At 49.6% G+C, this 105,986-nt stretch overlaps 2 protein-coding genes across 5 annotated transcripts; both read left to right on the top strand.

The window, feature by feature from the left end:
- The first annotated feature begins 26,566 nt into the window (after positions 1–26,566).
- HEMGN (hemogen) lies at positions 26,567–46,356 on the top strand. The gene is made up of 5 exons (XM_002708161.4): positions 26,567–26,640; positions 31,975–32,107; positions 34,434–34,527; positions 40,890–42,262; positions 45,657–46,356. Exons 2-5 carry the CDS (start codon positions 32,029–32,031, stop codon positions 45,761–45,763), a joined length of 1,653 nt encoding a protein of 550 aa, XP_002708207.3. The 5' UTR covers positions 26,567–26,640; positions 31,975–32,028; the 3' UTR covers positions 45,764–46,356.
- A 5,032-nt stretch (positions 46,357–51,388) lies between these two features.
- On the top strand, positions 51,389–74,490 carry TRMO (tRNA methyltransferase O). Of its 4 annotated transcripts, none has more exons than XM_008263070.4 (5): positions 51,389–51,548; positions 57,818–57,992; positions 62,626–62,783; positions 67,996–68,643; positions 74,049–74,490. In XM_008263070.4, exons 1-5 carry the CDS (start codon positions 51,473–51,475, stop codon positions 74,300–74,302), a joined length of 1,311 nt encoding a protein of 436 aa, XP_008261292.3. In that variant the 5' UTR covers positions 51,389–51,472; the 3' UTR covers positions 74,303–74,490. The 4 variants fall into 4 exon arrangements, with proteins under 4 accessions (XP_008261292.3, XP_069910945.1, XP_051699770.2 ...); XM_051843810.2 differs by lacking the exon at positions 51,389–51,548 and adding an exon at positions 51,638–52,119; XM_051843817.2 differs by lacking the exon at positions 51,389–51,548 and adding an exon at positions 53,082–53,378.
- Positions 74,491–105,986: the final 31,496 nt, after the last annotated feature.

Raw genomic sequence — 105,986 nt, 5'->3', positions numbered from 1 at the left:
TTATAGTACGAAGCCAATTATTATGGCTACATTAAGTCAATGTTAATGTCTACAAGTTAAAAAACAACAGAGAGTAATATAGTCATAGCACTTGTGCACAAAGAGGCAGATGCGGGAAGCAAATGCCCTGGGAGGTCAGAAGGGAGGCGGGCAGGGCCGGCCCATGGATGCCATGCTTGGTTACCCAAGTGCGTAGTGGTCCTTTTTGATATATGATGTCCGTGGGATCATCTAAAGCAAATGGAATTTAAGTTAAAAAGCAGGCAAGCTTGGGGCTGGCGCTGTAGCAGAGCAGGTAAAGCCTCCGCCTGCAGTGCCGGCATCTCATATGGGTGCCCATTCAAGTCCTGGCTGCTCCAATTCTGATGCACCTCTCTGCTATAGTCTGGGAAAGCAGTAAAGGATGACCCAAGTGCTTGGGCCCCTGCACCCACGTGGCAGACCCACAAGAACCTCCTGGCTCCTGGTTTCAGATTGGCCCAGCTGTGGTCGTTGTGGCCATTTGGGGAGTGAACCTATGGATGGAAGACTGAGTCTCTCCCCCCGCCCCAACTCTGCCTTTCAAATAAATAAATAAATCTTTAAAAAAAAAATGGAGACAAGCCAGAAGAGAAGGATCCTGCAGCAGGTGTGGGTGCTGGGAAAATGTGCCCCGCCTCAGAGACCTGCTCCCTGGGGCTGGTGTCCCAGCACAGGGGGAGCAGCTGGGGCAGGAGGGGCAGGTACAGAGTAAGGGTCTGTGTGATATGAGCCCAACATGCAGTTTATCCCCAGGGAGCTTCAACATGGAAGAATAGAGATGCCAGGAGCAGGTGGCTAGCCCAGGAGTTCAGACACCTGCATCCCACATCAGAGTGCCTGAGTTCCCTTCCCTGCTGTGGCTCCTGACAGTGACGGCTCAAGCAATTGGGTTTCTGTCACCCACGTGGGAAAACTGGATTGCATTCTTGGCTTCTGGCTTCGGCCCCAACCCAGTACCAGCTGTTGTGAGCATTTGAGGAGTGAACCAGCAAATAGAAGTTTTGTCTGTTTGTCTCTGACTTTCTCTCTCTCTCTCTGCCTTTCAAAAAAATAATTCAGGAAAAAAAAAAACTCTGGCGAATAGATAGGACCAAGATTCTGTCAGTTTTTTTTTTTTTAAATGCTGTGTGTGTGTTGGGAGAGTTTCATTTTTTTAAAAAAGATTTTATTTTATTTATTTGACAGGTAGAATTACAGACAGTGAGAGGGAGTGACAGAGAGAAAGGTCTTCCATCTTCTGGTTCACTCCCCAAATGGTGGTGGCAGCTGGAGCTGGGCCAATCCGAAGCCAGGAGCCAAGAGCTTCTTCCAGGTGTCCCACATGGGTGCAGGGGCCCAAGCACTTGGGCCATCTTGTACTGCAATCCCAGGCCACAGCAGAGAGCTGGATTGGAAAAGGAGCAGTCAGGACCAGAACTGGCACCCATATGGGATGCCGGTGCTGCAAGGGAGGATTAACCTCCTGTGCCACAGCGCCGGCCCCTCAGGGGATTTCTGATTTCTTTAGAAATTTTTTAGTGAAAAAAGTTGATAGAGAGAGCAGGAAGTCACCAGGCATCCAAGTTCTTTCTACAGTAATCTGAGCAGATCTCTGTCTCTCAAATTGAGGAATAATTACAAAAAAAGTGCACAGGTCTCAAGCATTCAGTTGATGAGTTTTGACAGTCATAGACCTATGTAACCAACACCTCAATCAAGGTGGAAAATACTGCTATCATGTTCTCCTGTATTCTGCCCACTGTCCCATCGGAATCAATTCTTATTATAAATTCTCTCTGTTGATTGGTTTGCCTTTATTTATTTATTTGTTCATTTAAAGATTTGTTTTATTTATTTGAAAGACAGAGTTACAGAGAGAGGTCGAGACAGAGAGAGTCTTCCATCTGCTGGTTTACTCCCGCAAATGGCTGCAACAGATAGAGCTGGGCGGATCCGAAGCCAGGAGCCAGGAGCTTCTTCTGGGTCTCCCACGTGGGTGCAGGAGCCCAAGGACTTGGGCCGTCTTCTGCTTTCTCAGGCCACAGCAGAGAGCTGGATTGGAAGTGGAGTGGAGCAACCAGGACTCAAACGAGGGCCAATATGGGATGCCAGCAATGCAGGGGGCAACTTTACCTGCTTCACACAGGGCCGGCCCCTCCAATAGTCTTTTGTTTTGTTTTGCTTTGATTTATTTATTTTAGAGGTAAAGTTACAGACAGAGAGAGGGAGAGACAGAGAGAGATCTTCCATCTGCTGATTTACTCTCCAAGTGGTTAAAATGGCCAGAGCTGAGCCGGTCCAAAGCCAGGAGCCAGGAGCTTCTTCCAGGTCTCCCACTCTTTTGCTTTCCCAGGCCATCAGCTCCTGGATGGGAAGAGAAGCAGCCGAGACTCGAACCAGTGACCACATGGGACGCTGGCAGCACAGTGAGAGGCTTAGCCCACTACGCCACAGCGCCTGCCCTGCTCATTTCTTTTTACTGAGGAGTAGAATTCCAATGGATGAATGTGCCACATTTTCTGAACAAATCTCTCCTTTCTGGTAAAACCAGCATGGTTTCTGAACTGAAGCCAGTCCTCTTTATGTGGCTTTTTAACTCACATGCTAATGGAGTTGTTTCTGCCACGTGGGGTTGAAAGTTGAAAAGAATCAGGCTTTGACCAGGACCAGCCTAATCTCAGGTTCACTATGAAAGGAAACCGGATGCAGAACGTGCTCATTTAGGGTAAAGCTGTTTCTGCCCCAGGAGACCAGGAGCAAACACCTGGTAATCACCCACGTGCGAGCTGACTGAAGTCTGGAACAAGTTCTTTGCTGTGAGATGAGAAAGGGAGGGACAGATAGGATCAGGGAAGAATGACAAGGGTATGTGACAGACGAGGTGCGTTGGATGAGGCGCTGGATGAATCAAGTTCACAACAGGCGGATGCTGGCCTGTTGAGTCCCTCTTTCCTTTACAACTTGGACCAATTGGCAGGTCTGTAGGCTCTGTCCTCTTAGCAATGTAAGATCCCTCGTTTGGTGGCTCAACCCACCTTCCAGGCCCACTGGTACATTTTTTTTGAAGAAATGAAGAAATTTATTGGTTTAAATCCCTAACATAAATTTTCTGTACCATATTTCTTCATCCTTTTATATTATTAAATTAATATAAATTATATTATTATATATTTATATATAATATATAATATTATATATTAAATTATTATATTAATATAACATAATATAATAATATAATAATATAATAAGCTATACTATAATATTAAATTATTATATTAATATAAATTAATTAAATTCTTTTTTATTTCTTTTTTTTTAGTAAATATAAATTTCCAAAGTACAGTTTATGGATTACAATGGTTTCCCCCACCCCCCATAATTTCCCTCCCACTCGCACCCCTCCCATCTCCCGCTCCCTCTCCCATTCCATTCACATCAAGATTCATTTTCAATTATCTTTATATACAGAAGATCAATTTAGTATATATTAAGTAAAGATTTCATCAGTTTGCACCCACACAGAAACACAACGTGTAAAATACTGTTTCAGTACTAGTTATAGCATTACTTCACATTGGACAACACATTAAGGGCAGATCCCACATGAGAAGTAAGTACACAGTGACTCCTGTTGTTGACTTAACAATTTGACACTCTTGTTTATGGCGTCAGTAATCTCCCTAGGCTCTAGTCATGAGTTGCCAAGGCTATGGAAGCCTTTTGAGTTCTCCAACTTTGATCTTATTCAGACAGGGTCATAGTCAAAGTGGAAGTTCTCTCCTCCCTTCAGAGAAAGGTACCTCCTTCTTTGATGGCCCCATTCTTTCCACTGGGCTCTCACTTGCAGAGATCTTTCATTTAGGTCTTTTTTTTTTTTTTTCCCCCCAGAGTGTCTTGGCTTTCCATGCCTAAAATACTTTCATGGGTTCTTCAGCCATATCTGAATGCCTTAAGGGCTGATTCTGAGGCCAGAGTGTTATTTAGGACATCTGCCATTCTATGAGTCTGCTGTGTATCCCACTGGTACATTTTAAAAAATAATTTTTATTTTAATTTTGTTTGAAAGGAAGAGCGACAGAGACAGAGGCAGAGACAAACAGAGGGACATATTCCATCTGCTGACTCATTCTCCGTATGTCTGCAATGGGCAAGGCTGGATCAGGTCAAAAACAAAAGCTGGAAACTCACTGTGGGTCTTCGACCTGGGTGGCAAGGACACAAGTACTTGAGCAATCCCTTACTGCTCCTCAGGGTTCCTATTCAGGAAGCTGGGACTGAGAGTGGAGCTGGTGCTTGGATCCAGGCACTGCAACATGGGATGGGGGAGACCCAAGTGGCATCTTGGTCACTGCATCTAGTACCCCCCTTCCCACACTCCAATATCTTTCTTCTTGCTCCTACTCTGTAAGCTCTGTCCACCCATCTTGGATCTTCTTAGAGACTTGGTGATATTTTGGGGCAGGCATTTGCAGCAGTGGTTAAGGTACTGATTGGGATGTTGAGTGCTGGAGTTTGAGATCTGGCTCTGTTTCCAAACCAGCTCCCTGCTAATATGCACCCTGGGAGTCCCTGCCACACACATAGGAGACCCAGATTGATTTCTGGGCTCCTTGCTTCGGTCGGACCCAGACTTGGCTGTCGTGGGCACCTGGGGACTGAACCAATGGATAGATTTTTTTTTTTTTTTTTGACAGGCAGAGTGGATAGTGAGAGAGAGACAGAGAGAAAGGTCTTCCTTTGCCGTTGGTTCACCCTCCAATGGCCGCCATGGCTGGCGCACTGAGGCTGGCGCACCACGCTGATCCGATGGCAGGAGCCAGGTGCTTCTCCTGGTCTCCCATGGGGTGCAGGGCCCAAATACTTGGGCCATCCTCCACTGCCTTCCCGGGCCACAGCAGAGAGCTGGCCTGGAAGAGGGGCAACCGGGATAGAATCCGGCGCCCCGACTGGGACTAGAATCCGGTCTGCCAGCGCCGCTAGGTGGAGGATTAGCCTATTGAGCCGCGGCGCTGGCCTCAATGGATAGATCTTTCTCTGTCTTTGTCTCATTCTGTTTTTCTGCTTTTAAAATAGATTAATCAGGGCCGGCGCCATGGCTCACTTGGTTAATCCTCCACCTGCGGTACCGGCATCCCTTATGGGCGCTGGGTTCTAGTCCCGGCTGCTCCTCTTCAAGTCCAGCTCTCTGCTGTGGCCCAGGAGGGCAGTGAAGGGTAGCCCAGGTGCTTGGGCCCCTGCACCCACATGGGAGACCAGGAAGAAGCTCCTGGCTCCTGGCTTCGGATCGACGCAGCGCCAGCTGTAGCAGCCATTTTGGGGGTGAACCAATAGAAGGAAGACCTTTCTCTCTCTCTCTCTCACTGTCTATAACTCTACCTGTCAAATAAAAAATAAAATAAAATACATGACTCAGTAGATAAATAAATAACACTCAATTTGGACTTGGTCAGTTTTTCTCCTCTCACTCACTGGGGCTCCCACAGCCTCAATATTCCCACCCCATCAGATTTTTCCCACAATTAGAAAAACTGACTTCAGTTACTTCAAATGGTTCATAAGAAACCAACAAGAGAAATCACTTGTGGGAGGGGGTAGGAGGGATGGGGAAGAAGTGGGAGTGCACTTTTTATTGCATACTTTTTTTTTTTAGGAACAACCGGGACTAGTACCCGGCGCCCCAACCAGGACTAGAATCCAGGGTGCTGGCGCTGCAAGCGGAGGATTAGTCAAGTGATCCATGGCGCCGGCCTATTGCATACTTCTTTAAAAAAAATATTTATTTTATTTATTTGAAAGACAGAGTTACAGAGAGAGAGAGAGAGAGAGAGAGAGAGAGAGGTCTTCCATCCGCTGGTTTGCTCCCCAGATAGCCGCAATGGGTGGAGCTGCGCCGATCAGGAGCCAGGAGCTTCTTCCAGGTCTCCCACGCAGGTGCAGGGGCCCAAGGACTTGGGCTGTCTTCTGCTTTCCCAGGCCATAGCAGAGAACAGTATTGGAAGAGGAGCAGCTGGGACTAGAACTGGTGCCCATATGGGATGCCGGTGCTTCAAGCCAGGGCGTTAACCCACTGTGCCACAGCGCCAGCCTTGAATTGCATACTTTTTAATACCTAAACATACAATTTTCTCTTAAACTTTGAACAGAATAACAACATATCCGTAAGTGTCTAGGCATTCTAGGCTGTGGAAAGGGAGTGGGGTAAAGAAATAGGCTACCACCTTCTTGTGAAAAGCTCTTTTTTTTCTTAATATTTATTTATTTGAAAGGCAGAGTGGGGAGGTGGGCGGAGGAACAGAGAGACAAAGACAAAGATCCTCCATCTACTGGTTCACTCCCCAGATGGCTGTAATGGCCAGGGCTGGGCCAGGCTGAAGCCAGGAAGGTGGAACTCCACGACGGTGGCAGAGGCCCAGGTAATTGGATCATCTTCTGGGGGCCTTCCCAGGTGCATCGGCAGGGGGCTGCATCACAGTCTGAGCAGCTGGGACTTGAACAGGGGCTCTGCTACAGGATGCCAGCGTTGCAAGCTGCGGTTTAACTCGCTGTGCCACAGTGCTGGCCCCTTTGTGAGAATCCTGAAGTCCGCTAGCCAGGAAGTCCTGTGGCTCCAGAGCGGGGTGGGATTGTCATTTTTGCTGAATCCAAAAATGAGCTCCTTGGTCCACGTAGGAAGAACTCTGTCCCAGGCACGAAGGGCTCTGGGTCTTGGCCAGGTGTGACTGCAACTCAGGTGGGTCCCTCAGTCCCTCCGGGTCTGCGCCGGCCAGCTGGGAGAGCAGGACTGTGTGAGTATTGGGACGCTTCCAGCTCTGACACGATAGAACGTAATGCTGACTTCTAAGCCACAGAGGTTCTCGCATTGTGTTATCTGTAATGGAGTTGCTAGTGCTGTTCATATTATTTATTCATTTAAATTTTATTTATTTATTTAAAAGATAGACAGACAGACGGACAGGGATCTCCTATCTGCTGGTTCACTTCCCGAATGTCCACAGTAGCCAGGGCTGGACCAGGCTAAGTTAGGAGCTGGGAGCTCAATCTGGGTCTCCCACATGGTGACAGGGACCCAAGTACTTGAGCCACCACCTTCTGCCCCCCAAGGTGTGCATTAGTGGGACATGGACTTGGGAGAACTGGGATTCAAACCCCAGCACTTCAAGATGGGAAGCAGGTATCCCAAATAGAGTCATAACTGCTACACCAAAAACCCACCTCTGGTAGCATTTTTATATTTAAGATGAGTAGGGCAGTGAATAATGTGATTATATTTCACTTATTTCCTTTGATTGTGAAGTAAATACTTAGAAGTGATGAGTCAGGTGAAGGGGTGTGCATTCCACAAAACAGGAAATGGAGCTGTGTTTTAGTAGCACAGGTGCAACCCCAAAGCTGTTTGCTATTGATGCATATCAATGATCTTTAATGAACACACAGCACTTTCTTTGGATATCAGTCAAGAGGATCGCAAGGATCACATGGCTAGGCCTGGTGAAGTGGTGAGCGGGTTAAGCTGTACTGGACACCAGCATCCCATGTATCAGAGTGCCCGATGGAGTGCTGGAGGCTTTGCTTCCGGTCCAGCTCTGTGCTAATGTGCACGAAAAAGCAGCAAAGATGGTGCAAGTACTGGGGTCCCCGCCACCCACATGGGACACCCAGATAGAGTTCTAGGCTCCTGGCTTCAGCCTGGCTCAGCCCTGGCTGTTGTGGCTATTTGGGGAATGAATCAGGGGATGGAAGATCTCTCTGTCTCCCTCTCTCTCTCTGCCACTCTGTCTTTCAAATAAATAAATAAATAAATAAATAAATCTACCACCTGGGAAAGCTGTAGAAGATGGCCCAAGGGCTTGGGCTCCTGCACCCACATGGGAGACCTGGAAGAAGCTCCTGGCTCCTGATCATCCCAGCTCTAGATGTTGCAACCATTTGGGGAGTAAACCAGTGGATGGAAGAGCTCGCTCTCTCTCTCTCTCTCTCTCTCTCTCCCCGCCCCCCTTTCTCTATAACTCTGCCTTTCAAATAAATAAGTAGTTAATACTAATTTAAAAAAAGATCATGAGTCCAGCGCCGCGGCTCACTAGGCTAATCCTCCGCCTTGCGGCGCCAGCACACCGGGTTCTAGTCCCGGTCGGGGCACCGGATTCTGTCCTGGTTGCCCCTCTTCCAGGCCAGCCCTCTGCTGTGGCCAGGGAGTGCAGTGGAGGATGGCCCAAGTCCTTGGGCCCTGCACCCATGGGAGACCAGGAGAAGTACCTGGCTCCTGCCATCGGATCAGCACTGTGCGCCGGCCGCAGCGCGCCAGCCGCGGCAGCCATTGGAGTGTGAACCAGCGGCAAAGGAAGACCTTTCTCTCTGTCTCTCTCTCTCTCTCACTGTCCACTCTGCCTGTAAAAAACAAACAAACAAAAAAAAATCACGTGGCTAAATTCTAACTGGGTTCAAACAGGAACTTTGAAGTCAAGGAGTTCACCTCCCCCGGAAGTGCTTCCTTTCATCTTTCTGTCGCTGAGATTATTAGTGAATTGCTCCTTCCTTAGATTGAGCTGCCTTCTTTACTTCACGCAACAGCTGGTCATAGCTGAGCTCTTTGGGATTATAAACTACATCCCTGTTCTCTCTGGCCAAGGCTGCGAGCTGCTGACCTTTGGGTCAGATCTGTTAGCTTCTCACAGTATTTAAAAATATTAGCATTGGTTTCCCGCATTTAAACAACGAGGGTTTTTTGTTTTTGTTTTTAACATAAATTAAGTTTCTGGTTTATCTTGAAAGATCAAAAGATCCATGGAGTTGCCTCCCAAATATGACTCTTCCTATTTTATTTATTTATTTATTTATTTATTTTTACTAACAATCCAAAGGTTTTTTTTTTTTTTTAGATTTATTTAATTTGTTTGAAAGACAGAGTTACAGGAAGAGGTAGAGCCAGAGAGAGGGAGAGAGAGAGAGAGAGAGAGAAAGGAGAGAGAGAGAGAGAAAGTCTTTCAGTCTTCCATCCACTGGTTCACTCCCCAAATGACCACAACGGCCAGAGCTGAGCTGATCTGAAGCCAGGAGCCAGGAGCCAGGAGCCAGGAGCTTCCTCCAGGTCTCCCACACGGGTGCAGGGGCCCAAGGACTTGGGCCATTCTCCGCTGCTTTCCAGGACATAACAGAGAGCTGGATCAGAAGTGGAGCAGCCAGGATTCAAACCAGCGCCCATATGGGATGCCAGTGCTGCAGGCCAGGGCTTTAACCAGCTGCACCATAGTGCTAACCCCAATCCAAAGTTTTGTTCCAGTCTTCCTCCTCCCTGGCACATACTGTACACCTTGAGAGGGGCTGATTACAGCCCGGGGTTCTAGGCTCAGCATCCAGCTCCACCCTAACTCGTCTGCATAGTCCCACTTCTTGTGGCCTTAGATGACTCCTAGCTGAGCACTGCTGGACGAGGTTCCCTGGATGCAGAACCTGAACTGGAGAGTTCTGAGAAGCAGGGTTATTGAGTCGTGCTCTCACCTTTGGAGGTGAAGACGGCAGGGGTGAGTGTAGCGAGAGACTGACCAGCAAAGTGGCTGCAATGTCGTCACAACCAACGCCACAGGTGACTCCACAGGAAGCTCAAGAGCTGGGGTAGCCCCGTTAGGGTTGTCCCAGATGGAAGTGTATTCCCACATCAGCCAGTCACTGGCCTCAGACGCACCCTGGGGGCGGGGGACGCGGTTTCCTGGGGCAGAGAGCAGGAGTGGCCACAGCAGTTGTGGATGGGTGTGTCTGCGTGCGCATGTGTGTGTGTGTGTGAGAGAGAGAGAGACCATGGAGGCAAGCAGCCCAAGTCACAGTGAAGAGGGGACACTGCTTGTCTCGGGGACTTGTCTCCACAAGCGCAGGTGGAGGAGGGGTCGTGATGGGCTTTGTCGCCAAGCACTGAGGCGAGGCGCCCTGTGACTTAGGGACGTGGAACGCCCCCTGTGGAGGACACCTGCCTCCCCAGCAGGGAGTAGGTTTCCTAAGTGCTGGCTGAGGAATCCCCCCAGGCCGCTCCTTCTCTCTGCTGCGCTCCTTTCTGTGGCTCCTGGGAGAGCCCCTTCCCTCCTCCACGCCTCTCCCCTGACACTCCAGACCCCTGCTTCTTCCTTCCACAGGCCTTTTCCAGAGCCTCCCCACCTTGTTGCTAACTTTCACCAGGAGGGCGCCCATGTGCCTTCCAGCTCTCATACTTAAGAGGCCCAGGAGTAGACTGAAACATCTTCCTGTAGATCACGGAACAAGCCACAGGAACGGGCCGCTTTGATTTTGCACTGAGCACCAGCCGCGTGCCCAGCTTGATACCGAATGCTGGCCCATGGCTTTGCCGTCATAATAGTTCAGCTTTTTTTTTTTTTTTTTTAAAGATCTATCTATTTGAAAGGCAGAGTTAGAGAAAGGCAGAGGCAGAGAGAGAGAGACAGAGAGAGATGAGAGAAGAGGGGCAGGGAGGAAAGGAGAGGAGGGGAGGGGAGGGGAGAGGAGAGGAGGGGAGGGGAGGGGAGGGGAGGGGAGAGGAGAGGAGAGGAGAGGAGAGGAGAGGAGAGGAGAGGAGAGGAGAGGAGAGGAGAGGAGAGGAGAGGAGAGGAGATTGATTCCATCCACTGGTTCACTGCCCAGAAGACCTCAATAGCCAGAGCTGGGTAGATCCGGAGCCAGGAGCCAGGAGCTTCTTCTGTGTCTCCCACGTGGTTGCAGGGGTCCAAGGACTTGGGCCATCTTCTACTGCTTTCCCAGGCCATAGCAGAGAGCTGGATCAGAAGAGCAGCAGGGACTCGAACTGGCACCCACATGGGATGCCTGCGCCGCAGGTGGTGGCTTTCCCCACTACACCACAGCGCTAGACCCACTGGTTCGGCTTTTTAAACCTCTCTTCTTGCCCTGAAAGTTCTTGTTTCCTTGGTTGAATTACCTACAAGATGTATGCAAGGTTAGAAGAATTAAATGAGTCAGTATTTGTAAAGGCTCTTAAAAAGTACCTAATGTATAGTTATTAATGGGCACATTTGTGGGGAGATGTGTGTGTGTTCTGGGCATTAGACATAATAAGAAAATACTTCTGCTGTTCAAAGTCACCTTTAGGGCAGACAGATGATCAACAATAATGTACTCCAACTGTGACACAATGTGTGTATGATAAATTCTCATGACAGGGCCTGGCGGTGTGGCACTGCGGGTTAAAGCCCAGGCCTGCAGTGCCGGCATCCCATATGCACTCTGGTTCGAGTCCTGGCTGCTCCACTTCTGATCCAGATCCCTGTGATGGCCTGGAAAAGCAGCAGAGGATGGCCTGGATCCTTGGGTCCCTGCATCCACGTGAGAGAACTGGAAGAAGGTCCTGACTCCTGGCTTTGGATCAGCTCAGCTCCAGCCAATGCAGCCATTTGGGGAGTGAATCAGTGGATGGGAGACCTCTCTCTCTCTCTCTCTCTCTGTAACTCTTTCAAATAAATAAAATATCTTTTAAAAAATTCTCATGATAGCATTTTTAAAAAAGATTTATTTATTTATGTGAAAGCAAAATTACAGAAAGAGGGAGAGACAGAAGAGAGAGGTCTTCCATCTGCTGGTTCACTCTCCACGTGGCTGCAAAGGTGAGGGCTGGACCAAGTCAATGCCTAAAGCCAAGAACTCAATCCAGGTCTCCCATATGGTTGTGGGGGACCAAGTACTTGGGTCATTGTCCACTGTTTTCCCAGGCACATTAGCAGGGAGTTGGGTCAGAAGTGGGGCAGTTGGGACTCAAACTGGTGCCCATATGGAATGCCAGCATCGCAAGTGCTGTACCACAATGCTGGCCCCAGTAGTCACCATTTTGAAGTAAAAAATTCAGTTGCACATTCACAGTGTTGTGCAAGTGTCATTTCCAGAACATTCTCAACACCACAAAGGGATACCGTGTCCCTTTCTGGCCTCCTTGTTCCCTGGCATCCACTTACCTGCTTTCTGTCTCTTTGGAGTTGCCTGCCCTGGATGGTTCATTTAAATGGACCATCCAGGGGCCAGCACATGTGGTAGAGACCGGGAGGAAGCTCCTGGCTCCTAGTTTTGGACTGTCCCAGTTCCAGCCATTGCAGCCATTTGTGGAGTGCACCAGCAGATGGAAGGTTTCTCTCTGTCTCTTCCTCTCTCTCTCTCTCTCTCTCTCTCTCTGACTCTGAATTTAAAATAAATATTTATTTTATTTTATTTATTTGAGAAGTAGAGTTACAGACAGAGAAAGGGAGAGACAGAGAGAAAGGTCCTCCATCCGCTGGTTCACTCCCCAAAGGGCCACAACTGGCGGAGCTGGGCCGATTGGAAGCCGGGAGCCAGGAGCTTCTTCCTGGTCTCCCACATGGGTGCAGAGGCTCAAGCACTTGGGCCATCTTCTACTGCTTTCCCAGGCCATAGCAGAGAGCTGGATCGGAAGAGGAGCAGCTGGGACGTGAACCAGCACCTACCTGCATGGGATGCTGGTGCCGCAGGTGGAGGCTTATCCTGCAATGCCACAGCGTCTTAATACACAAATCTAAAATGAATAAATAAATAAATAACTGGAACATACAACAAGTGGTTTTTCAATACTGTGAAAAAGTCACTTAACATCTTAATTTTATTATAAAATAATCTTGACCTATGGTCTTGCTGAAAGAGCATCAGGATCCTGAGGGATGTGTGGGCTTTGAGGACTGCAGGTCCAGGCCATCCACACCTGCGTTCCTATTCTGTCTCTGCACCAGCACAAGGTGACATCATGTGTCTGTGTCCAGGCTGAGGCCTGCCCATCCCAGCTTCTCATCTCTGGTGATGGCTGTCAGCCATTCCAAGTTGCGATTCTAGGACCAGTGCAGATTTTAAATGTCTCAAAGAAACCAAGCAAGCAAATGGGGACACATTTTTATTGTTGGTAAATCTGAATGTGGGGGCCAGCGCTGTGGCATAGGGGGTTAAGCTGCCGCCTGCAGTGCTGGCATCCCATATGAGCGCCAGTTCGAGACCCGGCTGCTCCATTTTTTTTTTTTTTTTTTTGACAGGCAGAGTGGACAGTGAGAGAGAGAGACAGAGAGAAAGGTCTTCCTTTGCCGTTGGTTCACCCTCCAATGGCCGCCGCGGCTGGCGCACTGCGGCTGGCGCACCGCACTGATCCGATGGCAGGAGTCAGGTACTTCTCCTGGTCTCCCATGGGGTGCAGGGCCCAAGCACCTGGGCCATCCTCCACTGCACTCCCTGGCCACAGCAGAGAGCTGGCCTGGAAGAGGGGCAACCGGGACAGAATCCGGCGCCCCGACTGGGACTAGAACCCTGTGTGCTGGCGCCACAAGGCGGAGGATTAGCCTAGTGAGCCGCGGCGCCAGCCCGGCTGCTCCATTTTTGATCCAACTCTCTTCGATGGCCTGGGAAAGCAGTAGAAGATGGCCCAAGTCCTTGGACCCCTGCACCCATGTGGAAGACTTGGAAAAAGCTCCTTGCTCTTGGCTTCAGATTGGCATGGCTCCGGCCGTTACAGCCCACTGGGGAGTGAACCAGTGGAAGGAAGACCTTTCTCTCTGTCTCTGCCTCTCCTTCTCTCTCTGTGTAACTCTGACTTTCAAATAAATAATTAAATCTTTTTAAAAAAATCTGAATGTGATGGGGAAGAAAACTGTATCACACAGTTATTCCCAATAAAATCCAGATCACTGGCCCAAGTCCTTGAGCCCCTACATCCATGTGGGAGACCTGGAAGAAGCCTCTGGCTTTGGATCAGCTCAGCTCCAGCCGATGCAGCCATCTGGGGAGTGAACCAGCTGATGGAAAACCTCTCTCTCTGTCTCTACCTCCCTCTGTAACTCTGTCTTTCAAATACATAAAAATAAGTCTTTAAAAAAAAATCCAGATCACTACCTGCCACTGCCATTATGTCTAATTGCAACGATTCCCCTTTTCCTGCGATGAGAGCCATTGCATACTTGTGAGCATCCAGCAGCAGCCCATGCCATAAATTGCTAACCTCTTTCTCCTCTAATCATCACGGCTTATTTTATGCCTCAAGTATTCTTCTCAGAGTAATTAGCACGCTTATTATACAGCATATTCAAATGTTAATGTGCACACTGTACTGATGCTATTGTGAGACTCATTTTGCTCAGGAGCTAAAATTATGTTGCCATTCTGCTTGGTGCTAGGGGTTCTGTGCTTGAAACCTGTTTCCCACATGCAAGGAGCCAGCGATAGTTAATGAGAATACTGAGCTAGAATGAGAAGGGTCTGACACCCAGGGCGGAACCTGTAAGCTAACCAGGGCCAGCAAGCACCGGGAATCAGCACTCCATCGCCGTGGAGACAATTGATATTTGTGCACGCTGGCTCTGGGTCATGTTTGGCATGCCTCCTGCAGGGTCTCCACCAAACCCTGCCTCTGCAGGTTAGGCTGCCAGAAATCACGATTCTGGCCACCAGAAACATTTTTCTTGAACTAACCTGAAATCTGCCTGAATTTTTCACTTTGGCACCCTCCATGATGACCCCTTGGTCTTCCAAGGCTCGCTTGTCCCAGGCCCTAGTGTAGGCAGGCAGTGTACCAGTCCCTTCCCCATCATAGTGAGTCCCTCTGAGTTTCTCAGTGTTCTTTTTTGGGGGGGGGGCACTCAGAATCTGCAATAATGAACTAGTGAGCAAGTGTTGTGAGGCACCAAGTTAAGCTGCTACTTGTGAGCCCACATCCCATATCAGAGTGCTAGTCTGAGTCCTGGGTACTCCTCTTCTATCCTGGGCCCTTGCCACCCATACAGGAGGCTTGGATAGAGTTCTTGGCTCCTGGCTTCAGCCTGGCATTTGGGGAGTAAACCAGTGGATGGAAAATCTCTCTCTCTCTGTCACTCTGTCTTTCAAGTAGATGAAAAGAAACATTTAAAAACATGAAACAATGGGCCGGCGCCGCGGCTCACTAGGCTAATCCTCCGCCTAGCGGCGCCGGCACACCGGGTTCTAGTCCCGGTCGGGGCGCCGGATTCTGTCCCGGTTGCCCCTCTTCCAGGCCAGCCCTCTGCTGTGGCCAGGGAGTGCAGTGGAGGATGGCCCAGGTGCTTGGGCCCTGCACCCCATGGGAGACCAGGAAAAGCACCTGGCTCCTGGCTCCTGCCATCGGATCAGCGTGGTGCGCCGGCCGCAGCGGCCATTGGAGGGTAAACCAACGGCAAAGGAAGACCTTTCTCTCTATCTCTCTCTCTCACTGTCCACTCTGCCTGTAAAAAAAAAAAAAAAAATGAAACAATGAACTAGGCATGGGCTTATCAGTGTGGAAATATGCAGGCCCATCACCTGCCTGTTGGATAACATTCTGCTTCTGGTGCTTTCCAAGAGTGTATTGACTTTCTTTTATCTAGTGCTGATTCACGAACAGCTAAAACCACCACCCAGTGGTCTAAGCCATATATTGTCCCTTAGGCAATTAGCCCCTTAAATCCAATACAAGATGGGAAATTTGTCATCAGTACATAGCACCATGTTAAATCTGGCCCAGTGCTTTGGCCTGTCAAGAACCTTTAGAGATAGGTTTTTGACCTAGTGGTTATGAGGTCCACATTCTTATTGGAGCGACAGATTCAAGTCTTAGCTCTGCCCGTGATTCCAGATTTCTGTGCATGCACACTGTGGGAGGCAGCAGGTGATGGTTCAAGTTTTGGGTCCCTGCTACCCATGTGGGACACCCAAATTGAGTTCCTAGCTCCTGGAGCTATTGGAGGCACTTAAGGAAAGAACAAATGGATGAGAGTTCTCTTCCTCTGTCTCTTTTCCTATGTATCTTCCTGCCTCTCAAATTAAAAAAAAATTTTTTTAAGTTAAAATCTCTGCTTGGGACTCCTACATCCCATTTTAGAATGTCTGGGTTGTCTTGGCTCCTCTACATTTTTAAATATTTGTTTTATTTATTTAAAAAGGAAGAATTAAAGAGAGAAAAGGAGAGATGGGGAAGATAGAGACAGAGATGGATGGAGAGAGAGAGGGAGGGAGAGAGTGAGGGAGAGAAAGAGAGAGAGAGAGAGAGAGAGAGAGAGAGAGAGAGAGAGAGATCTTCCATCCACTGGTTCATTTCCCAAATGGCGCAACGACGGGCTGGGCCAGGGCAAAGCAAGAAGCCAGGAGCTTCTTATGGGCCTCCCATATGGGTACAGGAGTCCAAGGACTTGGGCAATCCTCTGATGCTTTCCCAGGCACATTAGCAGGGGGGTGGATTGGAAGTGAAGCATCTGGGATTCGAATCAGTGCCCATATGGGATGGGGTGCTGTAGGCTGTGGCTTAACCCGCTGCGCCACAGCACTGGCCTCATGCTTTTTCCACTTACAATCCAGCTTCCTGCTAATGTGCCCCCTGGAAGGAAGTGGTGATAGTTCAAGTACCTAAGTTTCTGCCACCCATGTGGGAGACCTGGTTTGAATTCTAGTCTCCTAGCTTTGGCCTGGCCCAGCTCTGGTTGTTGAGGGCATTTGGGGAATGAATCAGCAGAGGGAAAAGTTCTTTCAGCCCTCTCTGCCTTTCAAATAAAATGAAACTAAGCAAATGCAAATGTTAAAAAAAAAAGAACTTTTGGTATCCGAAACCCATCTTTTCCATTCACAAATGAAATCAACCTATCACAAAGTTAGAATGCCCAATAGAACAGGCTTCGGGGATGCAGCTCTTCATAAGCTACCAAATCAAAGTACTCATGCAACCAGTTACACACACACTGTTTACACACATCTCCATCCTCTAACTCAAGGTGTCAGGGAGGGAAAACATCCAAGACTATTCCAAGTTACTAGATGGTTGGTTAAAGCAGCCAGGAGGAGGAGGCTGTGCTTAAGGTCTAATGTATGAGGAGGAGGGAGTGTATAAGGTCTAATGGAAGTTCAACTATGGCAGCACAGGATTCTGGGATGCAACTTTACCACGGCTCCCACACCAGCACAGGTTGAGGAGGTAGTGAGGCTGAGTCAAATGGAAGACAGTCTGGGGTTCTGCTGAGATGACAGACAGGAAGTCAATAGCCGGGAAACAGAGCCAATGTTGGAAGCTGGAAGGTGTCCAATTAGTACATCAAGCTGGAGGGACAAAGCCAAAGAGAACAGAGACAGGCGAGAGCCGCAGGAGGGTGAAGCCAGGGACAAGCATGTGAAGCAGAACTGGGTTGCAGCGTGGGCCCCAGCACGGCATTGTCCAATACCGCAGCCACAAGCTAGTGTAGCCTGTTACATTCAGGTGGACTAAAATGAAACAAGGTAAAAAGTTCAGTGCCTCTGTGTGTTAGCTTTTTGTTACTTTAAAATGCTTAGGAGGAACCTCTTAGGAAAGAGGAAGGATTATTTTAGCTCACAGTTTGGAGGTTCACAGTCTAAGATCGGGCAGCCCGGTTAGTCTGGCATTTGATGAGCGTGGCAGTTCTTAGTGGTAATATATCTACATAGGACTTAATATGGAGCCTGCAGCTATGTGTCAACCCTTGACCTTCCTCGATCTGGGGAAGGCATCTCTCTTGACAATGCAGTCAGTTTTGGGGCTATGTCACAGTGGGCAGGAGTGGCGTTTGACCCACTGTCCACCACCTTTGTGTTGGCCATCCTGAGCAGGCAGCCCAGAAGTTGAATCCGAGGACTGATTCGCTTGATGTGGGGTATCTTGTCATCTCCCTGCAGCTCGCGCACTGAATTTTCAGTCTGTCTTCTTTCCCTTTTAATTTCCCGTCGCAGGAGTGCTTAGAATCTCTAATAAGAAATCCTGCTTCGCAGCCTCTCTAGACGCTGCCCTTCCTCTGGTGCTCTGGGGTCATCGCTCACCTCCCTCCAGACCCACCCAGCCCCCACGCGATGTTCCTAGAACCTTACCTGGATTCTCGTCCTGAGCAGTTCAGTGGCTCCCCGTGACCTCATAAAGGCCAGCCCCCACCACCTCTGCTGGTCCAGGTGTGTCCACCCTCTGCTGGGAAGCATCACTGGCGCCACGCTCAGGACCAGGAAGCCCTTTCCCGGCCCTGTGCCTCCGCCCCCGCCCCTTAATCCTTATGGAGGCGCTCCATCAGCTGTGCCCAGAGACTGCAGGCTCCGGTCGCTGTCACACATCCTGTGTGTGACCCTCGTGAGTCTGTTTCTCCCACTAAGCCGTGAGGTCTCCAGGGCAAGCAGCAAGCCTGACTCATCTCCCACCCCCAGTGGCTAGCATGGGACCTGACCTATAAGAAACACACACAAAATGCCCAGTGGGACAGACAACAATCTGTGCCATTATTGAGCATCTCCTGTGACTGAAGGCGCTGGCTATGGGAGCCCTCTGTGTGGCTTGCTGTTCCCTGGTGCTGAGAGAGGCCTGCGGACAAGTGGCCCTGGAGGCTGAGGATGTGGGGAGAGGCGAAGAGAGGCCTGCAGCTGTTCCCTGTGAAAGCCTTACTGTCTGGGGCTGTCACCCCGCACAAGCGCAAGCCTTGTTTCTTGTGAGAAAACACAGGACCTCTTGAAGAATGCCTTAGAGCGCCCCGTCTGGGGCTGACTCCATGGGGGAGCGTTTTGGGCAAGAGGGAGGAATCTCTTAGTAGCGTGGAGAGGGATGCACACTGCTACTCTTGCAGAGTTGGCGGGTGCCCCTGGCTAGGAAAGGAGGGCGTTAAGAGAGACAGCTTACTGGAGTAACTATTTATAGACAAGGAAACATCCAGAGAGCTAAAGTGACTGGCCCAAGGTCTCACCTGTTAGAGGCAAAGACTCATAAAAGAGAAGTCAGTTTCCTAGGTCACAATCAGAACTGGAACAATATGATTTTTTTTTTCTCTCTGGGGCCAGCATTGTAGTGCAGCGGGTAAAGCCCCTGCCTGTGATGCTGTCATCCTGTATGGACACCGGTTCTTGTCCCACCTGCTCTACTTCCAGTCCAGCTTCCTGCTAATGGCCTGGGAAAGCAGCAGAAGATGGCCCAAGTGTTTGGACCCCTGTCACTCATATGGGGGACCAGCAGAAGCTCCTGGCTTCTGTCTTTGGCCAGGCTCAGCCCTGGCCATTGGGGCCACCTGGGAAGTGAACCAGCAGACAGAAGATCTTTCTTTCCCTCTCTGAGGCTCTTTTTTTTTTTTTTAATTTATTTAAAAATTTTTAAGAAAAGTCTTTGTCTGGGGGGCTGGCGTTATGGTGCAGTGGCTTGAGCTGCAATGTGCAACACTGGCATCTCATACTGGAGTACTGGTTCTTCAAGTGCTGCCTGCTCAGCTTCTGGTCTAGCTCCCTGCAAATGCACCTGGGGAAGCAGTGGGGGTTGACCCAAGCCCTGCCACCCATGTGGGAAATCCAGATGGAATTCTAGGCTCCTGGCTTTGGCTTGGCCCAGCCCCTGATTTTAGTCATTTGGGGAGTGAACCTGTGGATGGAAGATGTATGTGTGTGTGTGTGTGTGTGTCTTTCTTTGTTACTCTGCCTTTCAAATAGCTAAATAAATAGATCTTTAAAAAATAAATTAAATCTTTGCTGAATTGTTTTGCTAATAAAATGCTTAAAATCAGAAACATTTTTTAGCCAAGTTATCTGCAGAGAGCTTTGAAACATCGCTTGGGGAATCTGACTAGATGACATTGAAGATTTCTTTCAGCTAGGAAATTCTATAAAATCGAGTGTGTACTCTGTCCCAGATTCAAACAGCTCCAGAAATGATCAGCTTTCGAGTCATTTCCAAAATTAAGTTGCTCTCTGGCCCAGCCCAGCTTCCTCTCTGGGGTGGCAAGGAATTTCAAGGCCAGCATTTACTTACTCTGTCACTTCCTGATCAGTTTCTTCTCTCCAGCCCTCCTCCCTGCAACAGGTCAGCTCTATTACTCCATCAGTCTTTCCTTCCTCTATCAGAGATAACTGAGATTTACAGCTTGAGGAGTAATTTCTGTAGGAGACCGGAGAGCAGAACTATCATCATGCATTATGGAGATCTTCATTTAATTCCCATTAAAGGGGCACTCAATTGACTGCATCGGTGGGGGTGACTCTATTCATTTCCTTCTCCGAGAGGTGAGCGCTAGATGCTGTATTAGGTAGTGGGATACGAGAAGGGGGTTTTGGAAGGTCAGGGTGCGTGCATGGTTTTCTGGAAAGGGCAGTCTGCCTAGCTTAGAAGGACCGAGTTATTTAAGTTCTCTCTGACACGATTCCCCCTGTATGAGAACAAAACCTTGTGCATCCACGTGAACTGGGTGAGAACGCACGTTCCTAGCAGCTTGGTGGAAACCGAGACCCTGCCTGTCTTCTGATTGTGGAGTCCGGGCTCTACCCACGGCACACATGCTCTTCAGCGCGACACCTGCTCCTGCTAGCTGGCGCTTTCTGAGCAGTAGCAGTAGCCGTAGCAGGCAGTCTCCAGCTTAATGATAAAACCTCTCTCCGTGTAATGCACAACACCCAATTTTCCTTTTCGTCAAGAAGTCCGAGGCCCTTCACATGGAAGAATTAGGAGTAATTCCTGGTGTTGCCAGCAGTCTCTGAGGAGGGCTATTCTATCTGGCTTTGTTATAATTTCTCTCTTGATTACCAAGAACATTCTGACATTTAAACATAAGAAGATGTGCTTCTGGCTGACGGGGGATCCTCTTTGTAAAGTTCTCTGCCAGACCTGCCACCTCCTCTGCTTCGGCGGAGCATCCGCCTTTGCCATGCAAATCCTACCCAGGTGTTTGCCGTGGCTGAGCAAGGCTGTCCTCTTTAGAAGAATACGTGCTGGCAACACAGAGTGACAACACAGACTCACAAAGACGCACAAAAGGATGCTTCACACTCACACTGAATTTGCCCAGGATGTATGCTGATAAAATCAGATCTGATCATATCCTGAGCTCCGTCTGTTAGAGGTGCTCACAGACGCCTGGGAGGCTGCCAGGCGACAAAGACCTGGTGGTGTATTTCCTGCCTGTTAAAGTCGCTCCTCCGCTTCCCCCTCCTCAACCTGGCTAAAAATACAACCGGAAGTGTCACTAAATAATAGCAAAATATAAGAAACCCTAACATTCGCTGAGCAGATTGTGACAGAATATCAATTAGTTGAGTGTGTTGGATGCAAACATCCCCAATGCTAACTCACCCAGGGGAGGCCTTGAAGGAGGGGGCTGGGGGAGGGGGGACCAGAATGTCCGAGAATGTCCCTCCAAGGACAGTGCTGGAGTCAGAGCTCACCACCTGGTGGGCAGGTCAGATCGGTGCAGTTGCTGCATATGTCCACCTAGTGGCAGCAGTTGTAGCCCGAGGCAACAAGCTGACGCTCAGTGGATTCGGCCAATGACCATATACTGAATGTATGCCGCGCACCTGACCGTCTGGCAGGTCCCATCTGGAAGCTTGCAATTCACCAGCGGCAGCGGCTGCCTGATCTAGAGTATTCCAACTCTAAACTCCAAGTTCAGAGGTTAGGATCTGCCAGAAGCAGGATCGAAGCTTCTAAACAGATTAGGCTATGCACAGTGTAAGGTTCTAGTCTAGGCCAAGGAAGCTAAAACTCAAGAGGAGAAGAAGTTAAAGTGGAAGGAGCCAGTATTCAATGAGAGACCCCAAGGAGAGTAGTGGATATGAGTGACAGTGGGTCAGTCCCACAACCCCAGGCCAAGGAGCGAGTTGGGTCCTCTCCCTTCTACACAAACCAGCCACTGCCAACGGAAGCTGGCTTGGAGAACAGATTTGGCCATGATCCAGAAGTTTTTTGAAAGGAAAAGAATTCGGCTATTGATTTCATAGGCCAGTGTCATCTGACATGTGGCATGCAGACCACTTGGGGCAGTGAAGAGAATCTTAGATGAAACACCTTTTATTTTAATAGCTCAGTATTTATTTGAATGTGTCTTAGAGGAAATAATTTGCTATACAAACCTGTGGTTTCACAGGTGATGTTGGTTTTCTACTTACAAGAGTGATTAAAAATTTCATTTTAAATATTGAGTAAAAATGAGTTCTTTTGAAAAATATTAAGTGCATTATAACACAGGAGATGTTTTACAACAATATGGCACAAATAAAAAAAAAAGATGGTGTATAAACCACTGGAAAGATGGGAAACTACTTTATTCAGCCTGGGTTTGAGGTGGATTGGTTGTAGCCCGGTGAGTTCAGAAAGCCAAGAGAGGTAAGGGAAAGCAGTAGAACTGTCAGGGGGTCTGGATTCCACCTCCCACCTGAACGCCTCGAAGCTGTGTGACACTCACCTCTCTCTGGGTGGTGAAGTCGCTGTTTGAGATGCCAGCCTCCCATAACAATGTGCAGTTTGAGTCCTGGCTCTTCTGGTTCTGATCCAGCTTCCTGCTAATGTGTACTCTGGGAGGTGCAGTGACGTCTCAAAGTCGTTGGGTCCCTGCCATTCATGTCACAGAGCCAGATGGCGTTCCAAGCTCCTGGCTTCAGCCAGCCTGGCCCAATCCTGGCTTTTGAGGGCAACTAGGGAGTGAACCAGAGGATGGAAGATCTTTCTCTTTCCCTGCCTTTCAAATAAAACAAAGATAAGCAAACCTTCTTCTTTTTTAAAAGATGTATTGGGGCTGGTGCTGTGGCATAGTGGGTAAAGCTGCCGCCTGCAGTGCCAGCATCTCATATGGGCACCAGTTTGGGTACTGGCTGCTCCACTTCCAATCCAGCTCTCTGCTATGGCCTGGGGAGGCAGTAGAGGTTGGCCCAAATTCCTGGGCCCCTGCATGCATTTGGGAGACCTGGAAGAAGCTCCTTGCTCCTGGCTTTGGATCGATGCAGCTCCAGCTGTTGTGACCATCTGGGGAGTGAACCAGCAGATGGAAGACCTCTCTTTCTCTCTCTGCCTCTGCCTCTCTGTAACTCTGCCTTATCAAATAAATAAATAAATCTTTTTAAAAAAGTTACAAAAAGAGAGGCAGAGAGAGAGAGAGACAGAGAGAGACAGAGAGGTCGGTCTTCCATCTGCTGGCTTACTCCCCAAATGGCTGCAATGACCAGGGCTGGGCCAGGTCAAAGCTAGGAGCCAGGAGCCTCATCTGGGTCTTTCACGTAGGTGTAGGGACCCAAGCACTTGAACTATCCTCCACTGCTCATAAACAGAGAGCTGGATCGGAAGTGGAGCTGCCAGGACTTAAACTGGTGCCCATATGGGATGCTGGCACTACAGGCGGAGGCTTAACCTTCTACGCTGCAGTGCTGGTCCCAGAACATCTCCTTAAAAATAAAACAAAATGACACTAATGGACTGCTTAGCTCGATTGTTTGATGTTCATTTATTACTGAGATTAAGAACAATCATCGCAGCAGCCAGCACTTGAGGGTCTGCTTTGTGCCAGGCACCGGGCTGGGTACTTTCCGTAATTGATCGTTCTCAGTTCACATAACAACTTCGGAACGTAAGCACTGTACTGCCCATTCTAGTAGAGGCTGGGAGATGTTAAGTAGCATGTCCAAGGTCACCAAGAACCTGAACTGAATGGACTTAGAGATGACCCCAGAGCCTGTGTGTGCTCCACTGGCTGTGTCCTAGTGGTTAATTCCTATTTGTTCTTCAAAACTAACCTCGAGACCATCTCTTCCAGGAAGGCTTCTTGGACATCATGTCTTCATCTTGTTTAGCTGCCCCCCACCTCTGTGTTCCCTTTATTTTCTACCTGTGCAGTTTTAGATATTTGCCTTTGCATCTCTAGCACCCTACATAACTCTGGGTCCAAAGCAGGTGTCAACAAATGATTGGCAGACAGAGGGAGACCATGAAGAAGAGGGAGATAGGGAAGAAAGGAGGCGAAAGGCATTGAAACAGAAAACATATGGACACCTTACTAACTGCTAAAGAAGTAAAGTTCAGGTCTTGCACAAGGCCTGAGAGATGCCAGCCCCTCCCCCAGGGGACCGGTCCAAGGTCACCACGTGTGACCACAGGGTGGTGATCAGAAATGCTAACAGGCCGGGAGAGATGCAGGAGGACTCGGTGGAGTGCGCGTCCGGGGTGCTGCCGAACCTAACAAAGAAAGCTACATTGCGGCCCCTACCATGAGTACAACCCCACCTGCACTGCATTGTGGGTAGTTAGGTGACATGTGACACTGAGCACCTCACCTACTTCTACCTGGGCCAGGGTGTTAGTTCTTTTATTTGAATCTGGTTAAAAGCAGGAATTCTGCCACAAAGTCAGTTACCTTAGCCTTGCTAAGGGAACACCTCCGTCTCCGAGCCGTCCCTGTGCTCTGTACAGGGTAGTACTGCTCTGCTGTGGCTGTAAAACAATTAGCCAAACACTTCCCATTTGCATTTAGTTTCTATTCCATACGTGTCTGTCCCCTGTGTTTTTTCTCTCTCAAACCGTTCCTTTAAAAAAGAAATGTGTTGGAGATGTGAAAAATAAAAATAAGGAAGTAGAGTTGAGAGGAAGAAGAGCCAGGTGGTTAAGCCTATGAACTCTTTTTTTTTTTTTTTTTTTTTTTTTTTTTTTTTTACAGGCAGAGTGGACAGTGAGAGAGACAGAGAGAAAGGTCTTCCTTTGCCGTTGGTTCACCCTCTAATGGCCGCCACGGCTGGTGCGCTGCGGCCGGCGCACCGCGCTGATCCGAAGGCAGGAGCCAGGTACTTCTCCTGGTCTCCCATGGGGTGTAGGGCCCAAGCACTTGGGCCATCCTCCACTGCACTCCTGGGCCACAGCAGAGAGCTGGCCTGGAAGAGGAGCAACCAGGACAGAATCTGGCGCCCCGACCGGGACTAGAACCCGGTGTGCCGGCGCCGCAAGGCAGAGGATTAGCCTAGTGAGCCTCTGCGCTGGCCCAGCCTATGAACTCTTGAACCAAACCACTCAGCGTTGCCACTTCCCTGGGGGTGTGGCTTGGGGCACGGATGTAATTCCTGTCTTCAGTTGTGTCCTCAATCAGCAGTGTGGCCTTATGGGATCTTGTAAAGATGGCCTGACTCTCGATGGAAAGTGCTCAGAACACTGCCTGGGATGTAGTAAGCAAGTGCTTGATAACTATTGACTATCATTATTTCTGTGGAACAAAAGCGAACAATTTAGCACTATTGTAAAGTGAAAAAAGTAACACCGTCATACACTTGCAGAGCACCTTCATCTCTCCAGCTCTCATTGTGGAACTGATGCTGGGAACATCCAGGCATTTATGAATGAAGAGAATTGTGGTCATGGGTTGCACGATGATGCACTCTCCTTATGTCTCCAGTCCTGTGGTGGCAGCAGCAAGCACTCCATCTCTGCTCCGGGGACATGTAGAAATGTTGATGCTACAATTGTCACACTCCATTATATGCGGAATCTAGATTTACTTGTTGCCTATCACCCGCAGTTAAGCTGTGAATTCCTTGAAGGAAAGATTCCTGTTTAATTTTTCTCAGATTTTTAGCAAAGGGGTTGGCAAGAAGTAAATGCTCAATAGATGTTGGCTGCAAGAACATAGTAGGAAAGATGTGCGTACATGACCAATAAAATAATGTGATATTGGGGCCAGCACTGTGGCGTAGCAGGTAAAGCTACCGCATGCAGTGCTGGCATCCCGTATGGGTGCTGGTTCAAGTCCCAGCTACTCCACTTCTAATCTAGCTCTCTGCTGTGGCCTGGGAAAATAGTAGAAGATGGCCCAAGTTCTTGGGCCCCTGCACCCACACAGTAGATCTGGCTCCTGGCTTCGGATCAGTGCAGCTCCAGCCATTGCAGCCATTTGGGGAGTGAACCAATGGATGGAAGACCTCTCTCTGTCTCTGTCTCTGTCTCTGTCTCTGCCTCTGCCTCTCTGTAACTCTGCCTTTCAAATAAATAAATAAATCTTAAAAAATGTGATATTTAGCATAAAAGAGGCTCAAATCAAGTATGATTATAACTCCAAAAGGAGTTTCCTACCTCTTGGTAGGAAAAGGCCATAGAACAGAATGGTTAAATCTGTGAACTTGAGAGTCAGACAATGATTCTGAGGTGTGGGGAGCAACTCGGACTAGACTGTTACTGGAATTAAGACTTATTCTATGCATCTGCTCTCCCACAATATGGCGCTGAGAAGGGAGAAACAGCTTCTACACAGCTGCCTCCAGTTCAACCAATAAACTGTAGGACCTGCTCCTGATTGGAGGAGAGCAGCGTACTCGGCGTGTGGGTAGCAGAGTTGGGATTGGTGGAAGAGGACTATAAAGGAGGAGAGAGACAACATGCACCAGGAACATCTAAGGGGAACATCTAAAAGGAACACCTGTGCAGCCCCCGAGAGAGCCGGCCGGCGGTGTGCCGCTCCCCCGCGGAAGTGGGGAAAGTGGCTAGGGGGAACCGCCCTTCCACGGAGGTGGAAGGGACGGTAGCCAACCCGGGAAGAACCAGCAGCAAACCCGGGGAGGGCCGAGCAGACGAAAGAACAGCACAGGGTCCTGTGTCGCTCCTCCACGAAGAGGGGGAGCGACACTGAGGCCTGACTTTGTCATGTGTGAGCTTATGTGATGATGTAGGGATATAATTTAAATTTCCTGAAACCACAATTGAAGCCATGTTGTCCTTATCAGTGGAGGAGGGTGGAAGTCACTGGGAGGACCAAGTGAAATCATGCGTGTAAAGTGTCAGGCTCCCATTATGAGTTTGCAGAGTGGCTAAATGTCATCAGCTCACCATGCTCATTGTCGTCATCAGCGTCAACGTCACTGTGACGGAGGCACTGCTCTCCAGATAGGCAGACCTGGAGAAGAGCACTGGCCAACCAGAAGGTACGAACTCAGGCTCTGTGGGTGTCGGGGGCTCACGGCCCACCGGGAGGGCACATGGCTCCATGTGCTTGCTACGCTGGTCAGTTGCAGGAGAGTAAGGGGTGAGGAAGTTGGGGAGTGGGCCTTCAGTGTCAACCTGAGAAACGTAGCCCTCCTTTGCAGGCCATTCTGAGACTTTACAGGAGTCTACAGAGAATGGTGACTGTGCAGAGGCAGCTGAAGGAGGGGTGTCCTGGCCGTGTTGAGGGCTGGACTGGGGAGGGTGAGGGGTGATGGGAGCAGGTACAGCTCTTCTAACCTGTCCATGGCGAAGTTGAGGCCCCTGTCTGGGATGGTGATGTGGAATGGGGAGAGGGAATGAGCATGTGGGACCATGGGAAGAAGGGACTGAGAGATTTGTATGTATTCGGCTGGATCTGAGAGACAGAGTGAGGTGGCAGACCAATGGGGATTTACCAAACTGGAGAGCCATGGGCATGGTGCTACCAGCCCAAAGAAAGCAGGCACAGGAGAGTTCAGTGTTAGGGGCGAGGTAAGATTGCCTTGGCCTTGCTGAGTTTGAGATGTGGTGGGACGTCCAGCTAGGGGGTGATAGCCAAGAGACCCTTGAGAAGTGACCTCAGAGCTCAGACAGGGATGTAGAAGTCACCTGTGCAGGGGCAATAGCTACAGGTATGAAGTTGGATCTCTAAGAGGGGTAAGAGTACATAGAAAAAAAGTTCAGGGATTCATTCTCGGATCAGCGCCTCTCACGGCTGAAGGGAGGGAGAAAAAAAGCTGTGAGGATGGAAGAGGAAGGGAGGTGAAGGACACAATCAGAGAAGCCCAGAGCAGAGCGAGTTTCAAGGAGGGCAGAAGCGCTCCAAGGGATCACAAGCTGCAGAGAAGTTCAGAGAGAGAGAAGGAGACGTGACCGCTGGGTTTGGCCATTGGGAAATTGACGACTTAGGAGACAACACGTGGAGGACGAAACGAGGTCTCAGATGCAGAGGCAGGAAGTGGCGTGGGACAGAACGGAGGTACTGAGAACACACTGTTGGTTCCAAAAGTTCAGGAATGGAGGGACAGAGAGGTGGCAGTGGCTCAGGGTGCGAGCAGAACTGTGCTTGTGGCGGACCACCACCACTCACCAATGCTCCTTCAGAGACCTTCATTTGCCTGTACTTCAAGCAACAGAAGGCAACCCTGGCGGGAGGCAGCCAGGGGAGGGACTGCGGAGCAAACTGGGTTGAGAGGCTACAGCCGTTCTACGGGGATGGAACATGTTATCAGCGCGAGCGAGGGAGCATCTGTCTTACCAGAGACAGCTCATTTATCATGCATCAGCAGAAGGAGAGCGAAACGAGAAACTCGCCTTTCCCACTCAGGGAAACAAAGCTTGATCCACGTGCTGGAAAGAAAGGAATAAAAACACAAACAAACAAAAAACAACAAGAAACCCAAAAACAAGTGTGCAATGTCTTCCTTCCTTTGACTCTGCCACCCACAGGGATTTTAGGACAAGGCTGGGTGTGTGTCCTTGGAACCCTCGGACAATGCCATCCACACGCCCAAGCTTAGGGGCCTCCTACCTGCACGGTGCTTCTCATTTTATAAAAAGCTCTCTGGATCTCTTTTATCCCCGCGGAATCCCGGTGAGATACTCCTCTTCTCTGTTTCACAAGGGATGGAGCGGAGGATCAGAAAGAGTGGAAGAGATTTCCCCCGAACTACACAGCCAGGAAGCGGCACAGCCCTGCACTCCCCCTCCCCCCCACCCCTTGCAGGCTTTCAAATACCACCCACAGGGTCTTCATGGGCGACACTCTAGCCACCGTGTGACCAATCAAAGCATGGCAGGACTCTCATCACCCTGGTTTGGGGGCCCTCTAATGCTATCAATAGAGCCTGAACCGACACTGCTGTGGGGCGCTTTTATCAGGTCACGGCTTCCACAGAACAGTGTCCAGTACAGGGCTGAGCTATTTTTCCTCTGCTCCCTTCTCACCCACATCCTAAAGAGCCCTGGGGCAGGAGTTCTGAGCACTGTGTTTCCTGGCTTCCAACTTCTGTCTGCATCAATCAGGCTCTGAAATGCACTGACATGGCCTCAATGCTTACACCTGCTCCAAAAGGCCAGGAGGCAGGAGAGGGACTCCCTCCCCTCCCCTCCCCTCCCCCCCCTCCCCCCCCTCCCCTCCCCTTCTTCCTTCTTTTGGTTTTAGTAGGAAGAGGACCAGAGCTAGGGGCTGAAGGGCTCAGTCCCGCTCTAGGACCTTGGTTATATTTATACCATTCAACACCCTGAGCACCAGACTCCTGATCTGAAAAATGAGGATAATAATAGCTGCTTTGTCAGCCTGCTGTAAAGATCCAATGAAACACTTGTGAAAGGAGGGCTGTGTGCGGGGCTCCGTCTCCTGCTGCAGCCCCCTTGAAATTCTCCGTTGTTTTCGAAGGAGTCAGGTGTTTTCCTTTTGCACAGCCTGTCTTTCCTGGATGGACTCGGCCAGGTCACTGAACCATCCTGAGCTCCACCTGGCTGGACTGCGAGGACTGTCCTCAATGCTTCCTTTACTTCACCTATTAGCAAACTTCAGCGCAGCAGAGCGGTCGGTCCCTCCGCCTTGAATCATTTTTCCCATGTGGCTTCCAGGTCGCCACCCTTTTCTGGTTTTCCTCTGCCTCACTGGCTGCTGCGTTGCTGTTTTCTGCCCAGCATGGAGCTCCTGCCCATCTCCAAGCCTGCTCCTCCCAGCCCTCCTTGTGCGCAATCTAACTCCATCCTTCCAGTTGCTCGTACCAAACCCTTGACTCCTTAGTTCTTACCCACATCTGATTTGTAAGTCCCTCCAGCATCTGACCCCTGCCCCACCAGCACCTTCCTCCAAAGCCTTCATCGTCTCCACCTGGACCACTGCAAGAGCCCTCTGATGTTCCCCCTGCTTCCACCTCTGCCTGCATCCTGCACAGGGAGTGGACTGCTCCTTGCAACGTGTAAGCCGGACACATCACTCCCCTGTCCTCCACACCATGACTGTCCCAGGGTAGAAATCCCTACAAGGGCAACAGGCTCCTTCCCCGGACCCATCTCCCTCCCTCGTCCTGTCCTCAGGCCATTCCTTCGATGGTGCTCTCTGCCTGGAATGGCCCCTTTCCCCCGCCCCCGCCCCCAGTAATGCTCACCAGTCACCCCATCCGTCAAGCCTTCCCTGACTGCGCCACTTAAAATAGCAGCCACCACCGACCTCCCCCTCACTCTTTATCCCATCGCTCCTGGCTCAGCTTTTCTCCAAAGCACCTGTCACCATCTGAGACATTAATATTTTATTGAGTGGCTTATTGTTTCCTTCACCCCCATTAAAACGTAAGCCCCGTGGGGGCAGGGACTGCCTTGTAACGGCTGTGTCTCCCGCACAGAGGAGCGTGTTGGGAACAGAATGAGTGACAGTCGGAAGAGCTCTGGGACAGAGGATGGCATGCCCGTTGCTAAGTCACAGCAGCATCAGCCACTCCGAGAGCACCAGTCCTATCCCAGGCTGCACATGCAGGACACTGGCCTTGCACGTGGGGAGGGAAGGCATGTGCAGGGACTCCTGTGGGTCAAGCCTCCCCCAAGAGTGCACTGTAGGGATAGAGCGGTGACTCGGGAGCGGTAGCTGCCCTCTGGGAGTTTGTAATTTAGAGGGGAGTTCCGTGCATAGATGCAAATAACTCTAGAGCAAGGCAGCATTTTAAACAATATCTGCTCCTTTGTGCCCAGCATCTCTCGTTCAGTCTGGTAAAGACTCAAGTTTTCTACAGAGAGAAGAGGCCGTGGCCCATGGCCTTAAAGTGACTCTGGGGCTATGTCTGTCCCAAATTCCCGCGCCCGCCTGCTTATCACGGCAGAGACACCTTGCCCAACTTCCAATCTAGTTTGTTCCATGATGTCTATGCTCGCCTCTCCACCCAATATTGCCTTCAATTGACTGTTAACTTGAAACCCCACCCTCTTAGGAGTTCCTCCACACTGCGCTCCAGATACAGGGCAGGTGGAGCAGGAGTGGAATCAACTTAGAATGGTTGTCACAGGTTGCAAGGAACCTGAAGACTGTGTCTGTGCAATGAAGATGCACCTGCTAGCTCCCAGACGAACCTGCAGTGCCCGGAGCACAGAGCCTTGCTCAGCAGGTGGCCACGGGGCGTTCAGGGAAGTTTTCTGGCTCAAGGGCTCTCTCCCTGGCTCAAGGTCACTGAGTGACAGGAGAATGACAACAAGGAACTCAAACTCTGTAATTCTCTCTACTCAGAGCACATTGTTAACCCTGCAGTCTCCCAGCTGGGAGACCGGGGTGGGGTTCCTGGCTCCTGGCTTCAGCCTTGCCCAGCCCCGGCTGCCCGTGCAGATGACGTCAAGTGTCCCTTTCTCGCTGAACCATGATCTGCGGGGCCTCCCTGCTGCCTGACCAGGGTGGGTGGCCGCGGGGAGAAAGCCTGGTTCCTTTGATTTCTCTTTAATTCCTGGAACATAACATGGTCATTTTTGGTTGTTTTGAGAAATCCTTTCTGATCTTGCACTGGGGTGGATTTCACTAGTCATCTTCAATCACCTGTCTGTGGCTGGGTGAGCAAAACAGGGCACAAATATGCTCTGAATTCCTAATTTGGCTCCGTAGGTCTATTATCCAAGTCACAGCATAAACTTCAAGGCTTTACATTATTTTGCAACAGAGTAAGGTGAAAAAAAAGTCACAGAGAAGAAATCCACGTAAGATTAATTTCACACACGAGTGTGGCACTCTGCACAATCTTCACAACCATTACTCACATTTCCACATTCACGAGAACTCGTATGCAGTAGGCAAGACAGCAGTTATTTACTGGTTTTGTTAATGGGGGAAGAGAGTCACAAAGAAGGGCCGTAACTCAGCCCAGCCACTTAACTACATGGAAGCAACACCCTGCCTTCCTTCTACAGGCGGCCACCTCCATCTGTCAAAAGGGACCCCTCCCCCGCCCCCACCACAGCCTGGTTTGGCACAGTCTTGAGGACAGAAGGCATTTGGCATCCTAGAAAGGAATCCACACACTTCCTGGCGGATGCAACCCAATGGCTGCGGTCCTGGGGGCTGTGCGGTGGCCGGCCGGCTGTGGCCCGGGGCTCCCTGTGTGCTGGAGGGCGAGGGCTCGGCCCAGCCATTTCCCCTCCTCACACCTGGGCAGTGCGATAAAGAAAGCAAGAATTAGCCGCAGCTGTGGTCCAACCAGATAACGCTCTAGGCGGGAAGTCAAGTGACAAGCGGGCTTGTGTGCGTGTTTTTTTTTTTTTTTTTTCTTCAGTAAGTGTTAGTTGCTCTTGGTGTTTTAAAAAAGCTTTTAGGCTGCTGGTGGAAGTCAGACCAAATACCAGGACGGCAGTGCAGCAAGATGGATTTGGGAAAGGGCGGATGTCATTCGAAGCCCCATGAGACACCTGACACTCACCGAGGAGAGACCAAGTCTCCAGGTAACGCAAGGGACCTTCACGGGGTGGCTGTGGGTAGGACGGGGCTATGAGTGCCTTCCTCTTCCTGCTGGGTCTGGCATAAAGGGGCCATCATTGAGCCTCTTCCTATACTCTTGTGTGGTAAGATTCTAGTGAGCCAGAGGAACATAAGGTGGCAATAAATGAATTCTTAATATGACATGCACATGAATGAAAGCTAATACTCAACACTGACGGTTGTAGCAGGACAAGAACGGCCCGCGCTCCTTGGATGGCGTAAGTGTGGTGTAATTTTTCCGGAGGTATTGGCGGTCGGTGGTGAGAACCATGGTAGTGCTTGCTCTTCTGAACCACTGAGCTCTCAGCCCTTGGATCTGTCCTAAAGCAGTGTTTCTCAAAGGGTTTGCCCAAACTCTGGGCCTAGAATGGTGTTTTAGAACTTTTTGTTCCTTGGCATTCTGATTAGCGTTTAATTTAGAATAAAAATTTGAAACACATAAGGCTAAATATACTGGCTTACAAAACAAAAAATTGTACTAAGATCAGCTATTAAAATAAAAATATTGTGTTGGACTGGTGTTGTGGTATAGAGGGTTGAGCTGCTGCCTGTGACGCCGACATCCCCTGAGAGCTCTGGTTCATGTCCTGGCTGCTCCACTTCTGATCCAGCTCCCTGCTAATGCACCGGGGATACCAGCACAAGACGGCCCAAGTGGTTGGGCCCCTGCAGGAGACCTGGGTGAAGCTCCCAGCAAGGGCCACTGGAGCCATTTGGGGAGTGAACCAGTGGATGGAAGATCAATTTCTCTCTCTCTCTCTCCCTCTCTCCTTGTAACTCTGCCTTTCAAATAAATAAATCTTTTTGAAAATATATTATGATAGAATAATACAAAGGGGCTTCAAAAGTTCACGGACAATGGAATTACAAGATATTGTACATGTTCCGTGATCTTTGTGAAGACTCTTGTATTTGTTCTTATTTATAATTGCACTAAATAATAAGATGAAGTGGTGGGTCTACTAATCATAGTATTAAATCAAATAAATCATCCAGTAAGTGATATCTTAAGGTATCTGCAACCACTGTAATGTGATAAGAAAAAAAAAATCTGTGATTTCCTTTGGTGTCAAAGTTGTCACCCAGTGCTAAAACCACCGTGATTTGTTAGCTGTGTTCATCACGGAAGAAAATTGGTAAAAAGTTGGTAAAATAAGCTTCACTTTCTCCCTTAAGAATGAGTGGAGCCACCCACGGGGCTCGTTCTATGCTCTGGGCGTCCCAGGGCAGGTCTGCAGCACACCACAGACTCTGAAAGTTCTACTCGCAGACCCATTAACTCTCCTCAACCCTGGGCGGCAGCAGAGGCTTTTGCATAGCTCCCTTGCTATTCCCAAGGACTTGGAGAAACACTGTGCTAAGGCAGAGAAATCCGAAATGAAAAAAAAAAAATAACAGGATGCAAAGAGTAGACTCGCTGTAGTACTGTTACACAAGGCAGAAAACAACTGGCGACAGCCTAGATGCTCAGTACAAGTGGAGCGGCTGGTGGATGAGGAAAAGGCAGCTAGGCCAAGTATCATGCATCATTGAACTTGAGATTGTGAACATTGTATTGTGGGAAAGTTCTTATAGAACGTGAGGTTGAGAAAGGTAAAGTTGTGGCATGCTCTCTTACAACTCTGAACAGGATAGGGCCTGGTTGGAATGAGGACTAAACATGAAAACAGGTTATCATGATCCAGTAGAACACGCCTGATCTTTCCAAGTACTTGTTCCACAGATAAAATTTATTTTGAAGAAATGCACATGTTAATAGCACGTGCCATGTCTGAATAGGTCTCTGACGTTTTGAACAAAACATTTATGTATTTATTCAAAAGAGTGACAGAGAAAGAGTCAGAGATCTTCCATCTGCTGGCTCACTCCCCAAATGCTCACAGGAGCCGGGGCTGGGCCAGGCCAAGGCCAAGGAACTCCATCCTGGTCTCCCACTTGAGTGGCAGGGGGTTAAGTACTGGAACCTCCATCTGCTGCTTCCCAGGCACATCAGCAGGGAGCTGGATGGGAGGCAGAGCAGCCAGGGCTTGAACCAGTGCTCCGCTACGGCAGGGAAGAAGCCCAGGCAGTGGCTCGCCTTGGTGTGCCACAATGCCTAGCCCATCTCTGAGTTTTTCATTCAAAGATGTTGTCTGGTTGTCTGCCCCAGGCTCACTGTAGTGCTTCAAGGATAACAAAAACATGGCCGTTGTCCTCAAAACTCTAGGAGAAAAACCCAGCACAGGGAATTCTGCCACTCTGCCACTGATGCCACAGCTCATCATGTTCTCCTATGTTCTTATCCCACAGAAGTCACTGGAACCTGGATTTTGCGAAACAGAGAACAACTCCGGAAAAGAAAAGTGGAAGCACAGGAGAAGCAGACTTTGCAATGGCTGCTGGGGTATGGTCGCCACCAGGGAGAGGGAACGGACCCCTACGGAGCAAATGTGGCACGTCCAGTAGTTCAGGACACTGGCTTGCACTGCATCTCATCTTTTCCACACTCCTGAAAATTGGCCACTGTCATCTCTGTTTTATGAGAAAGGCAATCTAAGTCTCCAATAGATGAAATATCTCACCTAAAGCCACACAGTACAGTGGTGGGAACAGAAACTTTAGGCCAGGTGTCTTCTAATTAAAGCACTGGGCAGCTGTCTTACACTGCGTAGAGGTCTGGGGTTTCACTACTCTGGACATCTGGACACACAAGCATCTTGGTGTTGGGTGTGGGAGATATCCTAGAGGAAGCTCCCAAGAGCCTTCTCCAAGTTTCCTATTAGTAAAATCCTTTGTTCAATGAGTGTGATTAACTCTCTGCAGAGTAAACCAAAATGTGGGCTGTATGTGAGTGGCGAAGAATTTGGGAGTTCCGAACTCTCGGACTCATGGCGTGGAGCACAGGAGCATGAGTGTAAATCAGGTAGCATCTAATTGCTTCCATTTAGAATATGACTGTGACAACAGGGGCCTTGCTTGCTCACAGAGGGAAAAGGGGAAGGCGCAGCATCAAAGACCAGCATTCATTTCAGCTGGAGTTTTCCACCCTGGTGCCATTGATGTCACGGGGAGGCTAGCGGTTTGTCGTGGGACGCTCAGTAGCGCTTGCTGGCCTCTAGATGCCCATAGCATCTCTCCACCTCCCACCCTAGTGTGGCAGCCAGAACGTCTCCTGACACTGTCAGGTGTCTTCTCGGGTGTGGTGGGGAGGAGAGAAGCGAATCTCGCCCAGTTGAGAACCAGTGACGTCAGCGCAGCACTCTTCCTGCAAAAGGGCTTTCTCACTCTTCCCTGTCCCACTCCGGGACTGTCTGCTCTGCTCCATCAGCCGTGTCTAGAACACCACTTGGCTTATGAGTGATTGGTAGGTGGGAGAATGATGCCAGGCCAACGTGGAAGCTGTGGGTTCATGTGTTTTCCTAGGAAAAAGGAGCCGGAATAGTGGGACGAGAATTTAAACCTTTGGCAGGAAAGGAAAAAGCCTTCAGGCAGGATCCTCTCCAGCCTGCATCCGGGGCTCCCCCGACCCAGAGAAGCACAGCACCCGCCTTGCCAGGCTCTCCACCAAGTGGCAGCTGGCACTTCCTCTTGCGCTCCCTCGGGTGGCTCAGCGCTCTGGTCTCAGCGTCCGCAAGCCTGCAGTGATGCTGGCTCTTCTGCATTTTTCACTCTCCTCTGAGCCGCCTCCAGCCTCAGCGAGCTGCCTGCCTAGGCCCTCCGCGGTTCCAACGGCTGTTTGCATAGGGGTTTGAGTCTTGTCCCAGGCATCTGTGCTTGGGTCCTGGGGTAGGTGAAGATGAACCAGTGAGCTTCCATAACTCCACACCCGCTAAGCAACCTTCTGGCCAAGACCTGGCTTCCCTAGTGCTTGCCTACAGGAAAAGAGTGCGCTCATTTGCCTGCCCAATGATTCTCTACTGTGTGGCTCTGTTTTTCTCATGGTTGATTTAGGTTTCTCCCTCCAAGCCTGGTTGATGAGCTCTGCCCCTGGTGCATGGAGCTGGTCTCGATGTCCTGCCAGCATTAGTTTGCTAAGCTTATGGGCTGAGGAATTCACTAACTGATGGCACCTTGGTGAGGCCACTGGCTGCACTTGCTCTGGTGGCACTGGGGAGGGTGCCCTCTCTTCTCACCTCAAAATAGCCTATGCAGTGAAACCCTAGTAGTTTCAGAGAGAAGTGGTGGAGTGCCAGCAGAAAGAGCCTTGTTCTTAGAGCCAGAATGAACTGGATTTGAAGCCTGGCTCCCCTATTGCCTACCCATTGACCTTGGCCAAGTTACTCAACTCCTCTGTGCCTTAGTTTTGGCATCTGCAAAATGGAGATAATAGTATCTCCTGTGTAGGTGGGGAAGATCATTTGAGCTATCAGAAGAAGTAGTACTTGAAGTGTCGTATTTGACACATAGGAAGCACTTGTGTTCCCCATGCTAATATTAGAGGTATGCTTTTATGCCATATTTGAATAATTTATTCATGTAAGTCATGTGTAATTCTTAGACCCACCACGTGAAGTTGGGCAGATGTTATTTGCCTCTCTATACTTATAAATGAGCCATGGCAAGGGGAGGCCAAGTGCCCACAATCTTGAGAGAGTGCATACTCAAGCTTAGGTCATAAACATATACATATACGTGTGTGTGTGTGTGTGTGTGCGTGCGCTTTATTTATTTATTTGAAAAGTAGAGTTACAGAGAGGCAGAGGCAGAGAGAGAGTGAGAAAGAGAAAGTCTTCCATCCGTTGCTTTACTCCTCAAATGTCCGCAATAGCTGGAGCTGGGCATATCCAAAACCAGGAGCCAGGAGCTTCACCCAGGCCTCTCATGTGGACCATCTTCTCTGCTTTCCCAGGCCACAGCAGAGAGCTGGATCCCACTGGGACTTGAACCAGTACCCAAATGGGATGCTGGCCCTGCAGACAGCAGCTTTACCTGCTATGCCACAGCACTGCCTGGTAGTCAAAAAACTACCAGGGAAGACATGGGCCATTAGATCTCATAGAGAGATCTACATAACTAATTATTTAGTGTTTAATATCTAGAGGGAAAAATAAGTGTTTTCTGAAGAACTCAACTCTCATCTTTTTTTTTTGGTAAGCTGGCAATAAGAACTTGGTCATTTATCTCTTGTTACCTTAGTTACTTTGAGTAATAGTTCACAGTGCTGAGTGCATACTCATCATCTTCATATTTCCTGTTTCTCTTCAGCTCTCTTTTTAAAAAGATGTATTTATTTGAAAGGCAGAGTTACAGAGAGAGGGACAGACGGAGAAGGAGAGAAAGTGATCTTCCATCTGCTGGTTCACTCCCAAAATGGCTGCAATGGCTAGGACTGGGCCAGGCTGAATCCAGAAACCTGGAACTCCATCCGGGTCTCCCAAGTGGACAGCAGGGGATCAAGGAGTTGGGCCACCTTCCACTCCTTCTCCCAGAACCATTAGCTGGGAGCTGGATCAGAAGTGAAGAAGCTGGGACACAAACCGGAGCCCATATAGGATTCCAGTGACACAGATGTTGCAGCTTTATCCTCAGTGCCACAATGCTGGCCCCTCAATTTTTAAAATATTTATTTATTTATTTGTAAGGTGGAGTTACAGAGAGAGGGTATGTATGAAATAGAGAGAGAGACAGACAGACAGACAAGAGTTCTGGTTCACTTCCCAAATACTGCAACAACTGCGGCTTCCCAAGCCAAAGTTAGGAGCCAAGAGTTTCAACCGAGTCTCCCACATGCGTAACAGGCACTTGGGCCATCTTCTGCTGCTTTCCCAGCTGCGTTAGCAGGGAGCTGGATCTCATGTGGAGCAGCCGGGATTCGAAACTGGGCTCTTATGGGGTGTTGGCATCACAGGTAGTAGCTTAACCCACTGTGCAACAACACCAGCCCCTGTCTTTACTTTTTTTTTTTTTTACTTTTTTTAAAAAAAATTTTATTTATTTGAAAGTCAGAGTTACACAGAGAGAAGAGAGGCAGAGAGAGAGAGAGGTCCTCCATCCAATGGTTCACTCCCCAATTTGCCGCAACGGCTGGAGCTGTGCCGATCCGAAGCCAGGAGCCAGGAACTTCCTCCAGGTCTCGCACATGGGTGCAGGGGCCCAAGGACTTGGGCCATCTTCTACTGCCTTCCCAGGCCATAGCAGAGAGCTGGATTGAAAGAAGAGCAGCTGGATCTCGAACCGGCGCCCATATGGGATGGCAGCACTTCAGGCCAGGGTCCTGTCTTCAATTTTTAGTATTTATTTTTTACTGTCTTCTCACATACATATCTTTTTGATATTGACTTCAAACTGGTTTTGGCAAGGTACTCTTTTAAAAAACTTTCTGAGTATGCAAAATTTTTAAGCACAAAAAGTAGAACAAGATACACATGCTTTAAGTGTGCAGGCATGGTGAGCACTATTAAAGGTAGTCGACATACTGATTGTGTCTCCAAAGAATGTCTAGCTTTTGAAAAATATGGCTTCTTCAGAAACGGCTGCAGGACGAGGCGGCCTATGGGCCTTGCCTTCAGCTTGGTCCTCACACTGCTCAGCACAGGTGTGTTAAGAGGGAGAACTTTCCAGTCCTGTGGTCTGTTAGAGAAAGCTCCCTGGAGCAGGTAGCACAGAACAGCATTTCAATAGGGTTAGACGAATGATGAAAGGCTTATTTATAGTCCCTTCCTCCCACCCCCCGGCCCATCTGTATTAGCCATCTGTATTTGGTTATATTTGCAGTGCCTAACAATTTGTCATTGGCTGCAACTTCCTTGCAATCCTTTTATCTCCTAGATCTTTTGTCTATTAAGTAGGAGTAGGTAGAACATGGCCTCTTGTGTCTTTCCATGGGGCTCCAGCAGTGCTGCAGCTTTGGACTCAGCTTACAGTGTGTACTGTAGCTACTGTGCATTCTTTGTACAAGATACTGTATTAGATAAGCAAGACATGGTGAGGGTATTTCAGAAAGTTTGTGTAAAGTGGAATTCTGAATCTATTTTGGCACACAAAAAAAGAAATCTATGCCTGTAAGGGATCTTCAGAAAGTTCACGGGAAATGTGTATTATGAAAAAACTGCATGACTTTCAAAGTTTTTTACACCAAAATAAGCTTACCTTTCAGTTCCATTTTCCATGACCTTTCTGTGACCTTTCTGAAGTGCCCTCTTATGTCATACATGCAGCCAATGCAACCTGCATGGATGAGGAGCCATGTCTGGGCTGCAGGTCCAGAAATCCATGGGGTCAGTTTACCCAGGGAATAGTGGGCGAATTCACACGGACTAAACCCAAAGAGGCCAGTGTGGAAGCCAGAATGCCAATTTATTAATCTGTAATGGGAGTAATCCGTTTTCCATAACCAAACTGTAAGTAGGAGGGCACTCCAAGAAAGTTCATGGTGGTGGGTGTTTGGCACAGCAGTCAAGTTGCTGCTTGGGATGCAACCATATCCCATTCTGGAGTGCCTAGGTTCAAGTCCCATCTCCGCTTCCAGCTAATGGACACCCCGGGAGGCAGTAGATGATCGCTCAAATACCAGGGTTCCCGGTGCCCATGTAGGGGAGCTGGATGGAGATCTGGGCTCCTGGCTTCAGCCTGGCCCAGCCCTGACTCTTGCATGCGTTTTGGGAATGAAGCAGTGGAAGGAAGATCTCTCTCTCTCTCTGTCTCTCTGACTTTGAAAAAAAAAGTTTGTGGAAAAAGGGAATTAAGGGACTGGTGTTGTGATGCAACAGGTTAGGCTACTGCTTGCAACGCTGCCATCCCATATCAGACTGCCGGTTTGAGTCCTGGCCGCTCTGCTTCTGATCCAGCTTCCTGCTAATGTGCTTGGGGAGGGGAAGGCAGTGGCAGATGACCCAAGTGCCTGGATTCTTGCTGCCCATGTGGGAGAACAGGATGGAGTTCCCGCCTCCGTGTTTCAGCCTGGTCCCAACCTGGATGTTGTGGCCACTTGAGGAGTAAACTAGCAAACAGAGGATCTCTCTTTCTCGCTCTGTCTCTCTCCTTGTTTAACTGTTGTTCTGGCTTTCAAATAAATACATAAATTGGGGCCAGTGCTGTGGTGTAGTGGGTAAAGCTGCTGCCTGCAGTGCCGGCATCCCATATGGGTACCGGTTCAAGTCCTGGCTGCTCCATGTCTGATCCAGCTCTCTGCTATGGCCTGGGAAATCAGTGGAAAATAACCCAAGTCCTTGGGCCCCTGCACCCACATGGGAGACCCAGAAGAAACTCCTGGCTCCTGGCTTGGGATCGGCGCAGATCCCGCCATTGTGGCCAATTGGGGAGTGAACCAGCAGATGGAAGACCTCTCTCTCTGCCTCTCTATCTCTCTGTGTAACTTTGATTTTCAAATGAATAAATAAATCTTTAAAAAAAAACAAACAGATAAATCTTAAAAAATAACAAAAAAGTGGAATTGAAAGATAATTTTATTTGCTGCAAAAGTGTTTTTGAAATCCGCAGTTTTTCATTGTATGCATTTTTCATGACACTTTTGAAATGCCCTCCTATATGTTGTTACACACACACACACACACACACACACAAAACTTCACACTTTCTGGAAGGTTCCTGGAGAGCCAGGCGTTAGCGCCACCATGTTCTGGGGTGCATTTGTCGTCCTAACAATTGAGAATGCCTAGCCCTGCTCCTTTGTTTTACAAACAAGGAGACTGCAGCCCGAAGAGATCAGGGACTTGTCCAGGGTTGCCCAACAAGGCTGTTCAGTACAAGCATTTATTTGAATTCTGTAGCCCATTGCTGACAATCCTATTTCTGATCTCTCCACAGAGAACAGAAAAAACGCAAGTGGCAGAGTACAGGGAAAAGAAATCAAAGAGGCAGAAAGAGACAACAAAATACTAAACAGAAAGGGGAGCCTCAGTCCCAGGTAGAAGCAATGGAGAAAGCACTGGTACCCAAAGAGAAAGAACCGGAGCTTCCTGGAGGCGTGACGGCCTCTCCCCAAGCGGCCTCCCCACAGCAAGTACAGCAAGTTATGCCTGAGGAGGGTTTTCCTGAAATACGCCAAGAAAGCACAATGGCCCAGGAAAACCCTTCCAAGTACCAAGAAGTAGTGGTACAAAGCCAGCCTTCTGACACCTGCCACGATACAGCCGCCCCTGAAGACGCTTCTCCCCAAATGTGCCCAGAAACAGCTGGACTTCAGCACCACCCTTTCACAGTGCGCCAAGATGTGGCCGAGCCTGGAGACTCTCCTAACGTGTGCCCAGAAAGAGCTGTATTTCAAGTCCACCCTTTCACAGTGCGCCAAGACGTGGCCGAGCCTGAAGACTCTCCTAACGTGTGCCCAGAAAGAGCTGTACTTCAGGTCCACCCTTTCACAGAGCACCAAGATGTGGCCGATCCTGAAGACTCTCCTAACATGTGCCCAGAAAGAGCTGTACTTCAGGTCCACCCTTTCACAGAGCACCAAGATGTGGCCGGGCCTGAAGATCTGTCTCCTGGAACGTGCCAAGAGGCAGTCACACCCCAGACTCTTCCTCCTGCACCATCCGAAGGCAGAGCCGGCCTGGAAGGGTGCGCTCCTGAAGCACCCCCCACACCAGATGTGCCCCAGGGCTCTGCCCCTGACACGCACCCCCAAACAGCTGGAGAGCAGTTTGATTCTGAACCAGATCAAGGGATCCCCGACACGGAAGGCTTCTTCCCTACAGCACAGGAGGTAGCTGTGCCCAAAGACCTTTCTACAAAAACACACCAAGAAACAGTGGAACCTGAATATTTTTCTCATAAAACCTGTAAAGAAATTGCTGGGCCTAACACCCCCTTACATGAAACAATCCAAGAAGTACCTGCTTCTGCCATAGATCAAGAACCACCTGGCCTGGCAAAATCTTCACCTGAAGTGTATCAAGAACCACCGGAACCTGCAGAATATTCACCTGAACCAGAGCAGGAACCACCGGAACCTGCAGAATATTCACCTGAACCGGAGCAAGAACCACCAGAACCTGCAGAATACTCACCCGCTATAGACCAAGAAACACCTGGGCCTGAAGACCTGTCTACTAAGACCTACAGAAATAAGGATGTGCCTAAAGAATGCTTTCTAGAACCAAACCAAGAAACAGGTGGGCCCGGCGCTCAGGCTCCTGGGGTATACCAGGAAGATGCTACGGAAGTTTACGCTTTTCTTCAAGGTAGGGCTGTTCACAGATCTCCCTCAGTGATTCGCGGTCTCCTTTGGGGATCCCTCGTTATCTCAATGGATACTATGATATTGGTTAGTTTCAAGTATGAAATATTTTTTATGCAACCAACATCCTACTTGGAATATATCCAAAAAGTTAGGAGAAAACAATTAAAAATGCAAACATGCACAGTAGGTACTAGGATATGTACTTTCCATTTTGAGAAATTACAGTCATTGAAATGAACCTTTAATAAAGGATGAATTTTGGACAAAATATTTTAAAGGACAGTTAAGTGTAGATTAACAAGGAAGCGTGATGAATGAAGTTTTCCTGGGAAATGTGATTTTCTTGATAAACCAAAGGCAAGTAAATTAGGGGGACAAGGTACCAAAGGAAGCACAAAGGTGTAAAACGTTGTCTTATTACTAGGGAAGTCATACTTGTGGGATTTGTCAAGTTTACCAAAACCCCTTTCTATTTCAATATATGTTCTTGGAAGGTTTTTTTTTTTAAGATTTATTTATTTATTTGAAAGTCAGAGTTACACAGAGTGAGAGGAGAGGCAGAGAGAGAGAGAGAGAAGAGAGAGAGAGAGGTCTTCCATCCGATGGTTTACTCCCCAGATGGCCGCAACAGCTGGAGCTGTGCTGATCCGAAGCCAGGAGCCAGGAGCTTCTTCCGGGTCTCCCACGCAGGTGCAGGGGACCAAGGACTTGGGCCATCTTCTACTGCTTTCCCAGGCCATAGCAGAGAGCTGGATCAGAAGAAGAGCAGCTGGGTCTCGAACTGGTACCCATATGGGATGCCGGTGTTTCAAGCCAGGGCTTTAACCCGTTGTGCTATAGTGCCAGCCCCGTTTTTTTTTTTTTTTTTTTTTTCCTTAAGCATAGCATTTTGAAAATAAGGTGACCCCTCTTTAAGTTGCCTTGCATCAGAGACCTGAGAACCTTGCTTTTCTTTGTTCAATACTGTGGACAGCTAAGAAGTGGGCTGAGCCTATCAGATCATGGTTACCTAAGAAATTGTTTCCTAAAGAAATCCCTTTAGTAGCTTCTTGGCTTTTCCTCCTCAAAGCTGAGAACAACAGAAACACGGTGTGTGTTGGCCTCCAAGTCACATAGCATTTGAGGAATACTTAAATGAAATAAATTATTGTAAAAAGCAGACAAACTTGGGGACAAGTATTTGGCGCAGCAGTTGGGCCCCTGCTTGGCGCACCCACGTCCCATATCCGAGAGCCTGAAGCAAGTCCCAGCTCCTCTGTTTCCCATACAGCTTCCTGCTAGGGCGAACCTGGGAGGCAGCACGCGATGGCTCAAGTCCTTGTGTCCCTGACCCCAACATGGGAGATCTGGATGGAGCTCCTGGCTCCTGGCTTTGGCTATCGTGGGCATTTAGTGAATGAATCAGCAGATGAAAGAGCTCTCTTCTCTCTGTTTCTTTGCCTTTCTGAAAAAAGAAGGAAAAGAAAAGAAAAATTAAAAGAAAGACTATGTGTACAACTGGAGACCCTGCTGGAGACGCAGCTGTCATGGACACAGTGCCCTGATTTCTAGCAGTGTCCGTCTGAACCCAGCATGGTTCTTATGGGAACTTACTTAGTGCTCATTTTATTTTTGGTTTTGTCTAATCAAACAAATAGGGCTATCTATCTTTGCTGATCATAAATGTTCATTACGATAAACTAAAGTGATGCAAAAGTGTACATAGGGTAGAAGCCCCCTGTAATGGCATCTCCCGTTTCCAATCCCCATGTTAAGGTTTTTTATTTATTTACTTATTTTTGACAGGCAGAGTGGACAGTGAGAGAGAGAGACAGGGAGAAAGGCCTTCCTTTTGCTGTTGGTTCACCCTCCAATGTCCGCTGCGGCCGGCGCATTGCGCTGATCCGAAGCCAGGAGCCAGGTGCTTTTCCTGGTCTTCCATGCAGGTACAGGGCCCAAGCACTTGGGCCATCCTCCACTGCACTCCCGGGCCAAAGCAGAGAGCTGGCCTGGAAGAGGGGCAACCAGGACAGAATCCGGCGCCCCGACCAGGACTAGAACCCGGTGTGCCGGCGCCGCAAGGCGGAGGATTAGCCTATTGAGCCACGGCGCTGGCCAAGGTTTTGTTTTAACAAATGAGATAATACAAGACATTCTTTTGTGTAACTTTTAAAAGTTTATAACATATACAAATGTTGTAGTCATCTTTGTGACTTTTAAAAAAAGATTTATTTATTTGAAAGTCAGATTTTTTATTTTTATTTTTTATTTGACAGATAGAGTCATAGACAGTGAGAGAGACACAGAGAGAAAGGTCTTCCTTCCATTGGTTCACCCCCCAAATGGCCGCTACGGCTGGCGCTGCACCAATCCGAAGCCAGGAGCCAGGTGCTTCTTCCTGGTCTCCCATGTGGGTACAGGGGCCCAAGCACTTGGGCCATCCTCCACTGCCCTCCTGGGCCACAGCAGAGAGCTGGACTGGAAGAGGAGCCACCCAGTGCCCATATGGGATGCCGGTGCCACAGGTGGAGGATTAGCCAAGTGAGCCACGGCGCCAGCCCCAAATATTTTATCTAATTTTTAAAATTCAATCCTAATTGGATCAATACAATATCCTCATGTCATGTGTATGTGTGTGTATATATATATATATATATATATATCATATATGGAAACGGAGGCACTGCAAGTTAAGTTTGTCAGATTATTTCCTTTAGCTCAATCCCTGGAAGCCAAATGGCTGGGTCAGAGGGTGCTGCACGTAAGGCCTGGGTATGTTCAGTTAGACGAGGCTCCAGATATATAGCGATCACACAGCCCAGGAGTCTGTAACCACTGTTCGTCCTCCACACGCCTGGCAGCACTGCACATGAGGGGCATTTTAAAAGCTTTGTATCTCTGCTAGGTTAAAGGAGAAATCCACCCAATTGTTTAAATTTACACTTTTTTGATTTATGCTACTAGGCATCTTTTCCATGGATTTGAATGTTTTTTGAGGATTTCCTGTTTGAAGACTTGTCCCATGTAAAATTTGTGATGTTTTCCATCAGTTTTGAAAATTCTCTTGAAAAATCGCTTTTGAAACTTTACCCAAGCATATATTGTAAATATTTTTTCAGTTGTTGTTTATGATTTAGTTATGTTTAGAGTGGGTTTTGCCACACGGGATTTTAATTTTTAGATAGTGAAAATTTCAATCTTTCCCTCTATGGCTTCTGGATTCTATGTCCTACCTAGAACCCTAAGATGAGAAAAACACTATTATTTCTGTATCATTTTATCCTTTAAATCTTTAATCCATCTGCAGTTTGCTTTTATGCATGGTGTGAGGCACAGTATGCCCCCTCCCAAACGGATGGGCAACTGTCCCAATGACATGCATTGAATCTAGTTTTGTGTTTTATTTGCTTTTACAGAAACGAAAGAAAAATCCAAAGAAGTAGCAGCAGAAATAGCAGCAACGCCAAGCATCTCTCAAGAGATTCGTCCAGAAAATGACATCTATAGCTATGTTTTGTTTTAACAATACTCAACGATAAAGTTGCAGTCCAGTGGAACAGTCACCTGAATATTTTGTGTGATTTTTCTCAAAATATTGTAGCCATTTCTATATTTTAATTTACCCCTTTTCCATATCTGACCATAGCTTAAAGAGATAACTAACTTTTTTTTTTAGCTCCTCCGCATAGACAATCTCTGGCTTTGTGCATGTGTGTGTGTGTGTGTGTGTTTATATGTGTGTGTATGAATGGTGGGTGGGTAGAGGTAGGAAGAGACAACTAAGGGAAGGGAAAGGACTGAATCATTGTGTTTTTTTTCCCTCTGAGAACAAGCATTTATTTAATTCTTAAGAGCAGGTAAGTGAGTAAGTCTGAAAACTTAAAATTTGGGGAGTTTACCGTTTTCTTGTATACTTTACTCAGTTATTAATGTAACAATAACATTAGGCTATAGTTGGCTCTTTTAGTTAAGAATTCTCATTCTGGGGCTCCTGAAAAGATATTTTGGAGGGATGAAAAAATGGAGTTTACTTTTGTGTTTGAACTTTGATTTCTTATTTTTACCTTTTAAATATTGCATATGTGCAAAATGTACATTAAATCATTATTACATGTTTACCTGTGTGGACAGCATCATGTCAAACATGGGGGCAGGTGAGCAGGCCTACACAGCACATGGCCCTTGCCCACGAGCAGTTAATCTGTTCTCATGGGGGAATAAAGCGGACAATGAATAATTGTGAAAGAAAATAGCACATGCTAGTGCCATCTGAACAGTAGATGTATTAGCAGAAATGCTCACTTCTTGCTGGAATGACCTAGAGAATTCCACGTGAGGGAAGCCTTGCAAGATGGAGAGGATTGGTGTAGGTGAGGGCGACAGCAGCATTGCTGTATGTGACACAGAGAAGGGGCGTGTTCAAGACATGCTCAAGAGAACTGCACGTTAACCACGGTCAATGCTGTGTGCCTATGGAATAGCAGGCATGCATGCTATGAGTTTTTTAGTGGACAGCTGATCTATTATAGAATGCAGAGAATTTTGCACACCCAGCAAAGAAGTGTATCACTTGTTAGGCAACAGGGAACTAAGGAAGACTTTGGAATGATGGAGTGGCAGTTTTAGTATTTGAGGATATTCATCTGGTGATAACGGACAAGATGAACTGAGAATGGCAAGAGACTGGGGACCGAGTGTGTGTGTGGTGGTGGGGGGACAGGAAACACAACTGTTTAGGAGAGGAGGGCATCTGAAAACCTCCCCTGCTATTTTGCTTGTTTGCAGTTTTCTTTCTGCTACTGCAGAGGACTGAAAAGAAAGGTTTTTGCAAATCAAGGTTCATTCAGCAATTACCCAAGCTCCCCACCGCAGGCTTTGTGCTAGGTCCTAGGCAACACTAAAGAACAAGACAGGAACCCAGTTCCTCCGGCACTTGTGGTACAGAGCAGGCGTTCTCTCAACCCTCACAGCACAGTAGAAGCACAGGGGAGGATTTTGAAAATATGGAAGCCTGGATGCTTCCCCTGGGAACTTTTTTTCATTTTAAAATTTATTCATTTAAAAGGCCAACTCAAACAGACCACATATGTCCCATCCACTGAGTCGTTCCCCAAATGCCTGCAATGTGTAACAGCTGGGGCTGGCCAGGGCCAGGCTGGCACAGGGAATCAGGAATGCAATCCAGGTCTTCCACGTGGGTGGCGGGAATTCAATGACTCTCACTCTGCTTTAGCAAGAACCCTGGAGGCAGGAACCAGAGCAGGGCATCAAACCCAGGTACTTTGATGTGGGACTCATGGCATCTTAACTGCTAGACTAAACACACGCCGCCGCCCCCCCCCCCATCATCCATCTCTATTTTCATGTCATTTGAAAGGCAGAGAGACAGAGATATTCCATCTGCTGGTCCATGCCCTCAAATGCCTGCAATAGCCAGAGCTGGGCCAGGCTGAAGCCAATAGCCAGGAACTCCCACGTAGGAGGCAGGGACCCCAGTACTTGAGCCGTCATCTGCTGCCTCCTGCGGAACAACATGAGTATGAGCTGGGTAGGAAGCAGAGTAGCTGAGACTCCAAAGCAGCTGCTCCAGTATGGGCATCCCAAGCAGCAACTTACCCGCCATGCCAAACACCCACCCCCTAATAGTCCATCTTTGGAACACCTCCTGTCTTAATTTCTTCTGCCAGAATGGGTTAGAGAAAGTCAACTGGAATCTCAAGTTCTATCAGTGCTGTGTGAAGATGAACTCAGTCCAGGAAACTAAGATCCAAGGGCTGTGGAAGGAGCTGGCAGAGGAATGTAGTCTATTCCCTCTGCCTTTAAGGGTCCTTCTGCTTGCTCCCTGTGCACACGCAACCTCTGCTCTCGCCGTTCTCATTCAAGCACCAATGTGCAGCTAATTTTTTTTTTCTTTTTTAGTGATCTTGGCTTAGAACTTTGAGGTCCCAGTCAGAATTAAAGTTCAGCTAGAATCCATTTAGGGCTGTGTGGTGCTGCCCTCTTGGAAGTTCATGAGCTCTGTTTACATCCAAAATGATGTGTGAGAGGTGCCAGGGGTTAATTCTAATAAGCATTCTTCACCTAAAAGAATCACTTTTCTGAGAAGTGTTTTTCAAAGTACTGCAGGCTAAGGACCACTTGTTTGAAAGTCATTTATTTATTTTTATTTTATTTTATTTTATTTACAGGCAGAGTGGACAGTGAGAGACAGAGAGAGACAGAGAGAAAGGTCTTCCTTTGCCTTTGGTTCACCCTCCAATGGCCACCACAGCCGGCACGCTGCAGCCGGCGCACCGCGCTGATCCGATGGCAGGAGCCAGGTACTTATCCTGGTCTCCCATGGGGTGCAGGGCCCAAGCACCTGGGCCATCCTCCACTGCACTCCCTGGCCACAGCAGAGAGCTGGCCTGGAAGAGGGGCAACCGGGACAGAATCTGGTGCCCCGACCGGGACTAGAACCCAGTGTGCTGGCGCCGCTAGGCGGAGGATTAGCCTAGTGAGCCGCGGTGCTGGCCTGAGAGTTATTTAGCTCTTTATAGATTTACTTATTTATTTGAAAGAATGAGAAAGAGGGAGAGAGACAGAGATATCTTCCATCTGCTGGTTCACCTCCCCCAAATGGCTGCAAAATCGCGGGCTGAGCCAGACGGAAGCCAGGATCTTCATCCAGGTCTCCTATGTGGGTGGCAGGGGCCCAAGTATTTGGGCCATCTTCTGCTGCTTTCCCAGGATCATTATCAGGAAGCTGGATCAGAAGCAGAGCAGCCAGGTTTCCAGCCAGCATTTGGATATAGGATGCTAGGGTCCACAAGTAGTGGCTTAACCTGCTGTGCTACAACATAACTCCCTAGTTTTGTTTTCAAAAGGCATATTCCTAGGTCTTAGCTCCAGAGAAAGGGTTAAGTTCTACAAACTAGAAATAATCAGGGGTTGGCATTGTGGCATGTGGTTAAAGCCACTGCCTGCAATGCTGGCATCTCTTATGGGCAGTAGTTCATGTCCTGGCTGCTCCACTTCCAATCCAGCTCCCTGCTAATGGCACAGGAAAACCAGCACAGGATGGCCCAAGTGTTTGGGCTCCTGCATCCATGTGAGAGACCCAGATGAAGCTCCTGGCTCCTGGCTTCCACTTGGCCCAATGCTGCCTGTTGAAACCATCTGGGAAGTGAACCAGCAAATGTAAGATCCATCTCTGTAACTCTTGAATAATAAAATATAAATCTTTAAAAAAAGAAATAATCATAAAACCACCAGGATAATGAACACCTCATAGAAAATAATAAAAGTGTTGCATATTTAAGTTCCTGTTTTAAGAGAAATCTTACCTTTAAGAGGTAGCAATGTCAGTGCCGCTGCTCACTAGGCTAATCCTCCGCCTACGGCGCCGGCACACGGGGTTCTAGTCCCGGTTGGGGCGCCGGATTCTGTCCCGGTTGCCCCTCTTCCAGGCCAGCTCTCTGCTATGGCCAGGGAGTGCAGTGGAGGATGGCCCAAGTCCTCGGGCCCTGCACCCCATGGGAGACCAGGAGAAGTACCTGGCTCCTGCCATCGGATCAGCGCGATGCGCCGGCCGCGGCGGCCATTGGAGGGTGAACCAACGGCAAAGGAAGACCTTTCTCTCTGTCTCTCTCTCTCACTGTCCACTCTGCCTGTCCAAAAAAAAAAAAAAAAAAAAAAAAAAAAAAAGAGGTAGCAATGTCCTTCATTAGTGTCTGCTTTGCACATCCGTATTGTCAGAGTTGGTATGACCATCAAATGCCTACATGCCCTCCAGCAGGGTAACTTGCTGGGACACTGCTTTTCCCACAGTGCAGCCCAACTAACACTCTCAGCAACAGCACCACCTAGTGCCAGGTGCAGCTACTCCCACTCAGTGTGGATAAACCCCATGGTTCCCAAACCTGTTTGTCCAGCCGGGCAGAACTGTTGCTTCTTTTCCAAGTTGTCATGTAGAAAGACCTGCTAGAGGACGCTATTTAATTTGATCAACTAAAAACATTTCCTCTTTTAATCTGTGGTTCTTTTGTTGTTGTTAAGATTTATTTATTTACTTGAAAGGCAGAGTTAGAGAGAACGAGGGAGAGAGGACCAAAGGAGATAGAGTGTGTCCATCCACTGGTTTATGCCCCAAATGGCCACAATGGCTGAGGCTGGTCCAGGAGGAAGCCAGGGGTCCAGAACTCCAACTGGGTCTCCCACGGGCTGCAGGGGCCCAAGCACTAGGGCTGTCTTCCACTGCTTTCCCAGGTACGTTAGCAGGGAGCTGATCCCCAAGCGGAGTGGGGAGAGGCGCTCGTGTGCATGGGATGCTGGCAGGTGGTAGCCTAACCCGCTGCACCGTAAGGCCGGCCCTTCTGCTGGGTAGTTTCTTCTGAAGATCTACTAGTCGATGACAAATGAACAGACTGAGAAACAGCTTTTCATGATTGTTAAGCTCTTAAATCTGTGGCCTGGTATGCTTTTGGATATTTTACATTGCAGGAAATATAAAGGTCTTTTTTTCCACTCCAGAAGCAGAAGGATAAAAGGTCCAGAAACAGAATTAAGTACGTAGAGGAACTTGATGTAGCCAAGACGTCACAAGTGGGTACAGGACGGGCCGTGGGTGTAGGGGACGAAAAGCCAATTCTCGCTGGGCCTCGACCCCCAGAATCCCCCCAAAGGACCTGCTCCGCTGACTCCCTTCACTCTCACTTCAGAACTGAAGGGTAGGAACACGGGGTTCCTTCCTGACCAAACACTTTTAGTAAGGAAAAATCGGCGCATATGCAAGGGTAATCATCTCTGTATTCCCACCACCCAAGGAGAATTATTATATTTCATAACATCTGGTCCTTCTGCTATGTGGTATCTACACACAGAATTTTCTCTAACCATTAGGGTCATTCATTGAACATGTGGGTTGCCCGTGACTGTTTCCAGAGAGCCATCTTTGCGCCGCCCCCCGACCCCGGAAAGCGCGGGAACTCAGAGCCAGGATTCCCCGAGAGGACGTGACCGCAGCGGAGTGCGAGACGTGGGTCTGAAAAATAAAACGCAAGCGAAAGGCTCTCGGGGCCGCCAGTATCGCCGGCGGTCCGCGACGCCGCCCACAGCGCGCGCCCCCTCCCGGCGCCTGCACTGCTCCTGCGCCACCCGGCGGGCGCCGCTACTGCGCAGGCGCCAGACCCGGAGAGCGGAAGCGGAAGCTTTGGCGCGTCGGGTGGGCACCCCGCCTCCGCCATCAGTAGCCATGCGCGGCGAGGAGGAGCCAGGGCCTGGGCGTACAGCGACCCTGTGCGGGTGCGTGAAGCCCGCCCTAGAGAGAGGTAACGTGTCAGAACCTAGCAGTGCCGCTTGGAGGGAAGGCCTAGGTCCAGGCAGGCGACTTCATTGCTGAGAGGGGTGTGCGATGCAAGGTCTTGCACCGACATGCGTCATTCCCCTACTTCGGGCAAAGGCGCAGTCACGTGCTGCGGCCACCACGTGACGAGTTGAGGCGAGCGTGATGGCGTCATCGCGCGTTTTCGGGTCTCGGTGGAAGAACACGCGCGCGTACTGGCTGCCTGGTCCTGGCTGTTGGCTTTGACGGCCGCGTGCGATGTAGTGAGCTCTCTTAGGGAGTGCTTTCCTGCTGTAGACGACTTCTGTGTACAGCTGGCCGATTAGGAGTTAATAATAAATGCCCCGTGATGTGTGGAGAGAGGCTGTGAGTTGGAACTGGACCTTGGAAGATAGGCATGAGTTTTGCTTGTTTCCGCCTCTTTATAGAGAGAACAGAAACTAGAGGACACAAATGGAAGAAAATAAAAATAGCCTGCCCTCACCCAGAAAAGAACGCTGTTAAAATCTTGGTGTCTGCTTGTCATGTTTGTTTCATTGTATGCAGACTAGAAACAGGTGATATGTCACTCCACCGTTTATTTTCTTAAATCTAAATTTCATATATATTTTTTTAAGATTTATTTATTTACTTGAAAGAGTTATACAGAGAGAGGAGAGGCCAAGAAAGAGAGAGAGGCCTTCCATCTGATGGTTCACTCCCCAGTTGTCCACAACTGTGGGAGCTGCGCTGATCTGGAGCCAGGAGCCAGGAGCTTTTTCTGGGTCTCCCAAGCAGGTGCAGGGGCCCAAGGACTTGGGCCATCTTCTGCTGCTTTCTCAGGCCACAGCAGAGAGCTGGATCAGAAGTGGAGCAGCCGGGACTAGAACTGGAACCCATATGGGATACCGGCGCTTCCGGCCAGGGCGGTAACCCGCTGAGCCACAGCGCCGGCCTCCTCATTTCTTTACATGGCAATTAATTTTACGGGCTTGCATGTTGTTTTGCTTTAGAAATGGGCCTGTAATTTAGCTTATGTCCTGTTGGACATTTAGGTTATGGACAATTTTCAGTGTTTTAAATGTTCTTGAAACTGAAATCTCTGTGTGTGCACTGAGTGTTGGAACCTAAGCTGCATTTTGTTGAAGTGCTATTATCTGGTCAGTGTTGGGCTCATTTTAAAAAATGGTTGCGTGTGGGGTGGGTGCAGTGGCACAGCGGGTAAAGCTGCCACCTGCAATGCTGGCATTTTTTATGGGCTCCGGTTCAAGTCCCAGCTGCTCCATTTCTGATCCAGCTCTCTGCTATGGCCTGGGAAAGCAGTAGAAGACGGCCCAAGTCCTTGGGCCCCTGCACCTGCATGGGAGACCCAGAAGAAGCTCCTGGTTCCTGGTTTCGGATTGACCCAGCTCCAGCTGCTGCGGCCATGTGGGAAGTGAACCAGCAGATAGAAGACCCCTCTCTCTCTCTGCCTCTCTGTATCTCTGCCTTTCAAAAAATAAAGTAAAAAAATAAAACGCTTGCTTGCTGCCAGCTTACAAGTATAATATTTTGACAGGCAGGAGAGAGCTGAAGCCAGGGCTCAGAGTTCTGCAGAGTGTTGGGGAGCCAGAAGTCTCAAGTGTTGGGTGGAATAGGAGGGTGAATCCTTTTGGATTCTGGAGCACCTTGGAAACCACGCCAGTAGTTGTGACATGGAAAGTTTAAAGGTGGACAGTAGCATGAAGACTAGGAGGTTTGAGGATTGGTCTGGTGTGTTTTGACCTGAAGCTGGGCAGTGAAATATTGAATAGCCCCGACAGAACTGAGAAGGACTGGGACTTTCAGAGCAAGATGGGTAGGTAAGCCTGTGTGCATACAACTCTGGATTCGTAACTTGCTGGCTTTTATTTTTTTTTTAGAAATTAAATTTTTTTCGAAGATTTTATTTATTTATTTGAAAGGCAGAGTTGGAGAGAGAGAGAGAGAGAGAGAAGTCTTCTATCTTCTGGTTCACTCCCCAAATGGCTGTAACAGCCAGAGCTGGACTGATCAGAAGCCAGGAGCTTCTTCCGTGTCTCCCACATGGGTACATGGTCCCAAGGACTTGGGCTATCTTCTGCTGCTTTCCCAGGCCACAGCAGAGAGCTGGATCAGAAGTGGAGCAGCCAGGACTTGCACCGGTGCCCATATGGATGGGATGCTGTCACTGCAGGCGGCGGCGGCTTTACTCGCTACACCACAGGGCCAGTCCTGCCAGCTTTTTATTACTTAGTTAGTGTAGTTAAAAATGGGGAAAAGCCTGAACAAAAACTTCAGAAACCTGTCCTTGCTGAGCACCTTCTATTGTAAGAGTCTTGGATGCTCACATATTTTATTCATACTCTTACAAGTTTCCAAGGTGGGTATCATTTTCCTTGCTTCATGGATGAGGAAACCAAGATTCAGAGAGAGAAGCTAGCTTTGCCCGGGGTCACACAGTGTGGGTGGCCCTAGGTTTGCAGTCCTTTATCTGTTACCACACCCAACCCCCTAGCCCCCCACTCCCTCTTTCCATGAGATTCTCCTGCTGCTGCTGCCCTGGCACCTCCGCTCTCACACAGGAGACCTTTGCGAGGCCTGTCCACTTCCTGTCCGTCTCTCAGGACACTGGAAGCCCTTGAGTGGAGGAGCTGGTTCTTGTTTATCTCTCGGGCTTGAGCACTTAGCACAGGACTTACCAAATTTTAGGGGCTTGCTGTTTTTTGTTTGGTTGGTTTTTTTGAGACAGAAGGCAAGAGAAGGAAGGTAGAAATTCTGGGTGGACAGTATCAAGTTTCTACTGCAAAGAGTAAGATACATATTTGAAAATTATTGGGCACTTATATTTCAAAGCATGTATTATTCCAAAAAGGAGTGCACAGAGAACAGAGTTAGGTTCCAGAAGCATTCAGACTTGCTAGAATGTGGATGGTTGGTATTTTGGGAGTGGTCCCTACATTTCAGAGGGACCCAGGAGGAGGAAGTCCTACAGAGTAGCTCCTGAGTTTGCTTCCAGTTCATTGTCATCCCAGTGTTGTCTTTCTCAGGTTCTTTTTTTTGGGGGGAGGGGGATCTTTTTTTTTAAATATTTTATTTATTTGACAGGCAGAGTTACAGAGAGAGGTAGATACAGAGGAAGAGAGAGGGAAAGAGAGAGGTCTTCCATGTACTGGTTCACTCCCCAAATGGCTGCAACGGCCAGAGCTGTGCCGATCCGAAACCTGGAGCCGAGAGCTTCTTCCAGGTCTCCCACGTGGGTACTTGAGCCATCTTCCACAGTTTCCCAGGCCATAGCAGAGAGCTAGATCTGAAGTGGAGCATCTGGGACTCAAACCAGTGCCCATATGGCTTTCTGGCATTGCAGGTGGCGGCTTTACCCGCTACACTACAACACCAGCCCTTCATGTAATCTTTAAATTGTTAAAAATTTTATTTGGAGGGGCCGGCGCTGTGGTGTAGTGGGTGAAGCTACCGCCTGCAGCGCTGGCATCCCATATGGGTGCCGGTTCGAGTCCCGGCTGCTCCACTTGCAATCAAGCTCTCTGCTATGGCCTGGGAAAGCAGTCGAAGATGGCACCCATGTGGGAGACCTGGAAGAGGCACCTGGCATCTGGCTTCGGATTGGCACAGCTCTGGCTGTTATAGTCAATTGGGGAGTGAACCAGAGGATGGAAGATCTCTCTGTCTCTCCTTCTCCCTCCCTCCCTCCCTCCCTCCCTCCCTCCCTCTTTCTCTCTCTCTGTCTAACTCTGCCTTTCAATAAATAAATCTTAAATTTTTTTTTATTTGGAAGGCAGAGAAACAGATAGGCAGACACAGAGGGATCTCCCATGCACTAATTCACTCCTCAAATCCTGCAACAGCCAGAGCTGGGCCAGGCTGAAGCCAGGAGTGGGGAACTCAGTTCAGGTCTCCCATGTGAGTGGCGGGGAGCTGAGTGGTTGCGCCGTGTCCTGCTGCGTCCCAGTCAGTGTGTGTTAGCAGGAGGCTGGAAATGTGACTGGAGCTGGGGCTGGAACCCAGGTGCTCTGATACAGGGTGTGAGCCTCCCAAGCAGCATCTTAATGACTTTGCCAACCACTAACCCCTGACATGTTATATGTATCAAATAATACTGTGTAAACCAATGAGAGGTAGTGTGAGGGACAGCCCCAGACTGACAAGTCCTACTGCTTGTGCTGATAGATTGAATAGAAAATAGAAAGAAAATGAAGGTTTAGAATGTGTATCATCTTTTCTAAGATTTATTTTATTTATTTGAAAGGCAGAGTTACAGAGAGAGGTGGAGACAGAGAGAGAGAAAGCAGTCTTCCATCTGTTGGTTCACTCCCCAAATGGCCGCAATGTCTAGGGCTGGGCCAGGCTGAAACCAGGAGCCAGGAGCTTCTTCCAGGTCTCCTATGTGGGTGCAGGGGCCCAAGTGCTTGGGCCTTCCTCAATTCCTTTCTCGTGCACATTAGCAGGGAGCTGGATCAGAAGTGGAGCAGCCGGGACTTGAACTAGTGCCCATGTGGGATGCTGGCGCTGCAAGCTAGGGCTTTAACCTGCTGTGCCACAATGTTCGGCCAAATGTATATTATCTCTTAAAAGAAGTTAGTGAAACTGTCATGAAATGTGAACAAAATTATAAATTGAAAATGGAAGTCATGGAGAACTTGGGCTTGAAACTTACTAGAAAGGCATTACTGGTTGTGGGTTTTTTTGTTTTGTTTTTTACTGATTTTGTTTATCACAAAAACTTTTTAATAAAGATTTATTTATTTATTTATTTGAAGGCAGAGTTGGAGGGGGAGAGGGAAAGAGAGAGAGAGAGAGAGAGATCATCCATCTGCTGGTTCACTCCCCAAATGGCTGCAATGGCCAGGGCTGGGCTCGGACAAAACCAGGAGCCCGGAACTCCATCTGAGTCTCTCCTGTGGGTGGCACAAGCCTAAGTACTTGGGCCATCTTCTGCATATTTTCCAGGCTCATTAGCAGGGAGCTGGATCAGAAATAGAGCAGCTGGGACTCAAATCAGCACCCATTTGGGATACCAGTGTCACAGGCAGCAGCTTAACCCACTGAGCCACAACGCTGGCCCCTAATTGCAAAAAGGTTGATAAATGTTCTTCCAGGTAGCTTTTGGACATACGTATATACATAACTTAGGAAAATATATAAACACATTTTCATAACTGAGATGAGGCTGTCCATACTGTTCTGTAATCAGTTAGCGTTACATACTCCCCTCTCCCCAAGCAACATACAGAATGTTACTACTTAGAGGCAGGGCACTAGACAATGGGACTAGAGCAGTAAGCAAGACAAAAGCTCATGCCCACGTGGAGTGTACATCCCGAGAGCAGAGCGCTCCTGCACGTAGCCTGACCTGGCATGTGTCCTGCCTCTGGATGTTTTAGCAGTGAGCTCCTGGAACCCCCTTTGTTGCTCAGCGTGGTGTATTTCATATGTCCTGCGGCTTCCTATTGGAAACATCCGTTTACTTGTATCCAGCCGTTGTCTCCTCCTGACCTTCATTGTTTTCTGTCTCATACTTCGTACTTCATCCAAACAGCTTGTGCCCTGTGAATGCCATGACGTTTGTCTTTTAGTTTTGTGTACTTTGTCTTGGCTTTGGCCAAAGTGACATAGCTTGGTAATCGCAGCGTGAAGTTCAATTGTAGTCATGGTAGGTCCTTTTAAATGTTCCCTCCCCTCTGCCGTTCCTCTTCCTTCCCGTTTCCTTCCCATTATTCTTTCTGAGTCATCTAGAGGGATGTAACCATGTGTCTGTAATGATGAGGATACTTTTACGTATTCATGAACACTATAAATTAATCACTTTTTTAAAATAAAAAGGTTTACTTTGAAACTCCACGTATGAAATGTGGAGCTAGAGGGAGAGAGAGAGAGATCTTCCATCTGCTGGTTCATGCCCCAAATGGCCACAATGGCCAGGGCTGGTGCAGGTCAAAGCCAGGAGCCTGGAACTCCATCTGGGTCTTCAGTGTGGGTGTAGGGGCCCAAGCACTTGGGCCATCTTCTGCTGCCTTCCCTGGTGCATTAGCAGGGGCTGGATCGAAAGTGGAGCAGCCAGGACTTGAACAGGCACCCATATGGGATGCCAGTGCTACAGGTGGTGGCTTAAGCTGTTGTGCTATAACACTGGTCCCAAAATAAGCACTTTTAATAGTTGCATAATACCTGGTAGTCTTTACAACTGTGCAGAGAGAAAACATGTTTTCTTGTGTCTTTGACCTTTCTACTAATGATTCCTTCCCTAATTTTCTTCTGTAGGGAATCTTTTAACTGAGCCAATAGGCTACTTGGAATCCTGTTTCTTGGCCAAGAATGGTACTCCAAGGCAGCCATCCATTTGCAGCCATTCACGGGCCTGCCTGAAGATCAGAAAGAGTGTCTTCAACAATCCTGAGCACTCCTTGATGGGCCTAGAGCACTTTTCTCATGTTTGGTAAGATGTTTCGGACCAGAACTTGCCCCTAATAAAGTACTTCAGTTGACAGCAACCTTGGAGTCTGCGTCCAGGCCACCCTTGTCTATCGTGTGGGATTTCCGTGCCGTATTTGTGTGTGTGATTGCATACTTTGGAGACCCTCAAGGAAGCTTGGGATCCGTGGATGGGGCGTGTTTCATTTAGACTTGGTTGTAATTGTGATGAGGCTGTGCAGCTGGAACTGGCCCTGTCTCTGCCGGTGGGTCATCCCAGTGCCCTGCAGACCAGGAACCATCAAACGAGGCCCAGAGAGCAAATGTGGCTGAGTGCCTGTGCTGTAAATCAGGTTTACTGGAGCACAGGGGCTTACTGCCCCTTCCTTTGTCTTGTCCCTGGCTGCTTTGGTGCCGCCACACAGGCAGAGTTGAGTAATTGGAACAGTGACTGGCGGGCCTGCAGATGCTAGATAGCGACTGTCTGATCCTTCACTGAGAATGCTTGCAGGCCCTGCCCCAGACCCATGAGGATTAAGTCTACTCTTCCTAGAAGACAGGAGACCCTAGGAACCTAGACATTTTCAGTAAAGTGTTAGCTGCCCTTGGGCCGCTGTTACACTGGCGTCCCTTGGAATCCTGTCTCCATCTGTCCTCCTCAACTTCAATGTCAGCAGTCAGAACTGCTGTAAGTTAGCTCTTGGATACCTCACTTTTAGTGTTTATTCTGAAATAGGGTGTTTTCTGTTAATTTAGAGACATAAGTAGATTGGAAAAACATAGGTATTCTGACCTAGCTGGTATGATTTTGGTTGAATTCTGTAAAGTAAAGACATTGTTGATGTAAAAAATGGATTCAGAAGTATGTAAAGAGGTTTTTTTTTTTTTTTTTTTTTTTTTTTTTTTTTTTGACAGGCAGAGTGGACAGTGAGAGAGAGAGACAGAGAGAAAGGTCTTCCTTTGCCATTGGTTCACCCTCTAATGCTGCCGCGGACGGCGCGCTGCGGCCGGCATGCCGTGCTGATCCGAAGGCAGGAGCCAGGTGCTTCTCCTGGTCTCCCATGGGGTGCAGGGCCCAAGCACTTGGGCCATCCTCTGCTGCACTCCGGGGCCACAGCAGAGAGCTGGCCTGGAAGAGGGGCAACGGGGACAGAATCTGGTGCCCCAACTGGGACTAGAACCTGGTGTGCTGGCGCCGCTAGGCAGAGGATTAGCCTAGTGAGCTACGGCGCCGGCCTAAACAGGTTTTTATTCTTTGTTTTCTTGTTTGTTTTCTCTCTCTTGCCTTCTTTCTCCAACACTCTTTTCCCTTTTTTTTTTTTCTTTTTAAATACACATAGAAGTATGAATACACACATATTCTTAAGAATGGAATATGTTTTCTTCATTAATAGTATGTATCATGCAGAACTTTTATGTCAATACATGTGGGTTGACCTGTTTTTTATTTTTTAAATTTATTTTCTTTATTTGAAAGGCAGAGTTACAAAGAGAGAAGGAAAGACAGAGAAAGAGATCTTCCACCCCAGGTTCACTCCTCAAATGGCCACAATGGCAGGGCTGGGCCAGGCTGAAGCCAGAAGCCAGGAACCAGGAGCTTCTTCTGGGTCTCTCATGTGGGTGCAGGAACCCAAGCACTTGGGTCATCTTCTACTGCTTTCCCAGGCCATAGCAGGGAGCTGGCTCAGAAGTGGAGCAGCCAGACTTTAACCGATGCACTGCAGGTGGAGGCTTAACCTGCTATGCCACAGCGCTGGCCCCTGTTGACCTGTTTTTTTTAAAAAAAGCGTTGCCTTTTTTTAAAAAAATTAATTAATTAATTTGGAAGATAAGTTACAGACAAAGAGAGGGAGAGATAGTGAGAAAGGTCTTCCATCTGCTGGTTCACCCCTCAAATGGCCCAAACGGTTGGAGCTGAGCCAATCCAAAGCCAGGAGTCAGGAGCATCTTCCAAGTCTCCCAGGTGGGTACAGGGGCCCAAGCACTTGGACCACCTTCTACTGCTTTCCCAGGCCATAAGCAGAGAATTTGATCCAAAGAGGGGCAGCCAGGACTTGAACCGGCACCAATATGAGATGCCGGTGCTGCAGGCAGAGGCCTAGCCCACTATGCTACAGTGCCAGCCCCTCCTTTTTTTAAAAAAAATTTATTTGAAAGGCAGAGTTATAGAGAGGGAGAAACAGAGAAGGAGAGAGATCTTCCATCCACTGATTCACTCCTCAGATGACCTTAATGGCAAGGCCTGAGCCAGGCCAAAACCAGGAGCCATGAGCTTCATCTGGGTCTCCCACATGGGTGTAGGGGCCTAAACACCCGAGTCTGTTTTCCCAAGCACCTTAGCAGGGAGATGGATTGGAAGTGGAGCAGCTGGGACTCGAACTGGCACCCATATGGGTTGCCAGGCTGAAGGTGCTAGCTTTAGCTGCTATGCCACAGCGCCAGCCCCGATATAGTTCTTAAACTTTTTAATTTATTTTCATTGTAGTTGAAAGACAGACACAGGTGGAGGGGGATCTTCCATTTACTGGTTCATTCGCCAACACCTGCAATGTCCAGGGCTGGGCCAGGCTGAAATCAGGAGCCTGGAACTCAGTCTGGGTCTCCCACGTGGGCAGCAGGGACCCAGGTACTTGAGCCATCACCTGCCACCTCCCCAGTGGGCATTAACAGGAAGCTGCATTGGAAGCAGAGTTGCTGGGACTGGAACCAGGCACTCTAATATGGCTGTACCAAATGCCCACCCATACTTTTACATTTTTATGGACAGGTTGTCAGGAATGGATATATTGGGCCATAGGGTATGCATAATTTTGGAAAGCTACTACCAAATTGACCTCTAAAATTAGCCAATTTGGGGGCAATGTTGTGGCACAGTCAGTTAAGCCACCTCCTGCAATTCTAGCATCCCATATGGGTGCTGGTTCTAGTCCCTGCTGCTCCAGTTCTGATCCAGCTAGTGCATCTGGGAAAGCAGCGGAAGATGGCCCAAGTGCATGGTCCTCTGCCACCCACCTGGGAGACCCAGATGGAATTCTTGGCTCCTGGCTTTGGCCTTTGCTGAGCCTTGGCCATTGCGGCCTTCTGGGGAGTGAATCAGCAGGTGGGAGATGGATCTCTGAGTTTCACTTCATCCCTCTCTCTCTCTCTCTTTCTGTAACTCTACCTTTCAAATAAATAAATAAATCTTCAAAAATTAATCAACCTGTATTTTAACATTACATACAAATGACCTTTCCACACACCCTCCCACAAACATTGGTTAGCAAGTTTTTATATTTTTGCCTGGAGAATACGCATTGTATTTTTTAGTTTAATTTGTTAGTCATTAATGAGGTTCAGCTTCCTTTTGTGTGGCTCTTAGCTGCTGCAGTTCTTTTGTGAATTGTCTGTGTGTTCACAGCTCAGTGACCTGTGATGGGTTGTCCTTACCTAGTGACTTTTAGGAGCAATTTATGCAGCACTCATGGTAATCCATCGTCTATCATAGATGTAGCAAGCCTTTTCTTTCAGGCTGATACTTTGTAGTGCAAAAATGGAATGACGGGGGGGCCAGTGCTGTCGCGCAGTGTGAGCAGCACTGTGACATAGCAGGTAAAGTTGGTGCCTGCAGCGCTGGCATCCCATGTGGGCACCAGTTAGAGTCTCAGCTGTTCCACTTCTGATCCAGCTCCCTGCTACTGAGCCTGGGAAAGCAGCAGAGGATGGCCCAAGTGCTTGGGCCACTGCACCCACCTGGGAGAACCCAAGAGTTTCAGGTTCCTGGCTTCTTCCTGGCCCAGTCCTGGCTGTTGTGGCCATTTGGGGAGTGAACCAGTAGATGGAAGATCTCTCTCTCTCCTCTGTCTCCCCCTCTCTCTATAACTCTCTCTATAATTTCAAATAAATAAATACATCTTTGAAAAAAAAACGGAATGATTTCAGGGCCAGCACCATGGTGCAATAGGTTAATCCTCCGCCTGTGGCGCCGGCATCCCATATGGCCGCTGGTTCTAGTCCCGGCTGCTCCTCTTCCCATCCAGCTCTCTGCTGTGGCCTGGGAAGGCAGTGAAGGGTGGCCCAAGTGCTTGGGCCCTGCACCCGCATGGGAGACCAGGAGAAGCACCTGGCTCCTGGCTTTGGATCAGCACAGCTCTGACCGTTGCTGCCATTTGGGGAGTGAACCAACAGAGAGAAGACCTTTCTCTCTGTCTCTCCCTCTCACTGTCTGTAACTCTACCTCTCAAATAAATAAATAAAATCTTTAAAAAAAAAATGAAATGAATTCATGAATTTAGATCTGTTGCTATTTTTCTTTCTGGGTCCTTGGTTTTGTATCTTGTCTGGGAAGACTCAGTCAAGGTTGTCTAACATTCCAGCGCCTCAATTTCCTCATCCCTGACATGGGGGAGAAGTTGGGATTCCGTGACTATGAACTTGTGTGGCCTGCTGCTGGGCAAGTGGCAGGCCTGTTGGGTTGCTGCCGTGTGCCAGCCGTTGTGTCCTGTGCAGAGCAGGTGTGGATTCTGTCTTCCTTCAAGGAGGACAGCCGGTTGCTACTGAAGACCACTTAAAACATTCCCAGTGTTCATTTGTGGGGGAATTCCATTGTTACCCCTCAAGTCATTGTGTTTAGAAATAACTCGTGCTATTTTCTCAGCGCTTTTGCTTATTTTCAACAGGATTTTGTTTGTTTTTCACAAAAATGGTCACTTGAGCTGTAAGGCAAAAGTGCAGCCCCCACGGCTGAATGGGGCGAAGACTGGGGTTTTCTCCACCAGGAGCCCGCATCGTCCCAACGCGATTGGACTGACGCTGGCCAAGCTGGACAAGGTGGAAGGTAACCATTTCCTTTCTATTTTTACTTTTCTTTGAATTCTCTACCCCAAAGTCTGATAAACTCGACATAGCATTCACCAGGGCTGTTACTTAGCCAAGCACCCGCCGGTGCCGGTTACTCCTGAGAACCGCCAGACGCCGAGGAAAATAGAACGATTGGAGGAGTGTTTGCGGGAAAGCACTTTGAGCTCTCAGAGGGTGCTAGAGCTTGTGTATCCCATTGTGTGTATGGAAAGCTATTGTTATTTAAATAACTCCCAGATTGTAGAATCATTGAGCTGGAAACTGAATTGTCTCTGGCTTGGGATGCAGTAAATGTAAAACGATTAAGAAATACTCAGACACTTAGGTGGCATCCATGTGTCCATTGTGGGTGCATGGAGTGGTGGAGCCTCGCTTCTCCCTGCAGGCTTGAGGAACCAGGGGCCAGCCAGCAGCTGTGCTGCGAGCAGGGCTCTGGGACGGGTGCTCTAAAGGATCAAACGTGTTGTCAGACCCTGAGTAGCCGAGAGGAATACTGTATGGGCTGTCACTGTGTGTCCACGTATGACCCAGTGACACCGTTTCAGAAAGCTTTCCATTCTTGGCTCACTCTTACCCAGTAAGTCCATTTGATAGAGAGGCAGAAGGCGAGACAGCAGATAGATCGGGAGTCAGGACGCCACGCCAGGCTTCAGCTTGATGGTTTGTAGAGGGTCAAAGGACAATGACCTGCTCTCTGTGGCTGCAAGGGACTGGTTTTTGTGGATATATATATATTTAAAGATTTGTTGATTTTATTTGAAAATCAGAGTTACAGAGAGGAGCACACACACACACACAGCAAGCTTCTGTCCTTGTTGGTTCACTCCTCAGATGGCTGTAATGGCCAGCACTTGGGTCATCTGCATTTCCCAGGCCATTATCAGGGAGCTGGGTTGGAAGTGGAACAGCCAGGACTGGCTCCCATATGGGATGCCAGTGTCATAGGCAACAGCTTTACCCACTATGCTGCAATGCTGGCCCCTCATTTATATATAAATATATATGTATATGTATATATGTATATGTATATATATAACTTATTTGTTTATTTGAAAGGCAGAATTACAGAGAGGCAGAGAGAGAGAGAGAGAGAGAAAGAGAGAGAGAAGTCTTCCATCTGCTGGTTCACTCCCTAAATGGGCACAATGGCCAGAGCTGGGCTCTTTCGAAGTCAGCAGCTTCTTCTGGGTCTCCCACATGGGTGTAGGGGCCCAAGAACTTGGGCCATCTTCTGCTGCTTTCCCAGGCTGTAGCAGAGAGCTAGGTTAGAAGTGGAGCAGCTGAGAGAGCTGGATTGGAAATGGAGCAGCTGGGATGCTGGCACTGCAGGCAGCGGCTTTACCAGCAATGCCAGAGTGCCGACCTCTCTCTATATATTTAAAGATGTTAGTTATTATTTATTTGAAAGGCAGAGTTACAGAGAGAGCCATCTTCACTTCCCAAATGGCTGCAACAGCTGGGGCAGGGCCAGGCTGAAGCCAGGAGCCAGGGGCTCCATCTGGATCTTCCAAGTGGATGGCAGGGGCCCAAGTATTCAGACCATCTTCTGCTGCTTACCCAGGCCATTAGCAGTGAGCTCAATCAAAAGTGGAGCAGCCGGGACTCCATAGGATATTGGCATCACGGGTGTGGCTTACCCTGCTGCTCTACAACTCCGGCCCCTTTTTGAGGCTCTTAAGAGACAAAGTCTCTAAGAGTGCTGTTCAGGCCATTGGGCACTAAATAGATGCAAATGGTTATTTTGTTTATTCTTCCCCAGAACTTGGACTCTTCCACCAGATTGTACACAGCTGAGTAGATTTTAGGTAGGTTTTCCAGTAAAAATCATTAGCCACCCCATCTTGAGTTTTATTGATTTGTGATGATGTAACAATTTGGATTGCAGTGCTGTTTATGATCATGCAGCCCACGCCTGTTTCCTTGTACTGAGTTTGTACCAGGCATTGTGCTCTATGCTGGAGATAGGAGTGTCAACAAGTCAGATAAAAATCTGTGTTCTTGGGCAGGTGTTTAGCTTAGGGGTTGATGCCAGCATCCCACATGAAGGTGCTCGGGTTCAGTTTGTGGCTCTAGCTCCTGACTCCGGCCTCCTACCAATACAGACCCTGGCTCAAGGTCTGGACCCTTATCCCTCTTGAAGGAGACCTGGATTGTGGTTTTGGCTTCCAGCTTAACCCAGAGCTGTTGTGGGCATTTGGGGAGTGAACCAGTAGATGGGGGCACTCCCTAGTCTGTCTCTCCCCCTCCCTCTGCCTCTCAAATAAGTAAATTAAAAAGAAAAATGGTGTGCTAAAGGCTTGAAATACATATGGGAGAGGTTAAAGGGCAAACCTAACAGCACTGTAGATGCGATTGCCCTGTAAGCCCTACAGCACGAGCAGGTGCCTGTCTGGTGCTTGGCCATCGGTAAAGAGTGTTCCTGGGCATCATCTCACAGAGGCCCTGGGGGTCCAAGAGAGTAGCAAAGGCCTTTCATGGATGAGCGAGCTGAGGCTCTTTGACACTGAATAACTCGCCTGGTAGCTTCCAGCCAGGCGGCTGTCTGACTCCGGATCCCACGAACTCCTTGTTGTTGTAGTTTTGTCTTGTGGCGGGCGTCAGGAAGCTGACAGGCCTCCAGTGTGCAACCTCTCTTCTAGATGTTTCCCTCATACAAACTCTCCTGATCTGACTTAGCTGCATGCAGCATGCAGAGACAGCAGCAGTTACCAGAGGCAAAGGATCATCGGAGAGTCCCTGGGGTTGCACGGCCCGAGGTGGAAGCCAGCGCCCCGTGACTATAGCCGCTCTAGCTGGGTGCCCCACGGCTTCCTTAGGGCCTGGCCTGACCTCTTCTCTTCTATTAAAATAGAATAAAAATGGGATGGTCACTGTTTCCTCTTCCAATTCTGGGCAATCTCTCTAATTCTTTTTGCTATTCTAAGGAAGAGTTTAATTTAGCAGGTTTGTAACTCACAACCTAGCTCACTCCTTTTAGAAAAAGAACTTGTGTCTTCACTCTCAAGCTGGTCAGCTGTTTTTTCGAAAGCTGCTGTCTCCCCTGGTGTACAATCTAAAATGACATTCAGAGAGGTTAAGGTGATGGAGCTGGTGTTGTGGCATAGTGGGTAAAGCTGCTGCCAGCATCCCATACGGGTGCTGCTTTGTGTCCTGGCTGCTCCACTTCCAATCTAGCTCCCTGCTAATGTACCTGAGAAAGCAGAAGATGGCCCAAGTGCCTGGGCCCCTCCCACTCAGCTTGGAGACCTGGAAGAATCTCCTGGCTCCTGACTTCAGCCTGGCCCAGCCCTGACCATTACTGTCATCTGGGGAATGAACCAGCAGATGGAGGATCAAATCAAATCAAATAAATCTTAAAAAAAGGAAAGAAAGAAAAAGAGATGAGGGTGAAAAAAAGATCAAAAAAGGAATAACTGTTCTATTGGGTCATTGGCCAGGGAACAAGGCAACAGTCCATTATAAATACTTTCAGAGGCAGAGAAGGGGGCAATGCCTCTCCTGCCATCATATCACAAAGGGTCATAGGCAGCACCCCTTAACAAAAGACAGGCTAAGAACCATAGCACAGGAGTCATACAGAAAGTATGAGAGTCTGTGTGAATTCTTTCTCTATGCAGCAGTGTCTTTGTCCTGTAGCTGTTAGGTGTAATCCATCATTTAGAACGTGAAAAATGCTCTTTCCAAAGTTCCAGGCCATTCACAGTTCAGAGTGTTTTAGAAACCAGGTTCTCTCTCTCTCTCTCTCTCTCTCTCTCTCTCTCTCTTTTTTTCTTTTTTGAAAGATTTATTTATTTGTTTGAAAGGCAGAAATAGAAGGAGAGAAAGAGAGATCTTCCATATGCTGGTTCACTCCCCCAAATGGCCACAATGACTGGGTCTGGGTTAGGCTGAAGCCAGGAGTCAGGAGCTTCTTCCAGGTCTCCTACATGGGTGCAGGGGCCCAAGCACTTGGGCCATCCTCCACTGCTTTTCCAGGCACATTAGCAGGGAGGTGAATCAGAAGTGTAGCAGCCGGGACTTGAACTGGTGCCCATATGGGATCCTGACACTGCAGGCGGCAGCTTTACCTTCTTTGCCACAGCGCTGGCCCCTGAAACCGGGTTCTTTCAGCAATCATTTTTTTTTTAACTGGAGATGGAATAGAATGTGATCACTTGCAGTTTTTCAGCTCTGGTTTGACCGATTTCCCAGGGGTCAGGTTGGCAGACTCTGTTCCAGTAGCAGGAACCGACGGGCGGGACCATGGAGGACCCACCCTTGAGGTTTGCTGATGGTCACTTACATGCTACAGAAGTGTTGCGTCTCAGTGGACAGGATTTCTTCTGTTGCCATGTAACTGACTCCCAAACACGTAGCAGTTTAAGCTGTACTTGGGTACGATGTGCTTGGAGCACTGGGATATTTCTTGGCCGAACTGACTTCCCTGGAGTTGCAGCGCCGAGGCCCCAGCCTCCCACCAATTGCTGGCTGGCGGCCACCTCAGCCCCCCAGGGCCGCTTGCGGTTCTGCCGCACAGGCCGTCCCAGCATGCCTGCTTTCTTCATCCAGTGCAAGGAGCGGCTCTCGAGCGAGGCACCAGCGAGCAGGGGCCTTTCATAGCTGAACGGGATCCGAGAGGGCAGCACACTTCACCGCCCAGTTTCTGTTGGCTAGAAGCAAGTCTTGCTCAAGAGGATGGGTCGTCTGAGGGCAGGGATACCAGGAGGATGGGATCACGGGGGCCGCCTTAGAGGCTGTGCCTCGGCGGAGCCTCTCCTTGGTCCCACAGATATGTACTGAGAACCGTCCCATGCCTGGGAGAGCTGGAACGCCAGCCCCCACCCCCTGGTCCAGTCCTGCTCACTGTCGAGGACAGAGGCTCCAGGCAGACCCTGGCCAAGCCCCGTGGCTCCTGTGAGCCTGCAGGAAGGAAGAGCCTGACAGGCTTTGTCGAGGAGGTGTCACGTGACAGCCTGGAGGCGCAGGTGAGCATCTGATAGGTAAAGGAGGGGCTGACAGGTGGGTATCCAGGCAGAGAGAGAGCTGTGTGTGGGCACTAGGTGGAGAAGAGCCTGGTGCAGAAGAGAAATGGGAGTAAACCCAGTGCAGTATCCGAGACAGAGGTGGAGACAGGATTCTGGAGTATAATTGTGTTTTCCAGCGCTTTGCCCTTTCCCTCGTAAGTCTTTTTTTTTAAATTCACATTCCAGGTGGAGCTGTATACCTTTCTGGAATTGACATGATACATGGCACACCGGTCCTAGACATAAAGCCCTACATAGCTGATTATGACTCGCCGCAAAATTTGATAGCACCTTTAGAGGACTGTGAGTCACAGAACGACCAGCGTGCACCAGAGCCCACGTCCCAGGCTGGTGGCGAGACTGACAGCTGCACCAGGGGGCAGCTCCCAGCATGCGAGGACCCGCGGCCCTGCCAGAGCACTGAGGAGAAACCCAGACGCCCTGGCTGCGGGACTTCAGGAGCAAACCTCCTGGAACCCAGTGACCCAGCAAGGCACATGGACCTGGCAGGGAGCTTGGGGCTGGAGTCGGGGGGTGACCAGAGTGCGAGTGTGGCAGAGGCACAGAGTGGCTCCCGGGGCCTGAGGAAGGACTTCGCAGAGGACGGAGCAGAGCCAGGGCTAAGGAGAGCTGAAGGAGCTGCATTCCTGCAGGGAGGCAGTGCGGAGGCGTGGACCAGGGCTGCTTCCTGCCCGGCCGGGACCGCTGCTGGAGCCCCCCGCAGCAGCGTGGTCCCTGCCTGGGTGCGAGAGGCCCCCGCGGCCACTTTACACGTCCGGTTTACTCCTCACGCAGAGAAGGATCTCGCGCAGCTCGGCTCAGCAGGCGAGCCAGGTACCCTCGCTTCTTAGCTTTCATTGTGAGACGTAGTGGCTGTGTGCAGTGTTCGTCAGGATGACTGGTTTTTAAAAAATAATTTGGGAGGCAGAGATAGAGAGACAGAGCTCCCATTCATTGGTTCATTCCCCAAATGCCTGTGATGGCTAAGTCTGGCTGGGGCCAAAACAAGGAGCTGGGAATTCAATCTAGGTCTCCCACGAGGGCGGCAGGGACTCAGTTTCTTGAGCCAGCACTGGCTGTCTCCCAGGGTCTGCACTGGCAGAACACTGGCATTGGGAGTCTGAGCAAGGTGCCTAACCCAGGCGCTCGGATGTAGCGTGTAGCATGTAGCATGTAGGTGTCTTAACTGCTAGGCCAAAAGCCCACCCCAGTGCAACTAGTGTTCAAGAGACATACGAGCATAAAGTATCCAGGCAACAACATCATACAACAGCTCTAATTTGGGGAATTCAACAACTGGTCGGAATTGTTGGCCGAGGATGGCTGCTGCCTCCCAAGCTCCTTGTGCCTGTTAGAGTAGTTCTTGGCGTTTTCAAAGAGCATTAGGAAGGAGTTGTCAGGTGTGCTGTGTGTGTGGGCTTTCTGCTATGTTTTACCGTCTGACTGCAGAGGTTGCCTTTCATTCTAACACTCAGGCAGCTGACAGCTCAGGCTGTGGCACAGAGGAAGAGTCACTTAGTGTAGCACTTGCCCCACAAAGTCCCTGCCCTCGAGACACGCATGTTTCTGTAGATGAGAGGCTGTGGGGCTCTTAGGTGGCGGCTGTGCACTCATACTTGGCTCTAACCGAGCGTTAGCTGGTTTCCACAGTCCACGGCAGATCCCACGTGGCAGCCCAGAGTGAAGGAAGGGGCTGTTAAGAGGTGGGCTGGTGGTGCCTGTAAGAAGTACCCAGTTGGACGAGATGTCAGATTCAGGAAGGGGACAAGCTGTTCTTTTGTGTTACACTCAGGAGCGACTGTAGCCATCAGAAGAGGGAATTTTGTTCATTTTTTTTTTTATTTTTAAGATCTATTTATTTATTTGAAAGGCAGAAGCATAGAGGGGGGGGGAGAGAGAGAGATTGATTTTTTTTTTTTTTTTTGGACAGGCAGAGTGGACAATGAGAGAGAGAGAGACCGAAAGGTCTTCCTTTGCCGTTGGTTCACCCTCCAATGGCCGCCGCGGCCGGCACACCGCACTGATCCGATGGCAGGAGCCAGGTGCTTCTCCTGGTCTCCCATGGGGTGCAGGGCCCAAGCACTTGGGCCATCCTCCACTGCACTCCCTGGCCACAGCAGAGAGCTGGCCTGGAAGAGGGGCAACCAGGACAGAATCTGGCGTCCCGACGGAGACTAGAACCCGGTGTGCCGGTGCCGCAGGTGGAGGATTAGCCTAGTGAGCCGCGGCGCTGGCCAAGAGATTGATTGATTTTCCATCCACTGGTTCACTTCCCAAATGGCCACAATAGCCGGGGCTGGATCAGGTCAAAGCCAGGAGCCAGGAGCTTCTTCCGGGTCTCCCATGTGGGTGCCCAAGCACTTCATCCTCTGCTGCCTTCCCAGGTGCATTAGCAGGGAGCTGGATTGGAATTGGAGCAGCCAGACTTGAACCGGCGCCCATATGGGATGCTACTGGCACTGCAGGCAGAGGCTTAACTTACTACACCACAGTGCTGGCCCTCTTGTTCATTCATTCTCCGAGAGTACACTGAGCTTTTCTAGGCCCTTGGGATATATCACTGAGCAAAAGAGATAAAAAACAAACAAAAAAAATCCCTGCGCTCAAGAGCTTGTATTCTGTTGGGGCAGAGAGAGACAAACTAAAAGCTGGTAAGTAAGTGAATTACTGTACAAACCATACAGAACCACTGTGTATCACGTTGGCAGGTTCTGAGGGCCGTGAGGAAAAGAGGAAAAGAGAATATGGCGGACTTGAGGAGTTGCAGTTTCACATATGTGGCCAGGGTGGGAGTCATTGAGAAGCCATCTGAGATCAGAGGCAAAGGAAGTGAGGCTGGCCCAGCCAGCTCAGGGAAGCGGCAGCCTGAGGACAGCCAGTGCGTGGCACCGTGGGGAGTGTGCGATCAGGTGAGCGGAGTGGAGCAAGGGCAGAGTGCTGGAGCTGAGGTCATAGGCTCTAGGGAGAGCATGAGGTCACAGAAATTTTTTTGAATTAAATTTGAGAGGCAAAGACAGAGTGTGCTCCCCTATCTACTGGTTCACTCCCCAAACGCCTGTGATGGGCAGGGCCAGGGCCAAGCCAGGAGTTGGGAATGTAATGTAGATCTCCCATGTGGGCGGCAGGGACCGCAGCCTCCCAGGGTCTGCATTGGCAGGAGCTGGAGCTGGGTGGGAGACCAGCCCCGGCACTCGGATGTGGGGTGTTTGCCTCTTAACCACTGGGTCAGATGCCTGCCCGTCACGGAGAGGGCCTCGGGAAAGACTCGCGTTTCCATCTTGGGAGAAGTGGGAGGCGGAAGGACTTGATCTCAGTATCCCCAGGGAGCAGGAGGCTGTGTCCAGGTCAGAGGGCCGCCCAGAGGTGGCCGCAGGTGACTTCTGGACGTCACACCCCAGCAGCATGCAGGCCTTGTTCAGACAGTGAAGGCTTTCGCTCTGTTTCCAGAAAATACAGAGCTAAGCAGCCACAGACAGAGGGTCTCAGCCTGTCCCAGACAGAGGGGGAGAATGAAGAAGACAGGAAGGGGTTTGGCATTTAACACCTCAACCTGAAGGGAATCTTCCTGGTGGGAAGATGTTGGGGCAAGACACAGCCACAAGTATCCTGGAGCGTTCCCTGCTCTGCCTGTCGGGGCTGCAGCCAACCCACATGGCTGCCTCTGCAGCCCCTCCTGTGGGTGGAGGCACGTGGTAGGCCAGCGTGCCCCGCAGCACCTGTACCTGCGGCTGGGGCAGCTCCATGAAGGTGTGCTGCTCAAGTCTTGGGCTGCTGCTGCTTCTTTTTTTTAAAAAAAAGGTTTATTTATTTATTTGAAAGGTAGAGTTACAGAGAGGCAGAGAGATCTTCATCCACTGGTTCATTGTCCAAATGGCCTCAACAGCCGGAGCAATGCCGATCTGGAGCCAGAAGCCAGCAGCTTCTTCCGGGTCTCCCATGTGGGTGCAGGGGCCCAAGGACTTGGGCCATCCTCTGCTGCTTTCCTGGGCCATAGCAGAGAGCTGGTTTGGAAGTGGAGCAGCTGGGACTCAAACTGGCACCCACATTGGATGGAGGCACTGCAGGTGGTAGCTTTATCCACTACGTCACAGCACTGGCCCCCCACAGTTACTTTTTTTTTTTTTAAGATTTATTTATTTATTTGAAAGTCAGAGTTACACAGAGAGAGAAGGAGAAGCAGAGAGAGAGAGAGAGAGAGAGGTCTTCCATTCGCTGATTCACTCCCCAGTTGGCTGATCTGAAGCCAGGAGCTTGGAGCTTCTTCCAGGTCTCCCATGTGGGTGCAGGGGCCCAAGCACTTGGGCCATCTTCAGCTGCTTTCCCAGGCCATAGCAGAGAGCTGGATCAGAAGTGGAGCAGCTGGGACTCGAACTGTCACCCATATGGGATGCCGGCTTTACCTGCTATGCCACAGCTCTGGCCCCTGGGCTTCTCATTCTTTCCTGAGGCTTTTTTTGTAAACAGAGCCTCTGATTTTAATGTGGGTCTCTTTGTTTTGAGAGTTTTGTTGACAGAGGTCTTTGCATCACTTTGTACAGTTGGTGGGAGGAGTCAGGCCACTGTGGAAGGCTAGCGTCAGAACATGGGAGTGCTGCCTTGTCTGCCCTTGACATCCACACTCGGTCCCTGCTACCCACATGGAGAAGTGGCATCTTGGACTACAACACAGCGTGTCTGAGGTGCTTCAGATATGCTGCACTGGTTTAAAACTGGTAGAGGGGCCGGCACTGTGGTGCAATGGGTTAACGTCCTGGCCTGAAGCACCAGCATCCCATGTGGGCGCCGGTTCGAGTCCCGGCTGCTCCTCTTCCAAACCAGCTCTCTGCTGTTGCCTGGGAAAGCAGTAGAAGATGGCCCAAGTCTTGGATCCCTGTACCCATGTGGGAGACCTGGAAGAAGCTCCTGGCTCCTGGCTTTGGATCAGCTCAGCTCTGGCCGTTGCGGTCGTTGGGGGAGTAAACCAGCGGAATGGAAGACCTCTCTCTCTCTGGCTCTACCTCTCTCTCTGTAACTCTGTCTTTCAAAGAAATAAAAAATAATTCTTTAAAAAAAAAAACTGGCAGAAAGGAGCAGTTGTGCAATGCAGTTATAAAACAGGGACTGATTGAGAGCAAAGAGCAGGATGGAGACCTGTAGGGAACTGGAAGATGACTTCCAGAAGCTCAGAACCTAGAGGAGGAGAAAGACATTGACGTGGGAGGGAATTGGTGCTACTGTGGCAGCCTGGGCAAGTGCTGTGGACACAGAGGGGGTTCTGACTCGGGGTGGGGAGGAAATGTGGTGAGGCTTCCTGGAGGAAATGGCATTTCAGCTGAATCTGGAAAGATTCTGTTGTAATTATTAATAATGAGGTCATAGTTACTTTTTTTAAAAAGATTTATTTATTTATTTGAAAGTCGAAGTTACACAGAGGCAGAGGCAGAGAGAGAGAGGTTTTCCATCTGCTGGTCCACTCCCCAAATGGCTGTAATGGCTGGAGCTGGGCCAATCCAAAGCCAGGAGCCAGGAGATTCTTCTGCATGTCCTATGTGGGCGCAGGGGCCCAAGCACTTGGGCCATCTTCTGCTGCTCTCCCAGGCCATAGCAGAGAGCTGGATCAGAAGTGGAGCAGCCGGGACTCCAACCAGCACCCCTGTGGGATGCCAGCACTGCAGGAGGCAGCTTTACCTGCTATGCCACAGCACCGGTCTCCCCACAGTTACTTTTAAAGTTTAGTACATACTGGTTTTTAAAACAAATTACAGTAGATTAGGAGTGGTATTTCTTGAAATGCACACCTGGGTGGAACCCCATGGCTGTCTCCCCAGTGATGACACTGGGCATGCTCAGTGTGTCTGTTTCATTCTTGTCCTGGGACCCTTAGCCTTGTGGGCTTAGTGGTACCTGTGCAGCTGGGACGCCCGGTGCTTTGCCTGCACCCAGCATTCTGGGTTGTGTAGATTCAGTTCCCTTCCTTGTGGCTCTCTGAGGATCCTGGGTCTGTCGTGTAGTTCCTTGTCTCCGTTCAGAGAAAGAAACGAGAAGTCTACATTGGGAACAGAAGAGCGACGTGTGGGTTGGCAGAAAGTAAAGCCTGCTTCTCACAGCCGGGAGACTAAGGGAGAACGTGACCAGGATTTCCTTGTTCAGTAGAATAAAAACTCGGGGGTACACGAGTGAAATTGCCCAGATTCCACGTGCGCTGGAACGGAGTTGGACCTGCGTGGTCTCAGCATTGGGCTGTGTTCTTCACGTTGCAGGTGTGGATCAGGCATCATTTAAATACTTCCGGTCAGCCGAGGAAGCGAGGGGCGCCATCGAGGCCGTGCTGGCCGCCGACCCGCGGTCTGTGTACCGCCGCAAGCTCTGCCAGGACCGCCTTTTCTACTTCACCGTGGACGTCGCGCACATCACCTGCTGGTTTGGCGACGGCTTTGCGGAGGTCCTGAGGGTCAAGCCAGCGTCCGAGCCTGTCCAGGTGCCTGGGGAGTCCTTGTGGGACCAGCCTCCATGATGTCTTTATGGCAGCCTCGTTGACGTTTGGAATGACTGCTGGGTTTTCTGTGCAGGCTAATGAGGTCCCTGCTTTGCAGCAAGAAGGCAGTGCTTTGTGATCTCACGGCTTTGATTTGGGCTTCTCAAAATATGTATTTGAAAAACATTTTAATAAACTTCATTGAAGGGTATAAAATACAGAGAAAATGCTTTTTTGTTGTTGTTGTTCTTTTAAAAAAATTATTTATTAGGGAGACAGACAGAGCTCCCATCCACTGGCTCACTCTGCAGGTGCCTGCTGTGGCCTAGGTTGGGCTGAGCCGAAGCCAGGAGCGGGGAGTGCGTCCAGGTCTCCCACACGGGTGGCGGGGCCAGCTGCTGGAGCCATCGCCCTGCCTCTCAGAGTGCACATCTGCAGGAAGCTGGAGCCAGATGTTGAGCAGAGGCATCCAGCCTAGCGTCTTAACTGCTGGGCTCAGTGCCATCGGCTCAGTGTCCACGCTGAAGAACCCAAAGGTGGCGCTGTCTCCATGAGTTCTGAAAGAAGCGGATTGTTCACAATGGTTGAGAAAGGCAGAGGTCATTCTAGCAGGGACTTTCAATTTGAGGGAGTGTGGTCAGCAGTTCACATTGACTTTCCTGCCTGGAAAAGCCCCATCTCTCCCTTTTATTCTATTTATTTATTTATTTATTTATTTGACAGGCAGAATGGGCAGTGAGAGAGACAAACAGAGAGAAAGGTCTTCCTTTTGCCGTTGGTTCACCCTCCAATAGCCGCCATGGCTGGCGCGCTGTGGCCAGGGCACTGTGCTGATCCGAAGGCAGGAGCCAGGTGTTTCTCCTGGTTTCCCATGGGGTGCAGGGCCCAAGTACTTGGGCCATCCTCCACTGCACTCCCTGGCCACAGCAGAGAGCTGGCCTGGAAGAGGGGCAACTGGGACAGAATCCGGCGCCCCGACCGGGACTAGAACCCGGTGTTCGGGCGCCGCAAGGCGGAGGATTAGCCTAGTGAGCCGCGGCGCCGGCCCTCCCTTTTATTCTAAAACTGTTAGGGTATCTCAGGAAACTAAAGAATATTCACCAAGTGGTTATAGATATCCTTAGAGGTTACACCCCCATGTTCAGGCACTTTGTGGTACACACACACACGTGTAAGTGTGTACATACTTAAATCTGATACTGAAATAGAGACACTCTGAGATTTGTTTGAATGCCTTTGTATCAGAAAGAAAATCTCTCCCCAAAATTCAAGAAAATAATTAGTAATTTCTATCTTACTTCTTCTGTAACTGTTGAGAACCTGCAATGGGTTGGGTTTGGATAATAAAGTGAAATGAATAGGACTCAAGTTGCAAGCCATGGTTAGTGGAGGAAGACAAGGTACAAGCAGATTATTGTGTTACCGTCTGATAAATGCAGTGATCAAGTCAGCACTGGTTCCTGTGCAGGGCCACGTGGGAAGCAGTTCTAAGAATGTATTGCCTATAGGAGGTTTTACCGATGTGATCGCAGATAACTGAAGATTTATGATCGGCGTAACCAAATTAGACACCTGTCAGCATGACACAAGCTTTCCTAATCGCAGTTGTAGATCACGGCAGCTGACTGATGAGGTTTTGAAATGAGCCCTGTTGCCTGTGGGTGCTCGTGTGGAGTCATTTGTGGCCCAGGACACTATACTCGTGGACCAAACTGGTTTACCGTGGCCTTTGATGTTACTCAGAACTTCTTGAAGTATCTTTAGCTTGACTTTTTAAAAGCTGTTTATTTTGAAATAATTATAGATTGCAGAAAGTTACATAAGTAGTCCAGAGGTTCTGAACCTTTGCCGTAGCGTCTTGTGGAAGTAGTCTTACATGGCTGTAGTGTGATTGTAAAGCTGGGTGGGTGTTGGTGCAGTTTGCTACACCGCTGCTTACTATGCTGGCACTGTATTGGAATCCTGGCTGCTTTGCTTCCCATCCAGCTCCTTGCGACTACGCCTGGAAAGCAACAGGTGTTGGTCTCTGTATGGGAGACCAGGATGGAGTTTCTGGCTGCTGGCCTTGTCCAGGCCCAGCCCTGGCTGTTGCCACCATTTGGGAAATGAATCAGTGGATGGAAAATCAATCTCTTCCCCTCTCTTTGTCCCTCTCTCTCTATTATTCTGTGTTTCAAATAAATAAATTAACTTTTTTTTTAAAAAAAAGAAGGTGGTAAGTTGGTAAATGTGTCCTTCAGTTTGATTTATTTATATCCTTTATCATAAAAAATTACCTTGAAGCCGAATCAGGGTTCAAGCACCAAGCTGTCGATGTTTACTGCAGGAGGATGACTGGAGATAACGGTAGCCGGCCTTTTTTTTTTTTTTTTTTTTTGACAGGCAGAGTGGACAGTGAGAGAGAGAGAAACAGAGAGAAAGGTCTTCCTTTGCCGTTGGTTCACTCTCCAATGGCCGCCACGGCTGGCGCGCTGCGGCCAGCGCACCGCGCTGATCCGATGGCAGGAGCCAGGTGCTTCTCCTGGTCTCCCATGGGGTGCAGGGCCCAAGTACTTGGGTCATCCTCCACTGCACTCCCTGGCCACAGCAGAGAGCTGGCCTGGAAGAGGGGCAACCGGGACAGAATCCGGCACCCCGACCAGGACTAGAACCCGGTGTGCTGGCGCCGCAAGGCGGAGGATTAGCCTAGTGAGCCATGGTGCCAGCTGGTAGCCGGCCTTTTAACAAGAGGACCGTTGGCATTGTTTGGGGTTTTGTTAAACCCCTACATTCTTAGGATTTCAGAACTTTATTTATTTTAAAAAGATTTATTTTATTTATTTGAAAGAGTTACAAAGAGAGGTTGAGACACAGAGAGAGGTCTTCCATCTGCTGGTTCACTCCCCAGATGGCCGCAACGGCCAGAGCTGTGCTGATCCGAAGCCAGGAGCTTCTTCCATGTCTCCCACATGGGTACAGGGGCCCAAGGACTTGGGCCATCTTCTACTGCTTTCCCAGGCCATAGCAGAGAGCTGGATTGGAAGAGGAGCAGCCGGGACTCAAACCAGCACCCATATGGGATGCTGGCACTGCAGGCTGGAGCTTTACCCGCTACACTATAGCACTAGCCCCTCTAATTAACTTTCAGATCTCCCTACAACCTCTTTGTTCAAAGAAATACTATCTTTGAAATAATCTGAGTAAATACTTTACAAAGCAAACACTGATTCACGAGACTCTTGCCGTAATAACTACTTTTGGTAGGTCTCCTAAGTGCGTCCTCGATCAGTTTTCTTGACTATAGGGTAACAGTGGCACTGAAACATTTCTAAGTATAATAGAACATTTCATTATATCCGTTTCTGTCAGTCTGTCAGAAGCACGTCATGATGATTGCATTGGCCGTTTCCGCTGGTTGCCAGGAGGTTCTTCCACCGAGGGCTCCCCTGGTTTCCCCTGCAGCAGTTTTCTCTTACTTAGTTCCCTTTCAGCGTGGAGAGTCGCCTCTCCTGGTTGGCCACCCGAAGTGGGTCTTCTGACTTTGTAACGGCTGATTCCGCGTCACCGTGCTCGCTTCTCACTTGGGGTCTGCTCTGTGTGTTTTCTGAATGCTGCACTCTGAGGCCTCTGTTCCAGAACCTCAAGAGCCATCGTGCACTAAACTCTCAGCCTCCCGTGTGGACTGTCACACACAGCCAGCCCCCAGGCCAGCGGTCTTCAGTAAACCCGCTGTGGCTGCCGAGGCAGAGTTATAGAGATAGGGAGAGAGAGAGAGACAGAGATCTTCATCTGCTGGTTCACTCCCCAGATGGTGGCAACGGCCAACCAGGCCAAAGCCAGGAGCCTGGAACTACATCCAGGTCTCCCACGTGGGTGCAGGGGCCCAAGCATTTGGCCACCTTCCGCTACTTTCCTAGGTGCGTTAGCAGGGAGCTGGATCAGAAGCGGTGCACCTGGGACTCGAACCAGCGCCTATATGGCATTCCAGCCTTGCAGGAGGTGGTCCTGGCCCTGCTTTGAAGGATCTTCTGGGTCATGCACCTCAGTTTCTGCCGGTCCCTGAATCCCTGAATCTCTGAGTGTTCGGCCTTCACTCCTGCCCTGTGCTATGCATTCTGGGTGGACAGGATCCCTGTTGAAAATGTTGTTCCCTTGTATAGGGTCAAGCCTAACTCCATCCACCAGTGGGGCCACACAGAACAAGGCTGAGTGTCCTCCCATGTTAGCCTGTGGGACTCCCCTTGGGCAGCTTTTCTCCCACTGCTCCTCCTAGAACAGGACCTCAAGGCTGTCCCCACCCTCCTCAGGTGCCCTTGTGCACATCAGTCCCCGTGGGCCTGCGCTTTAACCGTCCTGTGCGGCGGGAGTGCGGGTCTCTAGTCTGCGAGCTTCCTTCTCTGGGAAAGAAAGCACAGGCCCGAAGCAAGCCCATTTCCACAGAAGTGGGAGTGCCTAAGTGACACCTGCCCGGTTTTCAGCCTTTGCTTTTTGGTGCCTGCAGGGGGAGCTTTACCTCCACTGGCTTGGAGGTAAATTCTGGAAGTCTCGAATTATACACCTAATTGTGGCTTTTGCACACCTGTTCTGGCTTCCAAGAACAGTAACTTGTCCAAGAAATGCTGATGTGTGTCACAGGGGAAGAGCTTAGAAGGATGAGTGGCATTTATTAGATTTTTCCTGCATTGTATCCTGTTTCAGGGTGGGGTGGATTATCCTGGCACTTGGAGCCACGCACAGCCCCATAGCCTGTTCGCTAAACCCATGAGCCTGCATGTGCCTGGCGTCACTGTTAGTCTGTGACTTTTTTCCTTGGCCAGAAGAAAATTAAGACAAGCTGCTGTTGGCGGTGGTGTGCTGTTTCACGATAGGATCCCAGAGACGGGTGATGAGCACTCAATTATGAAAGGCCGGGTCCACTACTGCTGCTGGGCTGTGTGCTTCTCACACACTGCTCAGAGGCCAGGCTCAAGCCCACACAGCAGACCAGCGGCGCCTCCAGGATTTCAACCCCCGCAGGCTGCCCCCTTCCGAGACTCCCCCAGATCTGAAGCAAGTGCTGGGCCGACCGTGCTGGGCGGTTCCGTGTGCTTCAGCACGGGACACTTTGGGTAGCGTTGTTCAGGCACGAGACCCATGGAGGAGGAAGGGCAGAAACACCGGTTCCCGGGGCAGCGGCTGCTGGAAGTGATGGGACCATGAGCAGAAGGGTGGGTTTGGCCTTAGAAGCGCTGCGGGCTGGCCGGCTGACCACGGGGCGGCTGAGTGACCGTGGCAGGTTGCTGCACCCATCTCCAGCTACTCCACGACCTTCCCTGGACAGCGCCGGGGGAAGGGTTTGCCAGAGCCCACTGTGGTCACGTTCATGCTATGCCTGTCCACACCAATGTCCTTGGGTTTTACAGAATCCATTTCATCTCTATGGTTAAGGCGGATGGTTACATTATTGGGGTCCTCTTGTTTTTGAGGGTGTTTCAAATGAGGAACACTGTCATACTGCTTGTCCTTTTGTTTCTAACAATTGTGATTTTTTTTTTGCATCTGTATGCCACGGTAACTAAAGTGCATGGATTTATGATTGTAATAACGATGTTAAGAGATGATTTGCATCTGCGGTCATGACTGGGACTTGTTTTGGTAACAAGGTTATACTGGGTCTCAAAATCAGGAGAATCCCCAGAGAGGTATGTTTTCTTTTTTTTAAGATTTACTTATTTATTTGAAAGTCAGAGTTACAGAGAGGCAGAGGCAGAGAGAGAGAGAGATAGGTCTTCCATTTGATGGTTCACTCCCCAGTTGGCCTCAATGGCTGGAGCTGCACCAATCCGAAGCCAAGAGCCAGGAGCTTTCTCTGGGTCTCCCATGTGGGTGTAGGGCCATCTTCTACTGCTTTCCCAGGCCATAGCAGAGAGCTGGATCGGAAGTGGAGCAGCTGGGTCTCAAACTGGCGCCCATATGGGATGCCTGCGCTTCAGGCCAGGGCATTAACCCGCTGCACCACAGCGCTGGCCCCAAGGTATGTTTTCATTTATTCTGTTCTTTGGAAGACTTTGTATAACATGAGATTTATCAAAAATATATTTTTAAAGATATTTTATTTATTTGAAAGGCAGAGTTAGAAGGGGAGAGAGAGATTAATCTTCGATCTGCTGGTTCACTCCCCCAGATGACCACAGTGGCCAGGCTGAAGCCAGGAGCCAGGAGCTTCATCCAGGTCTCCCACATGAGTGCAGGGCCCCAAGAACTTGGGCCATTCTCTGCTGGTTTCCCAGACATGTTCGCAGGGAGCTGGATTGGTAGTGGAGCAGCTGGAATTCAAACCAGCACACATGTGGAGTGCCAGCGTCACAGGTGGCAGCTTAACCCACTGTACCACAACACCAGCCACAACATGAGATTTAAAAAATACATCTTTGGGGCCTGCACTGTAGTGTAGTGGGTAAAACTGCTGCTTGCAGTGCTGGCATCCCATATGGGCACCGGTTCGAGTCCTGGCTGCTCCACTTCCAGTTCAGTTCTCTGATGTGGCCTGGGAAGGCAGTAGAAGATGGCCCAAGTCCTTGGGCCCCTGCTCCTGCGTGGGAGAGTGGAAGAAGCTCCTGGCTCCTGGCTTCAGTCAGATCAGCTCAGCCCTGGCCATTGCAGCCATCTGGGGAGTGAACCAGCAGATGGACGACCTCTCTCTCTGCCTCTGCCTCTCTGTAACTCTGCCTTTCAAACGAACAAACAAACAAACAAATTATGTATGTATGTATGTGTGTGTCTTTGTTAGCACTTGCTGGAGAAGCCATCTGAACCCCTAGTTTTGTTTGTGGGGAGGTTTTGTTGCATTCAGTCCATGAATCCAGTTGAATTTCTAGTTACGTTTTTGTGAAGAGGCACTGCTGCTGGCTTCTGGCTTCCCCACCACTACTGTCGAGCAGTCGGCTGTGGTCTGAGCTGCTCTGTGCACCCGGCCCCTCTGCTCTGGCTCACCTGGCTGGAGAAGGAGACTTTAGGGCAAGGTCAGGGTCCCTAAAATCCAAGGCATGGGTGGTCTCTGTATTCATTTTTATATCACAAAAAATATTTTGTTTTTTTCAAGCTACGTGTTTGCTAGGGGAGCTGTCGCCCAGGGCCCCACCTTAAAGGTTGAACTGATCTGTGCGGCATGCCCGCAGCAGGGTTTCCACTCTGGGGTGCGCATGTCTCCCAGCCACCTTCCTGCAGTCGCCAGCTCGCTCTCTCACTCACACATGGTGCTCCTTTCTCTTCCACCTCCTATCATGATTGCAGCCTGGATATGGCAGGAATGTCTCTGCATTTCTTTTTTTTTTTTCTTTTTCTTTTTTTTTTTTTTAATTTTTTTTTTTGACAGGCAGAGTGGTCAGTGAGAGAGAGACAGAGAGAAAGGTCTTCCTTTGCCGTTGGTTCACCCTCCAATGGCCGCCACAGCCGGCGCACCGCGCTGATCCGATGGCAGGAGCCAGGTGCTTCTCCTGGTCTCCCATGGGGTGCAGGGCCCAAGCACTTGGGCCATCCTCCACTGCACTCCCTGGCCACAGCAGAGAGCTGGCCTGGAAGAGGGGCAACCGGGACAGAATCCGGCACCCCAACCGGGACTAGAACCCGGTGTGCCGGTGCGGCTAGGTGGAGGATTAGCCTATTGAGCCGCGGCGCCGGCCCTTTTTTTTTTTTTTAAGATTGATTGATTTATTTGAAAGAGAGAGAGCGAGTTTCCATCCACTGGATGGAAATGGCCACAATGGCTGGGGCTGGGCCAGGCTGAAGCCAAGAGCCAGGCGCCTTCTCCAGGTCCTACATGGGTGTTGCTTCTGCTTTCCCAGGTGCATGAGCAGGGAGCTAGACTGGAGGTGGAGTGGCTGGGACTCAGACTGGCATCCATATGGGATGCTGGCATTGCAGGCGATGGCTTAACCCGCTGCACTGCCCAGGAAATAGAAAGTCTGGATGATCAGTCTTGCAAGGAAGAAAATAAAAACTACCAAAAGGGATGGATGTGTGGCCCAGCAAGTTTAGCTACTGCTCAGGGCGCTCATATTCACGGCACAGCACTGGTTCAAGTCCTGACTACTCTGCCTCTGATCCAGCTCATTGTCAGTGCACCTGGGAAGCAGTGGCTGATGGCCCGAGTACTGGAGTCCTTGCTGCCCACAAGGGAGACCTGGATGGAATTCTTGTCTCCTGGCCTCAAACCTGGCCTGGCCCCAGCTGTTAGGCAATCATTTGGGGAGTGAACCAGCAGATGGAAGACCTTTCTGTCTCTCCCTCTCTGTCTGCAATTCTGCCTCTCAAATAAATAAAATCTTCAATAAACTTTAAAAAAATAAAAATGACGAACCCCCAACTTTAGAATTTAGAGCATTTAGAACAGCCTTGTTCATATCAGTGTATGTCGTTCTTGGAAGGTGTTGTTTCATTGCCACTGCTACAGCTCAGTGTTACTGGAACCTCACACCAGTGGTGGAGGAGACAGCAACACTTGGAAGGTAGATTCCTTCTAAGGTTTATCCTAAGCTGGCAAAGCTGCACCAATTCGTCCAAACGTGGACTAAGGGATGCGTCTCTGCTTGCCAGATCCACTCACTCGGCAGCTCCGCCCACTGGTCCTTTGTCTCCTTCCGTGTGCTGAGCTCACAGGCCATGTGACCAGTGGGGACAGCTCTCCCTGCATGCCGGGGCTGACCCCTGCCCAGTGTCAGAAAGGGAACCCAGAGCACAGGCAGTTGAGTCCCCAGGAAAAATGGCTTGGGGCCCAAGATCAGCTGTGCCCGTTGGGTCGGGAGCTGTGCTGAGGTGGAGTCGAGCAGCCTGAAGAGGAAAGCGGGTTGGCGTGCTGGCAGGTGGCAGGGCAGAACCCGTGTCAGGGGCAGAGCAGGGCTAGGCTGGGGAGAGATGTTGGGATCTGGGAGAACGGGCAGATCCAAGACCAGACCTGAGTCGCATGGGGCCTCAGGCAGGGACCTCCTCCCCATAGTGGAGCTGCGGATTTTGCTTGCTCGGTTCTTTGCCAAGTTGCAAGGTCACCTACAACGACTTTCAGCCTGGTGAATAACATGAGTAAGGACCTGTGTAAATGACAAGGCAGGGGGAGACAAGTGACACCATGTGAAGCCACGCCCATAAGGCCCCCTGGGACATGGTGGGGTGGAGCTTGGTGGTCAGGGCCTACCCTCTCCCCCTATTGGGAATCCTTCCACTACTACGTGGACAGGCCTGGGTTGGCCGGTGGGGCGATGAGTGATTCAGCTGAGGAGGAACCAGCCACTGTGGGTTGAAGTGAGGTTGCCCCTGATCATCCAGCTCTGGTGTAGACCAGGAAAAACCACTCAGCCGGCACGCAGGGCCGTGAAAACACAGGAACTCATTGTGTTAAGCCTCTAAATTTTCAGAGTGGCTTGTTGTAAAGAAAAAGCTCTACATTTAGCTGCCACGTTTTTAAAAAATGTGTTTGAGAGGGAGAAGGTAAGAGAGGGCAACAGCTCCCACATGAGGCTTCACTCCGCAGAGGCCTGGAGCGGGGGCTGCAATCCAGGCCGCCCCTGGCCGGGGGTTTGGGGGGGGGCAGGAATCTACCAGTTGAGCCATCACCACTTCCTCCCAGAATCAGGGCTGGAAGGAAGCTCCAGTGAGGAGCCTGAGCCAGGAATTGAACCCAGTTCCTCCCGTGTGGGATGTGGGCAGCTTAACCACCAGGCCAAATGCCCGGCCCGCCACCACACTCGGGAGGACTGGTGGAAAGCTGGAGTTTACCTAACAGGAAGCAGTAATCGGAAAACGCCCCTCGGTGGTGGCTGGGTCTGTAGGGCGGGGTGGGTTTTGTGAGGAAGCCCAGTGACAGTGGCTAGCGTTCTGCCAGTGCCGCCGTGGGCCACCGTGGAGCTGAGTTCTTGCCTAGGGCATTTCAATGACTACTTGCAGCAAGCCTAGGAGGAAAGACCCTGCTACTCTTTACCTTGTAACAGACAGGCTCGGGGACACGGTTGCCCCTTTGCAAGACCAGTAACTAGAAAGAGAGACCTTGGGCTATAAACTCTGCCCTGGCAAACTGCAGAACCGGTGCTCTCCCACTCCGGCTCCAGCTTCAGGGCCTCTAGCTTAGGAGCGTCCCCACATGGCAGGTTCACAGATTGAGACGGAAGAGCCCGTGTGGCCGCCTCTCCCCATCACGGGGCATCTCTGAGTTCTGCATACACAGCGAGCCCACGCATTGGTTCTGCCGCCTGTTGAGCCCCAATAAATGGCAGCAAAAAAGACCAAATTAAACTCAAAAGTAAGCAGAAGAAAGAAATAGTGAAACAGGAGACAAAGCGAGAGGCAATCCATAAAACCCAAACCTGAGCAGAACGTCTACAGTCTACCGATATTTGAAAGGAATATTCTGATCCACCTTAGGCTGACTAATTAAAAAACGTAGATGAAGCGAATAAATTCTAGGGAAGTTCACTCAAGAAGCAGTAACTTCGACCTGCGGGTAATATCATGTATGTATGGATGTGTGTTATATCATTCAAAGGTTATTTGCTTGGTTTGTTAACTATTTCCATCCTAAAACAATAAAAGTTAAAAACTGACTTGAGGGGTGGGCGTTTGCCTCCAGCCCTTCTTGTCGTGCCTGGATTTGTGTCCCCACTCTGCTTCCAGTCCAGCTTCCTGCTCCTGCTTCCCCCTGGGGGAAAGCAGCTGGTGGCTCAGGCAGTCGGCTCTCTGCCATCCACATGGGAAACTCGCATGGAGCTCCAGGCTCCTTGTTGTGGCTTGGCCCGGCCCTGGCTATTGAGTCATTTGGGGAGTGAACCCAGTGGCTCGAAGATTTCTCTCTCTTTCTCTCTTTCTCTCTGCCTTTCAAATAAACAAGTAAATAAAACTTTAAATACAAAACTGACTTGAGTGAACAGTCTTTTGTCTCTGCTTCTTAGAAACTGTTCAGGCATCCATTGTTACTTTTTAAAGATTTATTTATTTATTTGAAAGACAGAGTTACAGAGAGGCAGAGGCAGAGAGAGAGAGGTTTTCTATTCACTGATTCATCCCCCAGATGGCCAGAGCTGTGCCGATCTGAAGCCAGGAGCCAGGAGCTTCTTCAGATCTCCCATGTGGGTGCGGGGGCCCAAGCCCTTGGGCCATGTTCTCCTGCTTTCCCAGGCATATTAGCAGGGAGCTGGATTGGAAGTGGAGCAGCCGGGACTCAAACCAGCGTCCATATGGAATGCTGGCACTGCAGGCGTTGGCTTCACCCACTATGCCACAGTGCTGGCCTCTCTGTTGATTATTAATGGACATTATCAATTTTTAAGGGCTTGAAGGTAAGGACTTGAAAACTGCATATGAACAGCAGCATTCTAAGAATTAAAAAAAAATTTAACCGTTGAATATTATTACCATTCCATCTAATTGAATACAGCCATATATAAAATTATAACCAATTTTAAACAGGTTTTGGGAACAGTTGTAACATAAAACCAATATAACTAACTTAGAAAGTTGAAATCATGATCAATTTGATCTTAGTTTTATATATACTAGAATTTGTGCTGCCATTTTTAGATGATAAACTAGTTCTTTTTTAGAGAATTTAATTAGTTAATTAATGCATTTGAGACAAGGGGAGGGAGCTCCCATGTGCAAGTTCACTCCCCATAAGCCTGCAGTCGCAGGGGTCTCCCGCGTGGATAGCAGAGACCCAGCTACGTGAGCCGTTCCCTCTGCTTCCATCAGCGGGAAGCTGGAGTCGGGAGCCCGAGCTGGGTATTGGAGCTCCGGGACTCTGCTGTGAGAAGTGGTTTTTCCAACCAACATCTTAACTGCTGGCCAAGTGCCTGTCCCTGGTAAACTAAGTCTTAAAGTTTGTGAAGCAAATGCAAAACTCTTCTTTAGCTTGGAATTAAGCCACTCCCCCTTTTTTCTTATGTTGTGCTTAAAGTAAAAAAAAAAAAAAGGCATCTATGTAAATACACTTTCAGTAGCCACATAAAAGAAATACAAACGATGACTTTTCCTTTCAGGCGTTCTTGACTGTGTAGCTGAACTTGATACTCCTAGAAGGTGCAAGGAAGGACTGAATGGCTTGTGATCAATTAATCTTTAAAATACGAAAGAGGAAAAAAGGAAGGGGGGCTCAGGAAAAGCAAAGGAGCGGGCCACGGGTCGGCAGCCCGAGATGGTCTCGGTGAAGGCCAGCTGCGCACCTTCTCCTGGTGAGTGGAGTTCAGCTGTGGAAAACCCGTCCTGACAAATCCACGCATGAAAGGGAGCCTGCCACCTGGTTGAGACAATGCTCAAGTTCCTGATGACATTAACAAGCACAAGGAAGAAAGCCGACACGTACCCGTCCTTGGAGCGCGGAAAGGAGAAAGGTGCCTTCTACGTGAAATACAGTGATGCCAGATAAATAAGCAAGGGAGGAGAATTTGACACAGTGGTTTGGACTCTGCTCGGGATGCCTGCATCCCAGATTTGAGCTCTTGGTCCAAGTTCCGGCTCTGCTTCTAATTGCAGCTTCCTGATCATGCACGCCTTGGGAGGAGTAGGTGGGGGCCCAAGTACTTGGGTCCTTGGCCACCTGGCTGTGGCCTGGCCCGGCCCTGATTGTTGTGGGCGTTTGGGAGTGAACCAGTGGACAGAAGATCTCTGCCTTTTCTTTCTCTCTGCCTTTCGAGTAAATTTGAAAATCAGATAATCGCCTCGTTAGGATTTCCCTCTTTTTCTTTACTTCTCTGTTCGTGTCGGAAGTTCCCGAGGCAGCTGCCGCAGGTGCCGTGTGTCCCTGGTGAGAGCTGCAGATCATGCCGGTGAGGGAAGGCGATGCCCGAACACGGGCCTGGAGGAGCTGCAGCTGCAGGTTAAGACCCCATGGGAGTGCCAGTGGCCCAGCAGGGTGGTCCATGTGCAAACTTGGGTCAGCTGGCAGTGAGCAGGAGCCGGGTGGGCAAGAGCAGGCCAAGCAGTCCCCAGGGACACGAAGAGACGGCTGAGGAAGATGTCCTTGGGAGGTGTCAGGGTGCTGACTCGAGACCAGGGGGGCACAGAGGATGCCCTCTTAAGAGCCCTTCCGAGCTCCTCGTCCCGTGGGACTGGCGGAAGGGCATGGTGGGTCAGTGGCTGGCCTCTTCCAGTGGACACTGCAGGCAGACACTCGGGCACTGGGTGAGCGGATGGCCACAGATGCTCAAGTTCACGGGGAAATGCTACACAGCTGTTGGGCCCACCAACCCCTCCACGGGGACCATGGGAACAGTGCCCGCTGTGTGACCAGGAGGGTTGAGACCCTCTGTCTGTGTTGCTCTGCAGCCCCTACTTTTCTCATTTTTTAAAATAAAATTTACTTGATTTTCTATAAACCTTCAAGCCTTGCTTACTACACGGTCAAAATCATCAAATAACCATTTAAAATTCTGCCCGAAAATCCACGTCCAAAACAGTACCAACAACACAAAGATGTAAGCTAACAGCTTTATGTGTTCACAACTCAAGATGTGAGGGCTTTCAGATGAGGAGAACGCAGGTGTTGTCACCCATTTGAGATTGGGGTTTGGGACTCTAGCGAAACACGATTCATCAAACACACGTGTTTCTCGCCTGTCCGCCCAACCTTTCACTTAACGTGAAAGAAGCGTAACTGCTGAGCAGGATTAGCAGGGCGGGGAGTGCAGCCATGCAACCAGAAGTCAACAGACCTTTGCAAGGGCGGAGGAGAGGTGCCTGCCTCAGCAGAGCTCTGAGCGCCGCCGGCCTCCGAGTCCGCAGAGAGGAGAGGGGAGCCGAGCCAGTGCTGCCCAGAAAGCCTGGAAGCCTGGGGACGCGGACACCGAATTCAACCGGAAAGTGGGGGTGAGTCACGGAACCGGAACGCAGGGGATTGGGTCAAAGGCGGGGTAATTCCACCCCCTCCTCTCATCCCTACCCCTCTGTCACTTCCTGGAGAAACTGAACTTGGGGACATCGGAGCTCAGGACCCGAGTGGCGTGAGATGCAGCGATGACCTGGATCTGCAAACAGAGTAGAACTTCCTCCTCCAGGGCCCTCGGCCTGGCAACCACTGCTGCTGCCTCGTGTGCCAGGAATTGTGTCAGCGAGACACTGCCCCCAGGTGGGAGAGGGCAGCGTCCCGCTCTGGGGAGAGGGGAGGGTTCCACATACCGCACGTCGGTGCCTCCCCACACCAGTCAGTTAACTCTGCAGTGAAAGGGACCCCGGCCCCGCACAAAGAGCCTCCAATTCAAACCCTTAATCTTAAATAGAACCTGACCAGAAAACCAAAGGTCACCAGATACTTAAGCAAAGCCTTATGTAGTGATATTGATGCAGATGCCGAAAATTACACTGTAACTCTAAAGACTGTTTTCATGTGCTTACTGTCCATTTGCACAGCATCTTGCGAGAAATGTCTATGCAGCTCCATTACTTGCTTTTAATTGGGCTGTCTGTTGACATGTAGGAGGTTTTTTTTTTTTTTTTTTTTTTTTTTAGATTATTTATTTGAAAGGCAGGGCTACAGAAAGACGTCTTCCATTAGCTGGTAGCTGGTTCACTCCCCAAATGGCCTCAATGGCTAGAGTTGGGTTTATCCAAAGCCAGGAGCTTCTTCAGAGTCTCCCATGTGGGTGCAGGGGCCCAAGAACTTGGGCCATCCTCCACTGCTTAGGTGCTTTAACAGGGAGCTGGTTCAGAAGTGGAGCGGCCAGGACTCACTCCAGTGCCTACACAGGACACTGGTGCTCTGGTCGGCGGCCTAACCTTCCGACAGTTAAGTGGTGGAACCGACACAAGCGTTAGATTTAAAGAGCCAGAAGCTGCTACCTCCGGAGAGCAGGAGTGAGAAGCAAAACAGGATAGGCTGAGGGAACACTGGGTTTTGTTAAAAGGAGCCTTTTCAAATACTTTATTTGAAAGGGGGAGAGAGAGACAGGAGAGAGATCTTCCATCTACTGTTTCACTCCCCAAAGGGCCACAAAAGCCAGGTCTGGGCCAGGCTGGAGCCAGGAGCCAGGAACTCCGTTTGGGTCTCCCACATGGGTGCAGGAGCCCAAGGACCTGAGCCATCTTATGCTGCTTTCCCAGGTGCTTTAGCAGGAAGCTGAATTAGAACCAGTGCTCCAAGGTGGGATGCTGGCTTCACAGGCAGCAGGTTAACCTACTGTGACACAACACCGGCTCCAAAAGGAGCCTTTCAAAGCTTTTATTTTATTTTATTTTTTAAAGATTTATTTATTTGAAAGTCAGAGTTAGAGAGAGGTCCTCCATTTGCTGGCTCACTCCCCAACTGGCTGCAACAGCCAGAGCTGCACCCATCCAAAGCCAGGAGCCAGGAGCTTCTTCCAGGTCTCCCAAGTGGGTGCAGGGGCCCAAGGACTTGGGCCATCTTCTACTGCCTTTATAGGCTGTAGCAGAGAGCTGGATTGGAAGTGGAGCAGCCAGGTCTTGAACTGGCGCCCATATGGGATGCCGGTGCTTCAGACCAGGGCATTAATCCGCTGCGCCACAGCGTCGGCCCTGCAAAGCTTTTATTTTAAAAAGCAATTTATAAATACTTCACAAAACAAAAAACCCCACCAAATTAATTTATAAAAATAAAGCCAGAAACCCACAAAAATGCTCAACCACATTTCCCTCTTGCATGCATCTCCTCCATCAGCCTCCCCAAGGGTAGGAGCCATTTCTTCTGCATCAGCTCTGTCTTCCCTCTTCTCCTCGGAGCCCCACGCAGGCCGGGGCGGGGAGACACTCAGGAAGGGAGCTGAGCCACCGGCCCGCTCTCATCCAGCAGCCGCTCCTCCTTCCCACGTGTCCAGCCTAGTGGGTCTGTGCTGACGCATGTACCGCTTCAGTCCCGAGCGTCTGGCCCGGCTCCAGGGCCTCTGCGCTCACTGCTTGAAGAAGCCAGGGGAACGCCTGCATGAGCGCATTCCCGTGCAGTGTGCGAAAGGCGGTGAAATCACCGTGGCTTCCTGGGGGGAGCAGACCGCTGTGCCGCCCAAGCCCAGCCAGAAGAGGCAGCCGGGCACGTGAGCAGAAACGGGTCCTCCAGAATGCAGAGTCCTTGCATGGCACCCCACCCGCGGGCGCTGCCGTTGGAGGATGGTGTTATCTGGTCCGTTGGCTTCCAGCACTGTCGGGTTGCATCTGGAAGCCCAGCTGGCTCTGTGTGGGCGGGGGCTGCCGTGGGAAGTGTGAGTCCCCTGCCTGGGGTGCTGGATAACGCATTGGCAGGGACCTTGTGGAGGTGGGGAGGACGACTCCAAGCCCGAGCCCGAGATGCCGTGAGTCTTTGGTGCCCATTGTCCCTTGGACGCTGTCAGATGTATGCAAGCCAATGTGGGTTTCGCAAGGCAGCTTCTGAGGGCAGTGATGCAAGCTCACGCAGCAGAACGCTGTGGCTGGGGAGACGGACCCTCGGCTGCGGGGGCTGCCGCGGGGCCTGACTCAGGCTTCACAGCCCCTGCCAGCGGTACAGAGGGAAGCGGCGGCGTCATCTGCCCTCCTCCTCCCTCCGCTCTTCCCTGGGGGCAGCGTCTGGTCTGCAGCCTTTTTCTCCTTCGTGCCACAGAACCCCCCTGGGAAATCTCAACCGCACCCCCTGGCTTCAAGCCCCATGATAAGTCATACCTCTGTGCCTGGAGCCTTGACCAGCGTCCCTAAGCTCCACAAACACCATGCACCCCGACCGGGAAGCTTTCTCCAGCCTTCCCGATCGGCCACCCCCTCCACCTCCCTCATCAGCCCGCTTCCACCTGGCGTCCAAGGCCGCGTGGTCTGCCCACCATGCCTCTTGCGGTCAGTGCTTTTTACATTCCGGCTCTGTTACCCTCAACTCTTTGCCCATTTGCAGGGCATCAGTGCCCAGTCTGGCGATCATCTCCTCGCCTTAAGCCTGCTCTTCTCACCTCCACGGCCCACCCCACTGCCCACCCCACTGCCACACAGCGTTTTTCAACCAATGTGGGACTCCACCTCCTCCAGGTGGGCACCTCCCCCACCCAAGACAGACAAGCATAAAATGCAAAAAGACTGGCAATACCGTGCGTTAGCAGGGATGCAGGGCAACTGTGACACTGGTGCACTCCTGTTGGGGGTGAAAATGGGTAAACTGGACTTGGAAAACCCACAGTGTCTACCAAACTAGTCGTATATACACACACCGCATAGACACGCATGGGCCAGCAGTTCCCCTCCTGGGTGCGCAGCCAACCTGTATCCACAGCGTCTGCTGGGCTCGGCCCCAAGACCCCTCCTGGATACCCGCATCCAGGGACGCTCCAGTCCCTTACGTAAATGGCACAGTGTTTGCACACTTTAAAGCATCCCTAAATTACTTACAATTCCAAGTACAATGTGAATGCTATGGAGATAGCTGTGACGCTGTATTGTTTAGGGAAGAATGACAGGGGAAAAAAAAAGTCTGTGCATGTTCGGTACATATGCGGGTTTTCCCTCAAATATTTTCAACACGTGGTTGGTCAAGTCTGCAGATTCGGGGCCTGTAGGACGGGGCGCCAAGCTGGCCACACACCCACAGGGGCAGCAAAAGGCAGGTGCAGGAAGCTTAGCAGCCCCAATGTGGAAGCTGCACCTTGCACACCGACATCATCGTGCGACCCTTCTCAAGGACGTGAGTCAGCAATGAGCAGGGACAAACCACTCTCAGGTCTCGCAGCCCAGGGGAGTCTCACAGATGTGTTGAGTAAAGGAAGCCGCGCGTGATACCATAGGAAAAGCCGATGTGCAGCGTCTGGCACGACAGTCATTCTCTTGTGTGCAGGTAGCTCCTGAAAGGGGGCCATGGTGGGTTTCTGGTGTCCTGGTAATGACCTCTTCCTTCCTTTGTTTTTTGAAGATTTATTTGAAAGGCAGAGTTAGAGAAATCTTCCATCTGCCGGTTCACTCCCCCAAATGGCCACAATGACTGGAGCTGGGCTGAGCTGAAGCCAGGAGCCAGGAGCTTCTTCCGGGTCTCCCAAGTGGATGCAGGGGCCCGAGCACTTGGGCCATCTTCCGCTGCTTTCCCAGATGCATTAGCAGGGAGCTGGATCGCAAGTGGAGCAGCTGGGACTCACCCGGGCTCATATGGGATGCCAGCACTGCAGGTGGCAGCTTTACCTGCTATGCCATAGCGGCGGCCCCCTTGATTTCTTTCTGGGTGCTGTGTACGTAGGTTTGGCTCATTTGTGGATAACTTTGCACTTTTCTGTATAGGTGTTATACTTCAATAACTGATAACACACCTAACCCCCCCTCAGCACACACAGCAAAATGAAATCTCTTCCAAGGTTTCTCACACCCACAGAGAGAGTTGCAAACCCTCATGGGACATGCAAAGCAGTCCATAAGGTGCCCAGGCCACATTGCTCCCTTGTGGCCATCTGCCAGCCACTCTGCTAGGGCACTGTGCCCTGGTGTGCTGTTCCTTCAGCCTGCCAACTCCTCTTTCTCTCTGGCTCCACCTGAAGCTGCCGCCGCCTCTGTGAGGCCCCTCCTGATTTCTCAGAGCAAACAGGTCTCTCCCTGGGGTGCATCCCCACAGCGTGCTGGCTGATCTCTCTCTCTCTCTCCCAGCTTAGCTTTCTCTGCTTGCCTGGGTTCCCTTAACTTCAGCTTAGCTTTCTCTGCTTGCCTGGGTTCCCTTAACTTCAGCTTAGCTTTCTCTGCTTGCCTGGGTTCCCTTAATTGAAGGTAAACGTCTGAAGTGGTGGGAATGGTGTCTCAGGCGTCCTTGTTAAACCTCCTGGGGCCCGTGCTGTGCCTGCTAAGGCACTTGAGCGAACGAACGGCTGACACATGGTTGAATGTGTGCCCTGAGTTAAGCCACATCCGTACTGCCTTTTGTCGAGAGCCAAGTCCCTTTGGAAATAAACACCTCCTGCAGCCCTTCATTGGCTGCTGACAGGCAGGTGGAGGGGGACGCCTCTGTAGCCTTGTGGGCGTGTCCAATTAGGCTCGGCGAGGCCGCGCAGCCCCACTAACATGAATAAGCCGTGCAAGTATGTGGTTAATGACCATGTCGCTCCGTGTCAATTGTTAATCCCAGATAATTAGCGGAGAGATAATTGGTGGAGGAACGGGAGGTGCTGACGGATGTCCCATCACTTGGGTGAAGCTAATGATCCTCGGTGGATTAAGCCCCGCCCTCGCTGGGTGTTGATGGCTCCTATTTGAAATGCTCCTTTGCAAAAGGCCTGGATCCAAGAAGAGGTGTCAGGGACTGCAGAGCAGGGCGTGGGCAGCAGGACTAATTCTCCGGGCCGCTTTTGTGAGAGGTGGGCGGGGGAGGCTCAGGGCTGCCAGCCCGGTGCCGCTCCTGACTTGCTGGGGCACCCAGAGCAGGCCTTCCTTCCCTTCTCGGCTCTACCACGGTACGAGGGGAAGAGTGAGCGGGCGGCCCTGAGAAGCCACTGGACACACTCCCACCCCTCGCAGCTACGCTGGGGGTGGGTCATTCACTGAGATGGTTGAGGGGTTCCTTCGGCCTGCGCAATAAGGGGCTCTGTGGGGGAACTTCTGGCAGTGAAGGCTGAGACCTGAGCCACAGTGTGTCACGTGACCTGAGCCAGGGCCAGTGAGCTATCCTCCACCCCCCCACACGGGAGGGTGCACCTGCTTCCCCAGGGCTGAGTCGCCCCTGGGAGGCAGCTGCTCAGCCAGCCATGCTGTTTTCCAGGTAGGGACCTTGGGAGCACCGCTTGCGCGTGGGAGGAGCATGCAAGTGATGATGTCACAGCTGGGCGTGGCCCCAGAGAAGACGGGGCCTCCTTCGCACTGCTTCCCCTGGGCTGCTGGATTTACAGCCCCACGGTGAGGCCCAGGGTCACAGAGCAAAGTCGTCCGGTGACCAGGAGCACCCCGGATGGACAGTTCACGAGTGGGAAATAAAGCCCCATCTGGTCATTATTTCATCATTCTGAGGTTTCTGTGTTACGGAAGTTAAAGTTCCCCCGGTTGACTAGATGGACAGGAATCAGTTTCTTTCCATGAAGTTGATATGGAAAACTGGACAGGAAAATTCCAGCACAATCAGCAATTATTTCCCAAGCTCTTGCTCTGCACCAGGTGCTGGGGGTACCCTGTTGGGCGGCTGATTCGAGATAATGGGAGTCAGTTAAAGCAAAATACCAAGTTTAGACTAGTATTGGCTACACCAAGATATGGCAAAAACCAAGAAGGTGGGGCCAGCTGTGTGGCGCCGCAGGTTAAGCCACGGCCTACAACATTGGCATCCCAAGCAGGCACCGATTCGAGTCCGGGCTGCTCTACGTCCAGTCCAGTTCTCTGCTAATACTCCTGGGAAAGCAGTGGAAGACGGCCCAAGTCCTTGGGCCCCTGCACCTACATGGGAGACTCGGAAGAAGCTCCTGGATTGGCCTGGCCTAGCCCTGGTCATTGTAGCCATTTGGGAAGTGAACCAGCAGATGAGAGACCTTTCTCTCTCTCTGCCTCTACCTCTGCCTCTCCTTCTCTGTAACTCTGACTTTCAAATAAATAAATAAATCTTTGAATTAGAAAGCGGTCAGTGGCTGAAGGGTGGTTAACTGATAAATACCAGAGTGTGTTAGCATGGTGCTGGCACATGGTAGGTGCTTAAGAAGTTGAACTCCGTGTGCACCCGGACACTCCCACGTGCCAGCCCACAGCTGGGTGTGAAGTGAAGAAGGCACTGCCCCATCTTCAAAGCACCGAGAGCAGCGCCTCTCCATGAGGAGTGAGCAGTCATTTGGCAATGTGTGGAGACACTTTCCATGTCACCACTGGGGATGGAGGGAGGGTGGGTATTACCACCCAGCAGGTACAGGCCAAAGATGTGGCCAAGCATCCTACAAAAGACATAGGAAAAAAAAAAGAATTATCTGGCCCCAAATCTCCGTAGTGCTGAGGTTGAAAAACTTTGATCTAGTGCATTGCCAAGAACTGGAGGATAAGGGGCCGGTGCTGTGGCATAGCAGGTAAAGTTGCCACCTGCAGTTCTGGCACTCCATACGGGCGCTTTTGTTTGAGATGCGGCTGCTCCACTTCCAGTCCAGCTCTCTGCTATGGCCTGGGAAAGCAGTGGAGGATGGCCCAAGTCCTTGGGCCCGTGCACCCGTGTGGGAGACCTATAAGAAGCTCCTGGCTCCTGGCTCTTGGCCTCTGCCTTCAGATCGGCACAGCTCTGGCTATTGCAGCCATCTGGCGGGGGTGAACCAGCGGGTGGAAGACCTGTCTCTCTCTCTTTCTGTGTAACTCTGCCTTTCAAGTAAATAATTAAATCTTAAGAAAAAAAAAAAAAAGAAAACTGGAGGATAAAAGAATGGACCGATTAGGGAACCTGAACTTAGAGGGGAGATAAACACTGCTGTCCTGGGCTACAAAAGATCCATTTGTCCATTTGTACTGGGCAGAGGGGTTCTGTGCAGGGAGTGGGCTGCAGCTGGGACTGCCCCTGGGTCATTTGGAGAGAGGCATCCCGGGAGCACCGCTGAACACCTGGCCAAAGCTGGAAGAGATCAGCCTTGGGATCCCGCTGTGGGCTCTATTGGGCAGGCACTGTGTGGGCGGGCCTGGGCAAATGAACGTGAAGAAACCGCCACCACCATCAGTGAGCGTTCTTTAACTCTCCATCCACTGGGGCGTGGTGCAGCCGGTGAAGCCACTTGTCTGCAGCACCAGCATCCCACATGGGTGCCATTTGAGTCCTGGCTGCTCCACTTCTGATCCAGTTCCCAGTTAATGCACCTGGGAAAGCAGCAGCGGAGGATGACCCAAGTGCTTGGGCGCCAGCACCCACGTGGGAGACCTGGATGAAGCTCCTGGCTTCTGGCTTCAGCCTGGTCCACTCTGGCTATTGCAGCCATTTGGGGAGTGAACCAGTGGATGGAAGACCTCTCTCGCTCTTGTTCTCTGTAATTCTTTCACATAAATATGTAAATAAATATTTTTTAAAAAGAGAAAGGTCAGAACATTGTCGTAGACTCTCTTGGACTTCTCTTCCCTGTTGCTTTCTAGTTCTTCCCAGCCTCGGGCTTTTTTGCCAGCCCTGCCGCGTATTTCTCTGTAGTCATACCGCGATGGGCCAGAGCCCTGGCAATCATCCGGTCACCCAGGCCCAGCATTTCCTGTTGTTTCGAGCTGGTGGTGCCTGTTCTGATTGGCTGCATGTGCACCCTGATGGCTTGATACCTATGCTGTACTGGCCTGCCAGTGTTTCTAATTTCCCTCGTAGAGGAAGGAATCCCGAAACAAGACAGATATCGCATAGTTCCATCCATTTTGTGCTTTTTATGAGAGGATTCATAAGATGTATATTCACCAGTGACTCTCTTTGCATTATCAGCCCTTATTTTCAAGATTCACATGCTCTTTTAAGAAATTATATAGGGGTCTGCACTGTGGCACAGCAGGTTAACGCCCTGGCCTGAAGCGCCGGCATCCCATATGGGTGCCAGTTCGAGACCGGCTGCTCCTTTTTCGATCCAGCTCTCTGCTATGGCCTGGGAAAGCAGTGGAAGATGGCCCAAGTCCTTGGGCCCCTGCACCCATGTGGGAGACCCAGAAGAAGCTCCTGGCTCCTGGCTTCGGATCGGCTCAGCTCCGGCTGTTGCGGCCATCTTGGGAATGGACCATCAGACAGAAGACCTCTCTCTCTCTCTCTGCCTCTCCTCTCTCTCTCTCTGTAACTCTGACTTTCAAATAAATAAAAAAAAAAAGAAATTATATAGAGATCTGTGTACCTCTTACCCAGCTTCCTCCAAGGGTCATATGTCGTAAAACAGCAGTCAGTGTCACAAACACGACAGTGAGGTTTGTAGAGTCAGGGTCAGACAGAACCTTTCAATCGCCACAGGGGGGCCTCAGACCTGCCTGTTAGATCCACACCCAGGCACCTCCCACGGTACTCGCTCCCCCAGCAATCAATGTTTTCAAGAATGTTATGTGAATGGGATTGCATACACTTACTCTATTGGATCGGCATTGTCGTGGCATAATTCCGTGGGGATTACAGATAATTGTGTGGACAGCAATAGCATGTTTCTTTTCTTGCTGAGTATTTCACATTAGGAATGTATGACAGTTTAGCCATTTGCCTATTGAAGACATTTTTTCCAGTTTTTTGTTTTGTTATGAATAATGATAAATATTTTTAAAAAGATTTATTTATTTTTTTGAAAGAGTTATAGGCAGAGACAGAGAAGTCTTCCATCTGCTGGTTCACTCCCCCAAATGCTGCAATGACTTGAGCTGCACCAGTCCGAAGCCAGGAGCCAGGAGCTTCTTCTGGGTCTCCTACGTGGGTGCAGGGGCCCAAGGACTTGGACTATCTCCCACTGCTTTTCCAGGCCATAGCAGAGAGCTGGATTGGAATGGAGCACCAGGACTCTAACTGGTGCCCAAATGGGATGCCAGCACTGCAGGCGGTGGCTTTACCCACTATACCACAGCACCAACCCCAATAAATATTTATGTAGAGGCTTTACTGTGAACACAGTGTTTTATTTCTCTGGGATAAATGCCCAGGAAGGCAGCTGATAGGTTGTATTGTTGCACGTTGAGTTTTATAGGAAACCACCAAGCCATTCACCTGAATGGCTCTACCTTTTCGTTTTATTATTTAAAATACTTTTATAGACATAAACTTATACTTTAATGAGATATTGTTTTTTAAAAATATTTATTTGAGAGGTAGAGTTATAGACAGTAAGAGGGAGAGACAGAAAGAGGTCTTCCATCCTCTGGTTCACTCCCCAAATGGCCACAATGACAGGAAGTGTGCTGATCCGAAGCCAGGAACCAGGAGCTTCCTCCAGGTCTCCCACGCAGGTGCAGGAGCCCAAGGGCTTGGGCCATCTTCCACTGCTTTCCCAGGCCACAGCAGAGAGCTGGATTGGAAGAGGAGCAGTTGGGACTCGAACCGGTGCCCATATGGGATGCTCGTGCCGTGTCATGTTTTGATACATATGTACACTGTGTAATATCCAGTAATGGTAAATATGTCTATTTCCTCAAACGTGTAACTTTTTATGGTGAGAACATCCCAAATCCTATCTTCTAGTTTTTATTTTCTTTTAAGATTTACTTACCTATTTATTTATTTGCAAGGTAGAATAGCAGAGAAAGAGAGAGAGAAAGCAAGTGTGAGCCCTTCTATCTGCTGCTTCACTCCTCAAAGGCCAGCAACAGCCAGGGCTGGGTCAGGCCAAAGTCAGGAGCCTGGCGCGCTCTCTGGTCTATCCCTCTGCTTGGGCCATCTTCTGCTGCCTTCACAGGTGCTAGATTGGAAGCCAAGTAGCCAGGGCTTGACTCAGCTCTTTGGTGTAGCATGCAGGTGGGTGCAGGTGTCCCAGGTGCAGCCTAACCTGCTGTGCCACAATGTTTGTCTTCCTTCTGCTTTTTATTTTTTTTATTAGAAAAAGCTACAGTACACTAACCTTATCTGTAGTCACCCTACTATGCATCAGAACCCAATACGCATTACTCACCTTTCCCTGTCCCCTCCTCCCCTGTGCCCCCTCCCCCATCTCTGGTAACCACTGTTATATTTTTTCCTTCTATGAGATCACTTTTTTTATACTTCCACCTATGAGTGAGATCATGTGAAACTTGTCTTTCTGTGTTCATCTCACTTAACAGAGTGACCTCCAATTCCATCCAACTTGTCATCCAAATGACAAAATGTCACCCTTTTTTATGGCTGGGTGATACTGGATCGGAAGTGGAGCAGTCAGGACTTGAACTGGTGCCCATTTGGGATGCTGGCACAGCAGGTGCTAGCATTGCACCAGAGTGCTGGCTCTCTTTTTTTTCTCAGTTTAGCTAAGGGTTTGTCAATTCCATTTATCTTTTCAAAGAAACAACTCTTCATTTCACTGATTTTTTTGTGTGTATTTTTAAAGTCTCTATGTAACTTATTTGTGCTATGAGTTTTATTATTTTTTTCTTCTGATTTTGGATTTGATTTGTTCTTGTTTTTCTAGTTCCTTGAGGTTCAGTGATAAGTTGTTTATTTGAAATCTTCCTGCTTTTTGTTGTTGTTGTTGTTTTGAAAGGGTGTTTGAGGAGAGAGAGAGAGAGAGAGAGAGAGAGAGAGAGAGAGAGAAATGTTACTTGTCTACTTGTCCATTCCATAAATGCCTGCAATAGTCAGGGCTGGGCTAGGCTGAAGCCAGGAGCAAAAGCCAGGAGCCAGGAACTCAGTCTGGGTCTCCCACATGGGCGGCAGGGACCCAACTACTTGAGCCATCACCTGCTGCCTCCCAGGGTGCACATTAGCAGGAAGCTAGAATGGAGGATGGAGCTAGGACTTGAACACAGACATTCCATGAGATGTGGCATCCCAGGGGCCTTCATGGCTGCACCAAACACCCCTCCCTTTCAGTGTTTTTGATGCAAGCATTGATTGCTATAAACTTCCTGCTTAGGACTACTGTTGCCAAATCCCATGGGTTTTGTTATGTCATGTTTCCATTTTCATTCAAGAATTTTTATTGTTAATTTAAAAAAAAAGAGATTTCTTTATTTGAAAGAGTGACAGAGAGGGAGGGAGAGAAAGAGGGAGAAATATATCCACCATCCACTTGTTTACTCCAATGATGGCCCACTGGCTAGGCCAGGCCAGGCCAAAGCCAGGAGCCAGGAACTCCATCCAGGTCTCTCACATGGATGACAGGACCATCCTCTGCTGCCTTCCTCGGCACATTAACAGGAAGCTGGATCGAAAGCAGAGCAGCCGGGATTCAAATTGGTGCTGCTATCGCAAGAAGCAGTACCACTGTACCACATAGCCATCCCAACATTTCAAGAGTTTTTAAAAATTTCCTAGGGCAGGAGCTGTGGCACAGTAGGCTAAACCTCCGCCTGCGGCATTAACATTTCATATAGTTCAAGTGCTAGCTGCTCTACTTCCAATCCACCTCCCTGCTAATTAGCCTGGGAAAGCCATGAAGGATGACCCAAGTGCTTGGGCCCCTATGCCCATGTGGGAGACCCAGAAGAAGCTCCTGGCTCCTGGCTTTGGATCAGCGCAGCTCCAGTCATTGCAGCCATTTGGGGAGTAAACTAGCAGAAGACCTCTCCCTCTCTTTCTCTATCTCTGCCTTTCAAATAAATAATCTTTTTTAAAAAGATTTTATTTATTTTATTTGAGAGGTAGAGTTACAGAAAGTGAGAGGGAGAGACAGAGAGAAAGGTCTTCCCTCTGTTGTTTCACTCCCCAAATGGCTGCAATGACTGGAGCTGCACTGATCCAAAGCCAGGAGTGGGCGCTTCTGGGTTTCCCATGTGGGTGCAGGGGCCCAAGGACTTGGGCCATCTTCTACTGCTTTTCTAGGCCATAACAAAGAGCTGGATTGGAAGTGGAGCAGCCAGGACTAGAACCGGTGCCCATATGGGATGCCAGCGCCACAGGTGGAGGATTAACCTACTGTACCATAGCACTGGCTGCTGTTTTTTTTTGTTGTTGTTGTTTGTTTTTTTAAAGAATAAGTTGTTGGAGCTAGTGTTGTGGCAAAGTGGGTAAATCTGCCACCTGCAATTCCAGGATCCCTTATGGGTACTGGTTTGAGTCCTGGCTGTTCCATTTCCAATTCAGCTTCCTGTTAATGGGCCTGGGAAAGCAGTGGAAGATGGTCCAAGTCTTTGGGCTGCTGCACCCACTTGGGAGAGCAAAACAAAGCTCCTGGCTTCTAGATTCAGCCTGGCCCAGCCCTCTCTCTCTCTTTCTTTCCCTCCCTCACTCCCTCCCTCTCTCCCTCTCTCTCTCCCTCTCTCTATATAACTCTGTCTTGCAAATAAATAAAAAAATTTTTTAAAAAGAGTAAGTTGTTTAATGTGCATGTATTTCTGTAATTTCCATAGTTTTTCTTATTTATTGCATTGTGGTCAGAAAAGATACTTGATATGATTTCTATTTTTAAAAAATATTTATTTATTTATTTGAAAGAGTTACAGAGAGAGAGGGAGAGACAGAGAAAGATCCTCCATCTATTGGTTCACTCCCCAAATGGCTGCAACATCCAGGGCTGGACCAGACTGAAGCCAGGAGGCAGGAGCTTCTTCCAGGTCTCCCACGTTGATAGCAGGAGCCAGAGGGCTTGGACCATCCTCTGCCGCTTTCCCAGGCACATTAGCAGGGAGCTGGATCAGAAGTGGAGCAGCCGGGACTCAAGCCAGAGCCCATGTAGATGCAGGTGTCACAGGCTGTGACTTTACTGGCTACACCTGAGCACCAGTCCCTGATTCCTATTTTTCTGAGACTTGTTTTGTGCCCTACCATAAAATCTGTTCTGGGGAATGTTCCATGTGCTGTTTAGAGGAGTGTATGCTCTATAGCTGCTGGGTGGAATGTTCTATAAATGTCTATTAGGTCCAGTTGACCTAGGTGCAATTTTTGAAACATTTATTTAAAAAGCAGAGTTAGAGAGAGGTTTTCCATTTGCTGTTTTATTTCCCAAATGGCCACAATAGCTGGGCCTGGGCCCGGCCAAAGCCTGGAGCCAACAACTCCATCTAGATCTTCCACATGGGTGGCAGGGGACCCAGGTACTTGGGCCATCTTCTGCTGCTTTCCCAGGCACATTAGCAAGAAACTGGATTGTAAGTGGGTCAGCCGGGACTTAGAATGGTACTCATACGGGATGCCAGCTTAACCCACTGTATAATTTCACTGTGCTATTTCTTCGTTGATTTTATGTCTAGATGAGCTGTTCATTTCTAAGGTAGGGTGTTAAAGTCCTTTATTGTTGTTGTATCACAGTCTCTCTCTCCCTTTAGATCTATTAATATTTGATTTACATACTTGAATACTCCAATACTGGGTGCATATATACTTATAGTTGTTATTTTCTCTTACTAGATAGAACCCCTTATTATTATATAATGTTCTTCTCTTTTTTTACTGCTTTTGACTTAAAATCCATTTTATCTGATGTAACTATAGCTATTCTTGCTTTTTTGGGGGGGTTCCATTTGCATGGAATATCTTATTCCACACTTTCACTTTTTTAAATGAAAAATATTCCACACTTTCACTTTTTAAAATTATTTATTTATTTATTTGAAGGGCAGAGTTACAGAGAGGCAGAGAGAGAGAGAGAGAGAGAGAGAGAGAGAGAGAGAGAGAGGTCTTCCATCCACTGGTTCACTCCCCAGATAGATGCAGCAGCCAGAGCTGCATCCATCCAAAGCCAGGAACTTCCCCAGGTCTCCCACGTGGGTGCAGGGACCCAAGGACTTTCCCAGGCCATAGCAGAGAGCTGGATCACAAATGGAGCAGCTGGGACTAGAACCGGCACCCATATGGGATGGCAGCACTTCAGGCCAAGGTGTTAACCTGCTGTGCCACAGCATCGGCCCCTGTTGCAGTGTTTTTTAAATATGGGTTGTTGAGTTCTTCCATTTCCATGCTGATTTTCTGTCTAGTTTGATCAGTTGTTGAGATTCGGTATTGAAGTTTTCACACATAACTGTGACCTTGTCTCTTTCTCCTTTCAACTGTATGGGTTGTGTTTGCTTCACAGATTGTAAACACTGTTGCTTGGTGTTACACCACGTTCTTGGTGAGTCCACCCTTTCATCGATGTGTGGTGCCCTTCACTGTTCCTAGTAAGTTTCTATGCTCTGAAGTCTTCTTTATTTGATATTATTACAGTTCTCCTATTTACTTTTAATTAATGTTTGCATTATATACAAGGGATATTCAACAAGGTCATGGAACATAAGTATTGTGGAAAAACTATGCATGTATTTCAAAATTTTTTGTTCCAACAATAAATTTGCATTAAACTATTGTAACATATCTTACAGGATCTAGTTTGAAGAGAATAAGATATTAATTTGAAAAGAACTCCTATCAGAGTAACATGAATTGTGCTCAGATTAAAGCAAGAACAAACACCAGACTGAGGGTGCAGCTTGGATAAAACAATGATGATGCCACAGATGTTTGCAAATAGTTTATAGGGGGGCCAGCACTGTGGCATAGAGGGTAAAGTCACTGCCTGCAATGGCCGGCATCCCATACGGCAGTTTGGGTCCCATCTGCCTCACTTCCAATCCATTTCTCTGCTATGGCTTGGGAAAGCAGTGGAGGATGGCCCAGGTCCTGGGGCCCCTGCACCCATGTGGGAGACCTGGAAGAAGCTCCTGGCTCCTGGCTTCGGATCGGCCCAGATATCGTTGTGGCCATCTTGGGAGTGAACCAGCAGATGGAAGACCTCTCCTTCTTTCTCTGCCTCTCTGTAACTCTGCATTTCAAATAAATAAATCTTTTTTTAAAAAAAGCTTATGGGGACAATACCCCCAAAGAAACCAGCAGTTTATGAATGGACGACTCATTTTAACAAGATGATGTTGAAGATGAAGCCCAGTGGCAAACCATCCACATCGATCTATGAAGAAAAATTCTTTTTGTTCTCTCGTTGAAGAGGACCAATGATTAACAGCAGAAACAATAGTCAAATGGTGTAGATGCCTTGAGTGGTTCAGGTTAGACAATTCTGACTAAAAAATGCAAACGGAACAAACTTTTGGCTTGGTGGGTGCCAAAACTATTGTGCCCAGCTCATCTGCAGAGAACAGAGTTTTCAGTGGAAATTTTAAATAAATGAGATCTAGATCCTGCAGATTTCTCTCTCTCTCTCTCATTTATTTATTTATTTATTTATTTTGGCAAGCAGAGTTAGACAGTGAGACAGAGAGACAGAGAGAAAGGTCTTCCTTTTTCTGTTGGTTCACCTCCCAGGTGGCTTCTACAGCTGGTGCGCTGCGCCGATCCGAAGCCAGGAGCCAGGTGCTTCCTCCTGATCTCCCATGGGATGCAGGGCCCAAGCACTTGGGCCATCCTCCACTGCACTCCCTGGCCACAGCAGAGAGCTGGCCTGGAAGAGGGGCAACTGGGACAGAATCCGGCGCCCCGACTGGGACTAGAACCTGGTGTGCCGGCGCCACAGGTGGAGGATTAGCCTAGTGAGCCACAGCGCCGGCCTGATTTCTCTCTTTTTTAAAAAAGATTTATTTATTTGAAAAGTGGAGAGCTAGAACCAGAGTGAGAGGGAGAGAGAGAATGAGAATCTTCCATCTACTGGTTCATTACCCAAATGGCTGCAATAGCCAGGGCTGGACCTAGAAGGAGCCAGGAGCCTGAAGTTCTGTCTAGGTCTCCCGTGTGAGTGGCATCTTCTGCTACTTTCCCAGGCACATTAGTAAGGAACTGCACTGGAAGTAGGTCAGGGAGACTCAAACTGGCACCCATATGGAATGACGGCTTCAGAGGCAGTGGCTTAACCTGCTGTGCCATAAAACCAGTCCCCTGAAGATTTCTTAAAAGGAAATGAAGTGTGGTTTTGCCAGTATGATCCTGAACATAGCGGAATCAGAGCAGTGACACCCAAGAGGTGGACGTGGTCCCGTGAAAGCAAAGGCGGACTGGTCAGCAGCAAAAATAATGGCAACAGGCTTTTGGGATGCTCAAGGCATTTTGTTTGTTAACTTTGTAGAGAGACAAAGAATAACAACATCTGCTTATATTATAAGAGTATTTTGAGCAAGTTAGTAAAGCTTTAGCAGAAAAATGCCCCAGAGTGCTTGTCCACCCTGACAAGGCCCCTACCCATCCCTCTCATCAAACAAGGGCAATTTTGCAAGAGTTTTGTTGGTGTCTTCTGACTTCTTTTTGTTTGCTAATATTAAAAAGAATCTTCATGGGGCCCGCACTGTACATAGGTTAAGCATCCACCTGTGGTGCCAGAATCCCATATGGTGCCTGGGAGAGCAGTAGAAGATGCCCCAAGTGCTTGGGCCCCTGCACCCACATAGGAGACCCAAAAGAAGCTCCTGGCTTCAGATCAGCTCAGCTCCGGCTGTTGCAGCCCCTGGGAAAGTGAACCAGTGGATGGAGGACCTCTCTCTGTCTTTCCCTCTCTCTGTCTGTAATTCTGCCTCTCAACTAAATAAATAAATCTTTAAAAATTAAAATTTTATTTCTCAACATAAGCTTGATCAACTTCAAGACACTTTTGTAAGCAATGATCCCACCCATTTAGCCCTGCCCTAAAAAACTGAGGTCCTGGGAATTTAATCATGTCAATGCAGTATTTTTACATTATTAGCTGGAGAAAAATGGGTGCCCTTTGAAGATTATTTTTCTAAAGATTTTATTTATTTCAAAGGCAGAGTTACAGGGAGAAGCAAAGAGGGAGAGACAGAGAAAGAGAGATATTCCCTGCACTAGTTCATTCCCCAAATGGCTGCAATGGCCAGAGCTGGGCCAGGCTGAAGCCAGGAGCCAGGAGCTCCAACCAGGTTTCCCACATGGATGGCAAGAGCCCAAGTTTTTGGGCCATCTTCCACTGCTTTCCCAAGTGCATTAGCAGGAAGTGCATAAGCAGTGCTAGCTTAATCTGTTATATCACAATGCCAGCCCCAAGTTTTTACTTTTAGTTGCTCTTTTTTTTAAAAAAAATATTTAGGACAGCGCCGCAGCTCAATAGGCTAATCCTCCGCCTGTGGTGCCAGCACACCGGGTTCTAGTCCCGGTCGGGGCACCGGATTCTGTTCCGGTTGCTCCTCTTCCAGGCCAGCTCTCTGCTGTGGCCAGGGAGTGCAGTGGAGGATGGCCCAGGTGCTTGGACCCTGCACCCGCGTGGGAGACCAAGAGAAGCACCTGGCTCCTGCCTTCGGATCAGCGCGGTGCGCCAGCCGTAGCAGCCACTTGGGAGGTTAACCAACAGAAAAAGGAAGACCTTTCTCTCTGTCTCTCTCTCACACTGTCCACTCTGCCTGTCAAAAA

The sequence above is a fragment of the Oryctolagus cuniculus genome, chromosome 1, assembly GCF_964237555.1.
Source record: "Oryctolagus cuniculus chromosome 1, mOryCun1.1, whole genome shotgun sequence".
NCBI lineage: Eukaryota > Metazoa > Chordata > Mammalia > Lagomorpha > Leporidae > Oryctolagus > Oryctolagus cuniculus.
The sequence above is the reverse complement of the archived record's forward strand: the minus strand, read 5'-3'. Positions and strand labels throughout refer to the sequence as shown.

What these genes read in the sequence shown, in the direction of transcription:
- HEMGN (XM_002708161.4), top strand. Translation starts at nt 32,029, where the DNA reads ATGGATTTGGGAAAGGGCGGATGTCATTCGAAGCCCCATGAGACACCT. An exon ending in AGGAGAGACCAAGTCTCCAG is followed by an intron (nt 32,108 to 34,433) that starts GTAACGCAAGGG and finishes CTTATCCCACAG; the next exon opens with AAGTCACTGGAACCTGGATT. An exon ending in AGTTTACGCTTTTCTTCAAG is followed by an intron (nt 42,263 to 45,656) that starts GTAGGGCTGTTC and finishes TTGCTTTTACAG; the next exon opens with AAACGAAAGAAAAATCCAAA.
- TRMO (XM_051843810.2), top strand. Translation starts at nt 51,960, where the DNA reads ATGAGTTTTGCTTGTTTCCGCCTCTTTATAGAGAGAACAGAAACTAGA. An exon ending in TGTATGCAGACTAGAAACAG is followed by an intron (nt 52,120 to 57,817) that starts GTGATATGTCAC and finishes TTTCTTCTGTAG; the next exon opens with GGAATCTTTTAACTGAGCCA. An exon ending in GAGCACTTTTCTCATGTTTG is followed by an intron (nt 57,993 to 62,625) that starts GTAAGATGTTTC and finishes TATTTTCAACAG; the next exon opens with GATTTTGTTTGTTTTTCACA.